The 129,817-nt window shown below is 36.3% G+C and overlaps 9 protein-coding genes across 9 annotated transcripts; 3 read left to right on the forward strand and 6 right to left on the reverse strand.

The window, feature by feature from the left end:
* Positions 1–1,074: 1,074 nt before the first annotated feature.
* Positions 1,075–16,288, reverse strand: LOC132183676 (copper-transporting ATPase PAA2, chloroplastic). The gene is made up of 18 exons (XM_059597049.2): positions 15,506–16,288; positions 15,258–15,335; positions 14,897–14,994; positions 14,734–14,787; positions 14,438–14,524; positions 13,578–13,742; positions 12,299–12,409; positions 11,925–11,993; positions 10,797–10,906; positions 10,457–10,562; positions 9,442–9,508; positions 7,608–7,687; positions 6,947–7,401; positions 3,912–4,086; positions 3,495–3,626; positions 2,637–2,787; positions 1,459–1,587; positions 1,075–1,314 (listed from the first exon to the last, which is right to left on the reverse strand). Exons 1-17 carry the CDS (start codon positions 16,152–16,154, stop codon positions 1,499–1,501), a joined length of 2,676 nt encoding a protein of 891 aa, XP_059453032.2. The 5' UTR covers positions 16,155–16,288; the 3' UTR covers positions 1,075–1,314; positions 1,459–1,498.
* Positions 16,289–16,416: 128 nt separating this feature from the next.
* On the forward strand, positions 16,417–18,311 carry YLMG2 (YGGT family protein). Its single transcript, XM_059597050.2, has 3 exons — positions 16,417–16,785; positions 17,026–17,225; positions 17,846–18,311. Exons 1-3 carry the CDS (start codon positions 16,504–16,506, stop codon positions 18,111–18,113), a joined length of 750 nt encoding a protein of 249 aa, XP_059453033.2. The 5' UTR covers positions 16,417–16,503; the 3' UTR covers positions 18,114–18,311.
* Positions 18,312–21,625: 3,314 nt separating this feature from the next.
* LOC132185149 (zinc finger BED domain-containing protein RICESLEEPER 2-like) lies at positions 21,626–23,567 on the reverse strand. The gene is made up of 3 exons (XM_088518545.1): positions 23,363–23,567; positions 22,336–22,675; positions 21,626–22,265 (listed from the first exon to the last, which is right to left on the reverse strand). Exons 1-3 carry the CDS (start codon positions 23,565–23,567, stop codon positions 21,626–21,628), a joined length of 1,185 nt encoding a protein of 394 aa, XP_088374671.1.
* A 5,299-nt stretch (positions 23,568–28,866) lies between these two features.
* Positions 28,867–29,522, forward strand: LOC132185881 (uncharacterized). Its single transcript, XM_059599683.2, has one exon. It carries the CDS (start codon positions 29,074–29,076, stop codon positions 29,416–29,418), a length of 345 nt encoding a protein of 114 aa, XP_059455666.2. The 5' UTR covers positions 28,867–29,073; the 3' UTR covers positions 29,419–29,522.
* A 4,929-nt stretch (positions 29,523–34,451) lies between these two features.
* LOC132184974 (uncharacterized) lies at positions 34,452–37,288 on the reverse strand. The gene is made up of 2 exons (XM_059598781.2): positions 37,128–37,288; positions 34,452–35,157 (listed from the first exon to the last, which is right to left on the reverse strand). Exons 1-2 carry the CDS (start codon positions 37,195–37,197, stop codon positions 34,559–34,561), a joined length of 669 nt encoding a protein of 222 aa, XP_059454764.1. The 5' UTR covers positions 37,198–37,288; the 3' UTR covers positions 34,452–34,558.
* Positions 37,289–39,722: 2,434 nt separating this feature from the next.
* On the forward strand, positions 39,723–43,015 carry LOC132184112 (uncharacterized). Its single transcript, XM_059597616.2, has 7 exons — positions 39,723–39,981; positions 40,062–40,101; positions 40,241–40,311; positions 40,603–40,697; positions 41,430–41,497; positions 42,401–42,511; positions 42,681–43,015. Exons 1-7 carry the CDS (start codon positions 39,795–39,797, stop codon positions 42,808–42,810), a joined length of 702 nt encoding a protein of 233 aa, XP_059453599.2. The 5' UTR covers positions 39,723–39,794; the 3' UTR covers positions 42,811–43,015.
* Positions 43,016–45,917: 2,902 nt separating this feature from the next.
* Positions 45,918–56,190, reverse strand: SLOMO (F-box family protein). The gene is made up of 17 exons (XM_059597525.2): positions 55,421–56,190; positions 53,584–53,842; positions 53,341–53,473; positions 53,043–53,142; positions 52,771–52,968; positions 52,421–52,691; positions 52,193–52,291; positions 52,001–52,089; positions 51,768–51,867; positions 51,506–51,676; positions 49,140–49,292; positions 48,677–48,837; positions 48,402–48,600; positions 47,424–47,890; positions 47,218–47,281; positions 46,579–46,665; positions 45,918–46,400 (listed from the first exon to the last, which is right to left on the reverse strand). The coding sequence occupies exons 1-17, from the start codon at positions 55,825–55,827 to the stop codon at positions 46,320–46,322; spliced, it is 3,039 nt and encodes a 1,012-aa protein (XP_059453508.1). The 5' UTR covers positions 55,828–56,190; the 3' UTR covers positions 45,918–46,319.
* A 27,494-nt stretch (positions 56,191–83,684) lies between these two features.
* On the reverse strand, positions 83,685–84,287 carry LOC148584630 (uncharacterized). The gene has a single exon (XM_088518546.1). It carries the CDS (start codon positions 84,285–84,287, stop codon positions 83,685–83,687), a length of 603 nt encoding a protein of 200 aa, XP_088374672.1.
* Positions 84,288–90,261: 5,974 nt separating this feature from the next.
* Positions 90,262–94,211, reverse strand: CKX7 (cytokinin oxidase 7). Its single transcript, XM_059598729.2, has 4 exons — positions 93,399–94,211; positions 92,925–93,203; positions 91,687–91,949; positions 90,262–90,794 (listed from the first exon to the last, which is right to left on the reverse strand). The coding sequence occupies exons 1-4, from the start codon at positions 94,095–94,097 to the stop codon at positions 90,473–90,475; spliced, it is 1,563 nt and encodes a 520-aa protein (XP_059454712.2). The 5' UTR covers positions 94,098–94,211; the 3' UTR covers positions 90,262–90,472.
* Between the last annotated feature and the right edge of the window lie 35,606 nt (positions 94,212–129,817).

Consider the following 129,817-nt stretch of genomic DNA (forward strand, 5'->3'; position numbering starts at 1 on the left):
TGTATGGTTATAACTTTTTAGTCTCTCTTAATTATCAATTTGTTAAATCTTAACAGAGAAATTATAAATAACAAAAATACCTCATTATAAAAATAAAAAACTAAAAAAAAAGTGAAAAAGACACTGCATAACCGTGGGTCGTCCTTTTTTATTTTTATTTTTTAAATTTAAGGAAATAATTATAGTTTTATAAATGTTAGGAAGATATAACTGACATTTTATATATATGTTAAATGAAAATGAAAATTAGAAACTTCAAATTGCAAATTTTAAAAGTTAAAAAAAAAAGCTTGCAAACTCGGTACTCTAGTTCAAGTGTATATATATATATATCAGCATCTGGATTACCGGGGCATTGATTTGCGTGACAAAGAACTTTCAAAGGAAATTTCTGGAACCTAAAAATTATCATTAAATTTTATATCCATCAATATTAGATTTTGTGTGTACACCAAGCGAGTTAAGTTTACGAAAGGTTCAGTGTGGCGGGCATATTCCAGATAGCCAAATTATTTTTATTTATTTATTATTTTTTGGGCAGTGCCTTCAATATTTTGCAGCTACTCAGCTCTGACATCAATACGGCAATACCCACGGGTTCATCCGAAATCGTTATATATATATATATATATATATATATCAAAAGGGACAACAGTATGAGACAATATCAAATGACTTTTAGATTTTCATATTTAGTTGAAATGGATTTGTATGAAAGTTTAAAAACACATTAATTTGAAATTGATGCGTGCTGAATGGATTGTTTCAAATGTGATCAATGGTCGTAGTGTTGGTTGCTATGTCAAACCTTTTTTGGTTTTAACTACTGCATAGTAAGCTTTTTTTGTCATGAATATCGTTAAAATAAGACTTTGAATGTAAATTATTTAGTTATCAGAAAGAAATCAACCAAAAACCAAAATTTTAACACATAAATATTGATAGATGATCTCTATTTTCTAAAACATCTTCAGTCCTATTGTTATAAGAGTTTGTGAATTTTGTGTTCTTTTTTTTTTTTTTTTGGTATATATTTGTATATTCATGAATCATTTCTAGTATTAAGATAATATGAATATTTTAAGAGTTTGTTTTGAAAATTTAGTCTAGCCTCCCAAGAAAAAACTCCTGACTCGTATCACTGTAAATTGATGGCATGGCAGTGTTCAGTGACACACCAATGCTATTGGTAGTATTGAGAGGGCACATGAAACCAGCATGTAAAATAAATGAACCTATTTTACTGTAGATGCAGGCTATTGTCCCCGGATCTGCTGCTTCCAAATCTGAATTATCAACCCTGCTTTTCTAACCCTGCCATGCCCAAGCAAACAGTTGTTTACCAAGTTTTTTTTTTGTTCCCTCTTTTATTTATTTTTATTGTAGAAACAAACTAGTTCAGAACTAGAAAAAAAAAAAGAAAAAGAAAAAAGAAAAAAGAAAAAACTCATCCGCAACCTTCAAATGACGGGTATCTTTGGCATCTGATTCATCAAAGCTAGCTCTTTCTGCTTTTCTGAGACCCATGGAGCTGTAGAAGCAACGAGTTGCTGACAACAAATATTGAACTCAGAGCCATCAGCCCACCTGTCAAACCAAACGTCAGAGTGATGAAAGACTGACTATCATTCACATGATAAATAAATAAATAAAAGGGTTAAACACTTAAAAACTCTTAGAATTTGTACTGTTTATTTTTTTGTCTTATAGCGTTTAATTTGTATCACAAGAAATATATGTAATTTGATAAAAACAAAAATGATACCTACATTAATATTCTGTCTAAAACTTAATAAAATGCCATATTAGAACCAATCAAATGTCAACACATGTTATGTAATTAATTTTTTTTAAAATAATTTAAAAAGTATATTTTTTCAAAAAAAAAAAAAAAAAAAATAGAGAAAAAAAATTGAGGGTGGCTACGGCCATTTGGAGGTGGCCGAGCCACCCACTTGGTGCAACCACCCCCAGTACCCATTGGGGCTGGTTTCTGCCACCCCTTTGGCACCAAGGAGGTGGCCCAGATGGGGGTGGCCAAGCCACCCCCAATTTTTTTTTTTTTTTGAAAAATATATGTTTTGGACGAAATTTTAATAAGTATCATTTTCGTCTTTATGAAAATCACATGTACCTCCTGTAATACAAATAAAACCTTAGGGAGCAAAAAATAATGAGTTCAAACCCTAAGGGGTTTTTAAGTATTTAACCTTAAATAAAATAAGTAGGGGGTGCTCAAATTTATCGAGGCAAAGGCAATATGGGTCCGTTCGATAAAGGATTTTGGCAAGGCAAAGGCAACCTCCACTTTTTTTTTTTTTTTTTTCAACATTCTTACTTTTTATATCACATCAATCACTTTTTATTATTATTCAAATAAAAAAATTACTACAAATTTTTTTTTTTCATTTTTCCATACCAAACATCCTTACTTTTTCATTTTTTCAAAAAAACATTCTTACATTTTTTTTTGTTTTTTTTCATATCAATCAATTTTTGCTATTTGCTATGGTGCAAAACCAATGCCATCAAAACCGTTTGTGAAACACACCCATATTCTACAAGATGAGCATGGAACATGGTTTTTTCACCATTCAAATAAAAGAAAATGGATTGAGTAATAAGATTTTGCGGACCTGAAAGTGAAGGTGTCATGGCAAAATCATACTGGGGAAGGAGTACTCCAGCAGCTATGGGAACGGCAACGACATTGTATGCTATGGCCCATGACAAATTTTGGTACACTTTCGACATTGTTGCCTGTGAAAGTTCTAGTGCATCTACAACCTGCCAGTAAAAGAAGTCAGAAAGCAGAAGTATGGAAAACCTAATAGGCTTTGTCTAGTGAATGAAAAAGTGACCTATTCAAAAGCTTGCATTAGTTTCTTTGTTCTGTTGTAATTTCCCAATTTTATAGGACTCCAAAACCATAAAAAGAGAAGATGAAATTTCAATGCATTGGAATTTGTATAACAGATTATGCCTCACCAAGAGCTTCTCTCAAGTGACTAACTTGAGATGGCAACAACTTTGCAAACGTAAGGCATGCAACTACGTATCATACATGCTCTTTGAAACTCTGAATTAATGCCAATAGGAGTCATGAATAAAGGTTCATATCTAAAAATTGTCCAAAGTTTTCTAGGTTGAATGGTTACTTTGATCATTACTGAACAGAGTAAGAGCTTAAAGTGCGGTTTGTATACCATCTTATGGAGAAAAAGAAAATATGTAATTAATTATGCCTTCAATATAAAAGCTATCAAAAAAGAATGTTATCTAATATGTTTTAGCTTCAAGAACAATCATTATCAAAAAACCATAAAAACACATCATCTAATATTATGTATAACAAATATCCATCACTTCATATTATTGCCAAGTTAGAGACCAACGGCAGTTTTTTTTTTTTTTTTTTTGTTGCAACAGAGAAATCCCAAGAATGATGAGTTGCATAAAACAAGACGAAATCTGTCACACGAGAAAGAACATACTTGTGAAAGTTTGTTTCCAAGAAGTACAATGGATGCTGCATCTGATGCGGCATTTTCTTGGGCTTCAATCTGCAGAGCAATCCCAACATCGGCAAGCGCCAGACACGGTGCATCATTTATGCCATCACCTACCTTAATAAAACAAGGCATATTAGAACAACACCATTTCTGTCAAGGCAATAGCTTTTTAAGGGTCCATGGTAGGTTGTTTAGAGATAGGGTGTTTGATAGTCATGAGAAAGGTTAGATGCTCAACTGAGGTTTACCTCAGAGCTGTTTTGTTTGCATCCATAAAATTTAATGAAAATATCTAATTGAAAAAATCGAGTCACTAGCATTCTAGGACCCATTTGACTATTGCAAATTGGCTATGTTCATATAAATTCGAGAGTAAGGGATATGCTAGAAGATGGTTACCATAGCAACATGATGCCCAGCAGATTTAAGAGTTGAGATAACTTCAGATTTCTGCTGAGGAGTCAAGGAAGCATTGATACAATCACTTCCTATACCAACTGTCTTCGCAATAGTTGCAACTGCCTCTTCCCTGTCTCCTGATACAACGACTGTTTTGATACCCTTCTGCTGGAGCCTACCCATCAAAGCAGTAATATAAGGACATAAAGCAGGAAATCACATGATAATAATAGCAAGTCCAAGACGTTAATTCAGCAAATACCATACAAAGAATAGGATACTAGGATTCAATCTATTAGTGAGGAGGAGGCAGTATGGGTGGAGCAAGCTTTCGAGGAAGTGGAGGTTTTTGAGGTGGTGAAAGGCATGAATGGGGATAGAGCTCCAGGCCCAGATGATTTTTCTATGGTGTTCTTCCAATCTTGTTGGGATGTTATTGGATTAGATGTCATTAAAGTCTTGCTTGAGTTTCATTAGCCGGGCAAGTTTGAGAAAAGTTTGAATGCTACTTTCATCACTCTTATTCCTAAGAAAGTGGGGGCTGTTGAGGTCAAAGACTATTATCGTATTAGTTTGGTGAGCAGCATCTACAAAATTATTGCAAAGATCTTGGCGAATAGATTGAAAACTGTTTTGGAGATATCATTTCAAGGACTCAGAATGCTTTTATTAGAGGTCATTAGATCCTAGACTTAGTTCTTATCACTAATAAATGTCTACATAGCCGTCTCAAATTAGATGAGGCGGTAATTAAATATAAATTGGATTTAGAGAAGGCTTATGATCAAGTTAGTTGGGACTTTTCGCTTTTACATGTTAAGGAGATGTGGCTTTAAGGAGAAATGGCAGAAGTAGATCATGCACTGCCTAGCCACAATTTGGTTTTCCATTATGATTAATGGTACATCCAATGGTTTCTTCAATAGTTCTAGAGGTCTGAGACAGGGTGACCCTCTTTCCTCCCTCCTTTTTGTGATTGTTATTGAAGCTTTGAGTCATATGATGTTAGCTTCTACGAATGAGGACTTCATCACTGGTTTTTTGATGGGAGCTAGGAATGATGATCTTGTATTTGTATCCTATCTCCTTTTTGCCAATGACATCCTCATTTTCTAAGGGACTGCTCCATATTACTTTTGAGATGTATTCTATTTTCTTTTGAAGCTGCTTCAGGGCTAAAGATTAATAACATTGATTAGGAGCACGCTCTCCAACCTTCCCACATATTTCATTTCCCTCTTCCCTATCCCAGTTGGTGTTGCTAATCGGTTAGAAAAATTGCAAAGGGATTGGGGTGGTTTGGATAATGAGTCAAAACTCCATATTGTTAGTTGGAATAAGGTTTGTACTCCTATTCAGCTTGGAAGGCTGGGGATCAGAAGTTTGATTACGTTTAATCAGGCTCTATTGAGCAAGTGGCTATGGAGGTTTGCTGTAGAGAGAGGCTTTTTGGTATCAAATAGTGGATAAGAAGTATGAGAGTTTGGCGGGTGGATAGTGCACTAAAGGTGTCACTAGACCTACGGGATGAGTCTTTCAAAACACATTAGAAGGGAGTCAGGTGTCTTCTCTAGTTTTGCTAGTGTTGAGGTCAGTTATGGCTTTCGTACTAGGTTTTGGCATGACATGTGGTGTGGAGATCGTCCTATGAAGGAATCTTTTTTTGGAGTTATTTTGTCTTGCTAGGAATAGGGATGCTCTAATGGCTGACCTTAGGGCTGTTAGTAATTATATGGTTCATTGGAACATTAATTTCTTTAGGTTGGGGGGTTGACTCAGTCTCTTCTCTCTTCAATATCTTGTATTCAGCTAGGGTGGGTCGGGAAGGAAATGATAAACTATGTTGGATGCCCCCAAAAAGAACTTTTGAGGTTAAATCTTTTTACAAGGTTCTTACGTTCACTCTTCCTTCCCTTGGAAGAGCATTTGGAGGTCTAAGACTCCTTTGAAGTTGGCTCAGCATCCCTAGGGAAAATTCTCACCTTAAATAATCTTGCGTCACATCAAAGCAAGATATTGGTGTTGTATGTGAACAAGAGTGGGAAAATTTCACATTATCTTCTTCTTTATTGTGATGTCGCGAGAGATTTGTGGAATATGGTATTTTAGATGTTTGGAGTAGAGTAGGTTATGCCTAGACAGGTAGTGGATCTCATGTCGTGTTGGAAACGAAGGCTTGGTCGGAATGATATCGATATTGTTTGGAATGCAATGCATTCCTTAATGTGGTGCATTGAATAGAAATGAATGCTGAAGCTCAGATCTACAAATTTGTTTTTTAAAATCAAATTTGTAGTGGATCTCTGCTAGTGCCCTTGTCTTTGTCTCTAGCTTTGCAGATTTTTGTACTCTTTTTTCTCGTTCTTGATTTTTTGGATATTTTTCACTTGTATACTTCCTATTTACTTGGTTTCTTGCGCTTTCAATGAATTTCTGTTACTTATAAAAAACAAGCTAAAACTTGATGGTTTTTACTCATCAGTAGAATATGAAAATTACCTCACAGAACTAATTAAAAGAACACAATTACCCATCCCAAGGTTTGGGACAAATTATGCAACATAGAAGCATGGAAGACTAGAAATCAGGAAGATGCTGGCAAACATATCAAATACATAAATTTATTATAGAAAAATGTTAAAAGAAAAGTTCGTATTTGTACTCATTTTACTCTGCATAGAGCACATTATTCTTAGGAAGATCTTCTTGCTCCATAATCAGAGACAATCTATATACTTTTCGTGACAAGTGCACTGAAATGATTCTTTTGGTGAGGTTCAGGAAAAACTTGAGTTTAGGTAACATAAATGAGGAATTCCCTGAGCAAAAAGCAGAAGAAAGGGAAGAGGAGAAAAAAAGAAAATTGAGTTACACTATAGCTGGAAACAGTGAACAGATTTTGTAAACAAGGATGCTCATGGCCGCTTTTAAGTTAAAACTACTCGGACATACTTATCAGATAAAGTAAAGAAGAATTCTTCTATATGCAGCCAGAAATGATCAGAATAACATCATTTTATGGGAAAGCAAATTACCTGGTCACAGTAGATTCAGCATCATGACGTAAACTATCAGATATTGCAATAGCGCCAATGATGCCTTCTCCTTCACGTCCAACATAAACAACTGTTTTTGAACAGTTTGCCAATGATATGCCTTTTGATGAATGTTGCATCACAGCATGCTCTAGATTCATTATATCAGCCGTGCTTGTTCTCCTATTGAACCGTTCATGAACCCACTCTAGAGCACCAACTGCTACCAAACGCCCATCTACTTCCGCTAAGGTTCCGAAACCTGGTTCTGTTACTTGTCCTCGTGTGACTGGGATATCCAAATATAATGATTCAGCTCTCTTTATAATAGCCTTTGCAATTGGATGTGATGCCGTTTTCTCTACTGCAGCAGCAATTTGAAGAATTTCGGATTCTTCATAAACAAAGGAAGCCACAGCAGAAACAGCAGGTTTTCCTTCTGTAAGTGTCCCTGTCTGAAAGTTGAGACGTTGAGTGAGGATAAAGTGTACTCAAATGATGTAGAGTAAAATGCATTATTATACAACATATTTCCAATTTTTCAGAGTCAGTTCCATGTGTCATATGTGTGTGATTGTGTCAGAGCGAGAAGGCACTCTCACCTTACTTGAGCTCAAAAAAAAAAAAAAAAAAAAAAAAAAAAGGGGAAAGAAAAAACCACCTTATCTAAAGCAACATAATCTATGCTGGCCAAGCGTTCCAATACATCTCCTCCTCTTATAAGAAGTCCTTGTCTTGCTCCTGCTCATGTTCCAAGAAGTACAATATTTACAATTTAAGGGATAGAAAAACAAACAGATGATTTATTGCTGCACAATGCAGAAAAGTCTCAAGCACAAGTGAGCTTTATGACTTGATTTAAGACATTCTCCATACCAGCCTATCGAAGTAGTACTGTCATATTCAATAAACTGATATTAAAAGAACTACTCTCCTCAATCCCCAATTAGATGGATCCTTTCCTTTTTGGGCTGCCTAAAAATATATGGGAGTTTTCAAAAGTGAAATCATTTAATTTCCAATATGGACCCACACCTTTCCTGATCCACCCAAGGAATCTTAGAAAGGACGTTAAGTTTATTTCATTTCATAAATGCATGTCATTTTCCATAAACAAGTATACTTCAAATTAGTTTTCTCCAAAAGTTATTTTTTGGATGCTTAAAGATGATAATCACAATACGAGTAAACTACAAATCTCCTTTATGTTTCCTCGGTTATCTGAAGTCATATCTAGAAGTAACTCATTTTAGCATCTTTTAAGACAGATCCTCACTATTTTTGGCCATTGTACCCTCAATCAAGTTACATTTCCACATCAATAATAGTTACCATGAAGAAAGAAAGTTAATTGCAGGGCATAAAGTATCACATGAGCAGCAGGATTCTCTGTTTTAGAACTTCTGTCTATATTATAAAATAGGGGAAACTTCACTTACCCCTCACAAACTTTCGCGCTTTTTGCAGACACCCCCTCATTGTTCGAAAACTCTTACTTTGATATATCTAACTTTCATTTTCTTCCACTTTGCCTCTTCCATTAGGATTTTCTGTGAAATCCTAACGGAGGGGTGTAAAATTCCAATCTTCCCTTTTTTTTTTTTTTAATATAATAATTATAATATTTGGAGAAACTTCACTTTCCCCTCTTGAACTTACGCACCTTTTGCAAACACCCCCCTATCTTCAAAGTCTCTCACTTTGGTGTATCGAACTTTTGTTTCGTTTTAGTTACTACATTCCGTTAGGATTTTCTGTTAAATCCTAATGGGAGGGGGTGTGAAATTCCTAAAATGCCCTTAATTTTATTAAAAAATAATTTTTTATTAAAAAAAACTCTTGACCCGTGGGTTCATCGGAGTTTTATCCGCTCCTTACACTTTCACGAATTAGAGTAGCATTGCATTCTAACAATTTGAAAGACCTTGGTGGGTCACCAGGTGCCCATCGGAGGGTCACAAGTGTGGATCACTTTTTTTTTTTTTTTTTAATATAATAATTATAATAATAATTTTTTATTTATAAATAAGGGTAAATTTGAAATTTTTAAAAAAATTAGGGGTATAAAGGTCTTTTACTCATTCTACCGTTTGATTTAACTCCAATATCTAATGGTAGGGGGTAATTGGAACGAAACGAAAGTTCGATACACTAAAGTGAGAGACTTTGAAGATTGAGGGGGTGTTTGCAAAAGACGCGTAAGTTCAAGAGGGGTAAGTGAAGTTTTCCCTAATTTTTTATTTATAAATAAGGGTAAATTTGAAATTTTAAAAAAATTTAGGGGTACAAAGGTCTTTTACTCATTTGACCGTTTGATTTAACTGCAAAATCCTAATGGAAGGGGAAAAGTGAAAGGAAATCGAAATTGGATACATCAAAGTGAGTTTTTGAATGATGGGAGGTGTCTGCAAAAAGCTTGAAATTTTGGAAGGGGTAAGTGAAGGTTCCCCTATAAAATATTCAACTGAATAAAGGGAACAAATTAGATCATGTACCAAGAGAGGTGCCAACTAGGATTGCTGTGGGTGTGGCAAGACCCAATGCGCATGGGCAAGAAACTACCTGTAGGGGAAGAAATAATTAGTTTTATGAACTGAATGAATTTGATAGATGACATTTCATTAGATTTTCTTTAAAAAGTTTCTCATTTGACATATAGGATCATCTACAGAAATGTTGTGACTGCATAGATGGCAGTTATAGACAAATGTCCAAATGAATCACCGTCCAATAGCATCAATTTAAATTATGACAAGATAAAGTGGATTAAATTGACAGCAAGTAATGGCTGGCAGCTTGTAGGATGATTAAGATGCAAAGTTTTCAGTGTCCAGTATTGTTCTACAATTGATTAGTCAGTGATTTAAGCAGCCTAGCACTTTCTAATCTTTTTGTTTTGGATAAGGAGCACTTTCCAATCAACCAATGAGAGCTACCAACTATCTTGACTAATTATTTATCTTAATTCTAAATAATTACTTTATGAAATTATCCATTTAATCCTCTCTCTTTGATTGATTCAGGGTATTGAACCTCATGATAGCAATCTTTCTGGACCAATAAGATTATGCCTTTTGGATTCCTGTTATTTCTTGTAATAAGGACTCCAATAATACCATTAAGGGCCAATCAAATCTCTCCATTTATTTATTATTGCTGGCAATAAGGGCTACAATAATATCATAAAGGTCACCATTTATTAGAAAAACAAGAGAAAACTTCACTTACACCTCCCAAAGTATAAGTGGTTTTGCAATCATAACCTCGAAATTTAAAAATTTGCAATGTTGGCATCCCATGTTTTTGCTCCTTTTAATTTTACTCATTTTTGTTAAAATTAATGCCCCCATTTTTTTTTTCAGGGAAGAAGAAGGTACAACTTATAAATATATCCGTTGAAATGAAAACAGCACAAAATTGTCTGTTGAGATAAAACCAGAAAATAGTTTTTAAAAAATAAGTTCAGGCAGATATGGCTAGCCAATAGCATATAAGTCCGCCATTACTCACCAATACATCCACAGAAAGTTTCAAGCTCAAAAGCAAAGGATCTCCTTCTGGCCCAGCAATATCATTGAGCAAAACATCTGGAAAAACGTGTGTCCCAATATAATACCTGAACATGAATACAACAAGTTGAAAGAAGCTAATAGACAATAACAGAACATATTAAAGACTCCAATTTCAACATTGAGTTAAATTGATTAATGTTATAGGGGACTCAGAAGTCTAGCTTTTCTTGAGAATTTAATCCTGATCCATTCATCCTTCCATCGACCCTTAAAGCACTTTTAGTTGGTATGGCTCAATCAAATAGAAAGAAAAAAAAACTAGATAAGTAAACACATACCAAAATGCAAATGTAGCAGCTGAAAGAGTCATTACACTATATACAAATGGCCCAGCTATTGAATCTGCAAGCCTTTGTATAGGAGCTTCATGACCTTGGGCATCCTCAACCTAACAAGTAAAACATAGAGCCTTTGTATTAGCAGACATTACTCATATATAATAAGCTTTAGAATCTCATATATTCTGAACCATCAAGCATTCGATTGTTCATTTAGGCTTATCTCCATAACTGTCAATCCAACCAGGCTAGGTTATTTGAGTTGTTCATGCAACTGTAGTAAGTTTCAAATGTACACTTAAATGGGTTGCTGATGTAGGACGATATTTACCTATATTTTCGATAAAAATGAAAATAAAGAAAATATCAAAAATAATATTGGAACAGCATCACTTCATCAGAATTTTACCCGTTCTCAGACAATGGAAGCACAAAATGAAAGATTGACACGATTTCTGCTGATTGTCAATTTTATATTATGATTTTATTTTATTTTATTAGGACTTTATTTCCTTTCGTTAATAAGGTTAGATTTGCTTTAATTATTTTCATTTCATTATTAGGATTATGTTTACTATTGCTACTAGGATTATGTTTACTATTACTACTGGGATTAGGTTTACTTTCTCTATAAGTATTTCTCTTCTATAAATAGGTTAGCTTATTATGTTTTTTTTTTGATAAGTAATAAGAAGTTTTATTAAAGGTTAGCTTATTATGTAAAACTCAACTAATTGAATTATTATCAAATCAAAGAATTCTCTCTCAAATACTCTGCGGAGTTTTATCTTTCTTTTAGCCTGCAAGCTTGTTTTTATCTTTTGGTGTAGAAGACAAAGACGCTTCACCTTGCAGAATCAAAGACGTTACTCTTTGATTAGTTACCTTAGTTTTCTGCTATGTCAGTTGCTAAAATAGCGGTAAAGGGAATAGGAGGGATGGGGTCAATTCTTATTGTTGACTATAACTTTCAACCCTTCCTTAACTTAGCCTATTGGCAACAACGTCTATAATACATGTTCCTTCACTCACCTCTTTAAAACATGAGGAGGCTTTTCAAATTACCCCTGTTCTATAGATGTGGACCACAAAAATAAAATTAAAGGAATAGAAATGTAGTTTACTAACCATGCGAAAAATCTTGGATATCATTGAGTTGGTGCCAGTGGAAGAGGCTTCAATCCTCAAAGGGCCATCCTGAAACAATAATACACTTCTAATAAAGTTAAATAAAATTGAAATGTCAAAATCCAGATAAACTTGATATGCCAGAGAATTAGCTGAAAAGTGTACTACGTGGCATAAAGCTTAATCTTGGAAGAAGAAAAATGGCAATAAAGAATGTGTGTCAACCTCTCATCTCAGATATCCTAAATATATAAGGTTAATACAAAATATATAATAATAACTTCTATCTGTCTTAAAGATTAGCGATCTCACCCTAAAGAAAATAATCAAGGGCATAAGAATAGCATTACTCTCAAGACTAAATTTAATCATACCCAATTTACTGTGCCAGCAGAGACTGTGAGGCCTTTTTCCTTAAACACAGGGAGTGATTCTCCTGTAAGCATGGATTCATCCACAACACTTCTTCCTGAAACAACTCTTCCCTGTTTCATCAAATTCAATGTCAGCAGCAGACAATCAATATGTACACATCCACTTTTGATATATATATATACACATCAAGAAGCTCCCGGAAGAGCAAACTTAAAAACCAAAATTATTTGAAATTATGGTCTAAATTTATCGTGGACCAAGTTAGAATCCTACAAAGTCTTAGCCTCCTTAGCTTTAATCTTATTTTTATGCTTTTTTGTTTTAAAAAGCTGGTTGGTTCAGTTTGAATTGACTGTTTCTCAGGTAGGGGTAAGCTGGTAATGTTCACATTTGATGGAATAAGCTGTACCAGAGGCCCTTAAGTCTTATTTTTAGTTTTGGGGGCCATTTTCTATTATTATTATTATTTTTTTCTAGCGGTTTCTACTTGGTTTAGTAGTTTTTTCTTCTTTTTTCATTTAAAAATCCCAGCGGATTGGCAATAGCCTATATAAAGGCCTCCATATAATCTGTCATTAGGTAGCCACCCCTTCTCAGGGAACCGTACATGAGACTTCCGCATCATACAGCTCTGTCCCGAGCTTCCGTCGTTGGCCCTTGCCATTAGACCACTATCCATCTATGCCTATATGTTCAACTGTTTTATACATATTTCCAGCAACTTCTGAGCTTTAAGGTGTAATTGCCTAGGCTGTTTCCTTCTTCCACTTTTCCATTTGAGTTTCAAATAGAACCAAAGACCCTAAACCCCTTCACATCAAATCCCAATAAGATCACATCAAGAAACCTAACTATATTGCTCAAATCCTAAAGATCCTGCATCAGATTTGGTATCAAATTCCCACCACTTCTCAATATATGATGGAATGAGGCTCAACAAACAAAAAAGAAATGAAAGAGATACTATTGTAAATAATCAACAGGACTTTAGTGTTAAACCGAAAAAAAAAAAAAAAACACAAGCCATGAGTCTATATAGCTTGAAGATGTTGTAATAGGCCATATTCATGACGCTTGAGGCAATATGCAAACATTTGACCTAACGGGCAATTATCTGATAGTATTATAAATAAGGTTGGCTGGTATCACATGTAAAGTCAGCAATAAAATGCAAAGGGAAACAGCAGAGTATAAGTTGCTCATTGAAAATTCAAATATGATTTCTAATCATGGCTAAATTTAAATCATTGAGCGCCATAAACATTCTGGGCAACTTACATCTACAGGAATAGTTTCTCCAGGCAAAACCAACATGGAGTCTCCTACTCGAATGTCATCAGTTGGGACCTCGACACATATTGCATCAGAGCAAAGTACGCTATCAGCAGACGGATCACTTTCAGAGGGCATAATCACAAGTCGAGACTGAGTGGATATCAGTGACTGCAAAAGCATCCAGCCCACCCAATCAACAAGAATCGATTATTTATCCACCAGAAGATATAAAGTAGATGGGAAAGCACCTCATGCACATATCAATTCATCACAGTGAGCAAATAGTACTCTTAACATCAAATAAATATGCATATCTATGCTGCCTTCATATTGGCCATGGCATTAGGCTAGACGTAATACAGATAACAGAGACATGGAGACACTATGTCAAAGCAAAAAAACATCGAGGCATCTGTGAATCAAAATGTTTCAGCAACTGACAAAATAATTTATATTTTAATATAAAATGAAGTTGCACAGAATAGAGCAAAGAGAGAAAGCAGCTATGGGAAGAACTAGCAGCGTGGGTGTTCCACTAAAATGCACTGGAGAACCCAAAAAAAAAATAAAAAAATAAAGGATTCCTTTTCATGCTCGAAATCACCTGTTGAAAACATTTCGAACCACGTATAAATAAGAAAAATCATATTGGCAGATAGAAAGCAAACAATTAAGCAGGCCATGTAATAGGATCAAAATATAATTTGCAATTATACAAACATAAGTTTGCAGTAGAAGGCACAAGTTACAAGTTACAGAAATTGAAATGAAGTCGAATTTCATGAATTTCTTGAGAAGATACCAACTTAATGTTCACAGTTTTATTCATTGAAATTAGAGATATGGAGGACATTCTAACTTACTAAAAGTTCATTCATATCACTTGATGCCCTGATTCTTGCCCTTTCTTCCAGAGAACGTCCTAGGAGCACAAAACCAAGAAGCATGACCTGCATACTAAAATACAGGAGCCTTCTGAGAGGAAATTGCAATCTACCAAATTTTAAAGTTTCAACCTACTAGCTTTGAAATGTCATGATAAGATAGGTCGTTATAACAGCCAAGTTGAGTTGTAGGTTTCTAAAGCTCGGCTTGAAAATTTAACAAATTTCTTATAATCATGAGAAACGCTGCAACAAATGAAAGTAGAGCAACTCACCGGTTCCTCAAAGAATGAGGCATCCCATTCAAGCCTTGGGTTAAGAAGTGAGACCTACAAAAGGGAAGAAATTGAAGATTATAAAACTAACTAGAAAAACCAAAAAGGGATCATCTCGGAAAGCAAGTGAAAACTCAATGTCAGCTTTCAAAAAGGGTCTCACCGCGCTAATGATAAATGCTGCAATGGACCCAAATCCCACGAGAGAATTCATATTTGGTGAACCCTTCTTGAATGCCCTCAGACCATCAAAAAGCAAGTCTGACCAATACATTTTTATTGTTTAAACCACAAAATAATAATTGAAATACAGAATTGTGAGAATACAATAAAACAAATCGATCAGCCGGATAGACAGAAATAGAATATAACAGAAGAACTAAAATCGAATATTAATTACTTCACAGATACTGATTAAAATATTCTTTTTTTAGCAAATCTAAAGATCCCTCGAGGCATTGAGTACTTGACAAAACAAGCAGCATATGGTACTTTAACAAGAGGAGGGAGAAACCATTACCGACCTCGTCCAGGTCCCAATAGAGCTCCCAAAGCCAAACCGCCCTTTACATACGAATTATGAAGTACCTCCCAGAACGCTCCTAAACCAACGACAACGAAACCAAAGTCGAGAATTAAAGCACTTTTTTTTTTTTTTTTTTTTTGGCTTTTATAAGCGAATGTTGCATTGGTTTTCAGAACAAAAAGCAAGAACCAAAAAAGTTCGCAAAACTTGGAGTGAGCATCGTCTGCAATATGATTATACGATTACCATGAGCGACGTGAATCCCAAGAGAATGCAAGATATGCGACGTGTGCGATCCGCAACACAAGGCCACCAAAGTCCAGGCGAAAGCCACGCGATTCCGACTCTTAGTGAGCAATTCCTGCTTCTTCTTCGCCATCTCCTTCCAATTCTTCACTTTCTCCGCCACTCCCATCCCCGAAACCCTCCTCTTCGTCGGAAATCCACACTCCGTCAGCCTCCGAGCCAAATTCTCCGCAACATTCGCCGACAAGTCGATCTCCTCGATTTCGGGCTTCAGTCTGACCGCCGCAGTCTCGGTCAACATGTTGACCACCACCGAGTCGACTCGGTCGTCGGCGGAGAGCATCGATTTGACTCGGGACACGCAGGCCCCGCACATCATTCCCGAGACATCGAGAAGCAGCGATGACTCGTCGCGCTTACGCTCTTGCCGAAACGCGCCGTCTCGTGTCAGTGGTTCAGTCTCCAAGGAGCTGGAAAGAATGAGATTAGGAGCCGATAATCGGCGCCGGTTTGGGAGGGGAAGGTTACGACGCCGTTTTCGTGGAACTAGAGGGTTGAAGTCAGAACGTCGACCAATCGGATTTGTGCCGTAGCTTAAGCAGAGCTTTCGGTGAGGCCAGAGCGAGAGCCCTAGCAGATTGATCGTCATTTCGCTGGAGAGAGAGAGGGAGAGGTGGACGATGAGACTTCAGATTGCCGGTAGCAGAAGTGGAGGTGGTTGTGTTGAATACTTGAACTTCGGCGGTGGGATCAGATGTGACACGTCAGATAACTACCTCCTCAACTTTCATACATGACTGCTAGTCAGACTAAGAAAGCAGCATGTGGTCAAAACTACAGGAGGAGTGACACGGTGTATCCACCAAGTGAAACCGAAGCGAAACGTTGTCGTATGGAGTACAAGGCTTGCGGCCTGGGGGGGATCAAATCTAAAGATTTCGATGCGTTATCCTCTTCAGCCCGCTTTACCAGTAAAGAGTCGCTGAGCTTCGCGAGAGATGGCCCCGGCGGAGTCGTCCACAGAGACCGCGTCCGTTCCGAACCGCGTAATTCTCTCTTGGGCATTTACGCAAACGCCATTTCTGTGGCCATCCAATTCCAACTCCATCCCCAAGCCCAGTAATTTAGTTCGTCCAAGCATGATTCTTCGTGACCTTCGCAGCTCAGTCATGTCAACTGCTGATAATTGTCTCGGCTTTCTTCACCTTTTCGCAACTGAAAATCCGGTTCTCAAGCAAGTGCTTTCCTGGTCTTCTCAATTTCAGGGCATCTGCCAGCAGGTAACTCCCCATCATTCCTAACAGGCGTATGTATGTTTGTGTTACACTATTCAATAACTATTTAATCGTTTCTATTAAGCGGGAGATGAATTTTGTTAGCTGGTCTGGTTTGGCCTTGACGAGGAAGTGATTGGAAGCGGTTCATAAAGGAGCCCTTCCCACCATGCTTTTATAAGAGAGCTTCATAGTTTTCTCATTTCTTTGATGGGTATAGGAGTATTTGGTTGAACTCTACTTCAGATTAACTGCAGGAAATACAGGAATATGAAATCTCTGTCCAATCATAATTTTGCTGCGGTCATACCGGGAGATTCTGTGGCAGGGGTCGTGGTGGCTAATGGTATCCTAAATTTCTTGAACATTTATAACACGCTTTTGATTGTCAGGCTTGTTTTGACCTGGTTTCCAAACGCTCCTCCTGCCATTGTTAGTCCCCTCAGGTGAGCATCCTATCTGTTCTAATTACTTTGACACTCGAAAACTATTGTCACCCTTTGTAGTAAAAACTATTGTTCTAATTACTTTGAATGAGCGTCCCCATTCAATTCCATTGTAGTAAAACAAAAACCAAAACAAAAAAGTGAATAAACCCAGGTAAACACTGTGTGAGAGCCATACTGGCTGATGGATTTTATTCACCCTTCAAGATGAGGGTCATTATTCTATTTAGAGTTCGTTTGGGGTTGCGATTTTAAAATATACGGTTTTTAAAAACTTAGTGAAGCATTTGATAAAATTGTAGTTTGAACTTTAAAATCGTAGTTTAATTTTTAAAATTGTGCGTTTTTAAAAATACACATCTTTGCATGCAATTTGAAAATGCAGATTTTTTTTATGTTTTTAAAATGCAATTTTTTAAAAACTACTAAAAAATGATACATTTTTTACGATTTGGTTTAAAATCACACTTTTAATTTACGAAATCACAGTGTCAAACTCTTAGTTTGAAAGGAGTTTTTGCTTATCTTTATGCTTGTGGTGTTGAACTTCTACTTGGCTGACTGTTTATTTTTCACAACCATTTCTATGTCTTTATGATGGATGTTGTGTTCCCATCCAGCACTATATGTGACCCATACCTGAACATATTCCGTGGAATTATCCCACCACTTGGAGGAACACTGGATTTCTCTCCCATACTGGCATTTCTGGTTCTGAATGCCTTTACTAGCACTGCTTCTGCGCTTCCTGCAGAACTTCCAGCAACAGGAACACCTGAAGAAGGTTGTGCATCTCTTGCAAAGTTTACCAATAGTACTACATCACAGGACAAATGGATGAGAAGGCTTCACGGAAACAAGTCAAAGAGCTCCAGTGGTGTCAATTAGGCTCTTCTGTTCATTTCCATCTCCCACTCTTTAGGTTTTTATACCTTCTTAATTGTCAGTCTTCTAGGTATGCGGTGTCTGTATTCTTGTATTCTTTTGAGTATTGGACAGTGACATTCCGGCTATTACCTTTGGCTTGTTCTGGCTGAACTGCAGAAATTCTTCTGCTATATATTGAATAACAGTGCAAGTTATTTATATTTGTCATTATGGTGAACTAGTCTACTGCTATTGATAGGATGAAGCAGGCAGACTACTACATGATTTTGCTCATTTACTCTGGACATCTGTCAAAGCAAATGCTGGTGAATGCAGGTTTCTTTTCTTCTTTCTCTCATTCATGTAAGCACACTTTTGTCCAATTATGCAATCGAAGTGTAACGAATAGAACAGAACCAAGGCCTAGGGCTGTCCTCGGAGCAGTGGATTGACCATCACCTTCCTGTAATTTTGGTTGGTAGACCTACACACCTCGACAATCTACTGCTTACAGGAAACAATTTGGGTTGTTTTATTATATGAGTAATACTATTTAGTAGACGGTTACAATTGTTATACAATTGGAATGACATGATTGTGAAAATTATTCATTGGTTTTTTTCCGCTACTATGCTATTCCAGTCGTATAATAGTCATATTGAGAAAAGTTTAGAATCCTTGTCATCTATCGGGCAGGCCAAATTTGATAGGTTGACATCCTCATGTCTGCCATGGGCAATAATCATCCCTTCCATTTCCTTCCCATAGTAGGCGGATCAAGTTTTACTATGTAGAATTCATTGCACATGGGTCAAGACTAGGGCTGTAAATGAGCCGAGCCGAGCTGAGTCGAGTTTTGCCAATACTGGGTCGGCTCAATACAGAGGGCAAATAATCGAGCCGGTCTCGAGCTCGAGCCGAGCTACAAAACCATTACCCGAACTCGACTCATTGGAAACAACATTGGCTCAGGATCGAGCTTGGGCTCACTAGAACGTGGAAATCGGGCCGAGTCGAGTACTCAAGTGACTCGACTCGGCCCGAGCTCGAAAATGATGGGTTAATTTCTTTCCAGTTTATCGAGCCCGAGCCCGGTTTACGGGCCAGCCGAGCCTTAAATGTGTGGCTCGGCCCGTGTAAGGCTCGTTTAATGGTCCATTTTATCGAGCCCGAGCCCGAGCCCGGTAAATGGGTCAAACGAGCCTTAACTGTGTGGCCCAGCTCATTTAAGACTCGTTTAATGGTTAAAAAAGAATAAAAAATTCAAAGTCAGTGAACAAAAACACAAAATTCATCATAGAAATTCAATATAATTGTATGAGTGTACCTACATCAGCAAACAGCCATATGACAAAATACAAGCAAATTGGAAATGAAGATAATAGAGATTACAAAGCAAATTCTAAATGAACCTTTAATAAAGATTACAAGCTAATTGAAAATGAACCTATAAGCCTATAATATAGATTACAAGCACATTGAAAATAAACCAAAAACAGGGATTACAAGCCAACACAAAATGAACCTAAAATAGAGATTACAAGGAAACTCAAAATGAACCTAAAATAGAGATTACAAGCAAACTCAAAATGAACCTAAAATAGAGATTACAACTTTACAAGGAAACTCAAAATGAACCTAAAATAGAGAATACAAGCAAACTCAAAATGAACCTATAATAAAGATTACAAGGAAATAAAAATGAACCAATAATAGAGATTACAAGCAAACTCAAAATGAACATAAACAACAAGATTACTTAAAACAAAATACATCATTTTTGGTTCCCAGTTGCAGACTTGCAGTTGCCACAAACTGGCTCTCTAAGTCTCTGCATTCAAAGAAAAAAAAAATTGTTAGATGTTTTTAACTCCTTTGCATTTTGTCAAGGGAGAATTATCACTTAAGATTATGCAAAATTGCAAATGAACATTTTAATGATTGTTCAAAAACCAGATCTGTAAAAACAATGGGAGGGCAGTATGAACACAGGTTGATGCATGATATAGGCTAATAATAGGTTACAAGCAAACTTAAAATGAACCTATAATAAATATTACACAATTAAAACAGGTTGTCCAAATGTCAAATATTCCAAGTTCCAACAAAGCTAGCAAATGTATAAAAATTAAAATAGGTTATCCAAATGTCCAATATTCCAAGTTCCACCAAAGCTAGCAAATGTATAGCAATTATTACATAACATAACATCAAAATCTAATGTTGACATTCAAATTACATATTCAATAAGCAAAGGAAAGCAGTAAACAAATTCTCTCACAAAAATGAGAAAACAACATTCATGGCAAATTTGACAATTCCACTTCCAACATTTTTCCCAAACACAAAAACAAAGTTAATAAGGTGAAATTACTAGTAAAAAAGAGCTTAGAAAATGGAAATAAATCAAATAACAGAATCATAAAGAACTTGCATTCAATGATTTAAAACTAGTTACATGAACAAGTTAATATAATCAAATTCATAGAGAGATTAACCTAAAGACCAATGAGAAATGCACCAAAATTACACAGCACTAGTTGCCACAAACCCACACAGACAGTCACTGCATTCAATGAAAAAAAAAAATTTGTTAGAAGTATTTAACTCCCTTGCAACATGTCAAGGGAGAATTATCACTTAAGATTATGCAAAATTGCAAATGGACATTTTAATTATTGTTCAAAAACCAGATCTGTAAAAACAATGGGAGGGCAGTACGAATACAGGTTGATGCATGATATAGGCTAATAATAGGTTACAAGCAAACTCAAAATGAACCTATAATAAATATTAAACAATTAAAACAGGTTGTCCAAATGTCCAATATTCCAAGTTCCAACAAAGCTAGCAAAGGTATAAAAATTAAAACAGGTAATCCAAATGTCCAACATTCCAAGTTCCAACAAAGCTAGCAAAGTATAACAATTAATATAGAACATAACATCAAAATAAAATGTGACATTCAAATTACATATTTAATAAGCATAGGAAAACAGTAAACAGATTCAGTTTTTTCAGAGAATCCCTCACAGAAAATGAGAAAACAGCATTCACGGCAAATTTGGCAATTCCACTTCCACCATTTTCTACAAACACAAACACAAAGTTAATAAGGTGAAATTATAAGTAACAAAGAGGTTGAAAAATTGAAATAAATAAAATAATAGAATCATAACCTCACAGAAATGAGAAAAAAAGCATTCACGGCACATTTGGCAATTCCACTTCCACCATTTTCTACAAACATAAATACAAAGTTAATAAGGTGAAGTTATAAGTAAAAAAGAGCTTGGAAAATGGAAATAAATAAAATAACAGAATCATTAACTTACAGGTATTCGAGATTTTTTCTTAATGCCATGAAGTGCTCTAACCCAATCTGCACCACATAGGAGCATCTCAACAGTGTCAATTGATAATGATGCTCTATGGGGTTCAATAACTCTACCACCCGCACTGAAAGATGATTCTGAAGCAACTGTACTGATTGGAACAGCCAATACATCCCGTGCCATCTTAGATAAGATGCGTTACTTTAAGGCATTGGATTTCCACCATCCCAAAGCGTCAAAGTTTGCATCACTATCTTCACCATTCTCACTATCAGAAATGAATACATCTTTTTCAAGATATACATCCAAATCTGTTTTTATGGGCCGGATGATGTCATTGCTTCTAACATGTTGCCTAAAACGTGATCTGCCACCAGAAACTTCCTCTGTAACAGAGGCAATTGAAGTAGTAGCAGCACTGACTTCAGCAGCTACTTGTTGTTGAATGATAGATGCATTATGGGCAGCAACATAAACCTCAAACAACTCTTTCAAAGTACTCAACACAGCCTTTATGTTATCACCTTTCGTATCAAGTGGATAAATGATAGGAAAACAGAACCTAATCAACTTCATTTTGTATCTAGGATCCAACACAGCAGCTAAGACCATCACCATATTAGATTCACCCCAATACTTATCAAATTTATCACTCATCTTAGCTGACATTAATCTCATATATTCATTCCTATCCCCAACCTTAATATCCACAATTTCTTTCATTCTCCACACCTCAGGTAGAAACAGATTGGATGTAGGGTAGTCACTTCCAGAGACAACATTGGTCACATCATTGAAAACAGCTAAAACTTGGTTCACATTCTCAACCTTTTTCCCACTGTTTAGGACTTACCACCCACAGAAAAGCCTGCTCTACTTTATGGTATCTAGGAAACACTTCCTTAAACCTAATTGCAATCTTCAACATCAAGTAGGTGCTATTCCATCGGGTAGGAACATCTAAAACAAGTTTATTAGAACCCAAGTCCAAACGCTTTGCTATATCACTAAATGCAATCAACCGCCTCTTAGAAGCCGCTATATATTTAATCCCCTGCCTAACAGAATCTATTATGTCCCCTATTTCTGAAAGCCCTGCTTGCACCAACAAATTGGTAATATGAGCACAACACCTAACATGAAACATAAGCTCCCCAATAGGCAAACTACCCCTCAACTCAAAATCATCTCTCAAAATGTCAATGGCAACACTATTAGCACTTGCATTATCAACAGTTATTGTAAATACTTTATCCAAAATGCCTCATTCAATAAAACTGTTTCTTAAGGCTTCAGCAATAACAACACCCGAATGTGGAGGAGGTACATTACAAAAATTTAAAATCCTCTTTTGGAGTAGCCAATTAGAATCCACAAAATGACAAGTAACCACTATATATGAAACCCTTTGGGAGGAGGTCCACATATCAGTAGTTATGTTTACCCTATCAATCCCACTTAGAAGTGTTTTCAACTTTTTCTTTTCAATGTTATAAGTGGCAATGCAATCACTTTTTACAGTGACACGACTAATTTTTTTCTAGTATGGTGTGCAAGCCCTCATGAACTTGTTAAAAAGTTCATGCTCCATCATATTAAAGGGATATTCATGTAGAAGTACCATATGGGCAGCAAGTTCTTTAACTTTCTTCTCATTGAAAGTAAAGTTTGTCAAGGTCCCTAATCCATCATTGTCATCACTAGGTTCAAAAGACAAAGTCTTTTACTTCTTAAGGCTATTCAACTCCACAAACTTCACACAAGTAGCTAGATGCCTACTAAGGGTGGAGGTAGTACTAGATTTCCCTACAGAAAACAACTTCTTACACCAATTACACTGGGATTTTTTCACACCATTTATTTCAATAGAAGAAAAGTCATTCCAGACTTTGGAAGTCCTTTGCCTTTCCTTCCTTTGGAAGGCAACTGACCCACCTTCAGCCCTAGCCCCAGCCCCATCCCCATCCCCATCCCTAGGACCAGTCCCATCCCTAGATACAACAACAACAGGAGAAACCAGATTAACATGTTCATCTGGTGTGCATTCAGTGCTAGCAGACACACCAGATCCAGGAGTAGGGTCGGCAGTGGGTGAATCATCACCCATATCAACATCATTGAGTTGAAATGTATTGTCCATGATAACTGTTAATAATTTGTAAAATTAAAAAACTCGATAAATAAAATAACATAATACATTAATGGAAAATAAAAAACCAATTAACAGAAACTACATTAACAGAATACATTATACATAACAGAATAACTTTTGTTTTTGCTTTAACATAGGCGGTGTGCATAACTTAACAGAACTTAATCAAAGGCTCAAAGCATAGCTTAATAGCCTTAATTAGGCACATTAATGCATGTTACTTGTACATAACAGAATATAACAAACATTTACATCATTAATCAGAGAGCAAAAATCAAAGCATAAAGTGTTTAGATCATGAATTAATGAGATGGACAAAAATTCATCACATTGAGAATATATGCATAACTTAACAGAATTTAATCAAAGGCTCAAAGCATAGCTTAGTTAGGCACATTAATGCATTATACTTGTACATAACAGAATATAACAAACATTTACATCATTAATCAGATAGCAAAGATCAAAGCATAAATTTTTTAGATCATGAATTAATGAGATGGGCAAAAATTCATCACATTGAGAATAAATGCATAACTTAACAGAACTTAATCAAAGGCTCAAAGCATAGCTTAATTAGGCACATTAATGCATTATACTTATACATAACAAAATATAACAAACATACATTACTACTCGGGGATAAAAAACATAGCATAACTTAATTAGGGTTTCCTATTAATTTAGCATAAGTTGTTAAAAACCTGAGCCTCCGACAGACAACTAAATATGTTGCAACTTGCAATAGGGTTTGTACTTTGCAAATACAAGTATACAACCCAACAATTGAAGGAGGCAGTGTGCACAACTTCCTCTCTGAAATGATAAAAACACACAACATAATTAGAAATTAACTAAACAACTCACAATCAAATCAGAAAATAATTTAAGAGACCAAACAAGGTATGATTCAGGAAGTTAGGAGTTAGGATAAACATAACTTAGAGAGTTAGAGTGAGTCGAGTGACAGAGTCTGCTAGCTTCACTCTTCAAAAGAATGAACAAGTTCGTTTTCTCGAATCGATAATAAAGGATAGAGCAAACAAAGTTACAGAGCACGTATAAAAAGGGGATGGAAATGAATAAAAAACAAAGCAAGAGACTGGAACTGGAACCCCAATACTCAAGTGCCATGTCCATCAGGACCATCACCGTCAGATCAATACCCATCGGAATGGTATATGCTACGCCTAGGGGCTAAGGTTTGGAGAAGAGAAACTTGCCACACCACAACACACAGTCAGGGGCACACGGCAGTGACAGCACACATTAGAACCACATGTTAACAAAAAAAAAAAAAAAAATCAGAAATCAATTAAATAAGCAAAAAAAAAAAAAATGGGGATTTGGCGGCGAGATTGGACGGCATAGCCGCATAGGTGATTCGGTGAACAATTGGTACTCTGGTATACACAAACTCAAGTCTTCTGGTTTGAAATGGAAGACTGGAAGAGATTCACGCGTTACCTCAAGAGTTTCTTTCAAAAATATTGTACGAATGGCTAGAAGCCATTAGATGTAGTTGAGAAATGATCGATCAACGGCTGGGTAGGCTTGATTGGGAAACTGGAACAAACGGGTTGTTGGGTAGGGGTTGAGAAGGATTGAATGCGAGCATTCAATTCTTCAACCACGATGGGAGAGGGTTGACATTGGCATTGAATGCTCACTGTAGTGACTTCATAGTTCCTGCAGTGACCATTTTGAATCTGCAAATGAGATCGCTTTCTCCGGTTCTCCCCCAGTCCCTCTCCCTCTCGTCTCTTCATCTCCCTCAGACTCAGTCCCTCTCCCTCTCGTCTCTTGATCTCCCCGCCCCAGGTAGACGATTAGTTTTTTTTTTTTTTTTTTTTTTTTTTTTTTTTTTTTTTCTCAAAACGATTCCCAGCCGTTGGATCTAATAAATGTTTAAACAAAAATAAAAAATGAACGGTTGGATTTAATCCAAAAATTTTTATTTTGTCCTAGCCTGTCGCATGTCCTACTTTTAAGTTTTTAATTTTTTAATCCAATACGGCCGTGACTATTGCAATCCCGTGCAACCCTTTAATACAATCTGTAGATTATATAGAATATTTTATTTATATTATTTCAATCGTTTGATCAGGTGATTATAGGTAGCTTACTCTGTCTCGCGGAACACCAAATCACTCTCACGTTGGGCGTGGTTTACAGCTGTCCTCCATTTCATTGATCCAACGGCTATAGTTTAATCTCAAAACAATGGACGGCTGGTATGTGAGTCATAATTGAAGGCTCGTTTTCCCGTGCGTACGTGAAGAACAAGAAGTGGATAATTTATCCACCGCATGCGTGAGTTGGTGAATCTGGTGCCATATATGCAAAATATTCCATCTTGACCGTTAAATCTAAGATTTATTTTTGGATTTATTTCAGACGGTTGGATTAGTGAGCTCATCAGGCAAATCGTAACACCAGATAACTACCACGTGTAGGCGTGCGTGACAGCTGGGTTCCAATTTCTCAATCTAATGGTTGACGTTTAATCTCAAAAAAATGGACGGCTGGAAATAAATCTTGCATAATCGAGGCGCGTCAGTCTCGTTTCCTATGCGTTGCGTGCGAAACGAGAGTATCGGAAGTAATTCTCTGCAACGTGACTTAAGTGAGTCCGGTTTCATTTGTGAACGTGATTTTTTTATACCGTTGATTATGATCTTAAAATTTTCATTTAAGTTATGACCATTCGATCAATAAGCCCTTGGTGTCAAGTGAAACACCAGATAAATATCTCTGCGAGGTGGTATACAGCTGTCGTCCACTTTGCAAATCGAACGGCTATGAAATAATGGAAATTAATCTGACGGATAAGATTAATTTAGGTAAAGTTCAGATTTTTTCAAAATTCAAAAAAATTGAATTATCCCTTGTGCACAATTATATGTGAGCTCGCCTCTCCGTTTTCCTATAAATGATCTAAACCGTAGATCTTTAATAAAATTAAAATCAATTCAACCACAACCGTTTATTTAAGTTAACAAGTTGTTTGTTTTAGTACCCTAAAAAAACTCTAAACGTATGTCTATTTTTTTTTTTTTTTTTTTTTTTTTTTCTAAAAAACGTGTGTTGTAACTTGTAAGTTGTAACTTGTGTTTGGTAGGAATCCTAAGATTAGTTTTATAGTTTATACTTTATAGGAATTATAGCATTATATTTATTGGCATTTATTTTGCAATACCATTAGACATTAGTTAACAGATTAAAACAATACTTAAAAGGTAAAAAATTAAATACTACTTAATACATTTTATTGCATTTAAGTAGTACCATATAATTTAATTTTTTAAATAGCTTATTAATTGAACATTGGACATTAAACCTAATACCTATAAATTATTATTATTATTATTAAATCTATAAATAGCTTATTAATTGGACATTGGACATTAAACCTAATACCTATAAATTATAGTATAAGTTATACTATACCCTTATATCTTAATTAATTAACTGTACATACATTGAACATATGAATATGATGATTACTATTATTATTATTATTATTATTATTAACTAATTAATTGGACATTAGACATTAAACCTAAAAATAATAACGTAGTCTATACTCTATGCAATGTTAGTTGTACACTTATAGTATAAGTTATACTATACCCTTATATCTTAATTAATTAATTGTACACACATTGAACCTATGAATATGATGATTACTATTATTATTATTTTTAACTAATTAATTGGACATTGGACATTGGACATTGGACATTAAACTTATAAATAATAACGTTGTCTATACTCTATGCAATGTTAGTTGTACACTTATAGTATAAGTTATACTATACCCTTATATCTTAATTAATTAATTGTACACACATTGAACCTATGAATATGATGATTACTATTATTATTATTTTTAACTAATTAATTGGACATTGGACATTAAACCTATAAATAATAACATTGTCTATTCTCTATACAATGTTAGTTGTACACTTATAGTATAAGTTATACTATACCCTTATATCTTAATTAATTAATTGTACACATATTGAACCTATGAATATGATGATTACTATTATTATTATTTTCAACTAATTAATTGGACATTAAACCTATAAATAATAACATATTCCATATAATGTTAGTTATACTATAACCTTAGATCTTAATTACTTAATTGTATACATATTGAAGCTATCAAGCTATGATTATTATTGATTAATAACATGGTTAATTTTTTTTTTAGTTACATTGTCGTGTGGGTTGGGTTGGGTCAGATGATAAAATGGGTCGAGCTCACGAGCCCTAAACGAGTCGAGCGAACCGAGCGATTATCTAGTTAAACGAGTCGAGCTCACGATCCCTAAACGAGCTCGGGCGAGCCTGCCGATCCCGAGTTAAACGAGTCGAACTCACGAGCCCCCATCGAGCTTAATCGAGCGAGTCGGGTATGTGTCATTAGCTAATCGAGCGAGTTTTTACAGTGTCGAGCTCGAGTTCGAGTCGAGCTTTGTCGAGCGAGCTGTCGAGTGTGTTGGCTCATTTACAGCGCTAGTCAAGACAACCGGTGTTTGGCAAGCCTTTTCTTTTCATTTGTTACTGTTCATCACAATTTTTCAAAAAAAAATCAACATTAAAGCATCTAAAATTTTTTTTCAATTTTTTTTATCACATAATTCACTTTTTATTATTATTCAAAAAAAAAAAAAAAAAAAATCACTACTAAACAAAATTTTTTCACTTTTTCATACCAATTTTCACTTTTTTATATTAAAATTTTTACTCCTTTTTTTTTTTTTTTTTGTTTATATCAATCTACATCAACTATAGTGTCTAAGGAAAAAGCTTTGCCAAAACAAAGCACAATCCCATGTAGATTTAAAATTCCTTTTGCCATAAAATTGTCACCTTTCCTTCTTTTTTTTTTTTAATTAAAAAGGTGGGAAGGGGCGACCAGTGTAGTTTTTCCCCTTGGGCGTTACCATCGGGGTTCCCACCCGCTGTGGAATGTCCGGTTTGAGCCATAGCTACTGCCTGGGAAGGCGAGCCCGTCACCACAACCCCACTATTTTTTTCCAACCAAGGTGGATGTGTTAATTGTCTGGAGAAATCATGCGGCTAGGACAGAATCAGATTCCAAATACTTATGTAGGCAGCATCAAACATATATTGTTAGTGAATGGAGAATAGTCTGTCCCTTTCCAAGCCGCTTGTTCACATCCATTCAATCTATCAACCGTAAAAGCTTCATGAGTAAGCTGCCAACGCATTATCTTGCAATTACTTACTTGTGTATAGATTCCTGAAAGTGCTTGTATTGGAAACTTCCTTGAGATCAGCTCCAAAAACAAAGCCAATATCAGCACTAGTTCCAAACAATATATCAATCAAACAATCAGGAGGATGGAAGATTAAAGTTGTTTGGGCAAGCCCCTCCCATCGCAACAAGTTCCGGTGAAAAATCGATCGATTTTTTTCCGTCGAACAACAAGACAGCCAGAGATTTCCATTCCGAATGGCGGTTGGAGCTACACGGCGAGTTTCTTCATACGAGAGGCTGGTGGCAATAGGCTTGACCCTTCTAGCTGTGCTTTCTCCTCTCTATATCGACCGGAGAACAGTGAATGATTTGGAACTTGAAGAGCAGCCCATCATCGACCTTGTTTCTTGGCTGCCTCTACTACTCCTGGTGCTGATCTTGGCCATCATTATGTCAAGTTACTTCGATAGGATCTTTACCAGGTCTGATCCTTATTGGATTCACAGAGTTGGTGGTTCTTCTGCTGGTATAATCCTGATTCTTATGGTTCTTGTACTGGTTTTGAAGTTTAAAGCTTCCGTAAAGAGCTGGGAGGCTTGACTGAAATTTAGTGCTTTTGGAAGCGTATTTCATTATTCAAAAGTACTTGTATGTATGATGCATCTTTGCAGAGATAAGAGAGCAGTTTCTTGAATGAAATCTTGAATTTGTTAGTGGCATTTTGAGCCATTTTCTTTCTACAGAACAAGGTAACCGGCTTCTCGTTCTCTCTCTCTCTCTCTCTTACACACACACAATCACGCACACTAAGCACCTTAACGATCAAGAACTCTTGAGAGGCACAAAGGTACATAGTAGTGGGAAGCCCCATGGCAATTTCAATTACACTAAATCCAAACAATGAAGACTTTTATTTTTTATTTTTTTGCAAAAAAACAAAAAATTCAAAGCAAGGGAAAGGGAAAAGGGGGAGCAAACAAAAGGTCAAAACATAATAAATATTAAAAATAAAGAGTAATACTACATATTATACCCTATTCTTCTAGGCCGATGTGACAATGTTCATTAACTCTTATATCAACATTTGTTAAAATTTAAAAAGAATAAAAAATAAAAAAAATTCAAAGTTCCGTTGAGATGAGGGTATATTACGTGTTAAATTATTGATTATATGACTAAATTTACCCATTCCTATAACTTTAAGCTTTTGGGATAGATTCTAACCATGTAGAAAGTCGGTTAATTAATCGATTAAACTCACTTGAGAATTCTGCTTAAATGAGCTTATGATAAGTATGTGGCTAAATTGATTATACAACTTGAAAAATCTAAAGAAGCTAAGATTAGGCAAATACGTTTTGTATTGAAAGCAGCAAATGTGTCATGTTCTCATCCTCAAAAAATGTTTCTGAGAACAGAAAACTAGAAACAAAATCCAATCAGGTCCTATGTTTCCAAGTCTCAATGCCCCCATTGGCGACAATGGAGATATTCATTTTGACAAGGTCACAGCCAAATTGTTTAATTCCCCATTTAATATCCATGTCCATTCCTGTCTCTCCAGCAATGAAACTCTTACAGTTGAAACTGTCGGTGAGTGTTTTGGTCATGGTGCTTGCTGAGGTTGTCGTCGTCGTTAAATACGTATCCGTTCTTGGAATTTCTATATTTCGTTTCTGTAATTGTGTTGATTGGTGATGGCAGAGAGAAAAGGAGAAACTTGAGGCTAAAGAAGAAGATGTATATGGAAATCCAGGAAAAGATGGGAGCAATTGCGGAAAAGTTGAAGGAGAAGGAAGAGGAATTAGATAACCTGCAAGCGATGACCAAACTCTTATAATCATGGAGCGCAAAACTAACGATGAACTGCAAGAGGCTCGGAAAGAGTTAATCATTGTATGTGTCCCTTTTTCTCTTTTTAACCCTTGTAAAGTTTTTAAGTTTCTGAAACATAGCATTGAGAAGGCATATATTATGGCGATGTTTAACTTGTGTGGGAGGCAGGGGATATGGAAAAAGGGTAGTCATAGAAAGAATGAGGAAGAAATATAATTGAAAACGTAGAAAGAAGTAGTCATATTTCAATAACATGTCATCGCATATAAAATTCTCACAAACATTGTTACTTTTTCTTGGGGTTGCACCGGTTAGGTGAGATTGAGAGTTGTTTGAAAATTTTCTGGTGGGGGGGGGGGGGTTTAATTCCCCTCCCATAAGGTGCATCCGTCCCTGCTGAAGATCAAATGGGAAGACGCTTAGGGAATGATGGTTAAAACTAAGTGGCAGGATGCATAAGACCAAATAGGAGACTTATTTTTTAGGAAGGATTTAGGAAGGAGGTAAGAATCTCCTAAAATCCTATTAGGTTGATATGAGAGAACATTACTTACAGTGGTGAAACAACCTAAAGAATAATACGTATACATGTGATTTTTTCATCATTTCGATCCAAATCATACAATATAATATTCAATCTGACACCGTATCAACGGTAGATAAATTCTAACCATGTGTAAATGTTTTTGGAAAAACAAAAGCAGTTGTCATTACTCTTCAATAGGTAGATTCTAACCAAGTAGAAAGTCGGTTATTCGTTAGGCAAAAATGGGTCTACCGACACCGATTTAACCGATACACAGCCCTACTCTTGGATATAAGCTATAGCTCTTCCAGTTGTAAATGTCACGCATATTGAGAAACATGTGTTTTTTAGCCCAATCTGAATTGACTTGGTTATCCAAAGCAATTGGTTGTAATTGAGCGGATTAGGCAGGTGCTTCTAGGTTTAGGATAGGTCAAGGCCGTTGGCAGTTAATTATTTGAAAAAAAAAAAAAAAAAAAGAATATGTGTGATATGGTTTCATCTGCAGATTATAGGAGGAAATTGCTGATTTATGGGGATGCTCAAGATGGAATGGGAGGATGCTTAAGGAAAGATGGTTAAGACTAAATGGCAAGATACATGAGACCAAGTAGAAGACTCACTTTATAGGAAGGGTTTAGGAAGGAGGTTAGAATCTTCCTAAAAACCATATGAGAGAATATTACCTACAGTGGTGATACAATCTCAAAATTAATATGTATACATGTGATTTTTTCATCATTTTGATCCAAATCATACAACATAATATTTATTTTGAAACCATATCTACAGTAGATAGATTCTAACCATGTAGAAATGTTTTAGGAGCAACAAACATAATTGTCATCACTTTTCAGTAAATAGATTCTAACCATGTAGTAAGTCGGTTAATTAACCGATTAAATCGACTTGATCGGTTCAGTAGGCTAAAATTGGTCTAACCCTATTCTTGGATGTAAGTTATAGCTATTCCAGTTGTAAGTGTCATGTAAATTGAGAAAAATGTGTTCTTAGCCCAATCTGAGTTGATTTGGTTATCCAAAGCAATTGGTTGTAATTGGGTGGATTGGGCAGGTTCTTCTGGGTTTGGGATGATGGTTTTAAAAGCCATATATGAAAGTGAGAGTAAGTGTAGCATTACTCACTTAAAAATAATAAAAAAAAAAAAAAGTGCAGCATTACTCAAACTAAAAATGCTGCTACTAGGATAATCGCATAGACTGCCCAAGCTATAATTCCTAGCCACAAAGGAAACGACAATGTGACTTCTATGAACATGGTTGTAGCTGTAAAGAAAACTCCAATGTGGTTGATCACTCGGACTTTGGACGGAAGCTTGGACTTCATCAATCTGCCAACCATGAATGCTGCAAATGAGATTAAAAGTTGAAACGAACATACAATTATCCAATTACTGCCTACCGACCGTCACCGAACAGTCATTAATTGCCTACCGACTTCCAATTGTCGGTAGTCAAAATAAAAATTTATATCGATATTGGTAACTAAACCGAAAGCGACTTAACCCACTTAACCGAAAATGTAACCGCCAAAATATGGTAGGACAGCGTCCTAGCAATATTAGTGACAATTTGAAATAATCTAAGATAATAAATATGTTAAGGGTGCTTATAAACATGTCAGGTACACTTTGTTTAACACACACACACACACACAAAATATATATATATATGGAAATTGGAATTTGGCCTATAAAAATAGGCTTGGCCCAAAAACAGCCCATTTGGCCCAAAAAGATATTTGGCCCATAAAAGTTAACCGACTGACTTTACGGAATTAATCAAAATTGTCAAAAGTAATATATATTGGTATAAAGCCGATTAATTAACCGATTTAACTGATTTGGTCGATTCGGTAGGCAAAAGTGGGTCAACCGACACAAATTTAGCCGAGACCTAACCCAACCGCCGGCCATCCTCTAACTATATTTTTTCCTTTCTTGCAGCTCTTCCTTAACGGGTGGCGAGTGGCCATTGTATCTACCTACATGTTAGTTATAAACCGTTCAGATGCAGTTTATCTGTGTGGTAAACTTCGTTGAAAGTCCCTAGATGAGTTTGTGTTAAAAGTATAATATTAGTTAGAAAATTCAAGAAAAAAGAATTAAAGTTTGAGCTAAAGTAAAGTTTGCATGAAAACCGGTGTAACGAGGAGTGGTGCCCATCAAACTTGGGCCATTTAGGAAACTTATATGGCCCAAGGAACCCTAGTTAGGGTTTCAGCCCTTGTAAGGGAGGTTTGGAAATATTTTTAGGAAAAAATGTAAAATTAGTCCGTGTGGTTTACCTGATATACAATTAACTCCTTATGATATCAAAATGAACTCAAAGGTCCCTGAAGTATGCCAAAAATATAATTTAGTCTCTACAATCAAATTCCGTCCACTAATTTAACAAATTTTCTTAGTACAACACTGACTTAAATATGACAAGTATTACAATTATAGTGGCTCTAATGTTTTACGCTATTAGAATCTGTTAAGTCAGTGAACGGAATTTGACTGTAGGAACTACATTATTTTTTTAGCATACTTCACGGACCTTTGAGTTCATTTTGATACCACAAGGAGTTAATTGCAAATCAAGTAAATCACAAGGACTGAATTTATATTTTTCCCTTATTTCAACACTATTTCTCAAGTAAAATAACATCTAAATAGCAAGAAAGTAAGAAATTAGGATTTGTGAGAAAACTTTCCAAAAAGAGAAATTAGGGTTTCTTGGATAGAATTCCATTTCAGAAAAGTAGGGTTTAGCTATGAATGGAAAATTAAGGTTTTATAGAAAAATTGAACTAAATGAGAATACTTATGGTAGACTGTAGGCAACGCTTTGCTCGAAATAAATGTATGAGATAAGTAAACTCTATTTGGAAACAATTGCAAGTTTTATGTTATGATTTATGCAATTGGGGCACTAATTTTTCAAAATTATGAAATTTACATTATTTTTATAGTGTGATCTATTTATCTTTGATATTTATGATGTATTCACCATGACAATTTTTTTATTTAAATCAATTAACTTTATTTTACCCCTTAAATTATTGTCGCTTTTGTAATTATCTTTTAAATTTAAAAAACTCTTAATTTAGTGGATCATCTTTCAATTTTATTTTATTTTTCACTTTTATCGCTCCATTAGAATTTTTCGTTAAATAATGTCCAATTGAATTGAATGGATCTCGCACTTACAATCAACAAGGAATGAATTGGATGGATCTTTCACCCACAATCAACAAGGAAAGAAAATACAAAACAGAAATTGAATGAGAAAGGCCAAGCCTCTCATTACAAACACAACAAAAGAGGCCCTCAAATCAAATAGTAAGTAGTTCAAATTCTTGTAAAAAAATTTATCATAATCCAAAAGCATATCCAGCTGCAAGCAAAGCTGTGGCAGCAAATGGCCATATCCGGCGGTTTTGAGACCAATCATAAGCGCTGCTGCACTCGTCGTTGGCGCCGCTAAAGCACCCGGGTCGTGTTGCCTTAGCTACACCTCCCTCAAAAGCAAAACTGCTGTTTGTGTTGCCAGTGCTGAACATGACACACCAGAAGTAGGGAGACCCACCATCAGTGCCACTCACAGCAGCTCCAACTTCAGTGTCATTCTTATTGTAAAGTATTTCTAAGGCCTTGCTGTTTTTCATTAGGATATCTGAAAATGCTTCGGAAGCTTCGACATAACGAGATTGGCAGCCAAGTAAACGACCAGTAATAGGAGACATGGTTGAGACAAGAACACCACAGTTGGGAGCAAAAGTTTCAGCAAATTCAGCATCAGCAGGCTTCTTCGCATTAGGCCCTCCTATTGCACCACAATCACCTTGGTAGGCTTTTAAGTACTGCAGAGCAATGCAGGCCAGGCCTGGGTTGTCATAAAGGGACTTCAACTTTTGTGCAGTCCTGTTATTATTAAGTACAGCCACTAAATCATCCGCAGGGTTATTGGTACCTTTTACAGCAATTTTCATTTATAATGTCAGTTATGGGGAGAATATAATTTTATTAAAGCCCAGGCATAATCGAATAAATTAAATCGCGAAAAAGGAAAAAAAAAAAAAACATATGTTTGAAGCAACGATTTTTGAACTATTTTAGAGCATATAGCGGGTAGGGAAGTCAAAGTGAGTTCAAGGAAGTAGAATATCTAAGAACTAATATAACTAATTTCAAAGTACAATAAAAAAAAGGAAGCAACTAATGAGAGGGTGAGACAGAGAAAACACAAAGGGGGAGGGAATGTGGAGGGACCAGATTTCAGACATTTACTTTTAGTGCTGCCATTTAAGAATCTAAAGGTAATAAGTTATTGACTAGCCATAATGACAAAAAGAAAGGGTGCAAAAATGGTAAGAGTTTGAGGCAGGAGGATACTTAATGCTCTAGATTATTATATTACGGCTTGAGAACAACCCATAGCCATAGGATTTTACCATGAAAATACTACATGAAATTGCTCACCATTGACATGTGTCCAGAAGGCTATGACTGAAAACGAGCCATCCCCTAATGATTCATGCATAGTGAGCTGTTCTTAGCTAACCTCCAAGATGACATTATTTTTTTATTTATTCATGTTGTGCAGGTGCATGCGCACACACACTAAAGCATGCATATGAGAGGGTAGAAGGAAAAGTTCACTGTCTCTAATGCACTAAAAACAATCTATGAAGCAAACTACTAGAGAGAACTTGTTTAAATTAAAAAAAAAAAATCAACCCTTCAACATATTCGCTTCACTAAAAGGGTCTTCTGGCAGGTACACTCCTAACTCCTAAGTCTTTATGTATGTGTGTGTATATAGGATTATGGCTTTAAGATAGATAGATAGATAGAATTTCGTAGAATTTGGGGACAATCATGATTCATAACGCCCATAGAATTAAAGGGTTTCTTTTGTTAGTCAGCCATTCATATAGATTTTGTCATGATATGAAATATATGTCCCAAGAAGTTTAAAATAAGTGCAAGAACTCTAAACAAAGAGGATTTAGCTAATCCTCCAATAGACTGTCCTAAATCCCCTATTCTAATCCTAACTTTGTTTTGGCCCCCATTTGAGCTATTATAATGGATGGCGTTTGAGATTGCCCGAAGTTCCAATCTAGGAATCAACATTGAAATGTAGGAAAATAAAGAGGTGCAATAGCTTCCATATAAGGGTGATAATCTACACCCACTAAAAGAAGAGAGCAATGAATTATAGTTAAGAGTCTTTTACATAGGCATTGGTATCAGCAATTTGGTTACTTCACCCCCAAAGGGGACTAGGGTGAATGTCCCTTTGAGGTTGTTGAAAGATAGAAAGAACGACCGAAAATCCTACATTGACAACCTTCCCAATGCTTTCAGGGAAGTTTTGAAGGTTGATTGTGTTTTCACATCCCATCAACTCCCAAAAAACAGAACAAAAAAAATCATCAAGGAAAGAGATTTTCAGTGGTTGTAGTCCCCAAAAGTTAGATCTTAAACCCAGCAGAAGAATTGTATGAGTTCGAATGAAAAAGCCAAAAAAAATAAAATAATAAAAAAATAAAAAAATAAAAAAATAAAATAAAATAATAATAATAATAATAATTCTGTAATTTATTTTCCTCTTCCTTCACCCCGATTTCTCAGGAACCAAATAAAGCAACGAAAGACGACATTCAGCATTCTTACCATAAATGTCCCACCAGAGACATCAACTAACAAATGAATCTTATCTTAAGGAAGAGATCTGATAACTGTTCGTTCTTACCATAAATAAACACCTCGGGGGTTTAATCCAGAAATGCCATTTTTGGAATTATACCAGAGACACATTCAGACAAACTTTTCAAGCAGATCAGGAATCTGATGATAACCCACGAATTCAAAACATGATGCACATACATGTATATAAAGAAGCGAGTTTTAAAAGGCAATGCAGAGACTTCTTACTCTGAGTTGCGGCTGCAGAAGCAGACACGAAGAGAAGGGGAAGCAAGAGAAGCCACAGAGCCTTTGTCATTCTCGCTGCTGCTCAGGAACCCACAGAGATCGGAGATGAAGCAGAGGATGTTGTTCAGTATTTCTTTCTGCTTCAATCGGTGGCGTACCTCACTATGTTCGTTTTAAACAATCTTAAAAGTATGTAATATTATTTGAATCATTTAAAATTTGTAAAAAAGAAAAAAAAAATATTTTATATACGGATTATACAACTGTAATACAAAAAATAATGTAATACTCAAACTCAATCTTTAATTTAATCAACTGATTTTATCTGTCGTGTCGTCTTAATTACAGTTTATATTAGTCTACTAAATATTATTTCTCTCATAAAAATAAGGTATAAATACTAAATACCCCTATGGGGTTTTACTTAATTTTTTTTCTCCTTAGGATTTATTTTGTATCATAGGAGGTCTTTCTAATTTTGATAAAAGACCAAATTCGTTATTTCATCTATTAACCATTAGTTGATCTAACAGAACTCCACGTGGACCAATTAGAAGCTAACATTTGGCATAAGTGGCAATGTTATCAGTGATGATGTGGCACCTAATTAAAATTTTAAAATATATATATTTTCATTAAAAAATAAAATAAAATTTGGGGGGTGGCTATGGTCGGCTCGGTCACTCCCATGGAGCCGAGGGGGTGGCCGGCCACCCCTTGGAGCCAGGGGGTGATCGAAACCACCCCCAATGGTGTTTGGGGGTGGCTGAAACCACCCCCAGTGGTGGTTGAGGGTTGGCTTAGCCACCTCCTTGGCTCCAAGGGGGTGGTCGAAACCCCTCCCAATGGTGGTTTGGGGGTGGTTTCGACCACCCCCAATTTTTTTTTTTAATGAAAAAATATATATATTTTTATTTTTTATTTTTTTAAAAAATTTTAATTAGGTGCCACGTCATCACTGATGACTTAGCCACTTATGCCAAATGTCAGCTTCTAATTGGTTTACGTGGAGTTTCGTTGGGTCAACTAACGGTCAATGGATGGAAGAACGAATTTGGTCTTTTATCAAAACTAGAAGGATCTCCAGTGATACAAAATAAATTCTAAAGAGAAAAAATAAATTAAGTGAAACCCAAGAGTATTTAGTATTTACCCCTAAAAATAATCATTAGGGGTTTGTTGGGTCAATAATTACAGAAACACCCATGAGGCTTTTTAGATTTATTATTCCAAAAACTAAAACGAGGTTTCTTTTTCTTGTAGCAAGAAAATTGACCACCTTAACCAATAAAATAAGCTTGGTTCTTACTTGTAGCAATCTGACATTACTCTTTTGGATAATAAACAAACCCTTCCTGAAATTGACCATTCGTGTGGATATAAATAATCACTAGGGCACTAAGGTCTTTACATGAAAATAATCATAGGGCTACAAATCCTCCACATGACAAGTGTTAGAAACCATAATCAACTTTCTTATTTTTCACTTTTTCAATTTGGGTTTCTCTTTAAAATACTATGAGCATCGAAAGTTCTTCTAATTGTCTTCCGGGCGAACAATTTTTGAAGATTTTTTTTTTTTTTTTTTTTCTTTTTAATCTATTTTGCAACAACTCCTTCACGGATAAGCTATTGGAAATGCATCATCAACCAACATTCTTGAATGAGCATAACTTCTATGCGGACGATGCGGAAGTTTATGCCCTCCAATAGAAGAAAGCCACGTTAGCCTAAAGCAAAAAAGTTTACAAAAATTATCTACAACGTAAACACTAAATCGAAGGAGAGAGAAAATCCCGCGGCTGGGTCTCGGCCTGAGACCCACCGTGTTTTGGTTGTTATCTAGTGTTTTGGCTTCATTTTCTTAAAGTATACTAGGTGAGGTGTCAGCATTTTAATGGAAGGTGAAAAACATGCCTTTTTTGCCAGACCGCATAGATGCAGCTCTCTTCTAAAAGGAAAATGCTAAAGGTTTAACTATTTTGTCCAACTGTAGGTCAACTTTTGCTTTATTTTTTAATTTAAAAAATAACAAAATTAAAAATAAAAAAAGTTTCTAAAGCAATAATTTTTATTTTGGTTATTCTTTTATTTTGGTATCTTCTTAAAATTAAAAACTGTATTTTGCTTCAGAAACTTTTTCCTTATTTTTTAATTTAAAAAAAAAAACAAAATTAAAAATTAAAAAAGTTTTTGAAGCAATAATTTTTATTTTGATCCTTCTTTTATTTAGTATTTTTTTAAAAAAATAAAAATTATATTTTTGTTTATAATAATGACCAATTTTTTAAATTAAAGAAAAAAAAAAAATTGCCCCAAGTTGAGGCCAATTTGTATCATTGGCCCCAAGTTTGGCCCAAGTTGTATCATTCCTCCTGCTAGAATATTTGACAAAGTGCAACACTACTGTCATTGTCCGCTGGTGTCGGTGCACAGGTGGTAGAGCGTGATTTACATTTCCCAAAAAAAAAAAAAAAAAAAAAACTCCAAATACTTTTTTTTTTTTATTTTTAAAAAAAATACATTCCAAATAAAAGACAAATTGGAGGGCAAATATGTCAGTTTACAGAAATATTTCGTGAAAGATGTGAGAGAGATACGAAGGGATAAGCAAAGAGTAGACCAGAGCAGAGTGTCTATCGAAAGAAAAGCGGATGTTGGGTCGGCATGGCTACACTTGGCACCCCTGCGTACGTTTGCACCAAGCCCTTCAATTCCTTAACCTGCCCTCCTCCGACTGCTAGACCCGAGAGGAAGCTGCCGCGATTGAGGTGCGCATTGTCACCCCCAGAATGGCGGGAGAGCAGGCGATTGGTCTCCCTTGTCCTGTCCCACTTCCTCTTTGTCCCCAACCGTAAGTTTTTATGAACCCCATCTCTTTGGTTGTCGGAGAAAGCAAATCCCATATTTATTAAACGTATTCTTCTCTTGCAGATGCTATCGCCGGCGGCATTTTCGATAAATATGTGAAAAAGTGACGTCTACAGCATGGTTTCAACTTTTTTTTTTTTTTTTTTTCTTGGTTCAATCATGGCAAAAAAGGAAAACAGAAAAAACGGTTCTTTGAAACTTTGTTTCTTCACAACTAATCCTTCTTATGATACAATAATCAGGAAAAACCTTGACCCACTAGAGGCTTATGTACCAGCTGTCATATTGACGCAGTTACAGATCAAGGACTTGGGTAAATGTCTCTGTCATTTGATTTCATTTTATAATGACACTTTTATTTGATTTATGCATTTAATGTGTTTTCGTCCATTACAATCTCATCAAAATTTTCTCCACCTTCTGTTTTGATGGAGATAAGTTTGATTTTCCGTTTGGTGATTATTTGTGTGCGTTTCTGTATGTTTGATCTTTGTTGTTACTCTTTTTTTTTTTCCAGTGTTTGGCTTGCGTAAGCATTTGCAAAAGGCATAGAAATGGGGTAATAGTGTAATAGTACTTATATTTTATGTTTCTACTAGTGCAGAGGAATCTCTAGAAGTTGATCAACCCCAGTATGCTGCCTGCCGATCTCTACTACGCTCTGGCCCTGCAGCATCCCTTCGTGTAAATATTCGAGCAGTAAGTTGAGACTTTCTTGAACTTTTGAGTACTTTTTGTGTTTTGCTCTTCCAGTTGTGGTTTGCTTCTGATTCTTGGCATGAAAGAATTCCTCATCTATACTATACAACAGTGTCTGGCTTTCAGTGAAAAGCCATCCTCAAAGTTTATCGCCTTATGAACCAGAGTATTACTGTACTGTACTGCTTAAATTAGTCTCACTTGTAATAGCCATGAGCATGGATCACCAAAGCACTGTTTGCAGTAATGCAAATATTGCAAGTAACTCTCAAATTTAACCAGGAAAGTGCCTCTCAGATTGACTATAGATATTCTGATCAGCTATTATGATACAAACCTTGAGTATAACTCACCCTTGAAAACCGGCTTGCAAGGAGAGGGTGCTCAACAACTTATATACACATGGTTAAAATTAGATTTAACCCATGTGGAACATTAGGATCGTAACACATTAACTCTGATCTTGTCCTCCAAGTGGTTCAGTTAATGAGCATGGAGATGTTTTTCTGGGCCTCTGTATCATGTGTTTTCAGTTTTCCTGTAATTACTTGTACATCAAACAGTGTTGACTTTTGCTGATTTTTGTTGCCGACTCGCTGTTCTTGTCATCATTGGTTTCATATTAGATGATACATCCATTGTCACTCTCCATGCTCATTTACATTTGCTTTATGGCAGTTTTTGTATACATGAGTTCCTAAGAGCTTTGGAAAATTTTCTTCGGAATTATAGGTGGCACAATATGCTTCAGACAATGGCAATGGTAAAACTGCTTCCAACAGTGTTGATCAATGTCTCAGGTATATCACTTCATTGCTGAATTTTTTGTAATTTTTAAGCACATTGTTTATACACAGGATTGTATTTGTAGGCTTGCGTGCTTAAATATTGAGATGGTGGATAGTAGGAGCTGTCTACCTAGAAAATCAAAGCACTTAAGGTGGCATTGTAGGGGTGACAACCATTTTTGAAGGGTTGACTTATTAGTGCTGGATGCTCAAAGGCCAGTATTGGGTACCACAATATCCATCTGGCTTGAATAAAATCAGGTTCAGCCTGTCCAGGCAGTAAACATTTAACTTCTGTTTCAGTCTCTCATTTCTCAAACTAGAAAAATCTTATAAAATAGCACAAATGAAAAATAAATATAAGTAAATTAACCTCATTTCAAAATCATTGGTGTTTTCAGTAAGAGTTCTGACACTTATCCCATTTTGGGGTTCACCAAAACATGATTTCTGTAAGAACTGACATGTCCAGCTCTCTAGTTTGCCTATTTCCTATTTCATAAGTCATAAATAGCATCTTTAGATGATAAAATATCACTTTTGTGGCAAACTATCATTCTTCTTCTAGTATCATATGAAATGAACTTCATTATTCAGGTTTCACTTGCTTGAGATTCATATTTCACTCCATCTTGCAAGTTTTTCTCATTTCAAAGTGTACTTTTCCCCCGAATTGCTTGTGGATTATCTGTAGAGATAAATGCTGTAGGTTTATTGAACTATTCTTTGTTAAGTGGGGATTGTCACATCAGCATTGTAAAATAGTTGTAAGATAATAATGTGATATATAGCATTCATCTTAGTAGAAATTTCCCAGCTAACAAGCATCAACATGTTGGATTTCATGCTAGTTAGTTGCAAGTTTACAATTGCTGTCGAACCAACTTGAGTGCAGTGAAACCTCTACTTCTGCAGAGCCTTGGAGGAACTTGATTCCTTACTTCTGCGAGCATCAAGGAATGATACACAAGCCTCACTTGAATCAATGAAGGGAGAGATAAATGTTGCTGTTAACGCTCTAGAAAGGTAATACTTCAAGCAGATCATACATTATGATGCTTTTCAACACCGAGTTTTTACTATGGGTTCAATAATCTTCTTACTATGGGTTCCATAATCTTCTTTTCTATATCATACTTTGATAATTATTGATCTGCATATAACCAAGGAACCTAAGAAGCTTTCCGTTTTACAGCCTCCTCCAGACTGTGCCTGCTGATGTGCTAGACAAAGGGAAGGCTGTTGCTGATTCTTACAGGATTAGAGAAGACGTGGAACCTGAAACGTTGGACCAAGAAATGCAGCAGTTGGAGTCAATTTTATAAATTTTTGGACTCTGAATCTCACCAAATACATAAACTATTCTCTTATTGGTTTATGACCAATCTTCAACCATCGTGTAAGTTATGTATCTTGCATGCATGTAAGCTTCCAATTGATCTCTGGATTCATAGACATGTAGAATTGCAGTAAATGGAATGGCCTGCTGATGTGAATTATAATGTAAATTAGTGTACCCATATTAACTCATGTTCTGGGGCTTCATTGCTTTCCTGGTCAGCGATTTATTCCTTATATATTCTCATTTCCTAAACTAAACTAGGGCTGTTCAAAAGGCTGAATTCTTGATATACAACCACCATCGACCCCGATCGAGTTGGCTTCAGATGGTGGGTCTGTAAAATTTCCATTTTTTTAAAAAATTTCAAGAAAGTCAAGTTAGAAGTCGGAATATGAACATAATTTTTGAATCTTTTCACCTGACCCGACTTTTAAATATATATATATATATATATATATATATATATATATATATATATATGGACACACACGCGAGAGTGCCCACCCTTTCTTTCAAGCAGGCCATTTTTTCCAGAATGCGGTCCGGGATAACCGTGACTGTGTATATATTACATAAAACGGCATCATTTTGGAGGAGTATATGCTCATTATTGTTGCTGAAATCCTAGTCTCAGTGTGTTGTAGACTCTTTCTCTCTCTCGAGTCTTCTTCTTTTTCACCACTGTTTCTCTCTTGGGTCAGTAGTTTTTTTTTTTTTTTCTAAGCAAATAAGGAAAGGGCTATAGGGGAGGATCTTTATCACTTTTGATCCCGAAGGAAGAAGAAGTGGGAAATCCTGACAACGAAAAAGGGGTGGGCTCCTCAACAACAAATCTCAAACAAACTAAAACAGTGCAACAATAATTACAAAGGGTAGGAAATTGGTCAAATAAGTGACACAGTCCTCTCAAAGGGCCGCACATGGCGGTAACAGAAGCTTCAGAATGAACCAGCAACGACCACTGGAAGGTGATAGAAGCGGCAGGAGCACTGTTATAGTCCGTTGAAGGGAATGAAACATAGAGAGTAACCAACACAATTCCGAAAACAAACACAAAAAACATAAGTAACATAAAATAAATGCCCAACAAAAGCCACACAAGGTAGAGCATAAAATTAAAAAGAAGGAAAAAATCTCCAAATCCAAAAATAAGCAACAACAGAAGCAGAGATGGCGAAGTCGTGGAGGCTCAAGGTGGCCGGAAGGTTGAGCGAAAGGCAACAGTGGGAAGAGATGATGCCGGAGACGAAGGTGGAGAAGCGGGGCTGCCGGAGGATGACAAATTGAGCTTCAAAGAAACCAGATCGGAGACCCATGACAAATCCAAACAAAAAAACCATTGCCGTGGCTTGGAGGGGGCGGTGGAGCGTCGGAGGTTATGCTGGACTTGTGATTTTTGGATGAGATTGGATGAATCGCACAAGGCGATAGATAAGACCTCAAAAGAGGTGGAAATAACCGGAGAAAAGAAATTACCGCTGAGAAGCAGCATGGTGAGAGAGGAAAGAGGGATAGAAGAGGGGAGGACAAACACGCAAGTTCACCGCCAAAGAACTTGAATCTATTATTTGTTCTTTGTCTTTGAAGACGAACAAATTTTCACCTTCAACTGAAGACAAAGAACATTCTTCTCCATTGACCTTTCGAAAGAGGATGTGTTATTTGTTTTTCATCGTCAAAGATGAAGAGACCAAGATCACTTCTTGGTCGAAGAGTTTTTCATTTTCGACGAAGAAGAGATCTATCTTTTCCAACGAAGCCCAAAAAAATCCAACTCATAAAAAAAGCCTATTAAGCCTAGCCCAATTCCGACCGACTTTTCAAAGTTGGTGTCAGCTTAGAAATACCTTCATTAAGGTGGCATCAGAAGTTTTCTGATGCTTTTGACTCCGACGAAAGCAGAAGCCAGAAAGGGCATTTCTGACTCGATCACTAAATTTTGATCCAACTCAAGGCTGTAGGGTGACGTGACTTCATGCATAGTCGGACTAAATCTACCGGCATTTTATCATGTACTTTTTGACTTGGTGATGCGGACTTGAATGTATAATTAATTATGTTTAGGGGCATTTTTTTCCTAATCCGTGTAATTTTGTGGTCATGTTGAGTCTTAGGGCTCTGCTGATGTTTTCTATTGACGATATTAGTTTTACAAAGAAAGGTTTAGAAAATGGGAAATGGTTTTGAGAATCTAGGACTTCAACGTGTTGGGTAGACATTGGACGATGATAATAGAACAGGTATCTGTGTGATAATTTACTCTTGGGCCTACAAATGACGGGCAAGCCGATGGGCCCTAAGAGAAAGTTTGAAACACATCTAGTTGTCAGAACGCATCGCAGCCTGGGGCCTATGTTGGACATAATGAGCTACTTAATCAAAACCTATTTAAAGTTGCACTAATATTTTAGGATTAATCAAGAACTAGAATGAACCAATAGTATGCGGTTTGCAAACCCTATAGCTGTGTAGACATAATCCATGACACGGCCACACTAAAAAGCTTACTTAACCAAAAAAAAAAAAAAAAAAAAAAAATTATCAATAATGCTAGTCTTTATATCTATTTATCACATCACACCCATTTTACATCGAGTGATTTTTTTTTTCTTTATAATTATTTTCTTACTAAAATAAATAAAAAAGCCACTTAAAACAGCTAGTGTAAAGTGAGATCAGTAACTTGGGCTTTCGGCGTGGAATTCAACTCCTATAGGTTTCAAAGGACAACTTTCTGTCCCCCACATTTTCCTGGTCGCACATATAAATAGACAAATACTAGGAAAAAAGTGAAGAAAGAAGCATGACTTTAGATAGATAGATACATACCTTTTGTGGCTGCCTCGTATCTGTACCATTAATTTTGAATTAAAGTTAATTGAGATGCGTGCAAAAAGAAGCGCAAATAACGGTATCCGCAAATGTTGGTGGAGCGAACTACTTTGTGAGTCGCATTTCTCTGGTCAAAATTCAAAACTACCAAAAAGACCAAACCCAAGTAAATTCCAACAGCTGGAAATTGCTTTGGACCAAATAAGAACAGTAAACTGAATTTCATTGGATCCAGAGAAAGAAAAAAAAAAAAAAAAATTAATATCAACAATATTAATTAATTTACAAAAAGACATCTTATTGTATCCTTACATAAGACTGAGGCACAAGAATTACATCCATAGCCAAACACTGACAACAAAATAGCTGGCCATTTACTGGCCAACAAATAGAAAATTGATGGAGATGGCGATGGCGGTTGAATCTACGAAGAACATTTAATATCAAACAAAACAATTAATACAAGACAAAATTACTTATTCTATTGCTACATTAAGACAGCTAAATGAAGTAGCTTTATACCGAAACGAACACCAATCAAAAAGAAAGATGACCATTTACATTACAAGGGGAGCAAATCACAAGATCAATTACCAAGCTGGTGTTACCGCCTGAAGTCAAAAGTGAATACTGGAAAATGGAACAAAGGATTCTATTACATCATGAAGGTGATAGGCTGCTGAAGATACGCTTCAAACTAGGGCATGCCGCACGTAACCTCCCCATGCTCATTGAGCATACCTGTCACTCACAAGTGAACACCCCCATAAAGATGCAATGATAAAATAATTCATGTGATACAAAAAATAAAAAACAAACAAGGATCTAGGGATGGATTGGCTTTTTAAAATTTTTATTTTTTATTATGGGGAACCATTCAAGGGAGGGAGAGAGAAGAGAGAGAGATTGCTCTTCTCACCTTTGGACAAAAGCGGACATCAAGAGTCTCCAGCATGCTACATTTTGATATGGCAGCTTCAACCGCTACTTCATCAATGTTGCAAGACTAACAAAACCCCAATTCCAAAAAAAAGTCAGGAAATAGGCATTAAATGGAAGCAATTTGGGGCATCTACATGCACCAACTCTAAAAGAACACACCTTTTCCATGTAGGAAAAGGAAGAAAAGAATATAAGCCTGCATTGTGATCAAGTCCCATCAACAAATGCCATGTACGGAAATTACTTCTACATCAACGGAACATACAAATCCAGCAGTCTAAGTCAGTAGAGGAAATTCCTCAAAAGTAGTTGACCATATATCAAGTTAGGGGCTCTCTAATACCTACCAAATGTCAAAACTTCTCCAATTGGGACACTAATCTAAGAGTAAAAAACTGCAATTAAATGAAGTACAAAATCGAACTATGTTGGTACTATAGAGTATCAATTAGGAAAACAAAATCCTGTTATCCAATCCAAAAGTCTCCAAAGTGATCATCCAACATTATTTAACTCCATCCAAAAATAGAAAATGGTAAAGATAAGTTTTATATCTTCAAGTTACATGCCAAGAAAATGATTAAGGGCCTCAAACATGGACTGCGAAAATGCATACCTGAAGAAAGAGACTAGTCAATTTCGGACACTCAAGCTTCAATATTTCCAAAGAGCAACAATTACTGAATAGCATAAGAAATAAAATATATGTATCAGCATGGATAAAACATCAGCAGGATCACAAACAAACTTCATATCCAGAATAAAAAATAAAAAAATAAAAAAAAAAAATAAAAAAGAAGAAAAAAGAAAAAAAGGGGGTACCTCAAATTAAGGAAGCATAAATTGAAACAAGCAAGATCAACTTCCTTCAAATTCGCTGATAGAGAAAGGTTTAACGATGACAAATGACAACAACGTGCTGCCGGTGGAATAAAAACTTTCCTAATATTCGCACAACCTACACAGTTTAGGTTCTGCAGTAATCGGTTGGCCTGCCCAATTGGCTCATTGATATTTTCAGTTGAAGACATGGAAGATGAGGTATAACTACTAGGCAGCTCAAAAAGCTGACCACCAGAACAACCCCAATTCAGGTCATGCATATTCACACAGCCATTCAGGCTCACATGTGTAAGGTGAGTGCAGCAAGCAAGAAGTTCTTCTATAGCAGACTGGCAGAGGGTCCCATAAGAAAGGTCCAATTCCTGGAGAGCTGGTAGAGCACCTTCCTTGTAAAGGGGCTCAAGTGATGAGTCAGCAAGATACTTGCATGCTTGTAATTTCAACACCTATGAGAAGAGAGGAAAAGTAAGTTTCAGTAAAGCCCAACCCTCCCCCACCCATCATAAAAGGGTGGGGAAAAAAATAACAAAACAAGTACTCAGCTCACCTAAGTCAGCTAAATGGGACTAGCTGTTTAGAATAAACAATAAAAGCGGACAAAAATTATAAAAAAGATATAATCAAAAAGAACACATTCATGCTATGTTCTGTACCAACAAATCTCATAGATGAGGACCATCAAATGGTTGGCCTCTATCATCAACACAAATTATGCCAAGTTTTAATTTAGGAGTATTTAAAAAAGATTTTGTTATTAGTCTCACAAAGGAACATGCATTTCAAGTGGACGGTTAGATATTTTGGCTGCTACGATTTAGAACTTAGATTTAATGTGTTTTCTAGTTGGCAAATAATTCTGTGGTTTTTTGATACCCTTTCCCTAAAGTTTTATGGCTAAGTGCTAATATGCCTCATGTCAGAAATAGAATGTTTATATATCTGGATAGTGAAAATTACCTTTAGTTGCAAACAAGACTCAAAAACAGGCTGCAAGTTCATCAAAAAGGTGTATGATAAATCAAGCAGTGTCAGATGCGGAAGGCAGCGTAGGGAATAAAGCCCATCAGAGCCAATTGATGGGCATGACATCAATATCAATGACTCAATCAGTGGGCATGAAGCAGTTGTTGCAGACAAGCAATCGTCCTTGAGTTGGCTGCATGTGAAAAAGACAAAGTTGTCAGCTTGAGCACCAAAAAAGGACCACCAACAAAAATATAGAAGTGACTAACCTGCAAAAGGAAGCGTCCAGAGACGTCAAGAGCGGACAATTAATAGATGCTTCAGATAATACACCACACCCTTTCAATTCGAGCAACACCATAATTGGTGCTTCAATACTGAGTACATTTAGTTTTGGACATATTCCAAGATTCAGCGACTGTAGGCCAACCTAATAGAAACAAGAAGAAAATTCATGTTTAATCCAATTGGTTAATGCCACAAAAGAAGCAATTAAGCATGTCAAAAAACTAAATTGAAATATAGAATATAAGATGGCGGCATTATACAGTATAAAATTTTTTATTTGAAGTTTAAACAATACATGAAGTATATATTAAAGTATGTATCAACAATACATACTTGTTGCAAAATATTATTAACTCAGTTATCATGAATGCTTGATGGACCATTGAAGTCAAGAATTTCTGTATACAACAGTAAAAAAGCAATTATTCAATCATTCTCACTTACAGGACAAAATGATGCTCTTTCAAGATGATCACAACCATCTAAGCAAACTTGCTCAAGATAGGGGCAAGTGAGTTCAAGAGCAGTGATTGCCCGGCAACCAACAAGAGAAAGACTAACTAAAGAAGCACTGCAGAACCGCACCGCTGTCAAGCTCTGAACAGAGTCAAATCATCACATTAAATTAAAGGAGAAATCAAATACAACCATGGTAACTTTAATAGAAGAAGTAATTGTAACACAAGGTCAATCAGATAGTAAACCATGATGGCACAGTGCAATGTCAAACATACAAGAAATCAGGAAGTAATAAGCCAGATTCAACCATAAAATTTTTATCATATCAAGGATTGGCCACTGGTTGTGCATATTTCTGCGAACATAGTTTGAGAATAAAGCACTCTAAAGCTTAAAATTGTAATGACTATTCCACCAAGCCAAACCCTTCCACCTGGGTCCCTTTCCCCAACCCAATCCTCAAATCCCTACCACCTAGATTGGCCTCCTCCTGATAATGTGATGAGGAATCATGGCAATTCTAAACACAAAAGGAATATATTTTTTTTTCAATATCTACTTTAAAGCAAGCAGGTATGGATTTATCTTATGCCTAAACACTGTTAACAAAAGAGAACTTCTAAACAAATTCTTCAAAGCAACAAGTTTCAGCTTCAAAATTCACCAACACAGCACTATGAGCAAAACATTGATCATAATAGACGAACAAAATCAGAGCAGTGGGGAATTATCTGGCTAAATCAGAGTTAGTCTTGGTCGGCAATGTAATGAATTTCGAAGGTCTGGCAAGTATTTTCGGCTGCAGGGTATCTTCTGTGCCTATGAAGTACCTAGGTCTTTCCTTGGGAGCTTTGTGTAAAGAGAAGTCTATTTGAGATGACATTATTGAGAAGGTAAAGCACCATTTGGCAAGATGGAAGAGGATGTACTTATCAGGGGGTGGGAGAGTTCCATTGATCAAAATCACTTTATCTAATTTGCCTACCTACTTTTATGTCCTTTCCCCCCCTTCCAATTGGTGTGGCTAATCGCCTAGAGAAGTTACAACAGGAATTTTTATGTGATTGTACGGGTGAAAAATTCAATTTCACTTGGTGAGCCGGACTAAGGTGTGTACTCAGATATCTAAAGGAGGGTGGGTGTTTAGAATTTACTTGTGTTCAACTGGGTTCTTTTGGGGAAGTGGCTTTGGCATTGTGTTCATGAGACAGAGGCCTTATGGAGAGTGGTGGTGGATTCTAAATATGGCTGTGCTTGGGGTGGGTGGCGGTCAAATGAGGTCTATAGGTCGTATGGGTAAGGCTTTGGAAAAATCTTAGGAGGGGTTGGAAGAAGCTTTCCAGCCATACTAGATTTGAGATGGGGGATGGCTTCAAAATTTGATTCTACCATAATGTTTGGTGTGGGGATCAATCCATCAGGACAACTTTTCCAGACATGTTTAGCATTGCCTGTTTTAAGGATGTTGCAATGACCATTCGGAGTTTTCTAGTGCCTCTCATTGGTCGAATATTAATTTTATCAGAGCAGCTCACGATGGGAGACGGATCTCTTTACCTCATTCTTCACTTTCGTATTCGGTAAGAGTGAGACAGAGTTGTGAAGCCAGACTTCTTTGGATTCCTTTCAGGAGAGGGTCGTTTGATGCTAGATCTTATGCCAATGTTCTTGTTCCCCATGATAATACTCCTTTCCCTTGGGGAAGTATTTAGCGGAATAAAGTCCTCTTGGAAGTGGCTTTCTTTGCTTGATCGGTTGTATTAGGTAAGATCCTCACCAGTGAGAATCTAAGGAAACGACATATCATTGTGGATTAGTGGTGTTACATATGTAAGAAGAATGGGAAGTCGATGGATCATCTTCTATTCCACTCTAAGATTTCAAGTGCCCTTTGGGATATTATCTTCAGCGTGTAGGGCTGTCTTGAGTTCTGCTTAGGAGTGTGGTAGAGCTCTTTTCCTGTTGGAGAGTGTAGGTGAGTAGGTTTCAGTTTGATGCAGATTGGAAGATGATTCTACCTTGCATTATGTGGTGTCTTTGGAGGGAAAAAAATAATCGAAGCTTTGAGGACTGAGGGGACCTTACTACTGCCTCAAAATTTTAGTATTTTGAACAACCATGTTTTTTAAGATCTCTTTTCTACTTCTAACTAGGCTTTTCTCTGGTATACTCCTTGTGTACTTGGATTGAGTTGTTGCACTTACTTAAGAAAAAAAAAATGATAAAATCAAATCAGGCAAAAACACCATGGCCTTCAATAAGGCATAATCTCATACTGCCCACACCACATGGTCTCAGTAAATTTAACAAAATAATAAATTTAAGAAACAAAAAGGGCCTAATTAACAAACCTCGCAGTTATCAAGAACTAATGCCTTCAGCATGGGGCACCCACCACCATCACTAAAAACTTCACAAATTGAATTTGTCAAAGATTCACAATCTGTGAGGTCCACTTCTTGCAAAGATTGGCATTGCAATGCCAATGTGGTTAAGTTCTCCTGCTTCTGCAATGCTAATTTCTACATGTTCATGAAACCGCTTCATTAAAATACTAGTTCTCATGTAAGTGACCAAGTACAAGAAAAGACCAAATTTCTCACAACGACATACCTGAAGTGAGTTTGAAGTGATGTTGATCCGGTGGAGTGCAGGGCAATTAGACACCATTATAGATGATAACATGGTACTCCGTAAATTCAAATCAGCAAACCTGCAGGAGAAAATATAATTAAAACAATAAAAATGGAACAGGAAAATCTCCACCAGGAAAAAAAGTAAGAGAGGGAGAGAGAGAATGCTTTTTTTGTGGAAGGGAAAAGATTAGATGGAACAGCAGAGCATACTTGCGACAATGTACTAATCTAATATTCTGTAAGCGTGGAAGATCCAAGGACACAGAAGTCAGTAAACTACAATTGTCAAGCTCCAAAACCTGCAACAATTTATGAAGTCATTTTTGACATGTTGAAAGTATTATTTATTCAGGCAGCACAGACATCCAGGCAGCACAATATCTGAAGCAAGGGAATCCAAACCTCCAACATGTAACTATGAGATATTGCAGCCATTGAAGCTGAAGTGATTCCCTCACAGCTGTGAAGCTTAAGAACGGTCAACATTGGCAGCCTAACAGACTAAGAAAAAGCAATTGAGCATGTCAAATAAGTGTATAAAAATATTTCCAGAACCCAAAAAAAAAAAAAAAAAAGAAAAAAGAAAGAAAGAAAGAAAGAAAGAAAGATGAACAAGCTCTAGAAACTGACCTCAAGAGAGATGTTTGGGCAGTACGAAGCATTAAGAAAATGGAGATTGGCACAAGTGAGGGCTATTTCACGTAGAGTTTCATCGCTAACACAAGAACAATTTGACATGTCTAGAGACTCTAATTGAGGGCATGAAGTTGCTGCTGAACGAACTGCAGCATCTGAAAGCTTGTGGCAAGAGCCTATATCAAGCTCATGCAGAAGAGGGCAATTAAGCACAGCCTGTGCCATGTTACTGCGCTTCAAAGACATAGTTTCAAGTTGCGGGCACCTGCAAAGACCATATCTTAACACAAACTGGCCTGATTGACAGACATACTAGTATGATTTTAACCATAAAACTACTTCACCTGACAGATACACGCATTACACGACACTTTGTCAGTTGAAGATGACGCAAGCTATCATGGTTTATCTGTACTTCTTGAATACCATTCCCAAGAGTAGCATCATTTACATTCAATCTCTTCAACAAATAACAATCCGCTAAAGCATGGAAAAACGTATCACCTAGTTGCCCTCTCCCCAATGTCAAAACCTCAAGATTTCTGATAAGCATGAAAAATATATTAGCCATGATCGCACAATATTACCAGAAAAAACATTCACATAAGCCTCTCACCTTAATGAAGAGACTGCTCTCATAACAAGCAAATGAATAGCAGGAGCACCAGAAATATTCACTTCTGTTGCATTTGGATACCGCCGACACATATCCTCAACTGCAAATGTATAGGCTTAGTTAGAAATTCCCACTTTTCTTTCAAATGAAATGCCATAAATAAAAATGCCCACCAATGAAATAGATAAACACAAGTTCAGAAAGTCTCGTAAATCCATATTCCTTTTCTCATGCCATTGAGTCTTTGTAATAAGGGTTAAAAATAAAGGCAGCAGTATGTTATCATATTAAAACTCACATTGTTCCATAGATATGTTCCGGTTCTCAAAATTCAAACATTTCCAGAAATCTTCGTGAGCACTAGCTGCTCGCCACTGCTTACACACTCTGGCAGCTCCGCAAAGATTAATGTGATCCAAGAAAGAGAAAACCTGAAAAAAAAAAAAAAAAAAAAAAAAAAAAAATCCAAAATGAAACAGTTAGAATATCGAAAGAACGTAAATGATGAGTATCCCCATGAAAAGTCTTAGGCACTGCATACCATATGGAGTAAGTCATCCGTAAGATCCATCCGACTTTCTAAATCTTCTGTTCTCAGAGTGTCACTCTCATGTCCATCATCATCATCCCCATCAGTAAATTCAGACAGATTCTTATCACCACCATCGGTCATGGTTAAAGTATGATAAAATATCTGATTCTTAGATGGACTAGAACCCTGGCTAATATGGTAATCTCTTTCTTGAGATGAAGTGGAATTTTCCGCAATTGAAGACACTGCAGTTGCAAAATGATAGTCACTGCAATAAAAGGTTTTGATCATAAGTATTCGACATAACCTTTCCAAGTTAAAACTACACATCGCTTCTGAAATAATTCATGCACTGCTTATTCTTGGTATTAAAACCAGACATTTCTCAAGTCTCACCAGCATTTTTTCCTTAAGAGATAAAAGTTTCATGCATGCTAAAAGAGTTATGCTTCTGTTCTGTTCCAGTTTAGAACACAATAGTCCACTATTAGAACGTATGCATGACAAGCTGAGTGTACATCCACTATACATTGAAACAAGACTGAAACACTGCCCTACCAAAAGGGAGCAGCTTCAAAGGGATGGATTTGAATGAAACAGAGGAGTGGTTTAAACATTTGTTCTATTAAACCCTAATTGAATAATGCAATGTAATTAGAAAATAGGTAATCCCATGAAAAAATATTTGTTACATTACACCCGCGGAGCTTTAGATAAGAATGAAAACCTAAGAAACCATTGTGATTTTACTTTACTATTGCATGCCATCCAGTTCATCAATGTCAGCTCGTGAGACCTTAATTGACTATTTAAGCAGAAGAAACTTCAAGAAGCAGCACAAATTTATGGAGCATAAACATCCACTTTTATTGTGGATTTATATTGTAGCGACCCAGAAAAAGCACTAGTCTAGTCAAGTTGCAATTGGAGTTCCCTATAATCACTTATAAAACTCAATCACTTAATAAGAAACCAATGTGAGACTTAATACCTATGAGCATCTTTACAATCCACCCACTATGGGACTAATTTTCTAGGGTATCACAATGTCCCTCACTCAAATCTTTGACATCCCCATCAGGGCAAGGCGCACGTCATAGGTGCTTTAGTGCTACATGCTGTTACTAGTTTATTCTGATACCATTTAGAATGACCAAGAGAAAGTTCATCATATCTGCACTATCACTCCAAAATAACTAGTTAAGTTACAATTGAAGCTCCTCAAAATCACTTATAAAGCTCAATCTCACCTACTTAGGAACCAATGTGCGACTAAACAACTATGAGCATCTTTATAAACAAACCACTCAATGTGGGCAATTCATTTCCCCAATGTGAGACTAATTTTTTGAGTTTCACAAATAAACAAGGAGCCACAATTACTCACAAACGTGCTTTTTCTAATGTATGTAAAATTAAGACCATATATGTACTATAGAAAGAGATAGCACATTGCATATCTCCACATCAGAAAATAAAGACGATTCCTGCATTATATGAAAGGAAAAAAAAAAAATCCAATATAAATATATATAATTTCATACAATAATAACATAAAAAAACATGAAGAACAAATCTTTAAACATAAAGAGCAAATCTTTAAACCCCACAGCTCACACCTGTTGTTCCAACTCTACTCTCAGAATATACCATCAATATGTTAAAAATATACTCCTAAATCTCCCCGCCAGAACAAATCAGCAACCGGCATGCGAAAGTACCTTCGAGAAGCGCAATTCGCTACCAAATGAACAGAATTCGAGGGAAAAATGAAGCAAAAATCGACGTAAATTCGCACAGATACACGTATGCATAAAGACATAGAGTGATAGAGTGAGAGACTCACTGAAAGTCGAAGTGAACCTTGGCGCGCTTACTGTGGGAATCGCGATCACGATCCTCCACACCAGTGGGCGCCGCAGCAGCCGAAGCCGAGCTCGCCTCTCCATCAGAGCCCCGCGAGATTCGGAACCGGGAAAAGAGCGAACCGGCGCGGGCCGCCCCATCCCAATGCGCAGAACCACGCATCGCAACCACCGCGTCTTCGAAGCGCCTCAGCTGCTCGTCACGCCCGCTCCGGTTTGCCGCAGGCCCTAATTGCTCGGTGTCTTCGTCATTTCCGATTCTGCCCTCGGGATTGCCCGTATCTCCGAAAACGCCGTCCCTCATGGCCTCCACTTTATCTTCCTCTCCAACTTCTTCTTCGTCGTCCTCTTCTTCTCCGGCAAAGCATAGGCAGCACCAAATCTTCATGCACTCGGAGGTAAAGGCAAAACCTTTACGAACCCTAGGTCACGAACATACTCATCCCTGCCCAAAAAGAACTCCACAATTGTCGCAGAAATCAAGAAAAGGACGTCGGCGGCTCTGGAACCCTAGAATTGCAACCATAGACTCGAAATGCAAAAATCAAATTATTGGGCGAAATACATAGGAATTGGTCAATACGAGAGAGAATGGTTAGAATTTTGAGAGAGAGAGAGAGAAAGAAAGAAAGAAAGAATTCGAGAGAGATGTTGGGAGTGGGGGATCTGAATGGATCTGATCAGATCTTGTGAGCTGCTTTGGTGTGGACTTGTGGATGTTTTTGTTGGATTATAAGGGTGGGTGATAAAATCCGAGAAGGGAGTTCGTAAAAGATTAAAAAGACTTCGGGGTTCGCTCAGGGAAAAAAAAAAAAAAACAGAAAAGAAAAGAAATGTTTCGGGAAAAAACGACGGCGTATTCTTCCATTGTCCGAAAAACGGCAGTTTTCGTCCCTTTCTGTTAGCCAATGTGGTCGACAGGAATTGAACCAAAATAATATTCGAAAAAAATGAATATGCTTAGTTGCTTACTTGCCCAAAATAAAATAAAATAGAAACAGCAAAATGTGATATTTCTAGACTGCATAATAAATATAATAGTAAAGTTGATATACCTTCAAACAACTACCCAATTGATAATATTGCCCCAAATTTTCAATTGTTACTAGGGGTGTTCAAATGGGGCAGTTAAAACTGCCCCGCCAACCACCAACTGCTGATAACCGCTAGCCGGTTATATTAATAACAATTATAATATAACATTCAAAACAGCGCTATTTTGGTGTTTAACACCAACACGGTATCATTTTGGTCTGTATGTATGTGAAATATAGTGTGATACACTAGTATGTGATGTTTTGGGCTAAACTTTATCCAAAAACATTGTGTAGCTCAAAAAACAACATTTCTTTTCATCTTTTTGGGAACACTTTGGCCCAAAATGTTTAAAATAAGCTCAATGATGGCCTAAAACACTTAAAAAGCCTACAAGCCCATATATATATATATATATATATATATATATATATATATATATAAAGCAATTATAAAATCACCGGTTATTGGTTTGAATAACCGCTAACCGCCTATTCAATTGCGGTTATTAAAAATCGATAACCGCCTAAGGCCGTTGCGGACCACTAACCGTAACCGCTTGTGCAGTCCTAATTGTGACAATGTCTTTTCAAACTACTAAAACATTGTCAATGTCCTCCTAAGACTAACAGAAAGATAAAAATATCCTTATAGATTTATCAATAAAACAAAACTACTCTTATAAATTCGAAAAAAAAATAAGGACGAAAAATTTTAATTTAATTTTTTTAAAACAATTTTTTTTTTTTTAAAAAAAAGGAAATTTGTATTAAAATAAACGATTTTTTTAAAATTTTGTTTTAAAGAACGATTTAAAAAAAAAAAAAAAAACGAAAACTTTTTTTTAAAAAAAAAAAATTATAAAACAAAAATATTTAAAAAGAAAAACGAAAGTCTTCAATTTTTATAAAAAATAGAAAATTTTTAATTTTTTTTCTTATAAAAAGGATTTTTTTTTTTTTTAATTTTAAAATTTGGCTGCCCCTTGGATATATATAGTTTTAGGTTTTTTTCTAGAAGTTTTAATATTTTTGTTTTATTTTAATAAGGGTAGTTTCGTCATTTGGGGGGGGGGGGTGCGGGGGGGGGGGACAAATGACAAGTTTTGGTAGTTTAAGGGGGATATTGTCACAATTGAAAGTTTGAGGTTAACATTATCAATTTGATGATAATTTAAGGGGGGTATGTGGACTTTCTCCCAAATATATTCTTTAAAACTCTCATCATAATTAATACATGTGAGATTCAGGGAATAAGATCCTCTTAATTTCAAATGAAATTATTAGGAGAGCAACTTCTATATTGTGGCACAAACTCACCCATTTGTGCATACCAATTAGGACGTGACACTTAAGCCCATCATACTAAACCTAAGCTTAGCAAAAAAATACAACCACACCTGATCATGCCAAATATGAGGAAAAAAACTTAAAAAACTAATTCTTTTTTTTTTAAAAAAAATAATAATAATAATAAATATAAGGCATGGCTACCGGCCATGTAACACCCCCAAAACTAGCTTTGGCCAGCCTGACAAAGTTATTAGCAATTATCTCGGTGGTAAAATGCAGAATCACCCCTCAAAGCATTATTAGAGTTAATGCATAGGAATGTGAAATAAATCTAAGAAACTATTAATCATTACAAGGACAAGTATATTCTTCGAAATTAAAGACATAGAACAACGAATAATAATATAAAACAAATATGATAACAGCATGAATATCATACTTAGGCAAGGTCGGTAGTGATAACCACACCACTCTTGACTTCTAGAGACAAGCTTCATATAGAAGTAGTAATTGCGTAAGCCTAACGACTTTGTAAATAAACCTCACGTTAGGGCATGACATGAACTCATTATTATTAAGCAGAAATAAATGAGCAGCTTTTAGTAGACATTCTAACAAGGTATTGTCTTCATTAATGCACCATAAAAGTATTATTTCAGTTTGATAAAGGGTGGTGTACTCTCGGTGGCAATCGTCTAAGTATTTTAGTGCAGAAAAACTAATGTTTTATAGGTTATGACTATCATATATGGTCTATCCGAAATATTACCCCTTCTCATCAGGGTTGTCGTTGTCCCAAGGGACCTATAATACAATGTTAGTGCCTCGGTCATTGTACGCTACTGTCCATAATACTAGTAGCCTGACTGAATCCGACCTTGAGTGGCCCAATCTACTAATGATGTCCGTCCAATAGTGACCGCCCATTAAGGTTGCGTCGATCACGAATAACCATTGGATCCAAAGCTCATATATCACACACACATTTTACCATAAAATCAAATTCATATAGTAAGCCCATGGCCATTATACCGCACGTACCGGTGTATCATGTCATACAGCTAGATGCCATGTAATGCAAGAAAATCAAAGTTCCAACTCAAAACCCTAAGATCTTAAAACTAGAAGATTTGAATTTAAAACGCTGAAATCATGTACCTTGTTGTTGAAATGAGGCTTTGAGGCTTGAAATCCAAGGGGACATGGCTAAAAATCCTTTTGAAAGTGTTTGGTTTTAGAGAAAAATGAGATAAAGTGGGGAAAATAGGTTAAAATGGGCGCTCATCCGTTTTTATAAGTGGGACGCATCAGGCTCTGGACAAGTGCTCATCTCGGGCACGGGCACTTGTCCCGAGAGTTTTTTTTTTTTTTTTTTTTGAAGAAAACATAATTTCAAAGCTAAGGTGTTCTCAAAAAATTAAGTTAGCTGCGATTGGAAGCAGTACAAAGCTGATTTTGAAAATACGAGGTACGAGTGAAATTCATTTTCTTTCGAAATTCGTTTTAAGAGATACATGAGTGCCTTATACAAAATGTACTACTAAGTATAATGTATGGCCTAGCCACCTAGAAATTTACCTACTCCAAGGCTACCCAACTCCTACGTCTAACATTCTCCTATCGATTCCTCGAATGAGTCTCCTTCGTCCTTGATCAGGGCTTCATAGTCTTTGTCAATGCTGGAGAGGAAAGTGGTCTTCTACCGGTCAGACCCAATAGACAGGGCTCCTGCCTTTAGTAGTTGGATTTCTTCTTGTTTCATCTTGGCATACTCATCCGCAATTTGAGTCAGGTGTGCGTGCATCTCCAGTTTCCTCTTCATGCTAAGGTAGGGGTTATACCTTCCGGGAATAGGTGGAAAGTCTCTTACTACCGAGACGCTGCGACACTTCCATTTTCCCGTTGTCTTGCCATCCTTAGGGTCTGTTGGTGCTTTCCCTTTCTGAATCGGAACTAATGGTAGGGGTTTCGGCCTTCGAAAGGGCCAGGTGAAACCTTACGCTTGCTGAGGCGAGGTTTGTATCCGGGTGCATAAGGCCCATACTCTGCTTGCCATTCTCAAACAGTCGCCCAATGTCGGTATCCATCGCGCAACTAAGTGTGTAGCAGGATCAAGTGCCTGTAACGCGAAACATGCGATCCCGTTCAACTCTATACTAAACAATCAAGAAGGCTGTCATTATAGCCCACACGTCGATCAAACAACAAACGAGGAACCTAGATCTATCATATGCTCCAGTCTTTGAGATTTACACCTATGATATTGTAGCCTATTCTCAGATTGTCAACTTCGTTCTGTAAGACCGTATGCTCTGATACCATACTATAACACCCCCAAAACTAGCCTTGGCCAGCCTGGCAGAGTTACTGGCAATTACCTCACTCTCACCAACTCGTGGCAAAATGGAGAATCGTCCCTCTAAGCATTATTAGAGTTAATGCATAAGAAGGTGAAATAAATCTAAGAAACTATTAACCATTATAGGGACAAGTATATTCCTCGAAATTAAAGACATAGAGCAACTTATAATAATGTAAAGCAAACTTGATAACAACATGAAGATCATACTTAGGCAAGGTCAGTAGTGATAACCACACCACTCTTAACTTCTAGAGACAAGCTTCTTATAAAAGTAATAACCGCGTAAGCCTAACGACTTAGTAAGTAAACCTCACGTTAGGACATGACATGAGCTCATTTTTATTAAGCAGAAATAAACGTGCAGTTTTTAGTAAACATTCTAAAGAGGTGTTGTCTCTGTTAATACACCATAAAATTATTATTTTAGTTTGATAAAGGGTGGTTTACTCTCGGCGGCAATCGCCTGAGTATTTTAACGCAGAAAAACTAATGTTTTATAGGTCATAACTATCATATATGGTCTACCCGAGATATCACTTATTCTCAGCAAGGTTAGCGCTATCCCGAGGGACTTGTAATACAATGCTCATGCCCCGGCCATTGTACGCTACCATCCATAACACTGGCAACTCGACCGAGTCTGACTTTGGGTGGCCTACGCTACTAATGATGTCCCTCCTGTAGTGACTGCCCGTTAAGGCTAAACTGGTCATGAACAACCATTGGATCCAAGACCCATATATCACACACACATTTGACCATAAAATCAAGTTCATATAGTAAGCTCATTGCCATTATACTGCACGTACCGGTATACCATGTCATAATATGCATCTTATCAACCAGTTATTAAAAGCAATTTTCAAGTTATTACAAAAATGTAGACATGCTCATATCATATACGTGGTCAGTCAACTGACATATCTCACATTTTTAAGGAAAGTATTCGTAAGTGGTTACTTACCTTGTACGCTCGCTTAAGTTTTTTGACATTGTGAATCCCTACTATAACGAAATACGACTCATCGTTATAAGTTGTACTAGAGATTACTACGAGGGTCCATATAACGAAAAAAGGGTGTTAAGGCCTTGTTGGCATTTATAGGGCTAAAGAACAGAAGAGCCGGCCTCGGGTCAAGCGCTCGTTCCCTAGGGTGAGCGTTCGTCCAGAGGCTATGGTTTAGCCATAGACGCCCAAAAATGGTCCTAAACTCCCATCTAAAGCTATGGGTTGGTTTCTACTTCCTAAGCTCTTTAACAAGGCAAGTAGAACACAAGAATTCAAGGGGCATTAAAGCTTTGGAAAAAACTCCATTGCTTATAAGAATAGGTTCGTTTCAAGTACAAAACATCTTAATGGCGACTTTTGAAAACACTTTTTGAAACAAGTCTTTTTAAACAAGAAAATGGTGCAAAGGCTTGCCATAACATTAAAAGGCTTAAAGCATTGAGAGCAATCATAACTTTAGGAAAACGTTTAGGCCATTGTAAAACAAGGAACTTAACAACATAATAACAAGATGATGTAGGGATTACCTCAACGAGTAGGTCTCTTAAGTGTGCTCCTCCCTTCTTCCAAGTTACTCACAAGGATCACACACTCTCAAATGACAAAGTAGCAGGGTTTTCCAAGGGTCCAGAGGCGATTTTGAGGGTTGGGTTGAATGGGGTGTGTAAGTATTTATAGAGAGGGAAGCTGAGGGCAAAATGGGGATTCTGTCGAAAAGGAACGAGCGCTCGTGTGGTCCATGGTCGAGGACTCGTGTATTGTTCACAACAAGCCAAAAATACTTTTTAGCGTGCGTCTCAAGTATCAACCAAGGGTTTGTAAAATGGTCAACGAGTGTTCATGTACGGTTTATACGAGCGCTCGTATACTGTTCACAAAAGGCCAAAAGTAATCAGAGGTACGATATCAGGAGGGTGGCGTGAGGTTCAGATGTGTGCTCAATGTGGTCCCTTGGATGAGCGCTCGTCCAGTGAAGGTGGTCTTGGGCTTTTGCTTGCAAAAAGTCCTAAAGGCTTGGGCCCATAAATGAAAGTTTAGGGTTTTCTGTTTTAGGCCTGCTTTCCAGAAATTATTAACCGGTTAAGAAATCTTTAACTCTCTCTTAAAATGTGGTAATTTGTTGGGGTATTACAGGCCACCCCAAGTGAGGGGAGGGCCAGGGGTGGCCAGCGAGCCACCCCAAAGGGAGGTAGGGGCAGAGGCTTATGGGTTGCGGCCACCCTAGATGTGGCCGGGGTGGCCGCGAGCCACCCCTAGGCAATGAGGTGGCCGTGCCCCCCCCTCAGCCACCTCAGGGGTGGCCAGTTGTGGCGCCACCACCCCCCACCTCCCTCTGGGGTGGCCTTGGTTTGCCGTCAACAATAATAATAATAATTAAACTTGTTATAATTAGGTGGTTGTGTATTTTTTTTCTTAATGTGTTCCATGCTTAGGTGTCACTTCTTGATTGGTGGGCACAAAGAAGTGGTTTTGTGCCACAATCTTATTGAAGTTATTCTCAATAGTTAGTACCACTTAGTATTTTTAGAAGAGTAAAATTATCATTTTAATTTTTTGGACAATTTTACCCTTCTAAAAATACACTAACATTTGAAATAGAGATGATCATTTTTCGAGATTCAAGAGGTGTTTATTAAACACCTAGGTATTGTACACTTTTTTTATGAAAAAAAAAATAATTAGTATAATAAAGTGAAAAAAATGTATTTAAAAGTGAAAAAGTTTTGTATTGTAGTAACTTTTTTATTTTAATAGTAGTAAAAAGTAAATGATGTGATATGAAAAGTGAGAATGTTTTGATGTTGATTTTTTTTTTTTTTAAAATAAAGTGAATAGTGTTTAGGGGAGGGGGTGTTTAACAAACACCCCTTCATTCTTGGACCCATGATAGATTTTACCAATTGAGTTTATAGAAGGGACCCCTTCTCCTAAAAAAGAGAGGATACTAAACAGCGAAAACAAAAGATTCTATAAACATAATCGTTACAACCAGAGCATCTACCAAAGATCATCAAGTAGTTAAAATCACACTATACAAGTCATCATCTTTACAAGAGATTCATGCTATACTTTAATATGCAAATATGCATAAAAGCTCTAAGTTTACAGCATGACTCAAAAGTACTAGTTACCATGAATACCCACCTAAGCTTGCAACAAGTCCTCAAGCATCTTCTGGGTCGAATCCTCCACAATAACCGGAAGCTTCGCGGTATCCATCTCTGCTAAACTATTTATAACCGCATAGTTGTACATATGGAGAAAAAAGAGAAATAATACAAGGGTAAGTCCGACGACTTATTGAGTATAAATGCTCATGACGTACCTGTCATTAAATTGTGAACTCAGTTGTTTATAAAGTATATGCAACATTATGACAATTTATCATAGATGTGATATAGCTATAATATATGCATATAATCATGAGTAACAGTAACAGTTCAACCGTATGGTTTACCTGAAATACTACCCCTTCTCAACAAGGTTGGCGCTGTCCCAAGGGACCTGTAGTACAACACTAGTACCCCGAATATTGCACGCTACCGTATATAACATTAGTGGCACGACCAAGTCCGACTTTGGGTGGCCCACACCACTAATAATGTTCGCCATATAGTGACCATCTATTTAGGGAATGGCTGCGCCTTGGTTACGAAACCATTGAATCCAAAGCCCCCCCACACACACATTTGACCATAAAGTTAACCTGTATAGTAAGCCCATGGCTGTTATTCCGCACGTATCGGTGTACCATGTCATATAGTGCAATTAATCTTATTAGTCTTTTACATGCATAGTTTTACAAGCCTTATTGTTATCTTGCTAATCAACACACGTTTTCACAAAAGAGAGTTCACAGTAATTCTAAAATGAATTTTATGAGAGTTGCAAAATATGCATGTTTGATATATATAAAATAGACGTGAAAGGTAAGAAAAGTAACAACAAGTATCCATGTGAGTTTGTACTCACTTAGGTCGTAAGGTTCCTCCGTAAAATTTCCTTGAGGCTCCATAACCTTGAATACTGAAAAAAGGCCTATCATTAGCTCTAAATCCAACTAAAACGAACTTAGAGCATGAAAATAGAGGCTATCGGATGACTTGGTCAAAATGTCGTTTCCCCTGAAATGCTTATGATTGTACGTTCAGGCTCGAGACCATACGTTCGCCCGAAAAGTTTCAGGTAGAACCCTGTTTGTTCCAAGCATCGACCTATCCTCCCAAACTGCTTCTAAACCCATCAAAATGGATTTCTAAGACCTCCTATCTCCAAATAAGGTATCCATGGAAAACATAATGGAATGCTAAGCCAAACTCTAAACAAGATCAATGGTATAGCATGTCTAAAGTTTCAAACTAACGTCTAAGCTACTCTAGAAAGCATTAAAAGAGCATAACGACTTAGAAAGAAAAGTTAAGCGCATAGGGTTACCTCCTAGAAGCAACCTTCAAGAAAACACTTCTCATTCTCCACAAAACACGCAATCTCACAAGAACACACTCACAAAAGGGTTTCTAGGAGTCTGTGGGCGAGTTTGAACGAGAAAAGGGTGAGGGTAGGATTAGTATTTATAGAGGAGAAAAGCTGGAGACGCTCACCAACTATTCTGAAAAGTAGCAGACATCCGGTACTATAGGGGCGTCCGTCTCGTACTATTTACCTAGCGGTCCAAAGGCTGTAGCATACATTCAGGTATTATCTAGAGGTTAACCCAAAAGTAGAGTATGTCCAGAACTATTGGAGCGTACGTTCAGGTACTATCTAGAGGTTAACCCAAAAGTAGAGTACGTCCAGTACTATTGGAGCGTACGTCCGTGTACTATTTGCAGAGTACGGCGTACTATTGTCAGCGTACGTACGGTGGTTCCCATGCGTACGTCCGCACTAAAAACTGGAGTGTACGTTCGGCAACCCTAGCGTACGTCCGGTCAGACAGTCCAAAATTTCAAAAATGTCCTTTTAGCTATCCCTAGTGACCCAAATTCTAAATTAACCCTCTAACTAAGCTAAGGTAGCTTAGTTAATTATTTGGGTCACTACATTTTGTCCCTGTTTGCTAGCTAATGGGGACGATGGGAGTGGAATGAAAATCATATTGGAATAAAATAAATATGGTTATTTGCCCGAAAAATAAAAATAAAGATAAAAAAATGAATATGGTGGGTGAAATGTGATAATTTACCTAGCCACAGAGAAGTTCATGGGAACTATATATATAGTTATATATATATAACCATGGCCCCCACAACCTATTTATATCCTTCCTACTTGGAGTTTTGCATCATCAAATTCATTTCATGACACTTGGTCTTTGGCAACTAAAATACATTCATGTTATATGTGGGAATTTTTTGGATTAGTACCTTCAAAAGAACCTCATTCCCTACTTGTGAAATGAGTTTTATCTTCTAGTTGTAAAATCTATTCCATATGCAGTCTTTGATGCTTTTAAAAATTAAATGGTTTAATAAAGGCCTTCTTTTAGAAATTGGTACAATTGTTATTACTCTTGTGCATTTTGTATAGTAAAGAAGAGAGCTCAAGGCTTTAACACAAATGATGAAAATATAATGGGATAAATGATTCTCTAACCTTATTCCTTTGGATGCGATAATATTCCCTATTGGTTGGCCATTAATAATAGTGGAATATGAGACAAAATTGATGCATGCCATAATTGACCTTACCCACATATTTTCAAAACTCATCATCTTTATCACTTCCTCCAGAAAGCCTCATTGTACCTTGTCATATGCTTTATGTAATACCCATAAAAAGTAATAAATTGCATAAAGCATAAAACTTAAAATATGATAAATTCAGACTTAGGACGCCCGTGAAATAAGGTGTAACATAGGTCTTATAGATTAAGTGGTTTATAAGGATGGTCATGAGTGTTAAGTCTACATTGCTTAGATATCAAGTAAAACTTGACTTTATAAGGGTTATAAGGAAGCTCCAAATTGACTAGTCCTTTTAGAGGGAAAGCATAGATGTGGTTAGCACTTTTTCTTACGTCATTACAAATGGTTTCAGAGCTACCTAATAATGCTATGTGGTACTTGAGCACCGCATGGTGTGGCCTTAACGAGGACGTCATTTGTTTAAAGGAGGAAGTTTGTAACATCTTAATCCCATATTGGAAAGATGAGGAGTAACTCACATAGAGCAAGTGGTTTATAAAGATAGTTATAAGTGCTAAGTTTCACATTATTTAGTTACTAGATGACATTAGGCTTTATATGGGATTCTAAGAAAGTTTTAAATTGACTAGTCATTTCGGGGTGATTATACAAATATGGTTAGTGCTTTTCCTTGAGTCGTTACCATAACCCAAAGTGTTAAATTAGGATAAGGATTGAAAACTTTGGTCCTATTTGCCTAAGGCCTGGAACGGTATTGTAGCTGGAACGGTACTGTTCCAGCTACAGTACCGTTCTCAGATGTGCAGCAGATGTGCACAAAAGTCTACGCAGTTTTCAATAAAAACTCAAATCATTCACATTGTCACACACCCCAACAAGTACCAATTGGATTACTAACCTAACCATGTACAGTCTCACTAACTCCACTTTGTCTTTCAACAAAAAAGAAAGAAAATTAACAACTTTTCTGCTACAAAGAACTCGTAGCTTCTCCCACATTTTTTCTAGAAAATCTCTTCTTCCTCTGTACGCTGACAGCCCACCTCAAATCATATTTTCTTCCCCAAACCCCTTCCATTTTCCATTTTGTCACACACCCACAAAGCATTTCTCTATTGACCCCTCTTTCCTCCGCGAGCGGGTATCAGTGCAGTGCAAATTCTCCCATCCACCGTTTTCAAGGTTAGCCAATGTCCATTTATCTCATCAAACTCTGTTATTGTTCATTCATTATACTGTATTTGGTTATTTTTTGTTCCTGAATTTGCCAATTTGAACAATTCTGAAACAATCCTATTTAACCCTTATTCATAATAGTGTAATTAGTATTGTTTGGCATGCTATTATTTCTACAAAAGAAAGCTCTTTTTACAAGTGAACACGGAAGGATAATTAATAAAACAATTAAGTAACATTTTTAATTAATTAGTAGTTGACTTATTAATTATATATATATATACTACTCCGAATATTTTTATTTGATTAAAAAAAAAAATCTTATTAGTGCTACTTAAGCCCTTGAATCTCTATACGTCTATTATTTGATTGAATGAATTAAATCTAAGATTTACCGTAACTTCATATTATATCTTTTTTGTCATCAATGTCAAGATCCAATTATCTAAGTTATTAAATTTAAATAGCCCACAATTTTTTTTTTCTTTTTTTTTTTCTAAGTTGGAGAGACCATAGATTATAAAATTTTGGCCGTCTTGTAGTAGAAACTAGAGGATCCAAATAGGATTGTTTCAAAAAAAAACAAAAAAAAACAAAAAAAAAAAACACAAATCAATTTATATACTTATGCGTGAAGAAAAATAAAACAATTAATTAAGATAAATGTACTGAGTAACAATGAATGAGTTACACATCAATTCAATAAAGCTTTTGTTAGTAAAAGATTTAGTATCTCTAGTATTTTTATAATAGAAATGGCTACATAGCTATTTCAACTGACTCACTTTTATTTACATCTTCCAGCTGTTAGTTGTCATTTCTCTTCGTCTGTTTTCGACTTGATAATTAATCATTAAGTGTCACTAATTAAAGTCAAATTTAATTATTTACTGGAAGTCTTATGTACGTAAATATCGTCTAATTGATCACCTAATGGAAGATTCGACATGCTTATAGGTAAGGTAACTTAAAAGTTACAGCCTCTCTCTCCTTCTCTCATTTGTAATATGAGAGACCACCTTAAAGCTTTAGCACCCATTCCAATATATGCTTTGTAAATTAATAACATGAATTGCACGACAACATATATGTAAGTGCCCTTCATTTTATGGACTAAATAATAAATAGTAAAAAATTTGCAAGTAGTTATACTGACACGTCAAACTACGTACTGTAATTTACTGTAATTTTTCCAATGATTTCATTTCACTTTCTCTATTTTTTATGAAAAAATATAGACAAAATCTAAATGGTTTTAAAAACTACATATATTGTAAATCTTTTACATACATGGATATATGCCCTGTTTTCTGCATTCATCAATGAACTCTCATAAATTAAAGTTGCAGTTGGGCACAAAAAATAATTACATGTATGTGAGCATTCCTCCAGTGAGTTTCATGGTAGTTAAAGTAGCTTGGTTTCACATTCGACCGACAATTAGGCTATCTTTTAAACTGCCATGAATGAGTAGGGATGATTGCATATCTGTTTGGTATCCTAGTGTCTATTATTGAATTGTGTTGGACCAAGCATTTCCACGCTAAGTGGTTATTGATACTACGCTTGTTTGTCTATTTTTGTATATTCTTATTGATGAAGAATGAATCGAGCCACAAGTGAGCCAAGTCGTTCATGTGCAGCTTCAAACTTGGCTTATAATTGTTTGCTTATTAGCTATTGATAAACCAGCGAACCCACCCCAACCAACAAACGCAGCCTAGCCAACCCACCATCTTTTTCTTCTTTGAACCCACCTTCTCTGTGGGTGTACTCTGTTTTCTGACGAATGGTGTGTGCATTGTGGACATGATTCTGTGGCTTCCACAGCATCTCGGGAACAAAATTTGCAACCCCCTCCTGCATCGGCTTGGTCCCTGGGTTCCATTTAAGAACCTTTGTACCGTCGGTGAGTTTTCGTCTTACAAAACATTGTGTGTATTCTTTCTGCTTATAGTTAGCCCATCCACGAGGAAAATTTATTCTTCCTCTCATACAATCTCAATAGCACTACCTCATTTTTGTAGTATGCGACTAGGGGGCTCGACAGAACCGGACAGAGCACCCCCGCGGACCAGATCATCAACTAAGGTTAAACCTTAATTGAATTGAATTATATACATAAAAGCACTTTGGTTTTGATTCACATGGAAGTCCTGTAATATAATGCATCTATATGTTAAGGGGTGGAGCTCCATTGATTAGACAAACAAATTTGTAATTTTTAGTTTCGTGTTCTTTACTGGGCATTGGTATTCTTAGTTTGTTATTCGTTATTGGTATTTTTTGAATGTTGTATATTCTTAGTTCGTTAATATGAATTGGTATTTGTAGTTTGCTATAGTGTTAATTGGTATTTTTAGGTTTCTTGTCCGTTAGTGTTAATTGGTATTTTTTGAGTTTCTTATTCATTACTGTGCATTGGTATTCTTAGTTTCTCATACGTTAATGTCAATTGGCATTTTTTTAGTTTCTTGTCCGTTAATGTGAATTGGTATTTTGAAGTTTCTTGTTTGTTAATGTACGGTATCGTCCTGGTTTTTGTCATGTTGTAGCATGTGGGGTATTTCCTTCGATCATTGGTGAAGGACAAATCGGCTACCTCTATACCATCTGAATCGACTATGTTACGACCACAAAAAGCAATCTCAAAGGTATGATTTTTAATAGTCCATTAGATACATTACTTATACATTGCATTATCCAGATACTTCTTGCTTTTGCTGAGGTACATGTTACCGTATTCCGTTTTGAATAATTAGTACCACTACAGTAACGTATAGTGTCATCTCATGCACTGTCTACAATATATTTATACCTATCACACTATCCCATAGATGTCCACGCACGAGACGCCTCGCAAATCACCCCGTAATCACCCAGCCCTATGCAATAAGCGCACATCAAAAGAGGTTGCCAAATGGTTTCTAGCCCACGAACATCAATTGGTATATATTCTGCTGGACAAGGCAAACATTGGCGTAAAATCCCCATGCCCCCCCCAACATTGGTCAATGAGATCACAAACATGCTGAATGGCCTTATTCATCCACACGAATTCACATCCGAGCAGGTGAAGAATAAAATTAAAAAGTTTAAAGCTAATTACACGGATTTTTCAGCACTCTTGAAAGGGGATTTAATCACAAGTTTTGGCTGGGATCCAGTGACCAACGTGGTATCTGCATCGGATGCACAGTGGGAACGATTGAAATATGTATGCCTCTCATCTCCTTTCCCACATTCCATTACAAAATTTTAAAAATCTCAACTACTTATATGCAGTTGACCATCGACGTAAAATTTTGCAGGAACATCATGAGAAGTACTAGCGTTTTAGAGGTGGTGGACCACCATACTATGATCTCCTTTGCAATATATTTGTTAAAACAACTGCTACTAGGGAGTATGACTAGTACTATCACCTCACTTGATTCAGACGAGAGGGATAACGGGTTCGACCTTAATACCCCAGCACCAGTCATTGTCCTGTCAGATGGTGGTGGTGCATTGGCACCAAAGGGTCCGTCCAAGTCCAAAGAAAAGCAAAAAGTATCACATAGTGGGTCACGTGACTCACGTGCCAGTAAGCGTGCGTACATAGAGGACAAAGAAGTTGAGGGTTTTAAACTCCGGCTGGATGATATGTTGGACGAGATTCATAGTATTAGGGAAGATGTATCGAGAAGGTCATGTGCATCTAGAGCAAAGGAGGAGGACCTTGTTGAGGCTGCGATGGACATACTTAGCAGGAAGTGCACAGAGATGAACGTATCTGATGAAAAATATTTTCGTGCTACAGACTATATAACTGACACAAACAAAGCAAAGATGGTTATTAAAATGAATGATGCATTTAAGAAGAAGTGGCTACTTAACTATATTTGATAGTTAAGTACGGGATGGTTTGGTAGGGGGCGTAAGACTAGTTAGCTTTTAACTATATTTGAGACAATTTGTTGGCTAGTAATTTGACATGTATGCACTCCTATGTTTAATTTGACGTGTGCTTTTAATTTGACATTTATGCACACCTATGTGTAATTTGACGTGTGCTTTTAATTTGACATGTATGCACACCTATATTTAATTTGACCTGTATGTACTCTTATGTTTAATTTGACATGTATGCACTCCTATGTTATGTATACATGCAATTAAGCCTACTTTTTATTAGTTCGTCTTTTAGATGTTATTCAGATTAACATTAATTATTTGTATATTCTCTTCATGATACTTCACTTAATGTGTGATTTGAACAGAAACCAATTTATAATATGACCAAACAAAACTAATTCACTTGATTTGAATGTCGTAGGAGACGTAGACATGAGTGAGGATTCCATGAATGACATAGACACGTATGACATAGACAAGGATGACAACTGGGTGGATGACATAGACATGGGTGAGTGGGGACCTGACAATCCAGAGTACATTCACCAACATTAGTACGATACACTGGAACAGTCTTATGATCCTACCATCGATCCAGATGCCGATGTGGGTGACGTAAGCGATGATGATGGCATGAATGGTGATGGCATGGATGATGTAATGAGTGATTTGGCCCTTTATGAGATGGAGCTAAAAATCATGGGATTGCAACTAGAACTGCATGAATTGGAATCTAGGTTAAAAGGTAAGCGAAGGAGAGGTGTACCTAAAAGGACTTCTGGTCTCACTGGAGCGATGTAGGTACATTGGGTGTTGCACAATCCTAACCAGAATACATACTATGAGCGATTTATAATGTGGCCGGCCACTTACATTGCTATTTGTAACACATTAGAACAAAATGGACTTTTACGCAACACCCGAGCTGTTCAGGTAACAGAGCAACTGGCTGCATTTTGTTTGGTCATGTCACAAGGTTGGTCGGCACGATCCGTGACTGACAGGTTACAACAATCAACATACTTCGTAAGCGTTGATGTTAGAAAATCGGCAAGAGCACTTTGTCAATTGGGAAAATCAATTTTACAACCCAATCCTGTTTCGCTACCGCATCCCAATGTCGCCAATAATGCTATGTACTACCCATGGTTTGAGGTAAGATATCAAAACACTGTATTTTATATTTAACCAAAATGATAAATAGATGCTATCATGATGTTATTGTTTAAAGGCGAAATTATGTGTTGTATGTTTCAACTATGTTATTACTGTTAACACCTCTCCTACTAGCGGAATTGTATTGGAGCAATTAATGAAACACAAATAGATGCGCGTGTATCAAGTAAAAAGCATATTCACTACCGAGGTAGGAAGTGCACCACAACTCAAAATGTCATGTGCGTTGTGGATCTGGAACTTTGCTTCACGTATGTTTATGCTGGATGGGAAGGGAGCACGCATGACGCACGTATTTTCACAATGTGCGTTAACGATTCGAGGTTAAAATTTTTCATTCCAGTAGGAGGTATCGTAACATATTAGTTTCCCAAAAATTGGTGGACAACTAATGATTAATTACATATTATACTTCATTTGTAGATGCCTACTACTTGGTGGACTCGGGTTACGGTTTATACCGAGGATTCCTAACACCTTTTAGAAGGGAATGCTACCATCTTCAAGAGTGGCAAGACGGGGGTTTACCAATTAATCAAAGGGAGGGATTTAATCGTAGACACGCGTCGTTGAGGTCAGTTGTGGAACGCACATTTGGAGTGTTGAAGAACCGTTTTCCAGTCTTGAGAAAAATGCCTCCATACCTAATCCGGTATCAGCGATTGTTTGTAATTGCTTGTTGTATAATCCACAACTTTATTATTCGAAAGTATTCTGGAGTGAAAGATAAATTATTTAAGGAAGCTCTAAAGGGTTTAATCTCATGGGTTGATGTTACCGTGCTGTAGCTAGGGGCAGTAGTCCCATATATATCAAGTGGGTTACGGTCAAATCAATCAAGCACCAGCACGAGATATATGGAAAAAATCCGAGATGTACTGGCTCGTCATATGTGGGAACATGACACTTTTGAATAGTAGTGGGCATGGACAATGGAATAGATGTCATTTTGGTGGTTTGTACGAGAAAGTATTTTCTGCTATGACGGTTATTTTGGCTATTTTTAACTTGTTAGATTTGGTAATTGTTTTGTAACGTAACCGATTGTGCATTTTGGTAATTCGTATTTTGGATAACTGGTAGTATGTGTGAAAGTGACATTTTCATTTATTACATTTGAAATGTAGTGGACTTGTACACGACGTTTGATATCACGCATATTGTTTGTATTGGAAGTTAGTTGAATTTGCGACGGTTGGTTTGTTTGTTGTTTAGTTATTATTTTTAACATAATCACTTGGTGCTTTTTGAAATTACACTACTTTTGAGATTTGTTAAGCCATTTTGGGGGTGTTTGTTAAACCCCTTTGCACTGTTCCTATTTCCCACGGCACTGTAGATTCAAACCGGGCGTCGAAGACATTGAGGAAAAGCAGACTGTCTCATGCTGACAGTCTGCTTTTATTGTCAATATATACAATATATACTATTTTACCCTATCTCATTGTAGACAATGACTATTTTGTCCTTCAACATGCCAGCGAGAAATGAGAGTTCATTTACTATATGGGCTTATTTGTCTTTTACAGCCATTGGGTTCTCCAACATGCCAGGCGCAGCAGGTGGGCAACAGCATCCCTTCAGTCAAGCTACAGTGCCGTGGGTATGGGGATGTGTGCTGTCATTTGCCAAACAAACCCTTTGTAAATTATGGTATATTGCACGATGCACATCAAACTGCAAAGTATTATTTGGATGTATTAGGCTGACCTTAACGATGAAACATAATAATAAGAAGTACTAAACACAAATTACCAACGAAATAATTGTTACTGCATAATTTGTTACAATAAAGATAATCTCACAACTGGAATACATATAGTTATATACATTTTAACATATGTTTACAGATTAATTTAGTAGGGCCCAAAAAAGCATGAAACATAAACTACAAGACGCTACCAAACCTAATTGTAACTAGCTAATGGTTGCGTCTTTTGCACAAAGTTCAACAGTCAACATTGTGTTTTTTGCAGTAAGCTCAGGCAGAAGCTCGCAACAGATTTCACACGATGGGCGGTCACACCACTCGAAAAACTTGCAGTAAGGTTCTCTCCTGGCATATTTTGGACATCCGAAGTATCTTTTGCCATGATGTTTTTCCGACCAGGACGTTTTCATATAGCAGGTCAAGCCACAAAAGCATTGTCTGGTCTCACTGTTATTATGTACAAAAGAAGACGATGAGTTGTCCAACACCTAGCAAATAGTGTGTAGTGTATGTAAATAAATTATCTACGTACAACTTGATAAAAATGCAATTAATAGGCTCACATAAAATCAGTATGTAAGACAATGAAAATTAGCCCACTGACCTTTGTAGCAACTTTAGTTTGGGTAGATGGCTGAATTAGGTGTCTCGAGCTCTCGTGACTCATATTACATATAATGGGGCAGTTAAATTCATTGGCATAATCAGAATTGTGGTTTAGATGTGTAAAGGAAAGAAAAAAAAAGGATAGTTTAGTTTGTTAAATTTCTTCATCAATAACAATCTACAGAAATAGACAAACAAGTGTAGTATCAATAACCACTTAGCGTGGAAATGCTTAGTCCAATACAATTCAATAATAGACACTAGGATACCAAACAGATATGCAATCATCCCTACTCATTCATGGCAGTTTAAAAGATAGCATAATTGTCGGTCGAATATGAAACCAAGCTACTTTAACTACCATGAAACTCGCTGGAGGAATGCTCACATACATGTAATTATTTTTTGTGCCCAACTGCAACTTTAATTCATGAGAGTTCATTGATGAATGCAGAAAGCAGGGCAAACATACATGTTTGTAAAAGATTTACAATTCATGTAGTTTTTAAAACCATTTAGATTTTGTCTATATTTTTTTCATAAAAAAAATAGAGAAAGTGAAATGAAATCATTGAAAAAATTACAGTAAATTACAGTACGTAGTTTGACGTGTCAGTATAACTACTTGTAAATTTTTTACTATTTACTATTTAGTCCATAAAATGAAGGGCACTTTTATATATGTTGTCGTGCAATCAATGTTATTAATTTACAAAGCATATATTAGAATGGGTCCTAAAGCTTTAACGTGGTCTCTCATGTTACAAATGAGAGAAGGAGAGAGAGGCTGTAACTTTTAAGTTACCTTACCTATAAGCATGTCGAATCTTCCATTAGGTGATCAATTAGACGATATTTACGTACGTAAGACTTCCAGTAAATAATTAAATTTGACTTTAATTAGTGACACTTAATGATTAATTATCAAGTCGAAAACAGACGAAGAGAAATGACAACTAACAGTTGGAAGATGCAAATAAAAGTGAGCCGGTAGGAATAGCTATGTAGCCATTTCTATTATAAAAATACTAGAGATACTAAATCTTTTACTAACAAAAGCTTTATTAAATTGATGTATAACTCATTCATTGTTACTCATTATATTTATCTTAATTAATTGTTTTATTTTTCTTCACGCATAAGTATATAAATTGATTTGTGTTTTTTTTTTTTTTTTTTGAAACAATCCTATTTGGGTCCTCTAGTTTCTACTACAAGACGGCCAAAATTTTATAATCTATGGTCTCTCCAACTTTTAAAAAACTTTGTGGGCTATTTAAATTCAATAACTTAGATAATTGGTTCTTGACATTTATGACAAAAAAGATATAATATGAAGTTACGGTAAATCTTAAATTTAATTCATTAAATCAAATAATAGACATATAGAGATTCAAGGGCTTAAGTAGCACTAATAAGATTTTTTTTTTAATCAAATAAAAATATTTGGAGTAGTATAATTTATACCACAATATATATATATATAACAGCTCATTATTAATAAAACAATTAACAATATATAATTAATAAGTCAACTACTAATTAACTACAAATTTTACTTAATTGTTTTATTAATTATACTTCCGTGTTAACTTGTAAAAAGCGCTTTCTTTTGTAGAAATGATACCACACCAAACAATACTAATTATACTATTATGAATAAGGCTTAAATAGGATTGTTTCAGAATTGTTCAAATTGGCAAATTCATGAACAAAAAATAGCCAAATACAGTATAATGAATGAACAATAACAGAGTTTGATGAGAGAAATGGGCATTGGCTGACTTTGAAAGCGGTGGATGAGAGAATTTGCACTGCACTGATACCCGCTCGAGGAGGAGAGAGGGGTCAATAAAGAAATGCTTTGTGGGTATATGACAAAATGGAAAATGGAAGGGGTTTGAGAAAGAAAAAATGATTTGAGGTGGGCTGTCGGCGTACAGAGGAAGAAGAGATTTTCTGAAGAAAAAAAATGTGGGAGAAGCTACGAGTTCTTTGCAGCAGAAAAGTTGTTGTTAATTTTTTTTTTCTTTTTTGTTGAAAGACAAAGTGGAGTTAGTGAGGCTGTACATGGTTAGGTTAGTTGTCCAATGGTTACTTGTTGGGGTGTGTGACAGTGTGAATGATTTGAGTTTTTATTGAAAACTGCGTAGACTTTTGTGCACATCTGAGAACGGTACTGTAGCTGGAACAGTACCGTTCCAGGCCTTAAGCAAACAGGACCTTTAAGTTCGGACTTAGGAAAATTCAGAAAGTGGGCATCTTGTCCGAACATATGTATGATATCGTCCAAACAAGAAAGCATCAAATAGTGATATGGAATTGAAGGGTTTAGCGTTCAAATGAGCTTAGATGTATGACCAGGATATTGGACATGCGCGGATCTAACATGTGGGACACGTGTTTAATGCAAAATATCTATTTTGGTCAAGACGAGGAGCGTCTTTCATCCGGACGAGACAATATCTATAGTGTCAAGTGATGGCTCGAGTGATGAGCGTTGATAGGAGATGAATCTAATACTTCCGACTCAAATCTGTCCAGACAAGCTTGCACAGTAGGAATAATATTGCATATTTAAATGATTTTCAATGGGGAGCAACGGGAGGTCTTAGAGCGATGGAATAGAAGTCGAACCTAATGTAAAATGTGGCATAATGTAAACGAGTTTGAGGACAAGTACATGATGCTTAGCTAACTAAGGATTAAGTGAAAGTTGTAAATAGAGCTTACACCCAACTATAATTTAATTTAAATACTTCACATAAAATGTGTTGTATTGATTGAATGCATAGATTCATAGTGAAATGAGCCCTTTTTTTACATATATTTTAATGTGGGATGAAACTATCTTATTAAAGTGTTTGACAAGGAATTTAAAGGAAATAAATTTAAGAAAATAGCATATGCATGGAATATAATGTTTAAAGATTAAGGAATAATGAAAAAGAACGGTAATGTAAAGGTAAATGTATGATTACCTTGTTTTATCGATGACCCAATTAGTGAGGCGGGCAAAGCAAGGATTGAGACACTTGGTGATGACCCAAGTAGTGAAGTGACAGAGTGTGTTAACTATGGTGCTGGCCACAATAGTAAGATGACCATAGAATGGAATGAAATGATAACCTTGCTTTGCTAATGGCCAAGTGGTGAGGCAAGTAAGGCAACGATTGGGCACTTGGTGATGGCCCAAGTAGTGAGGCAACCATAGGTGTCGATGTTCATGTGACGACGATCACGTGAATGTTCCCCATTTCCCTCCCCAATGGCAAATGAAAAATAGTTAAAGGAATGAAAGAAAAGCTAAAGGAAGATGTAAAAAAGGACAATGATATGAAATAAGTAATTGTTTGAATTTAAGTATATGCATTAGACATGATTATATAGTTGTTTGTTTAATTTTAATGTATGGTACATATGTTTTATGCATGGAAAGATCATGTATGATGTGAAAATTTTTATGTTCAAGTATTTAGAGTTTACCGTAATTTGGTATATCACTCTCGCGGCTTGTACCGAAATGGTGCAAGATAAAACTCTCTATAAGTTTTGAGGAAAGAAATGATGGTAGGATCATTAGTTTAAAACTATTATTTATGGTTTTGCATTTACGAAAGGCCAAAAGATAGATTTAAGGGGAAAATACACTTTACCCCCTGAACTATCTACCCATTTGCACTTTTAAACCCAATGTTTAAAAAATGACACTTTACCCCTTAAAGTATCTGATATTGACACTTGACTCCATAAAGCACACTTTACCCCCTGAAGTATTTTGAGTTGACACTTTACCCCCTGAAGTTTTTTTGGGGGGGGGGGGGGGGGAAGGGTAAAGTGTCAACTTTGGGGGGGTAAAGTGTGCTTCATGGGGATCAAGTGTCAATGTCAGATACTTTAGGGGGGGTAAAGTATCACTTTTTAAATATTGAGGTTAAAAGTGCAAATGAGTGTATAGTTCAATGGGGCAAAGTGTATTTTTCCCTAGATTTAAAAGAAACATATTAACTGAATTTTTTAAAGGGTATTAAAGCAAGGTTTTGCAATGAAAACAAGATAGAGAACTTTTATTCAAATATGTGCTCACATCACACGCATGTAAGGGTGGGCACGGGTTAGATCGGGCCGGGTATTGGGTATTTCGGTACCCGCCCCGCATGTTGCGGGTATTAAAAATGAGACCCGTAACCCGGTTATAATGAACAATATGGATTTTGGGTTTTGCGGAGTAGGTGAGGTGGGTTTGAAACTTAGAGAGAGGCGAGAGCCACAATCAAGGAGAGAGAGCACAGAGGAGAGAGAGAGAGAGAGAGAGAGAGAGAGGGGGGGGGGCAGCATAGAGGAGTGAGATAGAGAGAGGGGACGCAGCGGGGAGAGAGAGAGAGAGAGAGAGGGGGCAGCGTAGAGGAGTGAGATAGAGAGAGGGGACGCAGCGGGGAGAGAGAGAGAGAGAGAGAGAGAGGGGAATGAGAAAATGAAAGAAAGAAGAAGAAAAGAAGTAGTATGTACAATATGACCCATAGGAGTAGTACTTGTGACGATCCCAATTTCCGGCTATAGTAATTCCTATGCCTTACCCAAGTAGATGGACTTAAAGACTACAAGTTAATTAATAAAGCATATGATAAATAAATTAAATGGGGACCATAAGCCAACTAAGCATGTGTTATAAATTATTTTCTTAAATGTTTATCAAGAAAAATGAGTAGCTTAATGGCAATTTGGTAAATATAATGCGAATGAATAAAGAGGCTATAGGTTTGAATCTTCAAAAAAAATTAAACCTTTTTAGAATTTTCCCAAGTTACATACGCCTACTCTAGATTTGCGTCCAAAATTTATTTATTTATTCAAAATTTCACTTTATTCTTTCAAAACGCTAGAGTCAAAAGTGAGAAAAAAAAAAAAAAAACCCTAACCCACTTTCTTTTCTCACCAAAATAGAGACAACAAAACAGAAACCAAAATAACCTGTAGCCCAGCAACTATATAAGAATTTCTACAGGTAAGTTCCACAAAGAACATAGGAGAATGTTCTCACGAGTACTAGGAAATTTTCCTCTCCAAGCAATTCGAGTTCTTACTTCCCAAACAATCTTCTTCAAAAGCTGTTCCTCTGTACAAGGCTGGCTAGCATGAAGTAGCTCATTCCTAGTGAGCCAAAGATGGTAAAGAATTGATCCCAAGACCAAACGACAGATCAAACACTTAAGAGACTTACGAACCCAAGTGTTGCATCCTTGTTGCACAATGTCATCCCAATCCACATAAACATTTGCAACTCTACACCTCATCATACAAAATCTCCAAATTCTGTAACTAAAGCTGCACTCAAAAAATAAGTGAGCTCGAGTTTCCAATTGATGATGACAAAACAGACGTTGGACATTACCTTGATAACCCCATTTCAGCAATCTTTCCCCTCTGATAAGCCTATCCTTCATAGCCAGCTAAAGTATAAACGCCTACTTAGGAATAGCAAAAGGGAACCAAGCCAATTTACACCACAAAACCTCCTAATTCTTCTCCCTAAGGACCTCCCAAATTTCTGAACAAACATAAACTTTTTTCCGTGAGGCACCCCAAATAGGTTTATCACAAGATCCCAAACCAACTTCATATAATCTAGCTTGAATCTCAACCAATGCCTCTGATCTAGCTGGCCTCTAGAACCAATTACCATTTTTATTAACAGATGAAGATTAGCTTCCAAACTACTTTGAGCATCATAAATAGCCCTATAACCATATTGCTCAAACAAAACTCCAGTAGGATGCCACCAATCCAACCAAAGATCCAACCTCAAACCTCAAGAATCTCCTAGCAATATCCCTTAGTTTCAGAATCTTTCTCCAATTCCAAGAACAATTTTGAGGTATTCCAACACTCCAAAAACTCTTTCTTTTCAACAGATTTTCCTTAACCCAAGCCACCCAAATGGAACCCGACCTAGCAAAAAGGCTCCAAACATGCCTAAGCATAGAGGACTGATTCCAAACTTCAAGCCTCTTCAACCCCAAACCAACCTCCTTCTTAGGGAAACAAATATTAGCCCAAGAAACTTTAGCCTTGGTAGACCCTTCAGTCTTCCCATTCCAAAGAAATCTGTTGAACTTTTGCTCAATAGCTTTAAAAACCTTCTTAGGAAGAATGAAAATACCTGTCCAATACACTAGTAAGCTGTAAAGCACAGAAGAAATCAATTGAAGCCTGCCTGCATAAGAGAGATTCTTAGACAACCAGGAGTCAAACCTACCAGTGATTATATTAAGCTAACCCCCATAATCTGTTGTAGAAAGCCTAGAAGATATGAGTGGAACCCCAAGATATCTCATAGGGAATTGACCTTCAATCATTCCCAGATCATTCAGCAGAGAATGCTTAACTCTATTTGAAATACCATAACAAAAGAAAGAACTCTTTGAAGGATTAGATTTCAAACCAGACAAATCCTCAAACTCTAGTAGAGCATTCTTAATAATCTTGATAGAATTAAGGCTAGCCTCAGGAAAAATGAGAAGATCATTTGCAAAACAAAGATGAGTAAGCTTCAAACTAACACACTTTAGATGGAACTTGAATCCAGAATTGCCACCAGTATGATCACGCATAATCCTTGAAAAAACTTCCATGGCTATGACAAAAATATAAGGAGAAAGAGGATTATCCTGCGTCAACCCCTTTTTTCCTTGAAAATAACCAACCATAGTACCAATAAGACACACAAAAAATCTAGGAGAAGTAATGCATACCATAATCCAATTAAGAAATTTGGTTGAAAACCAAAACAATGAAGACAATGAAGCAAAAACTCCCAACCAACATAATCATAAGCCTTCATCAAATCAATCATCAAAGTACATCGAGGCTGCCCTCTGTCCTTATGATCGTTTCTAACAATTTCCTGAGCCAGCATAACATTTTCTAAAATTCTTCTAAAATGGATGAAAGCAGATTGATTCATACTAACCAAATCTCCCAAAATAGGCAACATTCTGTTAGAAATGATTTTAGTAATACACTTGTAGATAACATTGCAGCAAGCAATAGGCCTAAAATCACCTATAGTAGAAGGATTAACCTTCTTAACCTGATGGTTTCTCTATAGATTTCTTCAAGTCTGCTTGGTTTGTTGTTGGTCAGGATGTAGTTGCTGCCATTAAGGATTTCTTTCATTCAGGATGTAGTTGCTGTCATTAAGGATTTCTTTCATTCTGTAAAGAAACCATCAGGGCTTGGGGCCTTATTAGCCTTCATATGAAATAAAGTATCCTTAATCTCAGGTGTAGTAATCTCCGTTTCCAACATAGCAGCTTGATCAATAGAAACGACAACAGAAATAAGCTGCCTAATTCGTTTAGCCTTTGAAGCAGTGAACTGTAACTGATTTGAACCCAATAACTTCTTGTAAAAACTCTCAGCCACTTGCTTAATTTGCTCCACATCCTCTACTCGATTACCATACTCATTCCACAAATAAGTAATAGTGTTCTTTGCATGCTGAACTTTAAGAGAATGATGGAAAAAACTATTATTTTGTAACTGATTTGTACTGATTTGTACCCAATAACTTATTGTAAAAACTCTTAGCCACCTACTTAATTTGCTCCACATCCTCTACTCGATTACCATACTCATCCCACAAATGAGTAATAGTGTTCTTTGCATGTTGAACTTTAAGAGAACGATGGAAAAAACTATTATTTTGATCCCCCAATTGCAGCCATTGGTTCCTAGCCTTTTACTTCAAGAAGGATTCCTTAGCCTTAGTTATGGAAAAATAGGCATGTAAACATTCCCTTTCCTTAAGTAAACTATTAGCCCTACCAAAAGAATCAATAACCTCTTTTTGTGCAAGATATAGGTTATCACGATCCTAAATGATTCTTTGTTTCAGATTACCAAAACAAACCAGATTCTGCTCCTTCAGCACAACTTTCATAGCTTTAAGCTTGACATAAAGCTTATACATAGGAAACGCCTCAACCTGAGTAGTCCTCCCTTTTTCCACCCAATTCAAAAACCCTTGATGCTCCAACCAGTAATTAAAAAACTTAAAAGGTTTAGGGTGGTCAAAACTCTACATAATGCCTACTGAAATGACAGCAGGGGAATGATCTGAAACTCCCCCAGGATGAAATTCTACAATAGTTCTCGCAAACAAACTCATCCAATATTCATTTGCCAAGACCCTATCCAACTTTCTTGCTACAAACCGAGGTTCTTCACTTTTGTTTGTCCAAGTGTAAAAGCAACGACTAAAATTAAAATCCAAAACCTCAATCTCATTTAAGCATTCGCCAAACTCAGTTTCATAAGAATTGCTCTTAGTAGAACCCCACTTTTCAACTAAAGAATGAACCACATTAAAATCTCCACAAATCGTCCAAGGATTATTAGAAACTTTTACTTCATAGAACTTAAATTTCCCCACAACATCTTTCGATCTACACCATTATTCGCTCCATACACAAAAGAGTGAAACCAACAATAGTTATTATGCAAAGATTTAATCTCACAATTAATACTCTAATCACTCTTATCAATGACAGTCATTGCAAAATCAGATTTCTTCCAACAAACCCAAATCCTCCCCAAAAAGTGAAACTCATAGTTAAACACATAATCCCACTCAAGAACTATACAAGATTTAATCCTTTCAGCTTCATGCTCCACTCTAGTTTCAATAAGACAAATAAGACTAAGCTTATGCCTTTGTATCATACTCTTTACCTCCCGTTGTTTAGAGGAATGATTCAAACCCCTCACATTCCATATCAAAAAGTTCATGTAGTAGGAGAGAAACCCTTCATCAAAACCTCCTCATCTCCCCCCATTTTACCTTTTCCCTTATCCTTCAATTGGTTATCACTTTCCTCATTCAAAGCATTTTCAATAACATTTTGAAGAGAAGTTGAAAAAACACCTGGACGCCTCACTACACCACCATCAGCCATAGCCAACAAATGGAAAGAATTGGTCCAATGTCTCTGACTATCCCTAATAGGATCCTTAGACACCGGGGTTCTCTTAGCAGAATTGACCACATTCCATTGGTCTGTAGCCACAATACTAGGAGCAGCACTCTTTATTGCAGTGGCCTTCCTCACCATATCACCAGTCTTCACTAGAAACTCCTTCTAGATAGGATCAGCTTTTTTAGGAATCCAAACCTTCCTTTCAACCTTTGTACATACATGGGATAAATGACCAAAAGACCTGCAATTCTTGCATTTAATAGGTAACCAAGGATATTCAATTCCCACCACTACCCTACCCCCATCAACACCAATGACTTCGACTTCTTTAGGAAAAGCAGAATCCATGTTCACTTAAACCAAAACCCTAGCAAATCCAAGCCTAATTTGCTCTTCAGTAACAGAATCAACACAAAGTGGCTTACCAACACCACTAGCCACATAACTCAAACATGTAGCATTCCAAAATTCAATAGGCAAATTATGCATCTTAATGCAAACAGGAATAGTAGACATAGATATCTTAAGAAGCTGCATACCTGGAGTCCATTTTCGCAAAATCAGAGGTTTATTAGCTATATGCCATAGCTTTGGCTCCATAACCTCATCTCTAGTCTTGTCATCCGCAAATTTGAACAGATACAAACCATTTTCTAGCAAGAACACTTCAACTTTCCCATATTGTGCCCATAAACTATACACAGCATGTTTCACAACATAGAAGGGAAGAGGTTTATCAAGAAATTGACCTACCAAAGAAGGAGACCATTTCGAGATACCTTCCTCAATTGCCTCCTTCGGTGGTTTCACAACAATTCTTCCATCTTCAGTAGACGGAGCAAAATACTGCAATGTGCCTAAAGATTTCTCCGATCTGAACAAATTTCTCAAATCCTGAACTAAATTCTTCTGAGCAACCGGTAGGATCAACATCCAGTAACCCATATGAAACACCATTAACATCAGAACTCCTTAGAACCTCCTTCTCAAGAATAATTAAACTACTGAAAAAAATAAAAAATAAAAAAAAAATTCATAGATTCATGCCTTGGTCAGGATTTAACGGAATTTGAAAAAATACCTACACTTGAATCTTTGCAACTTTTTTTTTTTTTTTAATAAGAAAACAAGGGTATTTTGGAAATAGTGACAGGATTTAACGGAAAAACCTAACATGGAGTGACATAGTAAAAAATTAGAAGTTTAATACACTAAATTGAAACTTTAAATTAAGAGTTTTTAAACTTTATAGAGGATATTGCAAAAGTGATGGAAATTTAGGGGATTAAGTTAAGTTCCCTTAAATAAAAATATAGATAATGTACAGCATATAGTAAGAGTAGCATGAATTCTTTGTCAATTTTGATGATGGGCTTGGCTAAGTTAATTGATTTTCATGCAGTTGGTGTTACTTTTTTTTAAAAAAAGGAATCATGATATTTTCATCGATAATTATTGACAATTATCTTGCTCAGCAAATACCTGAATAAAACTAAGACTCTCCTCCAACCACACCTGGTTGAGGGACTGATGGAGAGCTGCTCTCGCTAATCTATGAGCTGCTTAATTAATTAGCCTATTTACAAATGTAACAGGATAATTGTGCTACTGAATTTATTGCCGACATGTTCATGATTCATCCCGTTTGACATGTTTTTGAACTTGAGATGCCTATACAATCTAGAAGCTTTTGGACCCTTTTTTAACCCTCTTATATATTCTTTTCTATATATATATATATATATATATATATATATATATGAATGAAGTCCCCTCAGACGTTAGTGACTGAATTGGAGTCAATAATTAAACTACTGCTCGTAATTGAGACAACCAATTCTCTTGCCTCCAACGCATCATTTGTTTGATAGTAAAACGATAGACCCACCCTCGTAAACTAAATCATGTTGTCGTCGTTATTTCCAAAATAGGGGGAGGCCATAGCCTCTGTTGGTTTGCCCTTTTGTTTCGTCTGTGCTTGTTTTATTTTAAGCGAAAAATACATTTTATTCTTCTGAACTATTTATTCATTTGTACTTTAATCTTTAATATTTAAAAAGTGACACTTGAGTCTCTTAAACTTTCAAATTGTTACAATTCAAGAATGTTTTTTTTTTCTCCAAAATGCCGCCATTCCAAATTAAAATAATAATAATAATAATAATTTTTTTTTTAAAAAAAAATAAAAAATTAAGGGGTGGCTTGGGCCCAAGGGTAGCTTCGGCCACCCCAGACCGAGCACCCCTTAGTTTTTAATTTATTATTATTATTATTTTTTTTTTTAAATTTGAGATAGGGGTATTTTGGAAAAAAAGAAGTTAGAATAGTTGAATTGTAACAATTTGGAAGTTTGGAGGGATCAAGTGTTACTTTTTAAACATTGGAGGTCAAAGTGCAAATGGGTGAATAGTTTAAAAGGGTAAAATATATTTTTTTCTCATTTTAATTTTCATGTATTTTAAGTACTATTTCGGTTTTAAAAAAATAAATAAATAAATAAATTACACACTTCAGTGGCTGGCGGCTTGTCCTATTCTCTTGGCCTTTACTGCCCTTTAAGAACCCAACATGAAGTTGAAGTCCTGTTTTGTTTTGTTTTTGTGGAGTCAAGCGTGTGTTATTAAGACAGTAGAGTTATGTTTGAATGGTTTATTCTGACGTGAGAATCGGGGGACGTGAAGATAAAATCCAGTGGACTACCAAACTGCACGTCATGTGAACTTGAATCAGAACCATAGAAGCCCATCTATCGAAAACAGGCCCATTAGCATTTATCATAAGAAGTGGACCCAAAAAAAGAAGTGAACTTGCTGTACGGGTATAGTCTGTCTGCTATACCCGTTTACAACCCCTTGGGCCTAGGCCCATAGACCAATTAGCTTGACTAGCCAGGCTCAAGGCAAGCCCAACAACCAGGCACATAACAAGTCCAAAAACCCAACCTTAGAGGAGAAATTGTAAGAAATAGCACTAGGGAATTAGCCGATTGATGTGTTAGTCGACTAGTGTATTGTTACAAAACAATGAAAAGTCTATGGACCTCCTAAATTATGAGCATGTTTGAGATTATATAGGAAAACATAACTTGTCTCTAAAATTTTGTTAAAAGGTTCTACCACTGATGCTTGCTTTTCTCCTGTACGATTGGGTCTCTACATAAAGATCCAATGGAGGCTCTAACAAGATTACACCAAGTATCTTCTGTTGAATCTTACAAGACTCAGTTTGAGGAAATCTCAATAAGAGTCTGTGGACTCTCAGAAGCTCACAAATTGAGCTACTTTTTTAAATGGGTTAAGGGAGGATATAAGGGTATCTGTGAGGATGTTAAACCCTCCTAACTTAGTGGCAGCATTTAGGTTAGCCAAAATGCAAGATGAAAATCTAGCAGTAATGAGAAAGGGAGCTAAGTCTAGTATGTCCAATAGTAATAGCTCACTGGTTGCTGTTGTTAAGGCAGATCAGATGCCTGAACTACCAATGCAAAGGCTTACACAGGATCAATTGAAGGAAAAAGGGTAGAACGGGTTGTGTTTTAAATGTGATGATAAGTGGGGGCATGATCACAAATGTAAAGGGCCCAAACTATTCCTGATTAAAGAAGTAGAGGATGATAGTGAAAGAGTAAATAGGATAAAACGGAATCTAATCGACTTGGGGGATCCTATAGAAGGGGTGAGTAGTTGGAGTAAGATTTCATTGCATGCTATTGTAGGGTCTCCTGAACCTAAAAGTATGAGATTGATTGGTAAAATTAATCTCAAATAGGTGGATATTTTAGTTGATACAGGAAGTACCCACTACTTCCTTGATCCAAAGGTGGCTAAGGGGGCTAGGTTGGATGTGAAGGGAGATGAATGTGTTGAGGTGAGGATCGTTATTGGTGACATGATTAGAAGTGAAGGAAGATGTTCAAGGGTTTTCATTGGAATTCAATGGAGTAAGTTTAAGTTGGATGTCTATTTGTTGTCCCTTAGGGGTCTTTGAGGTGGTGTTAGGAGTCCAATGGTATTCTATGGGAGTTCTTCTATATGGAGGCATGAAGGTGTGTTTCAAGGGTATATAGAATTGTTGGAGTCCAGTGAAAGTTGAACAGGATAAAGTTGAAATGTGCGATGTATCTAGTCCAATGGTTATGTGGACACAACTGCTCAAGCAAGAAGAAACAAGAAAAAAGGAAGAATTGTTGGTGCAGTGGGAAGGGCAAAGTGCCAAAAATGCTGTTTGGGCGGGCGGAGAATGATTGAAAACAACCTATCGCCGCCTTGAGGGCAAGAATTTTCAAGGTGAAAGGATTGTAACAAGTTTGTGGTGGCTGTCGGCCACAGATATTGTAAATGAACCACATGGAAGAAACATAAAAGGAGAATATAAAAAATGATGTATATCACGTCTCTTAATACTATATGGTTAAGATTCTCTAGCAATTGAAGAGCATAGAGTATTCTAAAAATGATGCAAGTGTAAGTGCGTGGACCAAGTCACTTACTTAGAAAGCTACAAAAGTGCAATAGTGAAAATGGTCTTTTTGCATTTGAGACTTAAATGGACATAAGTTTGGTTGGATGTGGGAGTAATATTTGACCTTTACTAAGTGGACCAAATATTTGTATATTTGAAATTAAAATGTGCTAGAATATTTACAATAGCTATTATGGTTGTAAATATTACCATAACATGTAAAAAATATTTTCATAATATGCTGAGAATATATGAAAATATTATATCACAAATATGGTAGCATATGATAGATAATATAATAACAAATAGTTTGGAAGGGCAATTGCAATTTAAAAAAAAAAAAAAAAAAAATAGAGACTACAAACTAGATGAAAATTTGAAGAAAATAAATGTAATTTACCCTATTTTTTAAGCAAAAACAAGTCAATAGTTAGTCCATTTAATTTTAGTTGATTTAGATCAAAAGTAGACCTATGTCAAAATAATCATTATTTGAAACACTTAATTTGGTAGTACTCATTTATTTTTATTGAAATTAAAATATTGAATCGAAAAGGGTTCAATAAGGGGGTGTTTGGCAAATGGGATGGCCTAAACACTGTAGTTGATGTAGATTGATGTGAAAAAAAGTAACAATGTTTGGTATAAAAGAAATGAAAAAGTAGTATAGAAAAGTGAAAAAATTTTGTTTTGTAGTGATTTTTTTTATTTGAATAATAATAAAAAGTGAATGATTTGATATTAAAAGTGAAAAAGTTATAATGTTTTGATGTTGATTTTTTTGGAAAATGGTGATAAATAGTGTTTGGGCCAACCCCATCCCCATTACTAACAAGAACTACCTCCTTATCTTTTCTAACAGATTTTAGGGTTCAATGAATATTTAATCACTATTTGTATTCTTATTTTAGATATAGTTTTTTTTTTTCTTTTTCTTTTTCTTTGTCTTTTTCTTTATTAGAATCTGCTGGTAGGTTGGCAAAAATGGTATTTTTAGTAATTTTATCACACAATTATTATACAATGTTGATATGTTAGTCCCAACTAAATTATTGGATAAGTCATTATTAAAATAATAATAATAATAATAATCAAGAGTTGGTTGTAACCAGGGTTGTCAATTTTTAACACGACTTGTGAGTTTAATACCAACTCGATACGAAATTAAATGGTTATGGTTGAGGAATCTAACCTGTTTAGTTAAATAGGTCGGGTTATGAATAACCTATATAGTCTTATATACATGGTTCGACATGATCTGAACCTGACTCGTGATATAAAGACAGACAAATTTTAATATGACATGCAAACTCGACACTAACCTAATACAAAAATAAATGGTTATGAGCTGATAAGTTTGATCCGTTTAATTAAAATGATCGAATTAAGGTTGATCTATATAATTTTATATACATGCTTTAATACGATCTGAACATAATACGTAAACACAAATTGTCACCCTACTCATAACTACCACTTTAACTTTTTCTTTTTTTTTGTCGTCATTAACGAGATCACTTGAAATATTAAAGCAAGTATAGGTAATTTGCCCAGCCCATCAATCAGCTCAGTACTAGGCCCACGTTATCCCTCTAGCCTCTAGGGTTTGCTTGTGAACTCAACCCAACAACTGAGGGTGTCTTTTCCTTAATGATAGAAGCAGCTGCAGCCTAATGACCGGAGTACACGTGGTTTAAGGTTAATTGAACCAAGTCGTACGTCAAGTCTTACATGCATGACACGTTAACCAAAGTACGTATAGGATGCTCTTCATGGGGTTCAAACGAGGTAAATGCTTTCCCCATTGGCTGGTCCAGCTTACAAGAAATCATGATCTTATAATTGCCTTCTAAAGCCAAAAATCCCTACCCATTTTTTAACTCTTTCTCTACTTTTCATAAGGGAAATGAATTGGGAAAAAGGACAAAAGAAAAGAAGGGAAATAAAGGGGAAAAAAGTGAATTAAAGATGATGAAACCAAGTAGATTTGATCTTTGCATGCAAACAAAACACAAACAAAGCTCGAGAAACCAAAGATAAAGTTTTTTTTTTTTTTTTTTTTTCTTTTTTTGCATGAAAGGGTGAGAATCTGATGCCCTAGTTGGCCACCCCTTTTATCTTTTTCATGTGGGGAAAAAAGAATTGACCCTTAGGAAACTGAAGTCAAATAATCTTAAGATGATTAAGGCCAATTAAGATTGTCTTCGATTGCTTTGCTAAAATAAAAGGTTGTCTCAGATAAGACATGCTGGACTGTCAAATTGATTGGCCTGTGGCTTGTGACTCCTAGTACTTATTTTTTTGCATCACAGCTTATGATAGAGACCAGCACCAATTAAGTCTTGTCTCTCATTATTGATGTGCGGGTCAAAGTTACGTGGTACAGTTGGCAATGGTGCACAAATTAATTTCATTTACGAACATTACAATCAAATGTTAACTTGTTCAACTACCTCAAATCTTTTCATTTTGTCAAGATTTTGTTGCTGCCTTTTGTTTTAAAGAAAAGGGTATATCATTAAGGAACAAAATTTTTCTCCTTTTTTTTTTTTTTTTGGCGCAAAATATTTCTTTACAATGATGGAAGATAGGAAAAACACAAATACCTACAAAGGTAATGACATTAATGGACCTGATCATGATCTGATCAAATCAAGATAAGACGGCTACTGATAATCCTCCTAGAGGTGACGGATCCTCGAAAATATTTTCTGACCGGGCGCAAGGATGGCCAATGGATCAAAACTTGCCTTTCTTTCAATGAATCTTGTCCATTGGTTCCCAAAATGTGCCTTCCATTCCTCCTGTGAGGAGTAGTGAGGGAGATAGAGTTTGAAATCAAAGCCCTTGTTAATGCAACACTTGATAATCTCATGGTTTTGGGCAACCATTTTTTCAACTGAAGGGCCCTTTGGGTACGCAGTGAACCTGAGCAATGCCACTATGTAGAAGATCTCGTCATTCTCGTCCTTTGGTATCACCACAGATGTACGTGTATCCCACCTGATACAGTAAAAATTAACTTTTAATTTTTAATTTTTTTTTTTAAATTTCGTATACCAATGAATTTGTGACATTATTGGTACAAATGAACAAATACAAAGAAAGACTGGCATTTTCTGTGGGCCTGAGAACACCATCATTGATCTGACAAATAACCGGGCATTTTCGTCAATGAGAAAATCATTGCTGGAGCCCAGACAAATTATGGTGTCATTATAACCCGGCTGGCGAATAAAATTCTTTGTCGTTTCTAGAATGGCAAGTAACAGTGACCAGTGAAAGTAACTCCACTTTTTCCAGTTTTTTTCTCTTCAAAAATGATAAATATTAACACATCACTTATTGGTACTCCAAGTGACGAAAATGCCCCCCACAAAATCGAATATTACCAAACCTACCCCCCCCAAGTGGTTTGAATCTGTCCCTGACTAGACCAAATGCAAAAAGCACAAAGAATTGGGTTATAATAAAATACTCTCACCGTATCTTTGTCCCACAAAGTACGCTCCCTACGTTTGCACCTACCCAGACGCAATTAGAAAAAAAAAATTTTAGCCTGTGGGCTCTTATAGGGTACGGTAGAGTGCAGCGTTAAATGGTTCGACTCTCACTCTCAGTGTAACAGAAAAGCCAGCGGGGATAGTTTGGTGGGGTCGTTTTGGGAATTGCCATAATCCTCCGGCCCCCACTCGGATGACCTTAGGGAGTAGAAAATATTTGACCTACCTCCAAAATCTTAACTACCCCATTCAAAATGTTCAGCAAATTAGTAAGCATATCGTGTCGATAGGGCCAGGTGACAAAAAAAAAAAAAAAATTCTCTCACAAAATCAAGAATTTGTAATGGGCGGCACACAAAAAACATGTGAGATTGAGTGGGCAATACACTTACATGCTTCGCGTCAGCGGGTAGATCAGCATGGGCCCGCCGACCCCGCCCTTTAGGATGTTCTTGAACACGTGGCGGTCGAAATCAGCGATATCGGACTTTGATACGAACAAGTTTAGCCACGGGTGCGGCGCATCCCAATCACCGTTGGCTTTGGCGTGTTCCTCTGCTTGTTTCACACGTAATAGAAACTCCATGTAGTTCAAGTCCATCTCGAACTTTAAATGTCTAAGAAATCCTAGCCGTCCAAGCAACCTGTTTACAACCTGGAAAGAAACCAAACCAGCAAATAAGGAAGGAACAAGGGGCAGTCATATAATCAAATAAGCCAAAGACATGGTGTTCATGGTTTACAGGTTCCAGAAAATGATGGCTTTTTGGCCATTTGTGCGACTGTGGGGACCATAACGTCAGCAAAATGTCAATGACCAGCTCAATTACGTCTACAGTGACGCATCATTACCATTTTAACCCCGACTCGATCTTGTATACACGAAAGTGACAAATCTGACGGGTGATATGGAACCATTTTAGATGATGCAAACTATACAACATTCTCGGCCGTTGGATCTTTGATCCAAGTAATCAAATCTGTTAGATGAAATGGTATATTATTTTTTTACTTCAATATAAGGCTTTCGTTTACGAAGCATAATTGGAGGAAAAAGTAGAATGTTATTCTCGTAATTAAAAGCTGAATCCATGGGCTTTTTATGGTTTAATGTGTCAGAAAATCCAATGGGGGGATATATTATTACCGTATGGTCGCTTTCAAAAGAACAAAAGATCAAAAATTAAAAAAAAAAAAAAAAAAATAGTGATAGTAATTAAAAAATAGGCGGGGACAAGGATTGAAATGCTAGGTGGCGATCAGGTGCACGAGAAAGAGCGTCCTCCATTGCTGAGCTGCCTACACGTGTAAGCGAAGTATGTCTGTTTTGACTTTTTCACCGTCCGGCGAGACAGTTTTTGGCGTGGAACCCACGTTGTGGTTCATGGTCAAAATTTTAACGGCGAGAGCTAACTAGGAATTAGGAAACAGCTAGGTCAAAACTCAGTGATGAGGCCAATTACGGCCCCACACGTGGTGTTACTGTGTCCTACAACGTCCAGAACTCCCCAACTAAAAGAAAAAGAAAAAAGAAAAAAGAGAGTAATTTATGATCATAAGGTGCATTTGATTTCAATGAGCTACGTTGCAGGAGATTAAGAGAGAGCTGGAGGGTTGGTAAATTCGTTACCGCATCAACAGTTGAGGGGTGGTCAGTGTCTCGGTAGTGCAGAGCCACTTCGAGACAGTAGAGAACGGAGCCAGCGGTCGCCGGAATTCGAGATGGATCGAACGGCGCCTGCTGCGGATCCAACGGCACTGAGGGCCAACCATTGGATGGGTCATCACTGTTCAGGAAAACGAAACCCTCCACGTAATCAAACGAGTCGTTCTCTTGCCGAGTCACCAGCAACTCGGCGTCGCGACTGAATTCCTCAAACTCAGTGTACACCACCCGTATCCATCTCACCTAATCACAATAAATAAACCACAATTAATTACGTTTCGTAAACGTGTCGTTCATGCAATAATCTCACTAGAGAATAGAGATTTCTTCTTTTGTTCTTTCAAAAAAAAAAAGAAAAAAAGAAGAGATTTCTTCTTTTGTATTTTTTTTTCCTAAAAAGAAGAAAGAAGAGAATTTGGATAATCGGAAAATACCCACCTTGTCCGGTGCCGGCTGTAGCTCGACCTTAGCTCTGGTAATGATGCCGAACTGGCCGAGACCGCCAAGAGCCGCAAAGAAGAGTTGAGGGTTCTGGGCCTCCGAGCAAATTATAATATCGCCTTTGCCCGTGACGACCTCTAATTCTGCTACGTTCGACGTTTGTGGACCGTAACGGAAGGCCTGGCCGCTGACGCCGGCATTCGATAACGTCCCGCCCACCGTCAAACTTAGGTAATCAGTCCACGACCTCGGAGCAAGCCCGAAGTCCAAGACGCACCGTTTGAGGACATCTTCCCATAATGCCCCTCCGGACACATCGGCGTAGGGCGTCCCATTAATCCGCACCACTTGGAAATGGTCCTCCATGGAACGCATATCCATGACAAGTCCCCTATCAGCCATCGCCTGCCCGTTGATGGAGTGGCCGTTGCCCCTTGCGGCCACCGTCAGATTCGATGACCGCAGAGCCGCTTTGACCACCCTGGCCACGTCATCGCTGTTGGCCGGTTTGACAAAGCCCAAGGGCTTGAAGGAATACACGCCGCCGAAATCCTTACCGGCTAAGCCGGTAGCCACGCAGTCGATACTGCCTTGGAGGTCCAGCGCGTCGCAGAGGCTGGAACAGTCGTCTTCCTCGTCGGCTTGCCTCGATTCGACGTCGTTCCCGTGTACGAAACGCTCAAGGTATGCTATCATCGTCGCCGTCGAACAGAGGACTTGTTGGTTTTCCAGGTCAATCTCGCCGGTAACCGAGCAAATGTTTCTGTTGCCTCTTTAAAGCCCCTCTCTCTCTCTCTCTCTCTCTCTCTCTCTGAGTCACTCACTCGTAGTTGCCTTTTGGAGTTTAGGCTTTAAATAGCGGTTAATCGATTAGGATTTTGTTGGGAAATAAAAAAATGATTTCGAGAAAAAAGAAAATATAATTATGACATCGGCTTATAGCTTCGATATTCTGTTGACGTTTTGATCCTATCGACATCCCCTGTCTGCCACTTCCACATATAATAAAATTTCAGAAATTTTCTCACCCGGCGCACTTCTATTCTAAACCCGTCCTCACGAGTTAATTCATGAGCACTCCCAGTTTTTTTTTTTTTTGTTGAAAATAATTGTAAAATCAGTCTATTAGACTATTATGGTTAATTCGTTTTTTTTATGATATCAAAATAAACTCCAAAATTTTTAAGGTATGCCAAAGCCAAAAAAAATAATTTAATCTCTACAGTTAAATTTTGTCTACTAGTTTAATAGATTTCGATAACATAAAACATTAGAGTTAATAAAATTGTACCATGTGTTCTATTTAAGTAAGTGTTACATTAATAAAATTCGTTAAATTAGTGGGTAGAATTTGATTGAAGAAAGTAAATTGTTTTTAAGGTATACTTTAAGGACATTTAAATTCATTTTAATTTGGAGAAACTATCTTTTGCCCCCATGAATTATAACGCCTTGACACTTTTTCCTATGAACTGTCAAATGTACTACTTTGGCCCCCATGAACTATCATTTTGTGCCCAAAACTCTATTCCGTCAGTCAAAGCCATTAACTCAGACGGTCAACCCGTCACTTTTCCCCCATGAACTACAACGCATTGTCACTTTGCCCCCATGAGCTACAATGCATTGTCACTTTAATCATCTGAGTTAATGACTTTGACTGATGGAAATGGGGTTTTGGACACAAAATAATAGTTCATGGGACAAAGTAGTGCAGTTGACAGTTTATAGGGAGAAAGTGCCAAGACGTTATAGTTCATGGATGCAAAATGTAGTTTTCTCTTTTAATTTTGATATCACATAAAGCTAATTATAAATCAGTCAAACCAAGTAAACTAATTTTACATTTTATTTATTTACATATTTTTTTAAGTAACACCCGTGCGCCCAAGATGTAACTATTTTACTCACAAAAATAGGCACATCTTTGGTAAACAAGTCAAATACTGGCCTACGGCTACCCATTTTGTTGTAATGATAGAAAGTGGAATTGGTACTTGGTACTTTATAATATAAAAGCTGACAAACAATACATTATTTAGTTACTTATTTAGCTCAAAATTAGAAGCTAATCAAATGTCCAATATGAAAATTATAATATTGTATACCCAATACTATACTTATCCCCGCAAATTTATAACTAAATTGCAATGTACCACCAAGTTTTTAAAAGTTGCAATTGACATCAAAACTATTATTTCCTTTCACTTAGGGTGTGATACACGTGACCCAAAACGACAATAATGCGGTTGCATTAAATTTTTCTTTTGTGTGCTTTTTTTTTTTGATAAAAAAGTCGTCCATTGCCGGGAGACGCATGGCATGTGGGTCTCAACTTCTCTATTAGCCATATATAGGTTGGTTGCCGTAGAGATCTTAAAAAAAAAAAAAAAAAAAAAAAAAAATAATAATAATAATTTAAGAGCATATTGGTATTTCCACACATTTCGTGAGAGAAAACAGAATTTATTAACGAAGTGGTTACATTGAAAATTTTAAAAATTTGGTTGGGATACATTGGCAATTTTAAAACATTAGAAGCAAAATTGAAAAAGATGTGAAATTTTGAGGTAAAATGTATTTAACCCTATAATTTTTCTTCTTTAATTAAGTAATTAATCCTTTCTATATGTCTATCATCTTCTTTCTCCAATTGCTAGACCCTTGCCATGTAGCTATTATTTTCATTCTCCAAGTCTTTAACCCTTGCCATATAGCTGTTATTTTCATTCTCTAGTTCTTTAACCTCCATAACCCTTTCACATGTTGGTTTATCCAACCATTTGAAAAATCACCAAGCTTCTTTTCGCTGCATGTTGAAGGATAGCATATCAGTTAACTTAGGTAACAACTCATTAGAGATTAACACTTCAAATTGGATGGAAATAACAAAATTTCAACGATCAGATTACTTATGTTCGAATCATAGGTGGTGCAACTCCAAAATCGTATGTTGAAGTTAGCCTTAGTCCAGGATGTTTTCAACGGTGCGGATAAATCGCAATAACATACACAGACATCTCACAATGGCCCATCGAAGAAGACCTATATGATGACTTCGTGTGGTCCCAAGAAAAAAAAATTATTCCACTTTATCTCCCCCGCACAACAATATCAAGAAATTTTCTTTAATTTGGAAGACATACGTTATCTATGCCGTTGGAAGCTTCATTTCTTTTGAAATGCCATATGTGACCTGATGCGATTGCTTTCTTTGTGCCTTCTATTGTGTGATTTTGGGAAGATAAACACTAAACAAAGGTACTCGACTTTGTTTGCGTCAAGTTCTTACTACGATTTGGGGAGAAAATGAAAAACCAGAGGAGGCTAGGGTTCATGCGATTTGGGGATAAATGGGGAAATTGGGAAGGAAGATGAAGATGAAGGATGTAATTTACTAATGTAGCATTAAAGTGGTTGGGTGAGATAAATTACGTGGCATGAAAATTTAGAGGGGCTTATTGGATGTGACATGAAAATTTGTTAGCTTCATTGATGGAATATAGAAAAAAGGTACCATCTCCTTATTTACCCATAAGCGAAGTACTATCTATAATACAAAACATAGGTAAAAAAAAAATAAAGTAGTTAAAACCTAGGGACTGATAACGCATTTAACCCAAGAAAATAAAACCTAGCTCTAATAGGCCTTAGACTATCGTTATCTCGTAACTAAACCAAAGTTACCTTAATTACACTTTATTCTGCTATAAAAATGTAATTCTACTCTAGGATTTCTTTAACTACATAAGAGTTCCATGACTACTTAAAATTGCATTCCTAAAATATCCAAAGTGAAAAAATTTAAAATAATTTACTGTCACTTTATTTCAATTACATCTCAATATCTTTTAATTATTCTTATATTCATAGAATATAATTCTATAGAGTACTAAAATGATTTGGATTGATACTTTAGAATAATCAATATCCTTCAAATTTTTTTCAAGAGGGTATTTATAATTTCTTAAAGAGACTATGATATCCAAGTTCAGGAGTACTTTGTACATGTGATCATCCAAAGTATTGAAGTACTGAATATATAAGATCATTCGACTCCTAAATACAAAATAAAACACTTTTATTAAAAAGAAAATGTTAATATAAATTAGGTTTTAGGCCATTATCCCTAATAATCTATAATACCTTGAATAATCAATCACCTTTTAATAAAATAAATACATCTGTTATATAAATTCCAAATATTTAAATAAGTATAACATTTTTCCAAATATTAATGTTTATATTATTATTATTATTATTTATTTATTTAAAACTTGCCACACATGAACGTTCGAATTTCTCTTCGAACGATCGAGGACGAACGCTCAAGTTTTCCGTCAAACGATCGAGTACGAACGTTTGAAGGTACATTTAAACAATTGTTCGTATGCATAATAATTTTTGCACGAGAAGGGATCCTTTTTTAGTGTTTTATGCATAGGATGTCTCTATAAAAAGTTCCAGGATGAACCATAGACCTCCCCATTCGGTTTTCCAGCGCACTTTAGACCTAGAGAGAGAGAGAGCGAGAGGGGGAAGTGTTTAATCATGAAGGCTTGGTCTCTCAATTGCTTGGAGGAATTTTGCTCATAGGTGTTGTGCCAATTACCCACCTAAATTAATAGGCGAATAATTAGTACGTTTTACTCGCAAGTGCATAAGATCAAAACCATCATGATTTATAGTTTTCTCAGATTAATTTCACATTCCTATACATTAACTTTGATAATGCTTAGATGGGCGATTTTCCATTTAGCCACCAGTTGGTTATTTTAGGGTAATTGTCAATAACCCTGTCAGGCTGGCCAATGTCAATTTTTTTTTTTTGGGGGGGGGGGGGTTACACTAGGAGAATTTAACAAAATGTTGTTTACACCAAGGAAATCAACATAACCAATTTCTTTATCATTAAAATTAGGCACTTCACCTGGATGGTCTTCATCAACCTCATGAGGTTCAGAATTTGCAATATCATCCTCAGGTCCTCCCTCTTCCAATGGGTCATCTTCTTCAGGGTAGAGGCCATTAAACATGGTAGTAACCCAATCTGCTACATACTCTTCCTCTTGGTCGGATGGCAAGGGTCTTTCCTTAGGATCTTCATCCTCCTTGTCGGGATTGGTGGGGGATCCCAATCTGCGAATCCCTGTGAAGGCTCTTCAACATCTTCTTGTTGCTCGAAATCTTTATGAATGAATCCATCTTTTTGGAATTCCTCGTCAAACCATTCATCTTCCTCCACATAATACGAATTTGGTAGGTGGGATTGAGGCTTGTGAATAATAGCCAAGGTGTTGCGCCACGGGCCCTGGTCATCTAGTCGTACCTCCTCCCGTTGTGACATCATCTCACCATAGGAAACCATGTCATCCTCACCCGCTTCCGGTACTACCCTCTTGATGGCCATTTCCATGTCAGTCAACTTTGACTTTGTTACTAGTAGTTGACCATCCCCTTGTGAAGGTTTTGGCCCCACATCTTGGTTAGCTAGCAACGTCAACTTGACATTGTCAACCACGAAGCAGTATGTGTTTCTTGTTTCATCATGGACAGCAACCTTCTGACGTTGCTACGGCTTTCCCAACAATAGGTGACATGTATCCATGTCGACCATGTCACAACACACATCATCCCAATATTTAGCTCCAATGGAAAACGACACGAGACAACGTTTAGAAATATTTACCTTGTTTCCTCTTATAAGCCATTCTACCTAATAGAGAGTAGGATGCCTCTTGGTTTGAAGCCCCAATTTTCGAACTGCTTCTCTGAGACTACATTCTCACAACTCCTTGGATTGATGACAAGCTTGGTCACCTTGCCTCCCATGGTGCATGTAGTCAGAAATTGTCGGCACATACCTCTAATGTATCGGGTCAACGATTGATACTTGACCTCCACCGCCTCTCTAGGCACCTTCTTTTTGTAGGAATTTTCTATTTTTTCTTTCACAGATATAGACTCGTGTCTCCAATTCTGTGACTTTTGGCACATATAACTATGGGGGGGCAAGAAAGCGACTCGCATGTATTTCAATAATTTCTCTCAGCTATTGATCTTCTTTTTGTATGAATTTTCTATGGAAAAATCCACTTTACCCCCCTGAAGTGTCAGAGGTTTTTCAATTTGAACTCCAAAGTTTAAAAATTGGCAATGTACCCCCCTAATGTTTCAAAAATTTTCAATTTAAACTTCATGTTACTAATTTTCGTCGAATTGGACGGAAATCTATGAAATTATTTAATTACCCTCAGGCTTTTTTTAAAAAATTTCCGTCCAATTTAACGGAAATTAGTAATGAAAGTTTTAAATTGAAAAATTTTGAAACATTAGGGGGGAACATTGCCAATTTTTAAATTTTGGGGTTCAAATTGAAAAACTCTTAAAACTTCAGGGGGGTAAAGTAGATTTTCCCCAATTTTCTGTGACTTTTGGTACATAATATAACTATGGGGCAAGAAAGTGACTCGCATGTATTTCAATAGTTTCTCTAAGCTATTGATCTTCTCTTTGCCTTTCTGCACCCTAGTTTGCTTCAGTTGTTGTCACCACGCTGCAATTCTTCACTAGAATGTGTTTATCACCAAAGAGACTCGTTGTTCATCGAGCATCCCTTTGAAGTCAAAAACCTCTTCAACAGTAACAACCCAATCATGGAACTCTTCGGGTTGCAAGCAACCTTGGAATTTCGGGATGTCAAGCTTGACGCTTGCTTCCCATGGAATAACATGAGCTTGTGTTTTAGGAAATTTCATCCGCACTCTGCGCCCTGCAAAAGGATTGACATGTTCACTCTCAACGATACATTCACCTTCCGCCTCCGCGTACCACGGTCTTGGTTGTCGACAACGACCGTTTCGACCACCCATGCCGGCAAAGTGATCGGTAGGGATTCCGTGCTGGGCACGCACCCGTTCCTTCTTCTGCACGGCAATACCACCAAACGTCTTCTCCATGTCCCACAAACGAATCGCCGGTTGCTCCTTACGTGCTGCTTCTGTACGCATGTACACTTCTTTTATGTCTGCACAACGGTTGCACATTCCCATTCATGGAAAGTAACTTGAATTTTGATACCAACTGATGCAACGTGACTTCATGAGATGCAAAGTAGAACAGTATGAAGAAGGGATAAATACTCCTAAGACCTTGATACGATGAAAGAATCTAATAAATCATCTCTAAACGCTAGATACTCTCTAGGGTTTAAAGGAAAATAATGAAGAAAATCAAATCTGAGTAATCCTATTGATAAAATCTGAAAAATAATCAAAATCTACATTCTAGGGTCTATAAAACATATATTTATAGGCCCCCAAACCCTAAACCTAATAATAATACGAAATAGAGTCGGTTTCAGCAAAACTATGTGACACGTCAGCAAACTCGTTCGGATGAGGTTGCCGATGAGCTTCTCTGTGACTCCCACTGATCCCTCGTTTACAATCTCGTCCGGATGAGGTTGTGAACGAGCCACTTTGTTGCTCCTTGGCTGCATTCTCATTCGGACGAGATTGCACATGAAAAATTATGCCCAGCTTTCTAGTCTTCTCTTTATGTTCCATTATGACCTAATAAAAATTGGAATTAGTTGAACCTCATGAAACATGAATTTGTAGATATTTAAATTAGCTTTCCAAGCTTGCTCCAATCTGAGGTTTGAAACTCTAGATATGATCTTTTTAGTAGAACTCGTCAGGTGCGAGTTCCCCCCTATATCATCGCTCTTCTTTATGGAATTCTTAGCTTTCTGGTCTACATTAGTTAAGGACTTGAATCTACCATATGAAGGAAAGCTATGATTAATGTTAAGTATGTGAATACACACACACACACACACACACACACACACAAACACATTACATGATTTATTGCATTAAAATATACGTGACCTGTTACTGGTATGATGCCACTATACTAGAAAATAAACTTCGTTTTTTTCCTTAACAATATAATAACGGGAGCAATATATAGTTTTGTGAAAAACCCCATTTAATATTCAAAAGTTCTGAATTATTATTTAAAGCTCATTACATTGGTCAGATTCATTTTAGTATACTCACTAAGTTGTGGACTTAATGCAATTATTTTCTTCAACATGTCGAACATTTTGGTGTTTTGCAGATTAGCCAGTTGCTAGGATGTAGAGTAACAAATTCGTTACAACGAAGATGTTGAGCAAATGACTTACAAAGTCAAGTTTGCATAGTTAGTAGTTAATTGTTAATATTACACAAATGTCTGTTTGGAAGCTCTGAGTCTATAATGATTATAAGTAATATTATTTAGGATCATATGTTAGCAGTCTTAGATTAGTTAGATGACTTTAGGGCATCACCACAAATCAATTAATTAACAGTTAATTGGTCTAGAGGAAATTGCTAGTAACACCTCAAGTTGATCAAGTTTGATTGGTTTAACTTAGGGGACGCGATAGTTATTTTATCAAGGCTTTATGCTCAGAGGACCATGGTAATAGGGCTAAGATTTTTCGCTGGAGACCCTTTTAGGAGAGTGTGTCATCTCTAAGTCTTATTTTTTATGGAATAAAACTAAAATGGAATAAAAAATTCAATTACTAATTAATTAATTTTTTGGCGCGTTACACAATCTCTCATTCTTCATCTAATCCTCTCTTTTGTCTCAATATATACAGTATTAGACACAAAAGACTTACTATAAATCTTTAGATAAACTTTCCTTCGATTAAAATTTTATTTGTACAAATTGTTGTCACTAAATAATTTTGTATGCACTTTTTTTCATTAGAAGTCTTAAGGAAAAATATTCCACAAACCCCACGTTCTTTTGCGATATTTAACTTCGAGACCCTAATGTCTAATTTGAAGATTTAAGATCTATGTTTGAAAGTTCCAAAAGTCAAGGCTTTCATTAGCATTTTCTTCAAATAGATAATAGAAAAGAGTATGAAAATAAAATACACGAAAAATTTAAACTAATAATAATAATAAAAAAAAAATCACAACTTTAGCAGTGGAGGACAAAACTGCAAGGCTAGAGACCTATAGCCGTGGGTCTCCTTACACCCAAGGGCCAAGGCCAGGGAGGTCCGCCATGGCCCTCCCTCGATTTCCAAGAATAAAAAATTTTGAAGGTAAAAAAAAAAAAATTTATAAAGTAAAAAAAGAAAAAGAAAATATAAGGTGTTGGTCCCTAACAGCAAAATTTTTTAACCTCTGACCTCTGTTTATAGTAGTTTCTGGCTCCGTCCTTAGCCAATGTCATGGTCGTGGTTGATGCAAGGTCATAACTAGGCTACGGATCTCCTTATACACAAGACCATGGAGACCCATCGGCGAATAGGCCTCGTTTTTCATGCTTAGTCTCTCTATGGCCGTGGAGGTAGTTCGGCTACCAGATGTGAGTGCTTTATTTATTTTTTATTTTTTATTTTTTTATTTTTATTTATTTAATTTGATGGTATAATGGTATTTTTCGCACTATTTTTTATTAGCTATTGGAAAAAAGATGTTAACAAAGGTCTTGATTTAATTAAAAAAAAAAAAAAAATCATCAAATTAAAAACTAAAGTCAAAAAAGACAAAAGCAGGGGACTCTTGGTATATTGTCCTTAACAGAAAATGGTTTGCCCAGGAATATATATATAAAATAGAAAGTGTCTTTTTCCATCACATAAACTTCCATTTTTTAAGATTGAATTGATCATAAGTCTTTGTATTGAATAAAAAAAAAAAAAAAAACAATGAATGTAAAATATTCCCACAAAAATAATCTATAATGGCATGTGAATCCCCAATGCTTAAAAAGGCCGTCCATGGACCATAACCATCATTAGAACAACTTCTCTCCCAGTTTAAAATTCGCAATTACTCCATCCTTCAATAGCTTAACTATAATTAATTAACCGTTTACTTTCTTAATTATCAAAAGTCAACATAATTAATTAACCGTTTACCCTTAATTAGTTCTTAAATATTATCAAAAGTCAACTCATAATGTACACTATGATGGCTTTGGTCCGGCCACAAATATTAATAGAAGAAAAAGAAAGTAGAACTAATCCAATTAAATTTAAGAAATAATTATTTAAAATGTTCAATTAAATTTCTTTAATCTTCCCTCCCACGTTGACTGTAAGCTCTGAATGCAAAAACTCCCTAAATTTTAGGAAAAAATAAAAGAGAAAGTGGTATGTTTTGTTCAATCAGTAGAAGGATTCTTGGCCCCTACATATCCTTTACTTTAAAATGAAAAGAGAAACAAATTGATTGTCAATTTGTTGTTGCCGGCATGGAACCATTTGAAATACTTTTTGCTTTACATTCTATTTTATTATGCCAACGCAGTTTTCAGCTCTCAAATTATTTATCAAGTTATTACATGCTATTCGCTACTTGACCATCACATTTTTTTTTTAAATTTTTTTAAGCAAATTGAGAAAGGGTTACAAGTGATCAAAAAACCGAAAAAGGGTAAAAATTTTCTTTAAACTAGTTTGTATGTGTTAGTGCCCAAAGTATTCCGACTACAAATCCTATTTGATGCCTAAATCATTCAACTGTCTAGAGGGCTAGCTTGGACGAGGATTTCGATGCCTAAATCAATCAACTGTCTAGAGGGTTGGCTTTTTGGGCTATTTCTCCTTGTCTCGGGACCCCGACCCTCCTCTTTATGAGGGCTAGACTTTCCATTCCTGTTCCATGTCTTGTAAGCCACCCAATTATGAAAATCCGTCGAGCCCATCACTCCTACAATAAATGCTAACTGCTCTCCCGAGGTAGGAAGTGACCTCCCGCTCCTTCATCATAAGTGCGGGCCGTCTTCTCAAAGTGAGAGGTGACAAGCCATTAAAGATTGTCTGGGCGCCTTGGGATGCGACACGGCTATGAATATTGGGATCATTTCGGTGATTTTACCTTTATTGCTTGTTATATTCAATCGCTTTAAAGTACCATTTGTTGGCACAAAACGCCCTCTGTTAGTCAAGATTGTTACATATAAGGCGGAATATGCATTTTTAGACGTAAAAAAGACAAAAATATCCTTAAATAAAAATATAAAATTAAAAATAAATAAAAATTACAACTTTATAAAAATATAAAAATTAAAACTAAAAATGAAAGAAAAAACTTAAAGTTAAATTTTTAAAAATGGATGATCTTTGACCACCCCAAATATTTGAAAGGTAGCATATATGGTTTGGAGGTGACCGTGCCACTTCAAACGTGTTTGGGCACTGAAATTACTATATTATCACTAGAATGAAATACTACTGTTTTAAGGTTTATTATTATTATTATTATTATTATTATTATTATCTGCTTCTGGCACCCTTTGAGAATATATAATAAACATCAAAAGAAGGAAACAAGGACCTGCAACTGCAACTCATTTTAAAAATGGAATTACTAAATTATAAGATAACGGTATTCTCATGAAATATAGAAACAGTAGATCACTGAGGAGGGGGAAGGCTTTCATAAAAAATAGAAAGAAGATTCCTTAAGCAATTCCGGATAAAAGATTCAGGCGTGTTCGACATGAAAGGTCAATTTTTTTTTTTTTTTTGATGAATAATTGTTATACAAATATGTCAAAGTCAAACGTTTCCTCTAAATATTTTAATGAGAAAGTCGGTTATACTTGGCACCATTTTGCTTAAATTTCTCATTTTGTCTTTTTAAATTAACTAATTGAGATGATTCTATCGAATTTTTAAAAAGCCTTTCTTTAATCATTATTGCCATTGAATATTATGGAATAAAATATTTAGAAATGTTCAATTTGACAACAGAAAAAAAGAACATATAAATTTCTAAAATTTTCCTTTAAGCGTGATGGTATATATTAGTTGAACATGCCATTAAGCATATGTCCAAAACTTCTAGAAATGATAAGTTATTTTGTTGTTTTGAATGTGAGAGAAATTAATTCATAATATTTACCTTGTAAGGATTCTAACTCAACACTGCTATAATGCCTCGAAAATTAATTAACTGATAATTAACTCCACGGTTCATTTCGTAGCCTTATTCTGCGAGGAACAAGACTTGGAGATTTCTACTGCTCAAAAAAAGGATACTAAGCAGCGGAAACATTAGGATTCTATAAACATTAATCATTACAACCAAAGCATCTACTAAAGATCATCACAGTAATTAAAATCACGCTATACATATCATCGTTACAAGGGATCCATGTTATACCTTCATATGCAAACATGCATCAAAACTCTCAAGTGTACAACATAACATAAAAGTACTAGTTACCATGAGTACCCAAGCAAGTCCTCAAGCATCTTCCGGATCGAATCCTCCCCAATAACCGGATGCTTCGCGTATCCATATTCTGCTAAACTATCTATAACATCACAAATATACGCATGCGGGAAAAAGAGGAAAATAATACAAGAGTAAGTCCGACGACTTAGTGAGTATAAATATACATGATGTACACGTCATTAAATGGTGAACTCAGTTGTTTATAAAGCACATGCAACATTATGAGGTTACAGCTTATCATGGATGAAATATAGATATAACATATGCTATAATATGAGAATAACGTTATAGTTTAATTATATGGTCTACCCGAGATATTACTCATTCTCGGTAGGGTTGGCGCTGTCCTGATTGATTTGTAATACAATACTGGTGCACCAGATAGTGTACGCTATTGTCCATCACTAGTAGCCTGACTGAGTCTAACCGCTGATGGCCCACGCTACTAATGATGTCCGCCCTATAGTGATTATCCAATCAAATATGACTGTGCCGATCACGAATAACTAATGGATCCAAGGCCCCATATAAACACACACATATTTGACCATAGAGTTAAACTGTATAGTAAGCCCATGGCCGTTATTCCGCACATACCGGTATATTTTGTCATACGATGCAATTAATCTAATCCATTTTTTACATGCATGCTTTTACAAGTCTCATAATTTGATTATCTTATTAATCAACATACGTTTTCACAAAAGAGAGTTCACAGTAGTCCAAAATGTATTTCATGAGAGGTGTAAATATGTATGTTTGATATATATAACATAGTCGTACAATGCGGGAAAAGTAACAACAAGTATCCATGTGAGTTTGTACTTACCCAAGTTGTAAGGCTCCTCCATAAAATCTCCTTGAGGCTGCATAACTTCGAATACTGAGAAAAGACCTATCATTAGTTCTAAACCCGAGCTTCTAAGGTTTTCCTAAGCCTATAAATAGACATCTAAGCCTCATAGAATGTGGGGACAGTTCCAAGGGACAATTTTGGAGAGTGGAATTGGAGGCTACTTTCCAAGAGTCGTTTTCGGTTCTTTATTTTTCCTTTATTTTAATTATGTTTAACTAACTCTTTAGTTAGGGGCTAGATTGAAGCCCTAATGTGTTTTTAGGATTTCAATATTGTCGCCTTTGGTACAATCATATTTTGGTATATTTAAATTGATTATTTTTTGGTTAATTGAATTCCTCATAAGAATGTGTCTGATCAACATATGCATGTGGTATGCATTAGTTATTTAAGTCAATTTGGATGACCGAGTCTTGGGCTTAATAAAGTGACAAATAATCTCGTCATTGGGGGTTTCTTGGATTAATTAACATGAAAAACCGGGAGTAGACACACATACCTTAGGCTTCATGTGTTTGTCGATTTTCATAGATTTATACTTTCTTAAAGAACAACTTAGTAGACACCTATGCTAAATCCATTGAGAAAGAAAATAATTAGAGTAGACACACATGCCTTATTTGTTGCTTAGGGAGATCTATAACTTAAGGAGTATACATGCATGCCCTTAGGTTGACAAACATTAAATATACCGGTATGATTGGTGCATTGGCATATTGTTATCTTAATTAGTCTGATTAGTGGTAGATGTCAAAACCCTAACACTTTCATTTATCTTTATTTCATTTTCATTATATCAATTTCGTGACAATCTTGATATTTAATTTAGAAAATTAATTATAAACAAAATCAACAATCTTTTTAGGAATGATCTCGTACTTACACCATATACTATTGTTCTGATCTTGTGCACTTGCAAGTAAAATATACCAAATATTGTCTATTAATTTAGGTAGTATTTGGCACAACACTAACTACGAAAAACACTTAAACAATAGAACAACTAAGTAAGGAACAAGCTAGGCTGAAAAGATTGCCTCCTTGAAGCAAAACCTTTAAGAAATCTTTCAGTTTCCTTCAAGAACTCTCATAACTCACAAAATCACTCAAGTAGAGGTTTTAAGGGTAGCAGGGGCAGAATGAGGCTTAAGGGTCGAGTGGAGAGGGGTATTTATCGGGTAGGAAAAGTTGTGGGCGTTGTTGTGACAGTTCTGAAAAGTAGCGCAATTTACCGAATGCACAGTTTTTAGTAAAACAAGCATAACGTTTGCTACGGGTCTCGGAATTGTGAATGCGACCCCATTCCGGAAGGTCCTCTCTGAGACAAAAGTCATGATGTCCATTCCAATGTTTTTGAGTGTATTATTGGGATGCGAAAGCTAAGATTTTCCTTTTTAAGACGGTGTTTCCAATACTTTATTGTCCTTTAGGAATTATTCCTTAAACTTCACACCGTAATTGATCCTATACTCATTGGTTACCATGTATAAGTTGACTATTCAGTACTATAGGCCTCGGTAACTGTTGAACATTCGGTGCAATAGTAAATGCTTAAAAAAAAATCCAAGGTCTTACACTTTACCCAATGAGAACCAACCCTAGCATCATAATTAGAGTGTACTTAACCCTAATTTATTTTCGGGATATTACAATTACACAAAAGTGCCCTAATTTGGTGGTAAATACCAGATTTTCCTCATAAATTATGGAATGGGATAACGTTTTCTTCTAATTTCTGGACATCTATTTTTTTTTTTCCCAGACCTTTTGTGTAAATGAGATACAATTTCAAATATCTTCGATAGTCACAATTTAACAAGGTTGGAACTAAGATTTCTCATTTGCCAGGGCCAAAGTATGAATCGAATGAAAGTTCAAGGCAAATTTTGATAAGTGCCAAGCGTTATATATATAACGAGTAATTTTAAAAAAAAAATGAAAAACCAAGGGGAGGCCATGGCCCCCCTTGGCCTATATGTAGTTCTTTCACCGGACAAGAAGATTTGATTAACTAATTTTATTGACATGCATCATAATTTAGAAATGAAAAAGTTAAAGTTTAATAAAATATTTATAAAATTAAATATATTAAAGAAGTTTAAATAGAGAGAAGGAAAGAAGATAAGAGATTTGTGGTGGTTTTGCCTCCCATCATTCTATTGCCTATAGGCTATATTTTGATTATGTTGAGTTATTACTAGTTATACAATGATGCCTATGTGAATGTAAAATATAAGGAATGTAAATAAGATAATAATGATTAGATATTATTTTCAATGGTCAGGAGTATGTTAGGAACGTTTTTGTTTGCATGTTTTATTTAATTGTTTTATTGTACATGAAGATATTATTTTGGCATAGGAGTATGTTAGGAGACTTTTTGTAGCCTTAGAACTTGTTTAGAAATGATTAGAAGGTTGTTTGGTTTGATATGATTTTTCTGCCTAGCAAAGAACGTTCGCACATTTAACGTTTGGCCTCGAGCCCGAACGTTTGCTCTGTTTGATAGAATGTTAGCTGGCCAGGTAGAACCTCTGTTTTGGGTATTTTAGGACCAAGAATCGTTTTAGCTCAGATTTAGGATTGTTGTTCTGTCTTTTCACAGATTTCGAGGGTGTGGAACATTTGGAGGAAATTGTGGAAGAACTATACGACCTGGGCGAATACAAACTCACATGAATACATGTCATTAATTTTTTCGTATAGTACGACTGTTTTATGTGTACCAAACATGCATCTTTACAACTCTCATGAAATATATCTTGATTTACTATAAACTCTATATTGTGAAAACGTGTGTTTCTTAAACAAGATAATGAACATGGTAAGATTTGTAAGAGCATGCATGTAGAAGACAAATAAGACTAGTTGTATTGTATGACATGGTACACCGGTACGTGAGGGATAACGGTCATGTGCTTACTATATATACCGGTACGTGTGGGATAACGGTCATGTGCTTACTATACATGTTAAGTCTATGGTCAAATGTTTGTGATTATATATGCTTTAGATCCAATGATTGCTTCGTGACCGGCGCAGTCATATGTTTGATTTGCGGGTCACCATATGACGTACATTATTAATAACATGGGCCACTCGACGTTTGACTCAGTCAGGTTACTAGTTATGAACAGTAGATTACAATGGTCGGGACACCAACATTTTATTACAGGTCCCTCGAGACAGCACCAACCCTGCTAAGAAGGGGTAATATCTCGGGTAGACCATATGGTTGAACTATGACTTAGTTCTCATAAGTATAGCATATACTATATTTATATTGGATCCTTGATAAACTGTCACATCATAATGCTGCATGGGATTTATCAACAACTAAGTTCATCATCCAAATGACATGTACATCATGTGCATTTTTACTTATTAAGTCGTTAGACTTACCCTTGAATTCTTTCCCTTCCATTATGTATAACTAAACTGTTTAGTTAGCTTAGCTGACGATGGATTTGGGGAGACACGTAGTCATTATGACGGATTTGCTCATGATCATTTTTAAGGACGTGGACTCTGTATGACTCAAGTCAATGTAGGTTGCTGAGCGGATCTGTTCGCCCGGACTTGCTCGAAATCATTTTTATGCTTTATTTATTTAAACGTAGGCCCTAATTTATTTGGAATAGCTGTTAGTTATATGTATTATATTTGGAAACTGGTTTCTGACCGAAACATTTAGAGATCTATCTATGTTATGATGCTTTCAGTTTCACTCTCGTTATTATGGTTATGGTTCTTAAATTATTGCTATCTCTGTCCCTTTGTTAAAGTCTTCCGCTGTAGTGTCTCTTCGGAGAGGCTGAGACCCTTGAGTTTTGTTCCTAGAGGAATAAAGCTAGGAGGCGAACCATGGAGTCAATTACTAGTTCATTGATTTTCTTAGGGTGTTATAGGTACGTGCGGTATAAAGGCCATGTACTTACTATATATACTTGATTCTATGATCAAATATGTGTGTGTATTATATGGGCCTTGAATCTAATGGTTGTTTGGTAATTGGCGCGACCATATTTTTTTGGCGAGTCACTATAGGACGTACATTCTTAGTAGCATGGGCCACTTGAGGTCGAATTTGGTCGGATTGTTAGTTATGGACAATAGCGTACAATGGCTGGAGCACCGACATTGTATTATAGGTTCCTTATGACAGTGCCAAACCTGCTAAGAATGGGTAAAATCTCAGGTGGACCATACATGATAATTATGACCTATTAAAGTATTAGTTTTCTACATTAAAACTTATAGGCGATTGTCGCTGGGATTACACCAATACCTCTCCGAAACCAAAACTATATTTTTTTGTGTAATAACATAGGCAACACCTCATTTACTTGCTACAACGAAATACATGTTTACTTATGCCTATAACAAGCTCATTTCATACTCGACTGTGAGATTTACTTACTAAAGGTCTGTTTGAAATTGCGTTTGAGGAGCCTAAAAGTGTTTTTAACACTCAAAAAGTTCATTTGAAGAAAAAATTACTCATTTGGTAAAAAAATTAAAAGCGTCTTTAAGGGTCCAAATAGCCTAAAAATGGCCAAAAAATACTTTTGGCAAAAGCTTAAAAATGAAGCTTTTGTCCAAGCTCTTTTTGACTTAAAAGCTTTTTTTTCAAACGCAATCCCAAACAGGCTCTAAGTCCTTACACTTACGCAGTTAATGTGGCTTGTTGGTTACCTATTTTTGAGGGGACCCCTTATAAAAAGATGTTAGTGGTGTGTTCGCTACATCAGGTTGTTTAAGAGAACCCTCAACAGAAGTCAGACCTATATTTTACATAAACCAAGTTTGGCTAAAATATCTGCATTTTCATTAGTAGCTCACTGTCTATGCTCGATGATAAGGTATGCAAAATCTATGATTACTAGATATCTCAGATTTGTCAAATTCACCTTCCGCTACATTTACTCTGATTGTGCTAAAGGGGCGACTCCCAGTTAGTTACCAATTAACTAATTGGAGAGGTTTCTTTCCTTGTGAGGGTGAGGGCGTGCGGTCCACGCTACGTTTTACTAGTGGGCCTAAGCACGAAGGGCTCCTTTTGGTAGGGGTGAAATTTAAAACTGCCTAACCGCTAACCGCCTAGGCGGTTGCGGTTAGCGGTTAGTGGGTTTTTGGAAGCCGCTAACCGCTAATTGCTAACAATTTTTTTTTTTTTTTTTTTTTTTTTTTTTTTTTTTTATATATATATATATATATATAATAATATAATATTAAATGAATAAGTTGTTGTAGTATAGTGGTAGTCGTTTGCATCTTTCACGCGTCTATCCCGGGTTCAACCCCCCCCCCCCCCCCCCCCAACGGTGGTTTTTTGTTTAGGTTTTATCTTTTTAGTTTTTAGGGAAAAATGCAGTTTACCCCTCTGAAGTTTCAAGGTTTTTTCAATTTTAACCTTAAAGTTCAAAAATTTGCAATCTACCCCCCTGAAGTTTCAAAAATTAGCAATTTAAACCTTCCGTTACTAATTTCCGTTAAATTGGACGGAAATGTTTTTAAAAAAGCCTGAGGGTAATGATGTAATTTCATAGATTTCCGTCCATTTAGATGGAAAAATTAAACGGAGGATTTAAATTACCAATTTTTGAAACTTCAGGGGGGTAGATTGCCAATTTTTGAACTTTGGAGTTAAAATTAAAAAATTCTTAAAACTTCAGGGGATAAACTGCATTTTCCCCTAGTTTTTATTATATTAGAAGTACAAAACGATGTCGTTTTGAACTTCTATATATTCATCTCTTAGTTTAGATTTTCTAACCCTAAACCTCTCTTTCTAGCAACTCAGCCTCTTACGCCTCTCACTCTCACTCACACCGTCTCTCGTTGCTGTCTCAACTTGCCGTCTCTCATCGCTCTCTTAACTTGCCGTCTCTCGTCGCCAAGTAAGGTAAGTTTAGTAACTTGATTTTGATTTTGGTATGCTTACACCATTTACACAAGAATATGAGGTTAAATGTTTATTGATTGATTTATTTATCTTCTTCTCAGGTGGTTGGACAGTACATTGACTGGTCCATTACCTTCTTACCTCAGCAGTTTGCCAAGCTTACAAGAACTGTATGTAGCAATATCTCACCGTTTGGAATTTATTTCAATATTTCAAGCACTAGGTTTTTTATTTTGGGATTTCTTCAAATTCTTGGATTTCTGTTTTAATCTGCACATGATTAGCATGTAGGGGTACACTATTATTGTTTATGAATATCACAGGGGTACATTTCATCACATTTGAGCCCAAATTTCACCCCAATCAGATTTGGGGGTTTGATAGAATTTACATATCATGATTTTTTTATTATTATTATTTTTTTAAATCTAAGTTTCATATGAACTGTGTGGTGATGAATATGTTCGATTTGTGTTCATTAGGTCAATTTCTTTTTATTTGGATTTAAGTTTCTCTGATAGATTTGGTTTTAGATGTTGGAATCACATAGAGATAAAAAAATCGATGGATCCGTTTTCTTAGTCCCTGCAACACAAATGCACAACAGGTGTTTCTTTGTTGGATTTCTTTTTCTTGTTCTGTTTATTTGTTGTTTACATGTTGTGGCTTGGATTAGGACTTAATATTATGTTTTAGCGATTTACTGCATGAAGCTTTGTTTCGATAGGGGCTTTGTTGGCAGATCAGTGAGTATTGGATCAGTAGAGACTAGAGACCTATAAGGGACTGAAGAACATAGCAGTTAATTATTATGGCTAAGGGATATATGTTTGAGTCTTCATGGGATAAAATTAAGATTGCTAGTAGATTATTTACAAGATTTTTGGAAATTTTATTTGTATGTTGAAATGCATTCATAGTAAACTAATGTAAATTTGTGGAGTATTTTAGATTTTTTTATTATTATTAATTACTATTGGGCTCCTTTGGTCTAATTTGATGCTAAAATGTCCTTGAAAAAACAAAAAATGGAAAAAAATGTTTAAAGTGAGCCCAAAATAAACCGGTCCAAAATTGGCCCAAAACCACCAAAAAAAAAAGCCCAATAAAAAGGTCCAAAAAAAGAGGTTAGCCGGATGCGGTTAAACGCTAACCTGGGGGTTAACCGCTTGGTTAGCAGAGGCGGTTAGTCAAATTTACTAACCACCATGGCGGTTGCGGTTAGTGGTTTTAGCCACTAACCACTAACCGCAACCACTATTTCACCCCTACTTTTTGGTGATCTCGAGGGCCGTGGGTGGTGTAGGCTAGTAGTATGTGAGCCTTTTATGTGAACTGTCCCCATTCTATCTACGAACCAAAAATCATAACAATAAATATTAGAGATATGCTATAGTGTAATAAAAAGACTATTTTTTGCCCATAAAGTTTTCGGTGGCAAGAGGTCATAGGTCCATCAATGAATAGGGCCACAACAACTATGGATGGGGTTTATGGCCTCTTGCCACGTAACACTTTTGTGGGCAAAAAATTGTCTTTTTATTGCACTATATCATTTCTCTAAAAATTAACATGTTTCCTGAAAATTCTCTAAAATGATTATCTCAACCACAAAATATAACAAATCTTACTTATCTCAAAATTTAAATCGAGGTGTTACATTATTACTAACAAAAAAAAGGTGATATTTTATCATTTTCTTTTTAATACTACTAATTAAATTTTTTCGAATTTTTTTTTTTTTTTGTAAATTAGAATTATGGAAGGAAAAGATTGAGATTATGAATCTTTTCCACGGGCATGAGAGTCATTTTAATGGGCATCTGATATTGTTGGTTGTGGATCAACAACATCTATCAGGGTCCTCATCAAAGTCGTGTATGCTGATATTCTAAAGTTTGGCCATTTTATCCGAACCCAAAAGGCCAATACACATCATCAAATTTCATCCACACGTAATCTATTATTCCAAACCCTAACAAGACAACTTCAAAAAAAAAAAAAAAATAATAATAATAATAATAAAAAGACAACTTCATTGTATTTGTTTGGCAACTATATATATATGGACATGAGAATCCGAGGCCTTTATCACACCTTAAAAGCAGGAAAAAAGAGAGCCAAGATTTGGATAACTTTCCAACTATAAAAGAAATTATAAAAAATTTATTGGTAAACTAAGAAAGAGAAGAGTTGTTTACAGCTTCGACAAAGGTTACATGATTAATTTAGTCAAAGAGTTCTTTGTAATTTGCCTTAATTTATTTGTAATCTTCTTTAGTTCACACTTCACACTGCAATGAAGAATTAATATCTTATTCCTAGAAAGCTAAAGTGGCTGCTTATCAATTTAAAACTATAGATGGGGTTAGTCTAGCCCACAAAGAAAGAAAAAGGGGAAAAAGGAAAAGAGAAAAGTAAGATTAATTGATGAGTTAAATCTAATTTTTGGCAATCAGGCGATTGCATTATTTGTTCTCATTTGTTTCGTGTTCTATAGCATCAACTTGAGGGTTCCTGTCGGGGATCTTCGAGTCCAGAGTTCATAGAAAACATAGAAACATACATATATAAATTAGTTATAAAGTAGTTTGTAGTTAATTTATACAAATTAATATAATAAAGTGACGTGTGTATTTTAGCATATGAAAAATACATACTTTAAAATATATAGCATTTTATTAGGTTGGATTGTAGCTAATTTCTATCCAAAACTGAGCTCTGAGATCATTGACAGGTTGTTTCACATTTGTTTTATGCCTCCATGTTATATCTTTTTCTCAACTCGTGATCGTGTTAATTTGCTACTAAAGCAAATCACACATATTTCACCGTATAAGAGGTTGTAATGACCACTGTGAACGAGTTTGCTATTAAAGCAAATCACATATATTTCACCGTTTAAGAGTTTTAACAACCACTTCACGGTTGTTGTTTCCTTTATCATTTGGGACTTCTCAAATAACCCTTAAAAAGACCCAAATTCTGTTTGTTTACTTCACTATATTGTTTTGTTCGTCTGGATTTTATTGTTAGAGGACCTACCCTCTCCCGTTCTCTAATTTAGGTGAGATTTGATCCTAAATCTCTTATGATCTTTACCTTGACAATATATTTGAAATCTAAATGTGTAAGAAAAATGATGTTATCACTGTTCCGGAGTTGTTGGTAAGGTTGGAATTCCTTGACGGATGATCATCGAGTGATGATAAACATCACATGAACAATCATACAAGTCCGGCTGATTTAATATTTTAAAATATTAAAATATAATATTTTAATATTTTAATTATAATAAAAAAAAAAAAAAATTGAGCTGGACATGCACGCCCATAATCATGCACGCCCGGTGTGATGTGAATCATCACTTGATGGTCATCTAGTGCTTGGACGAGCCGTCATCTTTCTTTATTTCCAATTATTAAATTCAACTGAAATCATAACGCCTGATTTTCTATCCTAGTCTCCTAGATTCGTTACTTGTCTCTTTCTGTTCTCCACATATGTTTGTTAAAATCCTGTGCTAGATTTGCCAAGGATTCTGGGAATTCTCAACTCTTTTTTCAACGGATTGAGATGCCAGCAATCTCCTAGGTGTTCAAGGGGCTATAATCCGACCAATCTTGGCGGTTTATGAGTATAGAGGGTTAAAAATCTGGCATGTCATCAATCATTACGAAATTGTTTTTGTCAATTCATGGATCCCACTCAAAACCTAATCAATAATTCAAAATATTTTAAACAAATTCCTAATGCCGTTTGAAATCTCCTAACCGTCGCCTGTAACAATCCTTTTTGCCCCTATTCTCCTCTGTAGGGAGGTTCGCATGTCTTTTAGTTTGCTTATAATATAATATGTTAAGACGTCATATAATTTAAAAGTTTAAATTTATAGGTTTGAGTCTCAACACTTTTTTTTTTTTTTTAGGGTTTTTTTAAGGTTAAATGTCATTTTAGTATTTGTAGTTAGAGCCAAAATCAAATATACAATTTGGTTTAAAAAAGTATCACAATTGATACCTGTAATTATTAAAAAAACCCACTTAGTACTTTTGTTCAGATTCTATCTAAATATTTAACGGATCTCTACGTCAGTACTTATAAAATAGTGACTCATGTCCCTAATGCAACATCTTGAAGTCAAATCAGCATGGGAAATGCTACAATGCAATAATATTCCCATATTTTGCCAATAAGAAGCTGATGTGGCAAGCATCTTTTAATATTTTATTATTAAATATCCTTTTAATTTTTAAATAAAAAATAAAACAATAAAAAACCAAAAACAACTTAAAAGAGAAGTTGAAGGGGTGGCTAGGGGCGGTCGACCGTCACAGCTCTGGTTAAGGGTGGCTTTGGCCACCCCTAGGCCCTTGGGGGTGGTCAGGCCACCCCTAATGGCCAAAAAAAAAATAATATATCTTTTTTGATTTAGCCCTTGGGGGTGGCCGAAGCCAAGCCACCCCCAAAGGCTAAACCCATTTCATTCTTAAAATGGGTTTGGCCTTTGGGGGTGGCCGATCCACCCCCAAGGGCCAGGGGGTGACTTCGGCCACCCCCAACCGCCCATTGGGGGTGGCCGAAGCCACCCCCGTGGCCCTTGGGGTGGCTCGGCCAACCCTAAGGGCTAAATAAAAAAAATAAAAAAAAAAATCTCTTTTTGGCCATTGGGGGTGGCCGAACCACCCCCAAGGGCCTAGGGGTGGCTTCGGCCACCCGAGATCGGCGGTCTGGGGTTGCTCCTTACCAGAACTGGGGTGGCCACCCCTTCAACTTCTTTTTTAAGTTTTTTCTTTGTTGGTTTTTTATTGTTTTAATTTTGATTTAAAATTTTAAAAGATTTTTAATAATAAAATATTGAAAGATGCTTGCCACATCAGCTTCTGATGGCAAAATATGAGAATATTATTGTATTGTAGCATTTCCCAATCAGCATACCAGATGATGTGGCCTGGTACATATGATTTTGTTGCCACCTATGTTGTAAAAAATAATAAAAAAAATGATAACTCCAATTAAAATATTGAAGAGTTTTGTCCATTTTATTTTATTTTGAAATGAGCCAAAACCAAATTTATCATTGACCTAAATAATTTTTTTTTTTTTCTCCTAAATCCGTTGAGATTTTATCATTTGAGTTAATTAAAAAAATAACTTCAATATTAACTAATCCAATCTCAAATTTATATATATGTTTTGTAGTATGTATTTAAATTCACGGTAGTGAATCCTTCCTGGTGTTCCTCAAAGCCGTTTAACCATTGTTTTCTGATCACATCAATTCAAAGTTGAGAGACATACGCAGAGTTTAATGCACGCGCCTTCACCTGCTGACTGCGCGTGCTCACACTCTCCACGTGCCTACGCTCTGTCTCCAACATTCATGTCTCATGCGTTCACATGTGCACGACCCAACCCAACCCCATCATTCGACCCAATCTGGCCCAAGAGTGGTGCCCAATAGAAGTAGCCTTTGCCTCACCTTTGGTGGGCCTTGGCTACCAAAGGCCAACCAAATTCCTAAAATCATTCGTCTTTTATTTATCCCGGCTGTTATGGATTCAGGTGTTATTCCATTCCATTTTTTTTTTTCTCATTTTATTTTCCTTTATTTTATTTTATTTTATTTATTTATTTATTTTAATTTGTTGGAAGGGCTGACCCAACCCTTGCCATAGGTTGATAGGATGAAATGGAACGGAAAAGAGAGTTAAAAATGCAAAATTTGGGCTTACTTTCAATTTTAACCTTCGGCATATTATTTTGATTTGAGTTCTAACAATTTAGAGGGTCCACTTCCACTTTTTCGTGGTAATCTAAGAAAAATATTCAAGTGGAGGAGGAACATGAACTTGTTGATGATGAATAATTTCAACATGAAGAAAAACTCATGACCATTTTCAATGTTTTGTAGATTGGAGTTTTCCACTAACTTATGATACCAATGTCGATAATAATGATTGTATGAAGGTAATTTCTTTGTTATATGTTAAAGAGGTTGAACAAAAGTGAGGTAATCATCTATTTGATAAAAATTCAAAGAGTGAAGTTTGTCAAGGGAGTCTTGAAGAAATTAATTTTGTTGATTTTTTTGGGATTGTGAATAAGTTCTCGTAATAATGATTTTGATGCTGATTGCTGAATGATGGAGGAAAATTTTACTTTTAGAAGATAATAAATAGTTGATCAGTTTTTAGAGACTTTTATGAAAATTTAGTTTGAGAAGATAAATAAAGGATTTGTGAAACTTGAATTATCTTAAGTTGGTGTGAAGGATTTCAAAACTATTATTTAGAGTTTTGTTGTGAGTAGTTGTGTGGTATTTATTTTTCTATTAAGGAGGATTGGATGGAATGTGAAAATTCTAAAAACGACTCCAAACGACACCTATTCAAAAGTCTAGGTGATTCACAAATATTAAGTGGAATTAGATCTAACCTAACAATCAATAATCAACCAAATACAGATATGTAATGAAAATCAAGAACACAGATATTTGGTTACGAAGAGGAAACCATTTAGAGAACTCTCTAAATGTAAAACCTCTCCGGGGCAGCCAAACCCAGGAAATCAATCCACTATAAGAAGAATAAGGAATACAAGAAGAATTACAAAACCTTTGCAATTTACTCTTCCATGTACACGACAAGCGACCCACTTGACTTCTACCGCAGTAGTTCTTTCCAGAACATCTGGCACAATTCTTCTATAAGATTTCCTTTCACCGGAACTCCGATTGGCTTCACGTATTTAATCCCTTCTCAAATAAGCTAGAACAATATCTCTCTCTAAGCTCTCTAATTTTGCTCTCCAAAATACGTACATATAAATGTAGCAAAATCGTGTTTAAATAGAAAATAACCCTAATAAGTGAGCCAGGTCCGGACCCTGCAAATCTGAGGTCCGGACAGGCCTCATAAAATGAACTTTCGGGAAATGGGGTCCGGACCCTGCTTCTGGAGGTCCGGACCCTGCTTGAAAAATCAAGTTTCTGGAAATGGGGTCCGGATCCTGCTTCTGGCGGTCCGGACCCTGCTTGAAAAAACTTGTTTCTGGAAATGGGGTCCGGACCCTGCTTCTCGGGGTCCGGACCTGCCTTCTAGAATCTGCTTCCTGGACATAATGAGGTGCTCATTTTCAACAACTTACATGCAAACCGAATGTGCCAAATCCTAACCTAACAAACTCCCCCTTTTGGCCATTCGGGGACAAAAATAATTTGTACATGAAAATGACACATCAGAAAATAAAAAAAAATCAACTCCCCCTTTTTGTCACAGAAAGACAAAAGGTCTCCATGGTTCCTGAAACACTCACAAAATTCATCAAAGCATATGTGAAACAGGAATAAACAATGACCAATAATATAACAAATTTGAATAGAATATAATCATGAATAGCTCACCAAATCTGTTAGAAAACCAAAAAAATATCACTTATAGATGCAACAAGTATATCAAAATCAAAATCATCCGTGGTGTTCTATCTATGGTGCTATGAATGCATAATGAGTGAAATGCAAGATCATGAAGAAAAAAAATTTCTCCCCCTCAAACTGAAACTACAAACAATCAAATTCTAGAATTTGATTTGAAATCAAATCTGAAAAGAATGAAGAAAGAAAACATACCTTGAAGGATTGAATCTTGATCCTTTAAGTTGAAAAGATGGAATCACAGAGAAAGAAAAAGAAAAAAAATAACACACAAAAAAAATTTATCCTCCCCCTTAATATAAAAACAAAATAAACAATAAACCTTTTTTTTAAAAAAAAAAAAAAAAAAAAAAAATTTAAAAGGAAAACACAACTTGTATAGATATCCAATAAATCATGCATGCCCTTATGAATATCTTAACAATCCAGAGTGATCAACAAACTACACTTACACCTTAAATGTACCATATGCATGACACAACATTGTTCTGTGAATGCAGTCAAGTAGACAATAATCAGAAATCTCATGTAAATGTGTAGTGTGTGAAAACTCCCATTAAATAAGATTGCATCAGTGGAAAGGAAATCTAGGTAGACATTTTGTAAATGAAAGACAAACAGTCTGATTCAAGCCACAGTAAAACCTTATAATGTTAGGACCTAGATTCCCTCATCCGATACACTCCCCCTGAGACTAATCATTCGCTTTTGCCATGTCCTTTAGTAATCATCTATTTTCGCAATGATTTGATCACTGATTCTTTCTTTAGGGACAGACAGAAGCAAAACTAAGTCATTTGAGCTTATTTTATGCCCTTTTTTTTTTTTTTTTTTTTTGGAAAATGTTGGAATTTTTAGGAGCTAGGTTCAACTAACGAGTTGGTCAAGTGGATAGAACTGACACAACCTATCTTCCAAGCAAAATGTTTGCTCCAAATTCCCAAACACATAACAAAAATCTAAACCTAATGGGGGCAAAAAGTGCACAATTTCGAACATGAGAAAAACTGACTCTTACTCTTTTAACAGTCTTCAGAAAAACAAGGTTTATCAGAAACATATGGAGCAATAGATGTAAATTGCAGAAATATTGACCCCACGCATATGTAAAATATTCATTTGAGCACAAGACATGAGAAACTGAGTATCCAACAATTAAAACAATCTAAAAGAAAAAAAAAAAATAATCAAAGAAAATAAAAACAAAGCAAACAAAAATTCAAAAAGAAACAAAAATGCCCTAGAACAGCTATAGACAAATATCAATATGCTCAATTTCTAGGCATGGTCTATGTGCCCACCTAATCTAGGTGAGTCCATTACCACTCCCCCTCAATGGGTGAATGGTATTAATCTTCTTGACCCAAACTTTCTTCACATCAGGGACAACTGTGTGACTCTTATCCAAGACATCTAACCGTGTTACTAGGTCTCTCATCATGTTGAATAATTTCTCATAACTATTTCTAGAATGGAAATATTCTCTTTTAGGCCCATGACTGTTAAGCTGAAAACACTTAGGACGAATATGTCCAATCTTACCACAGTTATGACACGTAGGAATAAACCTTTGAGAAGGTTGGTTCCTTAACATGTGCATACTTCTCGACTTAGAACTAGACATATAAGAATCAGTTAGAGTTCCCTTACCTTTTCCACCATTGGAAATTTGAGGAGAAATTACCTTCTTTTCAGCCAAGCTATCTTCTTTGTTCACTGGTTTCACAAAAATCATCTTTGAAGAAGAAGCAACATTAGTAGATAAAATAGCAGATTTATCAAAACCCAATCCAGTTCTATCAAACGAATGTTTCTGATTATGTAGCATTTGATTTAGCTTTTCACTAGAGAATTTTGTTAAATGATTCCTTGATTCATTCAGTTCATTCTCAAAGGATTTCACTTTGGCAATTAGCATTTGATTTTCAGACATCAAAGTATTATGAGTAGCAAGAGAATCAGTTAAGGTGACAGAAAGTTGATCATTTTCAAGATTAACCTCATTGAGTTTCTTCAATTGCTGCTTATTCAGCTTTTTCAGTTTAGTGTATTCCACAAAGAGATTATTATAAGCATTTTGCAAATCATCTTCTTCTTCCGAATCATTATCGGACACACCTTGTTTGTCTTGAGAATTACACTCACTATTCTCATGCTCACTCTCATAACTAACTCTAAATGCTAAGTAATTAACTCCCTGTTCAGCATCGTCCTTGTCTGACTCATCACTTTGAGTCACATTAAATGCCTTGCCATTTGACTTTCTCAAGTTAGCACAGTCAACACGAATGTGCCCATGTCCTCCACATTCGTGACACTTAATACCTCTAGGTGACTTTCCTTTCTCAACATTCTCATTTCTAGATTTCTCAGAAAATTGTGAATTGCTATTTCTAAAATTTCCTTTCTTGGCTTTAAAGAATTTCCTAAATTTCTTAGCAAACATAGCAATTTCTTCCTCATTTCCAGAATCCTCATTAGATGAACCACAAGAGTTAACCTTAACATTTTTTTGCCTTAAAAGCAATATTTTTGGTGTTCTTGTGTTTAGGAAGAATTAGCTCAACGGTCTGAAGGGAACCTACAAGTTCTTCTACTCTCATAGTATCTAAGTCCTTGCTCTGTTGTATAGCAGCAATTTGGGGAATAAACCTCTCAGGCAAAGATCTTAAGATTTTTTTCACCACTTTAGCATCATCCATTTTCTTTCCCAAATTAATGGTAGAGTTTCTAATGGCACTAAGCTTTGAATAGAATTCATCAAAAGTTTCATCTTCCTGCATTCTAATCTCCTCAAACTGAGAAATCAACATTTGAATTTTTGAAGTTCTAACAACCTTAGTTCCTTCATGTGTGATTTCTAAAGTTTCCCAGGCTTCCTTAGCTATTTCACATCTAGAAATTCTAGAAAATTCCTCATTTGAAACAGAGATGTAAATAGCATTTATAGCTTTGTCATTCGCAGTAGCATTATTCTTTTCTTCTGTTGTCCATTCAGCTATTGCTTTTTCTGGACGTGTCCATCCAGATTCGACAATATGCCAAACATTAATGGATTTAAAATATGCTCTCATACGAATTTTCCGAAGCGTATAATTTGTTCCGTCAAAGACGGGAAGAGAATTAGGAGCAACAGTATGAGACATTTGATATGGAGTCTCGGATCACACTCAGGAAATAAATCCTTTACAGAGTGAACCCGCTCTGATACCAATTGAAAATTCTAAAAACGACTCCAAACGACACCTATTCAAAAGTCTAGGTGATTCACAAATATTAAGCGGAATTAGATCTAACCTAACAATCAATAATCAACCAAATACTAATATGTAATGAAAATTAAGAACACAGATATTTGGTTACGAAGAGGAAACCATTTAGAGAACTCTCTAAATGTAAAACCTCTCCGGGGCAGCCAAACCAAGGAAATCAATCCACTATAAGAAGAATAAGGAATACAAGAAGAATTACAAAACCTTTGCAATTTACTCTTCCTTGTACACGACAAGCGACCCACTTGACATCTACCGCAGTAGTCCTTTCCAGAACATCTGGCACAATTCTTCTATAAGATTTCCTTTCACCGGAACTCCGATTGGCTTCACGTATTTAATCCCTTCTCAAATAAGCTAGAACAATATCTCTCTCTAAGCTCTCTAATTTTGCTCTTCAAAATACGTACATATAAATGTAGCAAAATCGTGTTTAAATAGAAAATAACCCTAATAAGTCAGCCAGGTCCGGACCTTGCAAATCTGAGGTTCGGATAGGCCTCATAAAATGAACTTTCGGGAAATGGGGTCCGGACCTCCAGAAGGGTCCGGACCCTGCTTGAAAAATCAAGTTTCTGGAAATGGGGTCCGGACCCTGCTTCTGGCGCTCCGGACCCTGCTTGAAAAAACTTGTTTCTGGAAATGGGGTCCGGACCCTGCTTCTCGGGGTCCGGACCTGCCTTCTAGAATCTGCTTCCTGGACATAATGAGGTGCTCATTTTCAACAACTTACATGCAAACCGAATGTGCCAAATCCTAACCTAACAGAATGGATTAATTTACATTTGAAAATAGAGGCAAAAACTATCAGAATTCGAGAACGAATTCTCTCTGATCCAAGGAGGATGATGCAAGCTAGTTTTCAATTAGACCAGACTTAGAGCCTGTTTTGGTGTGCGTTTGAGAGTTCTAAAAATGCATTTAACATTCAAAAAATCCGTTTGAAAAAAAAAAATAGATACCCGTTTGGTAAAAAAAAAAAATTGAAAGCGCTTTTAAGGGTAAAAAAGTATAAAAATGAAACTTTTGCTGAAAAATGCCTTTTGACTTAAAAGCTCTATTTCTCAAACACAATCCCAAACATACTCCTAGAAAAAAGATCATATCTTGTGATTTTGAAAATTGAATGAATATATATATATATATATATATTTTGAGTTGAAACAGTAGTCTTATATAAATCAAGTGGAAACTTCTTGCTCTGCAATTACAATACTCTGAATAAAACTAGGACCTTCCCCCCACCCAAATCTCATCTAGCAATCGGGTAATGGAAGTCTTTGCCATAAGATGGGCCGCTTCATTTGTCTCCCTTTTGGTATGCTTAACAGATCATGAGGGGAAACTATGTAAATGAACTTTGGTATCCTCAATCATTTGACCATAATGACTCCAACAGGGACTCTCTTGTCTCAAAGCATTTACAATTTCTAATGCATCTCTTTCGAAGATCACTCGTTGAAAGCCTAGATTGCTACAAAAGGCTACGACCTTCCAAGTTGCCACAGCTTCTGCAGTAGTAGTTTCAATTATAAAAGAAACAGCGGTGGCCATGCATGCCGAAACAACACCCAGCTCATCCCACATGACTATGCCCACACCCAATCTTTTGTTCGGACAATCCAATGCAGCATCCCAGTTGATTTTCACCTCCCATTCCAGAAGATGTCTCTATCTTTGTCGTTCTTGTACGTAAGTTCCTATATTACCCACTTTCGGCTCCTGGTTCTTGTGCCACCTGTGTCGGGGGGGAAAAAACCCCTGTGTGTACTATAGAGTTTCTGCGAAGCCATATTCTATGAGCCGTAGTAACCGTCACCTCCAGTTCATCTTCTTCAAGGACATCCATGAGCTTCTCAATAAGGCTCAACCCATCACTCTCCATAATGGCTAGCTTCTGAATTGGTCTACTACTTTCCTGTCAGAAAGCCATGGAAGAGCGGCAACTCCACAAAATATGACCTACCGTCTCTGTATATATACCGCAGAAGGGACACAGAGGATCTTTGGTAATACGCTTTTTCAATAGATTTTCCATGGTAGGTAGAATATTATTACAAACCTTCCATAAAATTTTTTTAACCACTCCAAGAACTCATAACTTCTAGATTTTCTTCCAAACCTCCCGAAAGGTTGTGTGCCTCAAACATTCCCCTTTTTCTTGCACCCTGCAGGTTTTCTCCATGTGGTATGCACTCTTGACAGTGAAATTTCCATTCGGTGTTCCAATCCAAATCAGTTTATCAATTTGCCGATGGGGGCTAATTGCTAAACTACATATTTTATCCACTTCATTATTGGAGAAAATATCTCTAATAAGATGAATATTCCACCATCCTGAATCCATGTCAACCAGTTCACTAACTCGAGCTTCTAGACTCAAAATTCTTACCTCTGTCGACTATAGAATTACATAAATATTTTCACATTCCAACGTTTATTGGGTCAAAAGGGACCTTTGTCAAATAGTTTTGCATCTTACAACAACATGAGATATTCGGTCGCTAGCCGGTCAAAAGTTCAAAACCTTCTGAACAGAACTCAAAAAATCTTGTTTTATTATGATTTCAAGTAGGCACTACAAAAATTCAATTTTTTTTGTAACGGACCGTTTGTGACGTGTCAAGGCTGTTGACATGTTACTAAAGGTTAGTAACGTGTCATTGGTAATGTGTTTGGGGTGTTTCCAAATTGGTCGTAACTACTAGGGATTTAGTAACGTGTCAATTTTGACACGTCACCAAATGGTGACGTGTCAAACTTGACACGTCACCAAATGGTGACGTGTCAAACTTGACACGTTACTAAAGTTTAAAAAATTATTAAAAAAAAAATTCCGGACAAAAATTTGAAAATTTTTTTTTTCAAATTTTTTTTCCGGAATTTTTTTTTTCAAATAATATTATGGAATTTGATTTTCAAAAATCCAAACCCAGCACAATTGATATCATGGAATCTGATTTTTTTTCTTTCAAATAATATCATAGAACTCAAAATGCCTTGAATAAGTTTCAACAACATATACAAACATCTGCAGATTTGGAGCTCGAGCTCCATTTAGGCCTGATATTCAGCTATCTCCTTTTCAGCCTCTTCTTTGGCTTGTTTCAACCTAACCATTTTTTCTAACAATAGAAAGACAAGCTATATATATTAAACCCCAATATATTAATGCAAAACACAAGCTATATATATAATGAGGAATATATACCTGAGGAGATGGACGGAGAAATGCCGAACCTGCCGGAAGGAGTTGTCGGAGAGAGAGAGAGAGAGAGAGAGTACTGTGAGAAGAGAAAGGAGTTGCTGGAGAGGAAATTCCCTCTTCTTCGAAGCATGTGTTGGGGAGGTAGAAAAAAAATAAGAGGAAAAAAAAGAAAGAAAGAGGGGGGAAAAAATATATTGGAAACCAGCTGGGTGCTGGTTCCCAATACCCTATTGTAACGTGTGGTTTATTGGACACGTTACCAATTTTGTAACGTGTCATAATGGCACGTTACCAATTAGTAACGTGCCATTATGACATGTTACCATTTTGGTAACGTGCCATTATGGCACGTTACCAAGTAGTAACGTGCCATTATGACACGTTACCAAAATGAATGGCACGTTACTAATTGGTAACGTGCCATTATGAAACGTTACCAAAATGGTAACGTGTTATTTATGACACGTCACCAAATGGTGACATGTAGAGTTTTACACGTTACTAAATATTTTAGTAACGTGTCATTAACTGCCACGTCACTAAATGGTAACGTAGCAGATATTAATGAATAGTATACACGTCACTAAAACCCATTTTTGTTGTAGTGAGGGTTTAGACTTTTTTTTATTTTATTTTTTTATTTTTTATTTTTTATTTATTTTTTTTTTTTATAGAAACTTACCTAAGACAGCTTAGGCCGCAACTTATGTAATATTTTACTCATCTTTCAATAAGAAACACTTTAAGAGGGATTTTCTATATATTTTTCTACAAAAATTCTTGATTTGTTGTTGGTTTTAGGAATAATTATTAATCTAGTGTTGCCTATTTTGTAATTCAGTAAATCTACACTACATCACAATTCACAACCTCTAATAGGCTACCGTACTATAATTAATTATCCAAAATTGGGAAATAACGTAGGGATGAGTGTACCACCTTTTCTGTACACTGACCATTAACATGTTTGGTTACGCTTGAGCATAACATGTGACCAAATTTTTGATTAAAAAGCCGTACGAAAATGCGAAAATACAAATTAATGTTTTAAAAGACCAGGTAAAATCAAAACAAGACTTTCTCTAGTAATCAAAGTGCCTTTATTCCAGGTTGTCTTATTTTAGACAATATCTTAGCTGCCTATGAAACTTTACATACTATGCACTCTCGCATGTGGGGTAAGGAAGGTTTTTATGGTCCTGAAGATAGACATAAGTAAGGCTTCTGATAGGGTGGAGTGGGTGTTTTTAGCAGAAGCAATGAAGAGAATGGGTTTTGCCCCAAAATGGATAGTGTTGATCATGAAATGCATTACCACTATACATTATTCCATCATTATCAAAGGCAAACCTATGGGGCGCATCCAACCCATTAGAGGAATTCCCTAGGGAGACCCCCTATCCCCTATCTCTTTCTCATATGTGAGGAGGCTTTGAGCTCCTTACTCTAAAGAGCGGAACGCATAGGGTTCTTAAAGGGTGTTTCCAGGCCTGTGAGGGGACCAAAACTGAATCATTTATTTTTTGCTGAAGACAGTTTGCTTTTTTGCAAGGCGAACAAGGAGGATTGGGAGTGTTTATTGGGGCTTCTAGAGGTGTATGAGAGAGCCTCAAGACAAAGGCTCAATAAAGGTAAAACCTCCATTTTCTTTAGCAAAAATACAAGCCCGGAGGCCAAAGATACCGTGATACAGTTGGTGGGAATCCCAGCTTCACAGTGCTTTGACACCTATTTGGGCTTACCCGCCCTTGTAGGGAAGTCACGGGTCAGCGAATGCCATTCCATAATCGAGAGGGTAAAGAGGAGAGGAACGGATTGGAAGATGAAGTTCTTATCCTAAGTTGGCAAAGAGATCCTTCTCAAAGCGGTAATTCAAGCTATTCCTACGTATAGCATAAGTGTGTTCCTATTACCTAAATAATTGTGCAATAAGTTAAATGCAATTACGCAAAAATTCTGGTGGGGGCACAAGGAGGAGGATAGGAAAATCCATTGGATGAGTTGGGAGAAGATGGGGTTTGCAAAATCTCAAGGAGAGGAATGGGGTTTCGCGACCTAACTTGCTTCAATAAAGCTCTATTGGCTAAACAAGGTTGGAGATTGATGCAAAATTTTGAGAGTTTGGCAGAACAGATAATAAAGGCTAAATACTATCCATAGGGATCCTTGTTGGAGGCAAAAATTAGGAGTCTGCCTTCGCACGCTTGGTGAAGCCTCCTATAGGCAAAGGTCCTTCTCCAAGAGGGTCTAATTTGGTGAATTGGAGACGGCTACACAGCTCGAATTTGGCATGATAAGTGGTTGCCAACGCCTACCACCTTTGCAGTCCCGTCTCCTTTTACACGTTTGGAGGAAGGAGCGAAGGTAGCAGAGCTATTGGGCAAGGAAGTAGGGGGTTGGAATACTGCACTGATTGACGAGATTTTCTCAAGCTTCAAAGCAAAGGTAATCTACAATTTACCCCTTAGCAGATACAGACAAGTGGATAAAATGATTTTGAGGACAACTCCCACCGGTTTGTTCACTGTAAGAAGTGCCTACTACATGGAAAAAGAAAGGGTTACTTCTTTGAAAGGGGAAGGTTCATCCAGGTCGAGGTATGCGCAGTTGTTGAAATCTATTTGGAGTTTACGAGTCCCTAATGCTACCAAGGTGTTCATGTGGAGAGCATGTGTTGACATCTTGCTGACAAAGGAAAAGCTGAAGCAGCGGAAGGTTGTTAACGAAGATATGTGCATATTCTACCTACATGAAAAAGAAACTGTGGTGCATATTGTTGTGACAAATGCAAATCAAGATCACCAAAGAAGTAGAAAAGTATAGAATAGAAAAATTAACACAACCACGCAAGACACCAAGATTTAAGTGGTTATGCTTAACAAGCCCACATCCACTAGCGGAGACGATCCAGGAGAAATTCACTAACAAAAGAGTAGAGTATAAGAGTAGTACAAACAAAACCACTCAAGTCCAAAGCCCCAATACACCCCAATCTCACTCAAAAGAGAATTAAATACAAAAGATAAAATATTCTCTAAAATTCTCTAAGCTTTTCAACATTCCAAATGTGAGATCAAACTAAATAAAAATGGTGTATTTCTTCTTCCCTCTGCAACACAAGTCTCTTTCTCTCTCGGCAACTTCAGCTCTTCTTTCTCTCTATTTTTCTCAACTAAAGTTGCTGCATTCTCCCCCCTTAAGACCGAATGGCTTCAACCTTTTAACAACCATGCCATTTTGTCAAAGCTTCTAGAAGAAGCTTAATAAAGAAGGGACAAAATGGACGTGTGAGAGAAAGAATCTTTAGTCAAAAGGTATGGGTGTAAAAGTGACCATAATTGTTTGGGGCCCACGGTAAGGTTGAAGAGGAAATGCAAGTCACCTCTTCTAACAAATCTCCACCTTGACTTGAATTTCATCAAGTCTTCAACACAAATCTCCTCAAGATGTCTCCTCCAACACTCCTAAGGGTAA

This window comes from Corylus avellana, chromosome 7 (assembly GCF_965113065.1).
Source record: "Corylus avellana chromosome 7, dhCorAvel1.hap1.2, whole genome shotgun sequence".
Lineage (NCBI taxonomy): Eukaryota > Viridiplantae > Streptophyta > Magnoliopsida > Fagales > Betulaceae > Corylus > Corylus avellana.

Excerpts from the sequence above, each read along its gene's own strand:
- LOC132184112 (XM_059597616.2), top strand. The coding sequence starts at position 39,795 with ATGGCTACACTTGGCACCCCTGCGTACGTTTGCACCAAGCCCTTCAAT. Across the intron at positions 39,982-40,061 it reads CTTCCTCTTTGTCCCCAACC|ATGCTATCGCCGGCGGCATT; the intron begins GTAAGTTTTTAT and ends CTTCTCTTGCAG. Across the intron at positions 41,498-42,400 it reads AGTGTTGATCAATGTCTCAG|AGCCTTGGAGGAACTTGATT; the intron begins GTATATCACTTC and ends CTACTTCTGCAG.
- SLOMO (XM_059597525.2), bottom strand. The coding sequence starts at position 55,827 with ATGAAGATTTGGTGCTGCCTATGCTTTGCCGGAGAAGAAGAGGACGAC. Across the intron at positions 47,282-47,423 it reads TTATGCTTCCTTAATTTGAG|TAATTGTTGCTCTTTGGAAA; the intron begins GTACCCCCTTTT and ends TATGCTATTCAG. Across the intron at positions 46,666-47,217 it reads TGACTAGTCTCTTTCTTCAG|TCTTGCAACATTGATGAAGT; the intron begins GTATGCATTTTC and ends GGGTTTTGTTAG.
- LOC132184974 (XM_059598781.2), bottom strand. The coding sequence starts at position 37,197 with ATGACAAAGGCTCTGTGGCTTCTCTTGCTTCCCCTTCTCTTCGTGTCT. Across the intron at positions 35,158-37,127 it reads TTCTGCAGCCGCAACTCAGA|GTACCAATAACCCTGCGGAT; the intron begins GTAAGAAGTCTC and ends TTGCTGTAAAAG.
- CKX7 (XM_059598729.2), bottom strand. The coding sequence starts at position 94,097 with ATGATAGCATACCTTGAGCGTTTCGTACACGGGAACGACGTCGAATCG. Across the intron at positions 93,204-93,398 it reads TACAGCCGGCACCGGACAAG|GTGAGATGGATACGGGTGGT; the intron begins GTGGGTATTTTC and ends TATTGTGATTAG. Across the intron at positions 90,795-91,686 it reads TACCCGCTGACGCGAAGCAT|GTGGGATACACGTACATCTG; the intron begins GTAAGTGTATTG and ends TTACTGTATCAG.
- YLMG2 (XM_059597050.2), top strand. The coding sequence starts at position 16,504 with ATGGCCCCGGCGGAGTCGTCCACAGAGACCGCGTCCGTTCCGAACCGC. Across the intron at positions 16,786-17,025 it reads TTCAGGGCATCTGCCAGCAG|ATTAACTGCAGGAAATACAG; the intron begins GTAACTCCCCAT and ends ACTCTACTTCAG. Across the intron at positions 17,226-17,845 it reads GCCATTGTTAGTCCCCTCAG|CACTATATGTGACCCATACC; the intron begins GTGAGCATCCTA and ends GTTCCCATCCAG.
- LOC148584630 (XM_088518546.1), bottom strand. The coding sequence starts at position 84,287 with ATGGTGTTTCATATGGGTTACTGGATGTTGATCCTACCGGTTGCTCAG.
- LOC132183676 (XM_059597049.2), bottom strand. The coding sequence starts at position 16,154 with ATGACGATCAATCTGCTAGGGCTCTCGCTCTGGCCTCACCGAAAGCTC. Across the intron at positions 14,788-14,896 it reads CAGCATTTATCATTAGCGCG|GTCTCACTTCTTAACCCAAG; the intron begins GTGAGACCCTTT and ends TCCCTTTTGTAG. Across the intron at positions 13,743-14,437 it reads GTGATATGAATGAACTTTTA|TCACTGATATCCACTCAGTC; the intron begins GTAAGTTAGAAT and ends ATGCTTTTGCAG.
- LOC132185149 (XM_088518545.1), bottom strand. The coding sequence starts at position 23,567 with ATGGACAATACATTTCAACTCAATGATGTTGATATGGGTGATGATTCA. Across the intron at positions 22,676-23,362 it reads GGCTGGGGCTAGGGCTGAAG|TATTTACAATAACTGTTGAT; the intron begins GTGGGTCAGTTG and ends TTTTGGATAAAG. Across the intron at positions 22,266-22,335 it reads ATGTTGAAGATTGCAATTAG|TGGGAAAAAGGTTGAGAATG; the intron begins GTTTAAGGAAGT and ends AGTCCTAAACAG.
- LOC132185881 (XM_059599683.2), top strand. The coding sequence starts at position 29,074 with ATGGCGGTTGGAGCTACACGGCGAGTTTCTTCATACGAGAGGCTGGTG.